Source organism: Trachypithecus francoisi, unplaced genomic scaffold, assembly GCF_009764315.1.
Source record: "Trachypithecus francoisi isolate TF-2019V2 unplaced genomic scaffold, Tfra_2.0 Lachesis_group18, whole genome shotgun sequence".
In the NCBI taxonomy this organism is placed as follows: Eukaryota; Metazoa; Chordata; class Mammalia; order Primates; family Cercopithecidae; genus Trachypithecus; species Trachypithecus francoisi.
This window is the reverse complement of record NW_022681463.1, coordinates 36,542,605-36,686,783: the sequence shown is the minus strand read 5'-3', so window position 1 is coordinate 36,686,783 and position 144,179 is coordinate 36,542,605. Positions and strand designations below refer to the sequence as shown.

At 38.0% G+C, this 144,179-nt stretch overlaps 1 long non-coding RNA gene and 2 pseudogenes across 1 annotated transcript; 2 read left to right on the top strand and 1 right to left on the bottom strand.

Moving 5' to 3' along the window:
- Window positions 1–22,815: 22,815 nt before the first annotated feature.
- On the top strand, window positions 22,816–24,176 carry LOC117063356 (annotated as a pseudogene).
- A 76,271-nt stretch (window positions 24,177–100,447) lies between these two features.
- LOC117063412 lies at window positions 100,448–120,212 on the bottom strand. The gene is made up of 3 exons (XR_004428912.1): window positions 119,851–120,212; window positions 115,335–115,339; window positions 100,448–100,458 (listed from the first exon to the last, which is right to left on the bottom strand). It is a non-coding gene; the product is annotated as an uncharacterized LOC117063412 (long non-coding RNA).
- LOC117063411 lies at window positions 113,204–113,880 on the top strand (annotated as a pseudogene).
- Window positions 120,213–144,179: the final 23,967 nt, after the last annotated feature.

Sequence of the window (144,179 nt, the reverse complement as noted above, 5' to 3'; positions counted from 1 at the left end):
TGCGCTTTAAGCAAACAGGCACATCAGGAGAATATATCCCACACCTGGACGGGAGGGTCCCACGCCCACGGAGCCTCCCTCATTGCTAACACAGCAGTCTGCGCGATCTATCCGCAAAGCAGCAGCGAGGCTGGGGGAGGGGCGCCTGCCATTGCTGAGGCTTAAGTAGGTAAACAAAGCTGCTGGGAAGCTCGAAATTGGTGGAGCTCACAGCAGCTTAAGGAAGCCTGCCTGTCTCTGTAGACTCCACCTCTGGGGACAGGGCACAGCTGAAGACCAACAGGGGAAGCAGCGGGGGTCTGTGCAGACGCGAACGACTCTGTCTGACAGCTTTGGGGAGAGCCATGGATCTCCCAACGCAGAGGTTGAGATCTGAGAACAGACAGACTGCCTGCTCAGGTGGGTCCCTGACCCCTGAGTAGCCTAGCTGGGAGACATCCCCCACTAGGGGCAGTCTGACACCCCACACCTCACAGGGTGGAGTACACCCCTGAGAGGAAGCTTCCAAAGGAAGAATCAGACAGGTACACTCTCTGTTCAGCAATATTCTATCTTCTGCAACCTCTGCTGCTGATACCCAGGCAAACAGGCTCGGGAGTGGACCTCAAGCAATCTCCAACAGATCTATAGCTGAGGGTCCTGACTGTCAGAAGGAAAACTATCAAAAGGAAGGACATCTATACCAAAATCCCATCAGTACGTCACCATCATCAAAGACCAGAGACAGATAAAACCACAAAGATGGGGAAAAAGCAGGGCAGAAAAGCTGGAAATTCAAAAAATAAGAGCGCATCTTCCCCTGCAAAGGAGCACAGCCCATCGCCGGCAATGGATCGAAGCTGGTCAGAGAATGAATTTGACGAGATGAGAGAAGAAGGCTTCAGTCCATCAAACTTCTCAGAGCTAAAGGAGGAATTACGTACCCCGTGGAAAGAAACTAAAAATCTTGAAAAAAGAGTGGAAGAATTGACAGCTAGAATAATTAATGCAGAGAAGGTCATAAATGAAATGACAGAGATGAAACCCATGACACGAGAAATACGTGACAAATGCACAAGCTTCAGTAACCGACTCGATCAACTGGAAGAAAGAGTATCAGCGATTGAGGATCAAATGAATGAAATGAAGCGTGAAGAGAAAACAAAAGAAAAAAGAAGAAAAAGAAATGAACAAAGCGTGCAAGAAGTATGGGATTATGTAAAAAGACCAAATCTACATCTGAATGGGGTGCCTGAAAGTGAGGGGGAAAATGGAACCAAGTTGGAAAACACTCTTCAGGATATCATCCAGGAGAACTTCCCCAACCTAGTAGGGCAGGCCAACATTCAAATTCAGGAAATACAGAGAATGCCACAAAGATACTCCTCGAGAAGAGCAACTCCAAGACACATAATTGCCAGATTCACCAAACTTGAAATGAAGGAAAAAATCTTAAGGGCAGCCAGAGACAAAGGTCGGGTTACCCACAAAGGGAAGCCCATCAGACTAACAGCAGATCTCGCGGCAGAAACTCTACAAGCCAGAAGAGAGTGGGGGCCAATATTCAACGTTCTTAAAGAAAAGAATTTTCAACCCAGAATTTCATATCCAGCCAAACTAAGTTTCATCAGTGAAGGAGAAATAAACTCCTTTACAGAGAAGCAAATGCTTAGAGATTTTGTCACCACCAGGCCTGCCTTACAAGAGACCCTGAAGGAAGCCCTAAACATGGAAAGGAACAACCGGTACCAGCCATTGCAAAAACATGCCAAAATGTAAAGACCATCAAGGCTAAGAAGAAACTGCATCAAATAACGAGCAAAATAACCAGTTAATATCATAATGGCAGGATCAAGTTCACACATAACAATATTAACCTTAAATGTAAAAGGACTAAATGGTCCAATTAAAAGACACAGACTGGCAAACTGGATAAAGAGTCAAGACCCATCAGTCTGCTGTATTCAGGAGACCATCTCACATGCAGAGACATACATAGGCTCAAAATAAAGGGATGGAGGAAGATCTACCAAGCAAATGGAGAACAAAAAAAAGCAGGGGTTGCAATCCTCGTCTCTGATAAAACAGACTTTAAACCATCAAAGATCAAAAGAGACAAAGAAGGACATTACATAATGGTAAAGGGATCAATTCAACAGGAAGAGCTAACTATCCTAAATATATATGCACCCAATACAGGAGCACCCAGATTCATAAAGCAAGTCCTTAGAGACTTACAAAGAGACTTAGACTCCCATACAATAATAATGGGAGACTTCAACACTCCACTGTCAACATTAGACAGATCAACGAGACAGAAAGTTAACAAGGATATCCAGGAATTGAACTCATCTCTGCACCAAGCGGACCTAATAGACATCTATAGAACTCTCCACCCCAAATCAACAGAATATACATTCGTCTCAGCACCACATCGCACTTATTCCAAAATTGACCACATAATTGGAAGTAAAGCACTTCTCAGCGAATGTCAAAGAACAGAAATTATAACAAACTGTCTCCCAGACCACAGTGCAATCAAACTAGAACTCAGGACTAAGAAACTCAATCAAAACCGCTCAACTACATGGAAACTGAACAACCTGCTCCTGAATGACTACTGGGTACATAACGAAATCAAGGCAGAAATAAAGATGTTCTTCGTAACCAATGAGAACAAAGAAACAACATACCAGAATCTCTGGGACACATTTAAAACAGTGTGTAGAGGGAAATTTGTAGCACTAAATGCCCACAAGAGAAAGCTGGAAAGGTCTAAAATTGACACTCTAACATCACAATTAAAAGAACTAGAGAGGCAAGAGCAAACACATTCAAAAGCTAGCAGAAGGCAAGAAATAACGAAGATCAGAGCAGAACTGAAGGAGATAGAGACACAAAAAACCCTCCAAAAAATCAATGAATCCAGGAGTTGGTTTTTTGAAAAGATCAACAAAATTGACAGACCACTAGCAAGACTAATAAAGAAGAAAAGAGAGAGGAATCAAATAGACGCAATAAAAAATGATAAAGGGGATATCACCACCGACCCCACAGAAATACAAACAACCATCAGAGAATACTATAAACGCCTTTACGCAAATCAACTAGAAAATCTAGAAGAAATGGATAATTTCCTGGACACTTACACTCTCCCAAGACTAAACCAGGAAGAAGTTGAATCCCTGAATAGACCAATAGCAGGCTCTGAAATTGAGGCAACAATTAATAGCCTACCCACGAAAAAAACTCCAGGACCAGATGGATTCACAGCTGAATTCTACCAGAGGTACAAGGAAGAGCTGGTACCATTCCTTCTGAAACTATTCCAATCAATAGAAAAAGAGGGAATCCTCCCTAACTCATTTTATGAGGCCAACATCATCCTGATACCAAAGCCTGGCAGAGACACAACAAAAAAAGAGAATTTTAGACCAATATCCCTGATGAACATCGATGCAAAAATCCTCAATAAAATACTGGCAAACGAGATCCAGCAGCACATCAAAAAGCTTATCCACCATGACCAAGTGGGCTTCATCCCTGGGATGCAAGGCTGGTTCAACATTCGCAAATCAATAAACGTAATCCAGCATATCAACAGAACCAAAGACAAGAACCACATGATTATCTCAATAGATGCAGAAAAGGCTTTTGACAAAATTAAACAGCCCTTCATGCTAAAAACGCTCAAGAAATTCGGTATTGATGGAACGTACCTCAAAATAATAAGAGCTATTTATGACAAACCCACAGCCAATATCATACTGAATGGGCAAAAACTGGAAAAATTCCCTTTGAAAACTGGCACAAGACAGGGATGCCCTCTCTCACCACTCCTATTCAACATAGTGTTGGAAGTTCTGGCTAGGGCAATCAGGCAAGAGAAAGAAATCAAGGGTATCCAGTTAGGAAAAGAAGTCAAATTGTCCCTGTTTGCAGATGACATGATTGTATATTTAGAAAACCCCATCGTCTCAGCCCAAAATCTCCTTAAGCTGATGAGCAACTTCAGCAAAGTCTCAGGATACAAAATTAATGTGCAAAAATAACAAGCATTTTTATACACCAGTAACAGACAAACAGAGAGCCAAATCAGGAATGAACTTCCATTCACAATTGCTTCAAAGAGAATCAAATACCTAGGAATCCAACTTACAAGGGATGTCAAGGACCTCTTCAAGGAGAACTACAAACCACTGCTCAGTGAAATCAAAGAGGACACAAACAAATGGAAGAACATACCATGCTCATGGATAGGAAGAATCAATATCGTGAAAATGGCCATACTGCCCAAGGTTATTTATAGATTCAATGCCATCCCCATCAAGCTACCAATGACTTTCTTCACAGAATTGGAAAAAAACGGCTTTAAAGTTCATATGGAACCAAAAAAGAGCCCGCATTGCCAAGACAATCCTAAGTCAAAAGGACAAAGCTGGAGGCGTCACGCTACCTGACTTCAAACTATACTACAAGGCTACAGTAACCAAAACAGCATGGTACTGGTACCAAAACAGAGATATAGACCAATGGAACAGAACAGAGTCCTCAGAAATAATACCACACATCTACAGCCATCTGATCTTTGACAAACCTGAGAGAAACAAGAAATGGGGAAAGGATTCCCTATTCAATAAATGGTGCCGGGAAAATTGGCTAGCCATAAGTAGAAAGCTGAAACTGGATCCTTTCCTTACTCCTTACACGAAGATTAATTCAAGATGGATTAGAGACTTAAATGTTAGACCTAATACCATAAAAACCCTAGAAGAAAATCGAGGTAGTACCATTCAGGACATAGGCATGGGCAAGGACTTCATGTCTAAAACACAAAAAGCAACGGCAACAAAAGCCAAAATTGACAAATGGGATCTAACTAAAGAGAACTAAAGAACTAAAGTTCTAACTAAAGAACACACTAAAGAGCTTCTGCACAGCAAAAGAAACTACCATCCGAGTGAACAGGCAACCTACAGAATGGGAGAAAATTTTTGCAACCTACTCATCTGACAAAGGGCTGATATCCAGAACCTACAAAGAACCCAAACAAATTTACAAGAAAAAAATAAACAATCCCTTCAAAAAGTGGGGAAAGGATATGAACAGACATTTCTCAAAAGAAGACATTCATACAGCCAACAGACACATGAAAAAATGCTCATCTTCACTCGCCATCAGAGAAATGCAAATCAAAACCACAATGAGATACCATCTCACACCAGTTAGAATGGCAATCATTAAGAAGTCAGGAAACAACAGGTGCTGGAGAGGATGTGGAGAAATAGGAACACTTTTACACTGTTGGTGGGATTGTAAACTAGTTCAACCATTATGGAAAACAGTATGGCAATTCCTCAAGGATCTAGAACTAAATGTACCATATGACCCAGCCATCCCACTACTGGGTATATACCCAGAGGATTATAAATTATTCTACTACAAAGACACATGCACACGTATGTTTATTGCGGCACTATTCACAATAGCAAAGACTTGGAATCAATCCAAATGTCCATCTGTGACAGACTGGATTAAGACAATGTGGCACATATACACCATGGAATACTATGCAGCCATCAAAAAGGATGAGTTTGCGTCCTTTGTAGGGACATGGATGCAGCTGGAAACCATCATTCTTAGCAAACTATCACAAGAAGAGAAAACCAAACACACATGTTCTCACTCATAGGTGGGAACTGAACAATGAGATCACTTGGACTCGGGAAGGGGAACATCACACACTGGGGCCTATCATGGGGAGGGGGGAGGAGGGAGGGATTGCATTGGGGAGGTATACATGATATAAATGATGAATTGATGGGTGCTGACGAGTTGATGGGTGCAGCACACCAACATGGCATAAGTATACATATGTAACAAACCTGCACGTTATGCACATGTACCCTAGAACTTAAAGTATAATTAAAAAAAAAAAAAGATAAAATAAAGTACTAGGAGTAAAGTTAACCAAGGAGTTGAAAGATCTGTACACTGAAAGCTATAAAACATTAATGAAAAAAATTGAAAAACATAAAAAAAAGATATTCCATGTTTATGGACTGAAAGAATTAATATTGTTAAAATGTTCATATTACCTAACACAATCTAAAAATTCAATACAATTTGAATCAAAATTCCAATGGCATTTTTCACAGAAATAGAAGAAGAAAATCCTAAAAGTAATATGGAACCAGAAGAGATCCTTAATACCAAAAATAATCCTGAGCAAAAAGAACAAAGCTGGCAAGCATCACACTACCTGGATTTAAAAGAGATTATAAATCTATTATAATCAAAACAGCATAATACTGGCATAAGAACACACATATCTCAACCAACAAAACAGTAGAAAAAGCAGGAAACTAAACACAACTATTTACAGTCAATTGATTTTTTGAAAAACTATGCCAAGAGTACAAAATGGGGAAAGACAGTCTCTTCAATAAATAATGTTGGGAAAACTGGACATCTACATGCAAAAGAATAAAACCAGACCCTTAACTAATACCATATGAAAACTCAACTCAAAGTGGATAAAAGACTTAAGGGTAAGACTTAAGACTACAGCTGCTAAAAGAAAACTTAGGGCAAAATCTCCCCAACATTTGTCTCGGTAATGACTTCTCAAATAGGATTCCAAAAGCACAGGCAACAAAAGCAAAACAGCCATATCTAATTATACCAAACTGAAAAGCTTCTGCATCACAAAGAAAACAATAAAGTGAAGAGATATCTCACAAAAGGAGAGAAAATATTTGCAAACCATATATCTGGCATATCCAAAATAAATAAAGAACTCAAACAACTCAACAGGAAGAAAACAACCTAATTTAAAAATGGGCAAAGAATCTGAACAGACGTTTCTCAAAAGAAGAAATACAAATGGACAACAGATATATGAAAAAATGCTCAACATCTCTCATCACCAGGGAAATGTAAATTAAAACCACAATGAGATGTCACCTCACACCTGTTAGAATGGCTCTTACAAAAAATGAATAATAACAAATGTTGACAAGAATGTAGAAAAAAGGGAACCCTTGTATACTGTTGGTGGAAATGTAAATTAGTATAACCATTATGGAAAACAGTATGAAAGTTCCTCAGAAAACAAATAGAACTACCGGGTGATACAGCAATTCCACTTCTTGGTATATATCCAAAGAAATTAAAATTAGTATGTAAAAGGGATAGCTGCACTCCTGTGTTCATTTCAGCATTATTCACAGTAGCAGAGCTATGGAAGCATTCTAAGTGTTCAGAAACAAATGAATGGATAAAAAATATTTTACATACATGTATATCGTGTTTGGGATACTACACAGTCTTAAAAAAAAAAAAAAGGAAATTCTGTCACTCACAACAACATGGATGAATACAGCGAAGATTATGCTAAGTAAAATAAGCCAGGTACAGAAAGACAAATATTGTATTAACCACTTATATGTGGAATCTAAAACAGTTGCCCTCATAGAAACAGAGAAAAGATGGTGGTTACCAGAGGTTTGTGGAAGGAGGCAAAAGAAAAGGCTTAGGGGTGGTCTTAAGAGATCAAAGGGGACAAAGCTTCAGTTACACTAGAGGAATAAATTTTGGGGATCTATTGCACTGCACGGTGACCACAGTTAATAATAATGTATTACATAGTTCAAAATAATTAAAAGACTAGATTTTTAATATTCTCACCACAAAAATGATAAGTTGGTGAGATGATGGATATGTTAATTTGTTTGATTGAATGTTTCTATAATGTATATGTAGATCAAAACATCACACTGTACCCCACAAATATACACAATTATTATTTGTCAATTTAAAAATTAAATTAAAAAATTGTAAACCATGATCCTTTACTATTAAAAACTCTAATGCATTTTTCACAGAAATAGAAAAAAATCCTAAACTTTATATGGAATCGCAAAAAATCTGGAATAGCTGAAGTCAATACTGAGAAAGATAAAATTGAAGGCATCATACTTCTTGATTTAAAATTATACTACAGGCTGGGCGCGGTGGCTCAAGCCTGTAATCCCAGCACTTTGGGAGGCCGAGACGGGCGGATCACGAGGTCAGAAGATCGAGACCATCCTGGCTAACATGGTGAAACCTCGTCTCTACTAAAAAATACAAAAAAACTAGCCGGGCGAGGTGGCGGGCGCCTGTAGTCCCAGCTACTCGGGAGGCTGAGGCAGGAGAATGGCGTGAACCCGGGAGGCGGAGCTTGCAGTGAGCTGAGATCCGGCCACTGCACTCCAGCCCGGGCGACAGAGCGAGACTCCGTCTCAAAAAAAAAAAAAAAAAAAAAAAATTATACTACAAAGCTATAATAATCAGAACAGTTTGATGCTGTCATAAAAATAGAAACATGGATGAATGGAACAGAATAGAGAGCCCCAAAGTAAGTCCAAACATATACAGTCAACTAATTTTTGACAAGAGCACCAGTAGGACACTTTCAAAGTTAGACACTTTCATAATTATGGTGTTGGGAAAAAAATTCTTTTTCCGCATGCAAAAGAATAATATTGGTCCCTTATCATACCTTATAAACAAAAATCAACTCAAAATGGGTAAAAGACTTAAATGTAAGACCTGAAACCACAAAATCCCTAGTAGGGAACAGAGAGAAAACTCCTTAACACTGGCCTTGACAGTAATTTTTTGGCTATCACAACAAAAGCTCAGGCGACAAAGGAAAAAAATAAATGAATGGGACTACATCAAACTAAAACACTTCTGCCTAACAAAGGAAACAATCAGCAAAATGATCAGGCAACCTATGAACTGGAAAAAGTATTTGCAAACCACATATCTAATGAGGGGTTAATATCCAAAAGTTATGAAGAACACTTAAAACTCAATAGCAGAAAAACAAATAACCCGATTAAAAAATAGACAAAGGAGGATCATGGTGGACGAGAGGCAGGACTAGATTTCAGCTCCCACTCAGATGGAGAGAGCAGCATGTGGAGTCTCGCATCATGAACTTTTGCTCCAGAACTGCTGCAGGAATAATTCAGGAAAGCCGAGAACCCACAGACAAGATTGCTCCTGCAGGACCTGGGAGACATGCCAAATACTGTGAGTGCCCAAACTGTGGAAGTGGGAAAGGGGGATTGTCTGCCCTCAAACACACACCCTCACTTGGGAACTTAAAGGTCTAGATCACAGGAGAAGATTCTGACCTTACCTGGAGCTGAGTCAATTTAGAGAGCTGAGTGAAATACAGGAGTAGAGGAAGCAGCGGGAAAAGTCCTGTGGGATCTCTGAGTTCCCAGGGAAGCCATTTCTGACTTGTCTCATAGGGCTACCTGGAGGGGGCTGTCAGCGGAACTGGGAAAAGGGCACAGAGAGAAGAAAATTTCCAGCTGAGCTTTGTAACAATTCCAACTGAATGAGAAGTCTCCTGGCCAGAACTCGGGGGAAGCTGTAAACCTTGTGTGCAGACTCCACAGGTGGGGAAGCACAAAAGCCCCACTTGCTTTTGCAGCTGGGAGGCTGGTTGCCTGGGGCAAGTTCTCACTCCTGTTCACCCACTGCCTGGAAACAGACTCAGTCCTGTTGTGGGGGGCATAGTGAGGGTGATAACTGCCTTCTGGGTTTTGTGGAAGCTGGGTGAGGCCTGTAACTGCCAACTTTCCCCCACTTCCCTGACACCTGCATGACACAGCAGAGGCAGCCATAATCCTCCTAGGAACATAACTCCATTGACCTTGGAACCACACATGCATCCACCAGAGCAGCCACAGGAAGACCCACGCAAGGCAAGAGTGAGCTCAGACATGCCTAGCTCTGCCCCCATCTGATGGTCCTTCCCTACCATCCCTGGTAGCTGAAGACAAAGGACATACACTCTTGGGAGTTCTAGGGCACAGCCCACCACCTGATTCTACCCATACTCCCACAACTGATGCTCTGTTGAAAGTGCCACCTCCCGGCAGGAGGCCAACCGGCACAAAAATAGTGCATTAACCAACCAAAACTAAGGACCCTCACAGAGCCCATTTCACCCTCCTGCCACCTCCATTGGAGCAGGTGCTGGTATCCACGGCTAAGAGATCCACAGGCAGTTTGCATCACAGGACTGTGTGCAGACAACCCCCAGTACAGCCTGGAGCCTGGGAGACCTGATAGGTGGCTAGATTCTGAAAACAGGTAACAATCACTATAGCTCAGCTCTCAGGAAGCCACATCCCTAGGAAAAGGAGAAGAGGACTACATCAAGGGAACACCCCATGGGACAAAAGGATCTGAACCACAGCCTCGAATCCTACACCTTCCCTCTGACAGAGCCTATCCAAATGAAAACAAACCAGAAAACCAATTCTGGTAATGTGAAAAAACAAGGTTCTTTAACACTCCAAAAAAAAAAAAAAAAATCACACTAACTCACCAGAAATTGATCCAAGCCAGGAAGAAATCCCTGATTTACTCAAAAAAGAATTCAGAAGGTCAGTTATTAAGCTAATCAAGGAGGCACCAAAGAAAGGAAATTTAAGGAAATAAAAAATGATTCAAGAAATGAGGAGTGAAATCTTCAGTGAAATAGATAACATAAGTAAAAAACAATCAAAACTTCAGGAAACAATGGATGCACTTATAGAAATGCAAAATGCTCTGGAAAGTCTCACCAATAGAATAAAACAAGTAGAAGAAAGAATCTCGGCCGGGCGCGGTGGCTCAAGCCTGTAATCCCAGCACTTTGGGAGGCCGAGACGGGCGGATCACGAGGTCAGGAGATCGAGACCATCCTGGCTAACACGGTGAAACCCCGTCTCTACTAAAAAAAAAAAATACAAAAAAATTAGCCGGGCGAGGTGGCGGGCGCCTGTAGTCCCAGCTACTCGGGAGGCTGAGGCAGGAGAATGGCGTGAACCCGGGAGGAGGAGCTTGCAGTGAGCTGAGATCCGGCCACTGCACTCCAGCCCGGGCGACAGAGCGAGACTCCGTCTCAAAAAAAAAAAAAAAAAGAAAGAATCTCAGAGCTTGAAGACAAGATTTTTGAATTAACCGAATCCTACAAAGACAAAGAAAAAAGAATAAGAAAATATAAACAAAGCCTCCAAGAAGTCTGGGATTACATTAAACTACCAAACCTAAGAGTAAGCAGTGTTTCTGAGGAAGAAGAGAAGTCTAAAAGTTTGGAAGATATATTTGGGGAATAATTGAGGAAAACTTCCCCAGCCTGGCTAGAAAACTAGACATCCAAATACATGAAACTCAAAGAACAACTGGGAAATTCATTGCAAAAAGATTGTCACTTAGGCACATTGTCATCATGTTATCTAAAGTTAAGACAAAGGAAATAATCTTAAGAGCTATGAGGCAAAAGCACCAGGTAACCTATAAAATAAGACCTATCAGATTAACAGCAGATTTCTCAGCAGAAACTTTATAAGCTAGAAGGAATTGGGGCCCTATCTTCAGCCTCCTCAAATAAAACCATTATTAGACAGGAATTTTGTATCCAGTGAAACTAAGCTTCATAAATGAAGGAAAGATACAGTCTTTTATGAACATATACTGAGAGAGTTCACTACTACCAAGGCAGCACTGCAAGAACTGCTAAAAGGAGTTCTAAATCCTAGAAACACATCAAAATAGAACCTCTTTAAAGAATAAATCATGCAGGACCTATAAAACAAAAATACAAATTAAAAAAAGACATGTGGGCAACAAATAGCATGATGAATGGACTAGTACCTCACATCTTAATACTAATGGTGAATGTAAATGGTATAAATCTTCCACTTAAAAGATACAGAATCACAGAATGGATAGGAATTCACCAACGAACCATCTGCCACCTTCAAAAGACTCGCCTAACACATAAGGACTCACATAAACTTAAGGCAAGATGAGAAAAGACATTCTGTGCAAATGAACACCAAAAGCAAGCAGGAATAGCTACTCTTATATTAGACAAAACAAACTTTATAGCAACAGCAGTTGAAAGAGGCAAAGATGGACATTATATAATGATAAAAGTCCTTGTCCAACAGGAAAATATCACAATCCTAAATATATATGCACCTAACACTGGAGCTCCCAAATTTATAAAACAATTACTAATAGACCTAATCAATGAGATAGACAGCACCAAAATAATAGTGGGGGACTTCAATACTCCACTGACAGTACTAGACAGGTCATCAAGACAGGAAGTCAACAAAGAAACAAAGGGTTTAAACTACACCTTAGAACAAACAGACTTAACAGATATTTACAGAACATTCTATCCAACAACCACAGAATATACATTCTATTCATCAGTGCATGGAACTTTCTCCAAGAATAGACCATATGATAGGCCACAAATAAGCCTCAATATATTTAAGAAAATTGAAATTATATCAAGCACTCTTAGAACACAGCAGAATAAAACTGGAAATCAACTCCAAAAGAAACTTCAAAACCAGCAAATACATGGAAATTAAATAACCTGCTCCTGAATGATCATTGGGTCAATAATGAAATCCAGATAAAAATTTAAAAATTCTTTAAACTGAATGACAATAGTGACACAACCTATTAAAACTTCTGAGATACAGCAAAGGTGATGCTAAAAGGAAAGTTCATAGCCCCAAATACCTAATCAAAAAGACCGAAATAGCACAAACAGACAACCTAAGGTCACACCTGAAGAAACTAGAGAAACAAGAACAAACCAAACCCAAATCCAGCATAAGAAAGTAATAACCAAGATTAGAGTAGGACTAAATGAAATTGAAACAAAAAAATACAAAAGATAAAGGAAACAAAAAGCTGGTTCTTTGAAAAGATACATAAAATTGATAGACCATTGGTTAATTGATAGATCAACCAAGAAAAGAGAGAAAATCCAGACAAGCTCAATTAGAAATAAAATGGGAGATATTACAACAGATACCACAAAAATACAAAAGATTTTTCAAGGCTACTATGAATACCTTTACATGCATAAACTAGAAAACCTAGAGATTACTAAACTCCTGAAAAGATACAACCCTGCTAGCTTAAATCAGGAAGAATTAGATACCATGAATAGATCAATAACAAGCAGTGAGATTGAAATGGCAATTTAAAAATTACCAATAAAAAAAAGTCCAGGACCAGAAGGATTCACAGATGAATTCTACCAGACATTCAAAGAAGAATTGGTACCAACCCTACTCACACTATTCCACAAGATACAGAAAGAGAAAATCCTCCCTAAATTATCCACAGAAGCCAGTATCACCCTCCAGGAAAGTACATAACCAAAATAAATAAATAAAAGACCAATATCCCTAATGAATATAGATGAAAAAATTCTTAACAAAATACTAGCCAACCAAATCCAATAACATATCCAAAATGTAATCCACCATGATCAAATGGGTTTCATACCAGGGATACAGGGATGGTTTAAGATATGCAAGTCAATAAATGTGATACACCACATAAACAGAATTAAAAACAAAAAGTACATGATCATCTCAATAGACACAGAAAAAGCATTCAACAAAATTCAGCATCCTTTTATGATGAAAACTCTCAGCAAAATCAGCATACGAGGGACATATCTCAATGTAATAAAAGCCATCTATGACTAACCCACAGCCAACATTATACTGAATGTGGAAAAGTTGAAAGCCTTCCCACTCAGAACCAGAACAAGACAAGCATGCCCACTCTCACCACTTCTCTTCGACATAGTACTGGAAGTCCTAGCCAGAGCAATAAGACAAGAGAACAAAATAAAGGGCATTCAAATAAGTGAAAAGGAAGTCAAACTGTTGCTGTTTGCTGATGATATAATTGTATACCTAGTAAGCCCTAAAGACTCCTCCAAAAAACTCCTAGAATTGATAAAATAATTCAGCTAAATTTCCGGATATGTATACAAATCAGTAGCTCTGCTATACACCAACAGCAACGAAGCTGAGAATCAAATCAAGAACTCAACCCAATAGTTTTACAATATTTACAAAAAATGAAATAAAATACTTAGGAATATACCTAACCAAGGAGGTGAAACACCTCTGCAAGGAAAACTCAAAACACTGTTTAAAGAAACCATAGATGACACAAACAAATGGGAACACATCCCATGCTCTTGGATGGGTAGAATCAATATTGTGAAAATGACCAAACTACCAAAAGCAATGTATAAATTCAACACAATTCTTATCAAAATATCACCATCATTCATCACAGAACTAGAAAAAAATGTCCTAAAATTCATATGGAACCAAAAAAGAGCCCACATAGCCAAAGCAAGACTAAGCAAAAAGAACAAATCTGGAGGCATCACATTACCTGATTTCAAACTACACTATAAGGCGATAGTCACCAAAACAGCATAGAACTGCTATAAAAATAGGCACATAGACCAATGGAACAATACTTACAGTCAACTGATCTTTGACAAAGCAAACAAAAACATAAAGTGGGGAAAGGACACCCTGTTAAACAAATGGTGCTGGGATAATTGGAAAGCCACATGTAGGAGAATGAAATTGGATCCTCATCTCTCACCTTATACAAAAATCAACTCAAGATTGATCAAAGACTTAAATCTAAGACCTAGAACTATAAAAATTATAGAAGATGGCCAGGCACAGTGGCTCACACCTGTAATCCCAGCACTTTGGGAGGCTGAGGCAGGTGGATCACTTGAGGTCAGGAGTTCCAGATCAGCCTGACCAACATGGTGAAACCCATCTGTACTAAAAATACAAAAATTAGCCCAGCATGGTGGCTTGCACCTGTAATCTCAGCTACTTGGGAGGCTGAGACACGAGAATCGCTTGAGCATGGGAGGTGGAGGTTGCAGTGAGCCAAGATCACATCACTGCACTCCAGCCTGGGCAACAGAGCAAGACTCCATCTCAAAAACAAACAAAAAAAAATTCTAAAAGATAACATTCAAAAAACCTTTCTGGGCATTGGCTTAGGCAAGGATTTCATGACCAAGAACCCAAAAGCAGATAAAATAAAAATGAAGACAAAGAGCTGGGACTTAATTAAACTGAAGAGCTTTTGCACAGCAAATGGAACAGTCAGCAAAGTAAACAGACAACCCACAGAATGGGAGGAAATCTTCACAATCTTTACATCTGATAAATGACTAACACCCAGAAGCTATAACTAACTCAAACAAATTAGCAAGAGGAAAACAATCCCATTAAAAGTGGGCTAAGAACATGAATAGACAAGTCTCAAAAAAAGATATACAAATGGCTAACAAACATATGAAAAAAATGTTCAACATCACTAATGATTTGGGAAACACAAATCACAACCACAATGCAATACTACCTTACTCCTACTAGAATGGCCATAATAAAAAAATAAATAAATATTAGATGTTGGCATGAATGTCGTGAACAGGGAACACTTTTACACTGCTAGTGGGAATGTAAACCAGTACATCCACTATGGAAAACAGTGTGGGATTCCTTAAAGAACTAAAAGTGGAACTACCATTTGATCCAGCAATGCCACTACTGGGTATCTACCCAGAGTAAAATAAGTCATTATGCATAAAAGATACTTGCACATGCATGTTTATAGCATCACAATTCACAGTTGCAAAAATGTGGAACCAAATGCCCATAAATCAATGAGTGGATAAAGAAACTGTGGTGTATATGTGTGTGTGTGTGTGTGTGTGTGTATAATGCAATACTACTCAGCCACAAAAAGGAATGTATTCATGGCATTCATAGCAACCTGGGTGAGATTGGAGACTAATATTCTAAGTGAAGTAACTCAGGAATGGAAAACCAAATATCATATGTTCTCACTCATAAGTGGGAGCTAAGCTATGAGGATGCAAAGGCACAAGAATGACACAATGGACTTTGGCGACTCAGGGGGAAAGGGTGGGAAGGGGGTAAGGGATAAAAGACTACAAATTGAATGCTCAGGTGATGGGTGCACCCAAATCTCACAAATCACCACTAAAGAACTTACTCATGTAACCAAACACCACCTGTTTCCCAATAACCAATGGAAATATTAAAAAAAAAAATTAAAAGAAAAATAGAAAGAAAAATAGAAAAAAAAATAGCCAAAGGACCTGAATGGCCATTTCTATAAAGAACACATAAAAGTAGCCAATAGGTATATGAAAAGGTGTTCAACATCACTAATCACTAAGAGAACCGAAAGTTAAAATCACAATGAGATATCACCTCATACCCATTAGGATAGCTATTATCAAAAAGACAAGAGATAAATGTCTGCAAGGGTGTGGAGAAAAGGGGACTCTAGCACACTGTTGTTGGGAATGTAGATTGGTGCTGCCATTATAGTAAACAGTATAGAGGTTCCTAAAGAAATTTTAAATAGAATTACTATATGATCCAGCAATCCCTCTTCTAGGTATACATCCAAAGGAGATGAAATCACTCCCTTGTAAAGACATCTGCACTGCCATGTTTACTTCAGTATTACTCACAATAGCCAAGATGTGAAAACAAACTAAGAGTCTGTCAGCTTTTAAAAGAATAAGATCCTGCCATTTGCTACAACACGGATGAACCTGTAAGACATTATGCAAAGTGAAATAAGCCAAGCAAGAAAGAAAAGTATTGCATGATCTCACTTGTCAGTGGAAACAAACAAATAAACAAAAAGGTCAAATGTATAAAGGTAGAAAGTAAAAGAGTGGTAATCAGGGCTAGGAGGTTGGGGAGCAGAGATGGTGATGTAAGTCAAAGTATATGAAGTAGCAGATATGTAGGATGAACAAGTCTAACCATCTAACACACAACATGAAGACTATAGTTATTAATAATAAAATAAAATTGTATTGGATTAATAATTTTTGTTAAATAAGTAGATTTTAGCTGCTCTTGTCAAAAAGAAAGCTATATGAGATGAGAAGTATGTTATTTTGTTTCACTATAGTGAACTTTTTACTACCTATATGTATCCAATAGCATCGTGTTATAAAACTCAAATATGCATAATAAAATTTATTATTTTAAAAACTAATTTTAAAGCATGTTTTAAAAACACAAAAGTTGTTTGTAACCCAGAGGGTACATGCTTGAGGGGATGGATATCCCATTCTCACTGATGTGATTACACATTGCATGCCTGTATCAAAATATCTCATGTACCTCATAAATATATACACGTACTATGTACTCACAAACATTAAATAATTTTTTTAAAAATTTAAAGGGAAAGATTATTAAAAATACAAAAATTAGGGAGTCATTCAAAAACAATAAAGGAAGGCTCCGAGCCTGCGATGAGCTTCACACTCCCCTAACCTCTAAAACCAAGAGTCTGCACGTAGGAAGTCCCTCAGAATTTCTTGCAGCGCTTTCAAAATATATGCATGTCTAAGTCTCACCCTCAGGAGATTCTGACTCAGATTCTACCAATTTCAGTTGGTTTTGGTTCACTTAATTACACTTAAAACTGTAAGGAAAATACACCTGGATACAGATATATTTAGACATTGCTAATTGGATCATTAGGCTTGTCAAATGCTCTATAAAAGAATAGTAATCCAAAATCATGAAGAATTAAATTGCTAAAACCCGGCCTGTATGCACAGGATGCCGGTAATTCTAAAGTGATGCTTTGTTTGCATGAATGTTGTAAGGCTTTAAGTTACTGAGAAAATATCATCATAAATACGAGCGGCAAATTTTGTACTAGCTATGATAAGAATGAGTGACTAAAAGCTAAGTGAACTTTTATGGTTATTCTTAGGTTTTACTACTTTTCAAAACTTAGTGTCTATTATTAAAGTCATTCATAAAAATAAATAATTAATCTAAAATTTGATAGTATCCTTTCCTTCTCTCTCTCTCCTTTTTTGCCCATTACAATTGTCTCAAAAAGGAAATTACATTTTGTATATATTATGTATCCTCTGAACTATTTCATTTTCCATATTATAATTCTCAAGTTGCTTCTGACATGTGTGATATTAACAAATCCTAATTGGTTGCGTAATAGGAGCAGACAGCCTATATAGTGTTAAGCTACTTCTACACCACCTATTTTCTGTATGCAAATCAGACAGAAACAAATGTTTGGCCCCAGCTGGGCAAAATGTCCCATTTAAAATTCTTTTCCTCTTCTTTGTTCTTTGATGTTCTGCAAATGAGCCTTAGAACTCCACTCTTCACACAATTCAATTTTACAGACCCATTATCTGAGATATAATGTGGAGGTTAAATATATCAGGGCAGCCATTATGTGAAAATAATTAACAGTAATGAATAATGCACTAATTCCACTGATGAGAGATGGTTATATGTGTAATGAAGTGTTGGGGCAGCTCTGACAAATGAAATTAAAATATTTAAACACTGTTTTATGATATTACTTTGCTCATATAATTTCCTTTACCTACAATGAGCCACTTGGATTATCGTCATTATCTTGACAGCTCTGAAGGATGAAATAGTGCGGGTTAATGTGACAGCGATTAGTCAGAGGAAAAATCCATCACCCAGGGCAGAACAGGCTGAAGCAGAAAAGGCCTCTACACTGTCCTGTTTCCAACTCCAGAAGAATGATACTATCAACATCACTTCAATATTAAATGGATAGAATTATCTTGTCATTCAGTAACAGCCTCTGAAGAACTACCTATTTGTACCTGCAAAAGAAAGGTCAGCCTTTCTTAATCACCCATAAAAATATGTTGATGGATTCTTTATATCAATAATAGTGACAGGAACAGAGACAGAAAAGAGACGTGACAATTTAAAAGCAAGAAGTTTTTCCCTCAAGTCTTTGCAGCCCTTTCTCCCCACAATTTCTGTTCAAATTGAATCTCAGGGTCCACTCTATTGAGAAGGACACTATTGGCTGCTTACCGTCTTTACTCTGAAATTACTACATCAGACTCCTAATTTGTACGCAGACTCTACTTTTACTGAACTTTATTCCAGGAATATTATTTGGAACAATCATTCCTAAGCCTATGTATAACTGCCTTTCCAGATGCAGCAAGTTTGAATTTTTAAAAACCTGGGGATGTGATAATCTATCTGTTCTTCATTAAAACTGATATGAAGTTCACGTTAAAGAATACAGCGGGAGAGGAAGTCATCGGCAACATGAGTGAGAACCGCTGCATCACCAATGTCCATTCATACTGTTATAGTTTTAGCTTATAAACTGACAACAGGGCTATTATTTCCAAAAATCTTTTAACTATATAAAATGTTTTTTTAAACCCTTAAAAATTACAGTTTTTACTTTTTTGGGGCTTCAAAACAATTATGAATGCATGGAGAAATTGCAGCCATTAGAACAGATTTCTAGAGAATTTTGATCCAGTGTTCTTTCTGCCTTTGATTACGTGATGACTTTCTTTGATTCTGCTCACACGGGAGAAAAAAAGAAAAACCAACAAGTTCATTCAAACAATAAGACTCAAATTCTGTCTACTTTTCCTTAACTAGTTTCAATATGTTGGAAAACTTCCTACTCAAAAATGCATGATCATTTAGAGTGTGAATAGTAGCATGTTTCATTTGCTAGTATCTAAAGTGGAGTTCAAAGTTTGATCTCCTTTATGTCAAACCAAGTCCATTTTCTGAATAACAAGAGCAGCAGCTTTGCTGTCAAACCTTTCCTGACATGTCCCTGCTAACACCGGGACACAACAGCACAGCAAGGAAAAAGTCATATATTCACAACACTTTTCCAAATGTAAAATACATCACTCAATATCTCCTCTACTGTATAAACATAGTACAACACCACCGGAATAAACACATACCAATACAGTCTCATTTAGGGACTGAAATACAATTATCATCTGGACAGACAACCAAAATTTTTGGAGAACCAAATGCACAACATAAAAAAGCCTTGTTAACACTGATAGGGAATAAGATGATACCTTGTAAAAGCTAAGATTCACTATGCAACATCAGCATATTTTTAATTTAACCTGCAGTTAAATCAAAATAGCAAGGCACTTTATGTAAGAGGTGGTGTTGTAGCTACTTGATAGATCTATGTATATATCAAATCTAATTTGCAACATCATTTTTGATTGTAATTCATTACCAATTCCTATTTCTACCTCAGCTATCCTTAAGGAAAAGCCAAAAAGGGAGAGAAATGTGCATGACTCAAAAACAATCTATGTTTGCAAACTTGAAAAGTGTATGACATCACATTTAATGTCTCTCTACCCCAATAATAATATTTCCCCATAGGAAACAATTATTCAAAATAACGTATATCTCTTTCCTGCACTTCTTGCATTTGATTTGAAAAAAATACAATTTACTTCAATTATCTGACAATGAAGTGCCTGGGCAATAAATCTAACATTAAAAAATCATTTCCAGCAAATTACTCCAATAAAATCAATGAAGGTCAGGCTCAGCTGTAGCAACAAATAAATGACATGCTATTGACAGACTAGATGGACTTAATTGTCATTTATGAAGGTTAAGGGGATAAAACACTCTAATAGAAAGCAGATGTTTACTAAAAAAAAAAAAAAAAAATGGAAGCAGGTGAAATAGATTGAGAAAGGTGAGTTAGGTATGAATAGCCTCAATATTCTCGCGGCCTAGTCCCAGAGCAAAAATACAAGTTATTCTAATTCTCAGCAGCACGTGTGTTTGACTAGTTCAATATTTATCTGCTTCAGGCTGCTTTGTGTTCTTTTGTATATTGAAGTCATGAAACAGATTTTCTGCTAATACAAAATGAAGAATTGATAAAATTGAGCAATGGTAGCCAGGTTAAAAGCAGTTTGACCCATTTCAAATTTCCAGTAGCTGCATCTGTAAAAACAGCAAACCCTAAGAGAAGAAATTTTCTATCTCTCTAATATGAAAATAACTAGCTAATTGTGGCAATATTCTTTGCCAGGTATGAATCTAGATTCTGAATGTTAATATCAAGTTTAAAATGCACATTTTAATGTAAGCACTAAGAAATAAATCTAGAAGGATCTTCCTGGCTGATCATTTCCCTCCCCTAATACATTTTAGCAAGGTTTACAATGACATGGGTCAAGCTGCTTTGTCTATACAGATTTCTGAGCACGCTCTGAAACTTGCTTTCCCTGGGAATATCTAGCCAGGGTCTTTCCTCTTTCCTCAGAATGAGCTCTGAGCTGTTGCTTTAATCAAAAAGAAAATAATAGAAAAGGAAAGGAAAAGAAAAAAGAGAAAAGAAGGAAGGAAGGGGAAGGAAGGAAGGGAGGGAAAGAGGGAGGGAGGAAGGAAGAGAATCATTTTGAAAAGTTCCAGCTATCCTGGAAACCATACCTTCAAAGAATCTTTAAAAGCAAAAATAAAAAGGATCATAGATCATTGAATCCCCCCACTTCAACTTACAGAAGAGGGAACAGAGGCAGAGAAAGAGAATCTTCTCCTTGGGGGCCTTCAGATGTGTCTAGGTCAGAACTGACCCCACGTCACTAACTCCCAGGTCAAGGACCTTACCAAACCATAGATCTCTTGACCTAAAGTGTTAAAAAGGCAGAGGAAGTATTGTATGCTTCCTACAGACCACTGTTTTGTCAAAATAAATAATCTACTGTTCTCAAGTGAGCCCACAATTACACGCTGAATTGATTAAAGGAGCAAGGACCAAATTATTCAAATGAAGAAATTTTCCTCTTCCCCCCAGAGCATATGAGCAACTCCAAAAGCATCTGGTCCTACTTCTCACATAGATAGTCCAGACACTCCCAAGTCTTAAGAAAAAAGAAAAAGAAAGGAGGGAGAGAGAGAAAAAAGAAAATAAGTCTTTAAATTTGACCTAGTAGCCTCAAATTCTTTGAAGAAAATAAATAAGCAAATAAAAACCTTTCTACAACAAAATAAAATAAATGTGAATATACTTGTGTTTGGTAGTATCTAAAAATTATTTTTGTCTTAGAAAAAGATTTGATTAGGGCATTTCTTAGAGAAAAATAAAATTTTTGAATGCACCAAAAAAAACAAAAACAGAAAAAATGACATAGTAACATAATTGGGACAATATGAACTCAATATTTCATTTTTTTATTTTAATGACTGTCCTCAATGTTGGTAAACTAAAATCACTAAGCAATCAATCGTTAATAAAAAGAATACTTGCTCAAAAGTCAAGCATTAGTTCCCAATTCACATTCTTTATTATTAGACTTTATTTTGAGTACTATTTCATTTATGAATACAAGGTTAAAACAAAACCACCAAAAACAGTTTTATGCAGTAAAGGCATGATTTATAAGAGTCAGCAAGGACTAACTATTCAATATTCAATATTAGAGTTGGGGACTGCTCAGGCAAATTTCTGGTGAAGCTACAGCTTATCAAGAGAACTTCACCCATGAATATGCCTAAGGGGTGTTTTCCTGGAGAAAACCAAAGTGAGAAAGGGAATTTGTTTTTAAATTGAGAGTTATAGTATAAATGTTTAATACTAATACCCCAAAAGTAATACACCTTCCTCAAATGTGGAAGATGTAAGTTCTGGAAGCTAAGGCTTAAGGGAATTGAAGAGGATAATTTCTGACGCTCGGTAGCCCTGTTAGTTCCATCCAAGTTGAAAGAAACTTTTTTCCTGTTTTTTTTTTTTTATGTGGACTTTACAAAGATGTGTAAGTCCAGGTTTTAGCACCCTCAGCATATAGGTGCTAAAGAAATTCAGAAAGGCTTGAACAAGATCCAAGAATAATCACAAATGGTTTAAGCTTCTCCCACTTTATTCCACCGACTGGCAATCCACTCCCAGACACACCATGAGAGTCAGGTGTCTGAATTGAGACTGTCTGCCATTCAACCATAATGTCAATACAAAAGATTTTCAAAACTTCCACCTGAGCACTGATTTCTCTCCCAAGATCCCATCACCTTTTTTATTTCTACCACGATGACTTCAAAATCAACCTATTGGAGACAGAAATCATCACCTTCCACAGAACAAATGTCTTCCAGAAAATTTTCTATTTCTCCTAATGGTACGATCATCCTCACTTCAACTTCTCCAGTCTTTTCTCTTCCCCCAAGCAATCACCTACCAACTCCTATTGAATGTCACACGAGCACTAGCCCATTTCCTATCATTTTAATTTTTATTACACCAATGTGGTTCAGCCCACATTACTTCATAAAAACATAGTATACCAAGATAGGCCTCCAATCTTTTCTCCTTCCACACAGTCTATCCTGCACATGCCTGCAAGATTTGAACTTGACTATAGATTACGAACTTTATTCCAGACCCTCACGTTTGACTCTCATTTTTCCCAGCTGACCAAAAGTGTTTTCCTCCCAGTTTTCTCCACAGGACCCCTTTTCCCTCATCATACACCTTTTCCCTCACCACATCCTTGCTTAGTGCTTTGCCCTGAATAATGGAGACTCCTGCACTGTGCACCCCAACAAGTGCTGAATTGTCCCCTCTCCATCACTGCCCATCCAAATGTTACCCATTTCTCAAGTCCAGCTGAATGGACTCCCCTCCTGCAGCTTTTTCCTGCTCTCTCTTCCCAGAAATGATTATCTTTGCATTCATGTAACATTGACATAATGTCTACCATGTGAATAATACCACTTTCGGTGCCAAGTGAAGATGAAAAGGAAAGAGTTGGAAAAGCCTCTTAAAGTTACAGAAGTATACAAGTTTGGTTCTTAAATATCTTTCTGGTATTAGGTAGGAAGTGAGAAGCACCGTAAGAGCTCTGAGAGTCACGGAGGCTTAAGGGAGGCAGAAAGCTCTAAAGCCACTAAAGTGGAGGTGACATTTGCATTTGAAAATGAGGGATAGGCAAGGAGCTTTTTGCTGGAAAGCCTGTGCTGCGGCATCTCCTGGCCTGGGTTCTGCTGCTGAGCATCATCATCTGTGTGAGCACACAGCTTAATTACCTAAATAGGGCCCTGGATATGTTCAACACTTCCATTGTGACTCCAACGTATTATGCAATCTTTACAACATCAGTTTGAACTTGTTCAGTTATCCTTTTTAAGGAGTGGCAAGTTATGCCTGTTGATGACGCTATTGGTACTTTGAGTGGTTTCTTTGCAATCATTGTGGGGATATTCTTGTTGCATGCCTTTAAAGATGTTGGCTTTAGTCTAGTAAGTCTGCCTGTGTCCTTTTGAAAAGACGAGAAAGCAATGAAGGCAATCTCTCTAATATGTATGAAATTCTTAAGAAGCTTAACCTGTGGAATCAAAAAACAAACTGGTGAAAATATCTCCCAAGGAAATGGAAATCTGACAGCTTTTTAAGAAATAGGTAATTAAAAGATGAATCTGTGGGGAAAAAAGAACACGAGGGATAGGAAGCTTTTGGACAGGTGGAGATGGAGAGAAAAGGCATTTTCTGTATAGAAAATTGGACACAAGAGTGCTCTAGTGAATAGCAAAGGGAAATGACTTTCCTATAAATTCTCTAATATTAGTTTTAATGGCAAAAACAGTAATTAATTTTGTACCAACCTAATATTTTCCTTTACTTGTGGAGTGTACCATAGTTATGGCCATAATAAGAATGACATATGGACATATTATATTTACATAATGTCCTTACTCTTCAAAAGTATTATTATCCCCACTTTATAGATGAGAAGGCAAAATGACTTAGCTAAGATGATACACTCTACTCAGTTACAGAGGTGGCATTTGAACCTGAGCCTGTCTGATTCAAAACTGCTGTACTCTTTTCATTATGCCATGGATCGCCCATTATTGGTCACACAAAGATGAATAAAATACAGTCCTCATATTTAAAAAAGTCTTTGTTCCAGTGGAGGACCAATGCTTAGTACTTATTATTTGCAGCCTAATATGCTAACAGTGAGGCTAGGACAGCCTTATTTCCATCATCTTAATTTAAGTTCTCATCCTATCTGCTTGCTAGAGGTCTGATTCTTCGTCCTACCCTCAGAGACAGCTTTCTAAAACACAAATCAAAATATATCTCTTCCCTGTACAAATGCCTTCAGGGACTCTCCACCTGCAACAGAAAGCCCAAATCTCACAGCCTCATCTACAAGTTGATTGACATCTCAGGAGCCTGGGGTAAGCTTCCTTTTTCCAGTGTTGCCTCCTCCACAGGCAGCCAACATCTCAGCCGGAATAAGCAACTTCTAACTCCCCTTTTGTGTCTCCACTACTGTTCCATCTTCCTTTATGCCCCTTCTCTGTCTTGTCCCCCTTAAAACTCATCATCACTCACAGTAAAGTTTAACTATCATTTCCTCTTAGAAGTGTCTCTGCCCCTGCTCATATGTTAATCAGCATATATGACTCTGAAGCATAATTATTTGTGAATTTTTATCTCCACACTGGACCATAGAACCCTTTGGATGTACAGCCTACAACCAAATTTTAGACTCATAATTGGACCTCAAAAAATGTGTGTGAAATGAATTAACAGTAAAAATAAATGGTATATTAATCAATGGATAGTAACACTGAGTAGGGAGAAGTTTAATTGCATACATAAAATAGTGCTCTTATATGCCATTGCGTAGTAGCAGGGAATGCTACTGTTATATGTGTAACATATAACATACATCTCCATACACCTTTTCCCTTACCATGACCTTGCTCAGTGCTTTGCCCTGAGTAATGGCAACTCCTGCACTGTGCACCCCCACAAGTGCTGAATTGCCCATTCTCCATCACTGCCCATCTAAATCTTACCCATTTCTCAAGGCCAGCTGAATGGACTTCCCTCAGCTGTTATATGTCATTGCATAGTAGCAGGCAACTAGAAATGTAGCATAGGCAAATACAATAAGACTTAAAATAAGTCTTAAGACTTCTGTTAAAATTTAATATGTCATTCCCCAGTAAATCACCTGCAATACAGATAATTCTCTAAACCACAGCCTTTTCACTTAGTACTATGTGAGAATGATAAGATGATGGAACATACACTATATAGTCACGATTCCATTCATCTTACTACAAAGTAAAACCACATCCTTTAATGATAATTACACTTCACCTACAATGTATATACACAGAACATGAAGCACATATGGTGGGCTCTGATGACAGTTTCCTATTCATTCTCACAAAGAATAGTTGATGACCCTTAGTGTTAGTTCTGTATAGATGCTCTTCTTTGGGTACTAACTAAACTGCTTCTTGCACTTCACACTGACTTACACTGTGATATCTACTTTTGGCCTCTTCATTTCTAACTATAGAAATTCCCTAGTCTTTGCTAATGCATTTGTTCAAATCAATGTCATTAAGTACTTAGCCTATATCAATCAGATACCAAGAAAGGATTTCTTCTCTTCAATAAGTTTTGATTTTCTCCAATGTGCTTTGCAAAATGCTGGCACCTGCCTTACTAGGTCTAAAGAACAGCCCTATGGTGCCAGAGCTATCTGGTCATCTGTCTAAACCCACGTTCATTGACTGAGCATGCAGTGCAGCCTGCATCCTCCTAGTTAACAGCAGCATTCCTTCTTACAGCAACAGGAAAAAATTTAACACCTTTTTTGATGGAAAGAGTAATTTCCTGCTTAGGATCTCAGCTGAAATCCTTGGCATTGGACTTCTGATGAGGGGTCCTTGGTAAAAGCAGTAGCTGGTAGATAGCTTTTTTTTTTTTTTTTTTTTGAAACGAAGTCTCAATCTGTCACCCAGGCTGGAGTGCAATGGCACGATCTCGGCTCACTGCAATCTCACCTCCTGGGTTCAGGTGATTCTCCTGCCTCCTGCCTCAGCCTCCTGGGTAGTTGGGATTATAGGCACCCACCACCATGCCCTGTTAATTTTTGTATTTTTAGTAGAGACGAGGTTTTGCCATGTTGGTCAGGCTGGTCTTCAACTCCTGACCTCACATGATCTGCCCACCTCAGCCTCCCAAAGTGCTGATGTTACAGAGGTGAGCCACTGTGCCCAGCCGGACAGCTTTTATCATGAAGCCATTTCATGCCTAATATTGGTAGATGATCCAATCACAACTTAAAAAGAAAGATCTAATGATCAACTTTATGAACCATCAAATATAAGCACACTTGCAAAACTGTACTATTTTCATACCTGATTGTTGAATGTACAGGGTGGAACAACTTTGAGGTAAACACTGCCTTCAAATTTCAGGCTTCTTTTACTATGCAAGATGCAGAAAATGTGACTAAATTTGTCAAGGATGATGTTGTAACCTATGGCTTAAGGAATACTTTTGGATTGATGGAGAAACAGTTTTCGTTAAGGTGAGTGTAATTATGATAACTTGCCGGGAGAGGGGAAGACCAAGTCACTACTTGATAACTGCCATATCAAGTTATGACGGAATTTTCATCGAACGTGTGGCATGGGGTGACACAACTAAGCCAAGACATAACGCTGAGTGCCATTCAAGCCATGGATTTTTTAAAATATTAACATTTATATAGGCACAGAGAACAAACTAGCAGTAAGTACAGAGTCATTATGCAAAGATCATTCCAGTTCCCACTGTTTTCAGATCTAGTCTTCTTCCACAAACCTCATCTGCTGAGTGGCACATTGAGCCAAATGCAAAAGATGGCTGTCAGACAAACACAATTGCTCATCTATCTAATCAGGTTTCTTCAAGAGAGGGATTTGGTCCACACAGATTTAAATGAACAGGCTTACTGCCTCAAAGGCAAACTGGTATTGACTGCATTCTCCCTGCGCCTCAATTTCCAACTGATTGGAAATTGTGTCTCTGGAGTATTGTGGGTGTATTTTAACAATTATTTTTACTTAAAATATTTAAAAATAGTAGGAAAAAAAGAATCACATATCCTCTAAAGTAAAAATAGATAAATAAATAGTAGAGGATATCCAGAATAAATTCACCTTCAACTGAGATTTTAAAAACAAAAATTTAGCCAGGTATGATGGCTCACACCTGTAATCCTAGCACTTTGGGAGACCAAGGAGGGTGGATCACCTGAGGTCAGGAGTTCGAGACTAGCCTGGCCAACATGGTGAAACCCCGTCTTTCCTAAAAATACAAAAAATTAGCCGGGTGTTATGGTGGGCGCCTGTAATCCCAGCTACTCAGGAGGCTGAGGGCAGGAGAATCGCTTGAACCCAGGAGGCGGAGGTTGCAGGGAGCCAAGATCGCATCATTGCACTCCAGCCTGAGCAACAAGAGTGAAACTCCATCTCAATAAATAAATAATAAAAAAGATAAAAAATAAATAGAAAATAAAAATTTAGTTTATTCTTATCCAAATTATTTCATTCAAGGTCCTCAATGCATTCTGGAAATTCTTGATATGATTATGATATTTGATAAAAAGACTATGATACGATGATGGCATCTTTCACTCTACCCCGTGCCAGGTGAATAGAGGAGTCAAAATTGCTCATCAAATGTTTCCCACTGCCTACACCAATTCACAAACAAGTAAGAAGGTTAACTTAAATGAAAAGAATCATGATGCATTCAAAAGGCCAGAGTGCACATAAACTTCTTCAGCAATGAAATTAAGATTTCCCATATACAGTTTATTTTAGAATGCACTTAGCTGCAAATATCAGAAAGCCCAACTGATAGAAGCTAAAATAAAGGAAAACATTTGATTACCTCACATAACAAGAAGTCTGGAGGTGAGTAGTTCCAGAACTGGCTCAAGAGCTCAATGAAGTCAGGAAGCTGGGCCCACATCCATGCCACTGTGGGCCTTGTACTTGCGGGAAAAGGAGAGTTGCTTCACCTCCAAGAATCTCACACTCAGAGAGCAGTGATCTGAGCGGGACAAAAGCCTGGAATTATTATATTGCTATACAAAAAAAACTGGAATTCTGTTAGCAAGAAAGAAAAGGAAATGGCTGTTATAAAGTAGGACTCAAAGGGCTAGGGATACTCTGCACTCTAAGTGTTCTCACAGACCTACATTTGAAATCAATAAATTCCTCATGTCTGACACTACACCCCCCTAATCCACGTGGCTCTTTGAAAAACCTCAATAGAATTTTCCCATCCATCAACCTAGTTCCCTCTGTGTATTTCCAGGAATTTATCCATTTCCTTTAGATTTTCTAGCTTGTGTGCATAGAGATGTTCATAGTAGTCTCCGAGAATCATTTGTATTTCCATGGGGTTCACTGTGATGTCACCATTGTTATTTCTGATTCTGCTTATTTGGATCTTCTCTCTTTTTCTTTGTTAATCTAGCTAGCGGTTTATCTATCTTGTTTATCCTTTAAAATAACAAACTTTTCATTTATTTTTTTTAATTTTTTTTTGAGGTCTCAGTTTCATTTAGTTCTGCTCTGATTTTAGTTATTTCTTTTCTTATGCTAGCTTTGGCTTTAGTTTGTTTTTATTTTTCTAGTTCCTCTACATGTGAGAATAAGTTGTTGATTTAGACCTTTCTATTTCCTTCTGCCTAAAGAAAAGATAAACTTTCCATGTAAAGTTTTTCCACATCAAAAATAGTAATGCAAGGAACTAGAAGCAAGTTCAAAATAAATGACAGGATGGCTTGATCACAGGGGAGGCTGTAAACTGATAGTTCACTGCAGGAATGACATTGCTTTTCTAAGATTATAGAGTTAGTTGGAAGCAAAACTGTTAGCAGAACCAAAGTAGCTAGAATTACTGCTCTATACTCACCTCTCTGTTCAATCTTCAGTTCACACATCTCTACTCACACTCCATCATCAATTCAAACATTAACAATTAAATGTTAATATTTTCACCATTTAAAAACTGGTAAATATCCAGATAGATAGATAGATGGATACATGATGGATAGATGATAGATAGATAGATAGATAGATAGATAGATAGACAGACAGACAGACAGACAGATATCTCCCCACTGGTAATTCTACATTCATTTTTTCCTGGAGTTGTAAACTGTCAGGCAACGTTTGTTTACTGCAAACATTTTCAACAAGAAAAATGTTAAAAACGTATAATGTTATGTTTTAATGATCAGAAAATTACTTTTAAAAATTATAGCTGTATTTTTGACATCTGAAAACATATGAAGGCCTGAGTTTCCAGGACATCCTGAACCAAAATAGATTTGTATTTAAAAGTGCAAGTCAAGATTCCAGGAAAAAAAAGTAATCAAGTAGAAATACTCAATAAGATGACAGTATTGCTAAAAGGAACTAAAACAACAAATTGATGTTACTTTGAACAAGCCATAGAAAAGGCCAGTAATTGATTCTATTCTAACCAATAATATGTCAGAGATATTTCATTTTTAAAATTCTTACTTTGGGAGCTAAGAAAACAAAGCCCTCTAAAGAAACAAATCTCGCCTTTATGTTCGTTTTTTTTTTTTTTTTTTTTTTTTTTGTCATTATCACTCAGAGCTCAAAACTCATTCCTCTGAGGCAGTTTTAGGATTATAAAAGTTAAGCTATGGCATGGATTAAAAATATGGATTTTGATTTCAAAGAGAATTGAATTTGAATGCGTATTCTACCATTTACTTGCTAATACCAGTTACTAAGTATTCTGAGCCACTTTAAAAAAAATAAAAAACATGAAAAATGGCAATGAATAAAATAGTTAATTTGTTGGAATGTTAAAGAATTTAATTTGAAAGTATATATAGGCCGGGCGCGGTGGCTCAAGCCTGTAATCCCAGCACTTTGGGAGGCCGAGACGGGCGGATCACGAGGTCAGGAGATCGAGACCATCCTGGCTAATACGGTGAAACCCCGTCTCTACTAAAAATACAAAAACTAGCCAGGCGAGGTGGCGGGCGCCTGTAGTCCCAGCTACTTGGGAGGTTGAGGCAGGAGAATGGCGGAAACCCAGGAGGCGGAGCTTGCAGTGAGCTGAGATCTGGCCACTGCACTCCAGTCCGGGCGACAGAGCGAGACTCCGCCTCAAAAAAAAAAAAAAAAAAAGAAAGTATATATAAATCACTTGGCACATGGTAGGCACTCAGAAAAGAGTAGCCATTCATCATAATAAGAGAAGATAGTGCAAATTTGTAAAAGGAGAGTTTCACAACTTCCTGCAATTGCAAACAGATGTCTGTAAGAGCAGGGACCCCTTAAACAGAAAATGCACTTTGGGTGAAACAGGCTTCAGTATATTTTCAACCCTTCCCACATGAGGTAGATTGGATTATCATTCAGAAATTTTCTCTTCCTCCACCTTACTTTCAGAGGAGGCTCATATTTCCCATTTCATTGACATTGGACCTGACCATGTGACTTGTTTCAGCCAATGGGATGTCAGCAAACATGAGGCAAACAGAGTCTCTTAACAGTCCAGTAACTGGCTTGCTCTCCTAGCCTCTGTCATTGACCTTAAAAGAAATGTATGGACTAGCCAATTCATCACTGAAGCTCCAAGAAAGACACTTAATGCCCATACAAGCTGCCTTCAGTGAGCCCAGCCAAGATTTTTTTTAATCCTCAACACACATCAGATACACAAGTGTGCCCAGCTGAACATAGTCTAGATTAGCAAAACCACACTAATATAAAAATAAATATCATTTTATACTACTGAGTTGTGGGGACAGTTTCTTAAGCAGCAATTCTCTGGCAATAACTCGCTTATGTACCACATTTTTGCTATTGTACTTGGAGAACTGCTGTGGGTATATTCATCCATTCATGCAATGGTATTTATTTAAGACATATTTCTCGAAGTTACCATGTGCTAGAACTGTACCACCTACACAATTAGAGTGGTAAACAAATGAGCACAACCCTGAGTCTAGGCATGTATTTAGGATCACTGGCTTCAGTTGGAAAACAGATTCTTCCAATGGTTCCTGTCGGCAAATACTACTGAGGATTTCAGATAGCAATTATAAATGAGAAAACAAATATAAAATTATAACATATTCCTTTCTTCCTTCTTCTTGTGCAGAATGTAACATAACAGCAAATTTCTCCCAATTAGTTCCTTTGTACCCCTCGAAAACGGTAAATATTTTTTGCCTCTCAAGTGAACTTGAGGAGGATAATTGTTCTCCGTGAAGAAAAGCAAACAATTTTAGCAAATATTCAAAGCAAGGTGAATTGTTGATTTGTTTAATGGAATCAGAACTAGACTTTTTAATGAATATGTTTAATAACTTATTCTTGTGTATTCTTAATATGTTTAATAAACTTATTACATATATTTAATATAATATTTTAATATTTTCCATAAACTTTTTTCCTTTAAATAGTTTAGCCTCAATGCTAACCTGACATCAGATTGGGTTAGTAGGCACACGCTCCAGCAACAACTTATAGATGCAATAAAATTCCAGACACTAGATTAATGATATTAAAAATTATGTTTAAATATGTAGCCAAGGTGAAAAGGAAGGTAAGACCTCTAGACGCAAGAGTGAAGAGGGAACTCAAAGTCAGGGTAGCGGTTTCATTCAAAATGCTGGATGCATTTTAAAGCCAGGTATGATCATAAGAATTGTAGGACTGCAGTTTTAGTGACAATGCAAAGACAAGAAATGTTATCATGGGAGAAGAACTGGGATGAAGATCATTTAATAAAGCCAATATCCTTAAAAGCTCACCCAGTCACTGAAAAGAAATTTTTTAAAATTCTAACTATTGGCTTGTAGATGTAGTTAAGATTGCTATACGTCCCTGTTTCTGGTGAATTCTTGATTTTTTTTTTTTTTTTAAGGGGGCCAGGCACAGTGGCTCATGCCTGTGATCCCAAGACTTTGGGAGACAAAGGAGGGTGGATCATGAGGTCAAGAGATCAAGACCATCCTGGCCAATATGGTGAAACCCTGTCTCTACTAAAAATACAAAAAGTTAGCTGGACACAGTGGAAGGTATCTGTAGTCCCAGCCACTCGGGAGGCTGAGGCAGGAGAATTACTTGAACCTGGGAGGCGGAGGTTGCTGTGAGCTAAGATTGTGCCACTGCACTCCAGCCTGGTGACACAGTGAGACCCTGTCTCAAAAAAAAAAAAAAAAAAAAAAAAGAAGAATCTTTTTCTCCACAACCTCACCAGCATCTGTTATTTTTGGCTTTCTAATAATAGCCATTCTGACTGGTGTTATATGGTATCTCGTTGTGGTTTTGATTTGCATTTCTCTAATGATCATTTGAGTTTTTATTTTCTCATGTATGTCTTTGTTTGAAAACTGTCTGTTCATGTCCTTAGCCCACTTTTTGTACAGTTGTTTGGTTTTTTTCTTGTCATTTTAAGGTCTTTATAGATACTGAATATTAGACCTTTGTCGGATGCACAGTTTGAAAAAATTTTCTCTCATTCTTTAGGTTGTCTGTTTACTCTGTTGATAGTTTCTTTTTCTGTGCAGAAGTTCCTTAGTTTAATTATCAATGAAGTTATGATAAGAAAAACAAATACAGCAAACTGTATTTGAAGACAAATTGCATATGTGTGTGTTTTTCTTATAACCTTCTCACCTAATTTCTGCTAACCATAGGACATAATTTATATTGATATTTATCATTCATTTTTCACCAGGTCTGGAATGAGAATGTGTTATGCATAACTGTGCAATGCCATTATCCTAAACTAATAAATAAGTTTCATTATGCTACTACAGTTTATTTTTATAGCGTACATTAATAAAAGGGTAAAGAACAAGAAAAAAGGAATCAGAAGCAAATGATCAGATATTTTTTCTTAATATAGTTGAATAAAATATTATGCATAAACTTTCTTTTCTCTTTTAAAGAATAGTTCAGTCTCAGTGCTGACATCATGGCAGATTGAGAAAAAAATATGCATAAAAATGAAAATTCCAAAGATGGCCGAATGGGAACAGCTCCAGTCTCCAACTCCCAGCACGAGTGACACAGAAGACCGGTGATTTCTGCATTTGCAACTGAGGTACTGGGGTCATCTCACTAGGGAGTGCCGGACAATCGGTGCTGGTCAGCTGCTACAGCCCGACCAGCAAGAGCTGAAGCAGGGAGAGGCATCGCCTCACCTGGGAAGCGCAAGGGGGAAGGGAATCCCTTTTCCTAGACAGGGGAACTGAGACACACAACACCTGGAAAATCAGGTAACTCCCACCCCAATACTGCACTTTGAGCAAACAGGCACAACAGGAGATTGTATCCCACACCTGGCCAGGAGGGTCCCATGGCCACGGAGCCTCCCTCATTGCTAGCACAGCAGTCTGCGACCTAACTGCAAGGCAGCAGCGAGGCTGGGGGATGGGCGCCCGCCATTGCTGAGGCTTAAGTAGGTAAACAAAGCTGCTGGGAAGCTCCAACTGGGTGGAGCTCACAGCAGCGCAAGGAAACCTGCCTGTCTCTGTAGACTCCACCTCTGGGGACAGGGCACAGCTAAACAACAACAACAAAAAAAGCAGAAACCTGTGCAGATGCAAACGACTCTGTCTGACAGCTTTGAGGGGAGCAGTGGATCTCCCCACACGGAGGTTGAGATCTCAGAAGGGACAGACTGCCTGCTCAAGTGGGTCCCTGAACCCTGAGTAGCCTAGCTGGGAGACATCCCCCACTAGGGGCAGTCTGACACCCCACACCTCACACGGTGGAGTACACCCCTGAGAGGAAGCTTCCAAAGGAAGAATCAGACAGGTACACTCTCTGTTCAGCAATATTCTACCTTCTGCAAACTCTGCTGCTGATACCCAGGCAAAAAGGGTCTGGAGTGGACCTCAAGCAATCTCCAACAGACCTGCAGCTGAAGGTCCTGACTGTAGGAAGGAAAACTATCAAACAGGAAGGACACCTATACCAAAACCCCATCAGTAGGTCACCATCATCAAAGACCAGAGACAGATAAAACCACAAAGATGGGGAAAAAGCAGGGCAGAAAAGCTGGAAATTCAAAAAATAAGAGCGCATCTCCCCCTGCAAAGGAGCGCAGCTCATCGCCAGCAACGGATCAAAGCTGGTCAGAGAATGACTTTGACAAGATGAGAGAAGAAGGCTTCAGTCCATCAAACTTCTCAGAGCTAAAGGAGGAATTACGTACCCCGTGCAAAGAAACTAAAAATCTTGAAAAAAGAGTTGAAGAATCGACAGCTAGAATAATTAATGCAGAGAAGGTCATAAACAATTAATGCAGAGATGAAAACCATGACACGAGAAATACGTGACAAATACACAAAGCTTCAGTAACCGACTCGATCAACTGGAAGAAAGAGTATCAGCAATTGAGGATCAAATGAATGAAATGAAGTGAGAAGAGAAACCAAAAGAAAAAAGAAGAAAAAGAAATGAACAAAGCCTGCAAGAAGTATGGGATTATGTAAAAAGACCAAATCTACGTCTGATTGGGGTGCCTGAAAGTGAGGGGGAAAATGGAACCAAGTTGGAAAACACTCTTCAGGATATCATCCAGGAGAACTTCCCCAACCTAGTAGGGCAGGCCAACATTCAAATTCAGGAAATACAGAGAACGCCACAAAGATACTCCTCGAGAAGAGCAACTCCAAGACAAATAATTGCCAGATTCACCAAAGTTGAAATGAAGGACAAAATCTTAAGGGCAGCCAGAGAGAAGGTCAGGTTCCGCACAAAGGGAAGCCCATCAGACTAACAGCAGATCTCTCGGCAGAAACTCCACAAGCCAGAAGAGACTGGGGGACAATATCCAACATTCTTAAAGAAAAGAATTTTAAACCCAGAATTTCATATCCAGCCAAACTAAGTTTCATCAGTGAAGGAGAAATAAAATCCTTTACAGAGAAGCAAATGCTTAGAGATTTTGTCACCACCAGGCCTGCCTTACAAGAGACCCTGAAGGAAGCCCTAAACATGGAAAGGAACAACCGGTACCAGCCATTGCAAAAACATGCCAAAATGTAAAGACCATCGAGGCTAGGAAGAAACTGCATCAAATAATGAGCAAAATAACCAGTTAATACCATAATGGCAGGATCAAGTTCAGACATAACAATATTAACCTTAAATGTAAATGGACTAAATGGTCCAATTAAAAGACACAGACTGGCAAACTGGATAAAGAGTCAAGACCCATCAGTCTGCTGTATTCAGGAGACCTATCTCACATGCAGAGACATACATAGGCTCAAAATAAAGGGATGGAGGAAGATCTACCAAGCAAATGGAGAACAAAAAAAAGCAGGGGTTGCAATCCCAGTCTCTGATAAAACAGACTTTAAACCATCAAAGATCAAAAGAGACAAAGAAGGCCATTACATAATGGTAAAGGGATCAGTTCAACAGGAAGAGCTAACTCTCCTAAATATATATGCACCCAATACAGGAGCACCCAGATTCATAAAGTAAGCCCTTAGAGACTCACAAAGAGACTTAGACTCCCATACAATAATAATGGGAGACTTCAACACTCCACTGTCAACATTAGACAGATCAACGAGACAGAAAGTTAACAAGGATATCCAGGAATTGAACTCATCTCTGCACCAAGCGGACCTAATAGATATCTATAGAACTCTCCACCCCAAATCAACAGAATATACATTCTTCTCAGCACCACATCACACTTATTCCAAAATTGACCACATAATTGGAAGTAAAGCACTTCTCAGCAAATGTCAAAGAACAAAAATTATAACAAACTCTCTCTCAGACCACAGTGCAATCAAACTAGAACTCAGGACTAAGCAACTCAATCAAAACCGCTCAACTACATGGAAACTGAACAACCTGCTCCTGAATGACTACTGGGTACATAACGAAATCAAGGCAGAAATAAGGATGTTCTTTGAAACCAATGAGAACAAAGATACAACATACCAGAATCTCTGGGACACATTTAAAGCAGTGTGTAGAGGGAAATTTGTAGCACTAAATGCCCACAAGAGAAAGCAGGAAAGATCTAAAATTGACACTCTAACATCACAATTAAAAGAACTAGAGAGGCAAGAGCAAACACATTCAAAAGCTAGCAGAAGGCAAGAAATAACTAAGATCAGAGCAGAACTGAATGAGACAGAGACACAAAAACCCTCCAAAAAATCAATGAATCCAGGAGTTGGTTTTTTGAAAAGATCAACAAAATTGACAGACCACTAGCAAGACTAATAAAGAAGAAAAGAGAGAAGAATCAAATAGATGCAATAAAAAATGATAAAGGGGATATCACCACCGACCCCACAGAAATACAAACTACCATCAGAGAATACTATAAACACCTCTACGCAAATCAACTAGAAAATCTAGAAGAAATGGATAATTTGCTGGAAACTTACACTCTTTCAAGACTAAACCAGGAAGAAGTTGAATCCCTAAATAGACCAATAGCAGGCTCTGAAATTGAGGCAACAATTAATAGCCTACCCACGAAAAAACTCCAGGACCAGATGGATTCACAGCTGAATTCTACCAGAGGTACAAGGAGGAGCTGGTACCATTCCTTCTGAAACTATTCCAATCAATAGAAAAAGAAGGAATCCTCCCTAACTCATTTTATGAGGCCAACATCATCCTGATACCAAAGCCTGGCAGAGACACAACAAAAAAAGAGAATTTTAGACCAATATCCCTGATGAACATCGATGCAAAAATCCTCAATAAAATACTGGCAAATCGGATTCAGCAGCACATCAAAAAGCTTATCCACCATGATCAAGTGGGCTTCATCCCTGGGATGCAAGGCTGGTTCAACATTTGCAAATCAATAAACATAATCCAGCATATCAACAGAACCAAAGACAAGAACCACATGATTATCTCAATAGATGCAGAAAAGGCTTTTGACAAAATTCAACAGCCCTTCATGCTAAAAATGCTCAATAAATTCGGTATTGATGGAACGTATTTCAAAATAATAAGAGCTATTTATGACAAACCCACAGCCAATATCATACTGAATGGGCAAAAACTGGAAAAATTCCCTTTGAAAACTGGCACAAGACAGGGATGCCCTCTCTCACCACTTCTATTCAACATAGTGTTGGAAGTTCTGGCTAGGGCAATCAGGCAAGAGAAAGAAATAAAAGGTATTCAGTTAGGAAAAGAAGAAGTCAAATTGTCCCTGTTTGCAGATGACATGATTGTATATTTAGAAAACCCCATTGTCTCAGCCCAAAATCTCCTTAAGCTGATAAGCAACTTCAACAAAATCTCAGGATACAAAATTAATGTGCAAAAATCACAAGCATTCTTATACACCAGTAACAGACAAGCAGAGAGCCAAATCAGGAATGAACTTCCATTCACAATTGCTTCAAAGAGAATAAAATACCTAGGAATCCAACTTACAAGGGATATAAAGGACCTCTTCAAGGAGAATTACAAACCACTGCTCAGTGAAATCAAAGAGGACACAAACAAATGGAAGAATATACCATGCTCATGGATAGGAAGAATCAATGTCGTGAAAATGGCCATACTGCCCAAGGTTATTTATAGATTCAATGCCATCCCCATCAAGCTACCAATGAGTTTCTTCACAGAATTGGAAAAAACGGCTTTAAAGTTCATATGGAACCAAAAAAGAGCCTGCATTGCCAAGAAAATCCTAAGTCAAAAGAACAAAGCTGGAGGCATCATGCTACCTGACTTCAAACTATACTACAAGGCTACAGTAATCAAAACAGCATGGTACTGGCACCAAAACAGAGATATCGACCAATGGAACAGAACAGAGTCCTCAGAAATAATACCACACATCTACAGCCATCTGATCTTTGACAAACCTGAGAGAAACAAGAAATGGGGAAAGGATTCCCTATTTAATAAATGGTGCTGGGAAAATTGGCTAGCCATAAGTAGAAAGCTGAAACTCGATCCTTTCCTTACTCCTTATACAAAAATTAATTCAAGATGGATTAGAGACTTAAATGTTAGACCTAATACCATAAAAACCCTAGAAGAAAACCTAGGTAGTACCATTCAGGACATAGGCATGGGCAAGGACTTCATGTCTAAAACACCAAAAGCAACGGCAACAAAAGCCAAAATTGACAAATGGGATCTCATTAAACTAAAGAGCTTCTGCACAGCAAAAGAAACTACCATCAGAGTGAACAGGCAACCTACAGAATGGGAGAAAATGTTTGCAATCTACTCATCTGACAAAGGGCTAATATCCAGAACCAACAAAGAACTCAAACAAATTTACAAGAAAAAAACAAACCACCCCATCAAAAAGTGGGCAAAGGATATGAACAGACATTTCTCAAAAGAAGACATTCATACAGCCAACAGACACATGAAAAAATGCTCATCATCACTGGCCATCAGAGAAATGCAAATCAAAACCACAATGAGATACCATCTCACACCAGTTAGAATGGCAATCATTCAAAAGTCAGGAAACAACAGGTGCTGGAGAAGATGTGGAGAAATAGGAACACTTTTACACTGTTGGTGGGATTGTAAACTAGTTCAACCATTATGGAAAACAGTATGGCAATTCCTCAAGGATCTAGAACTAGATGTACCATATGACCCAACCATCCCACTACTGGGTATATACCCAAAGGATTATAAATTATTCTACTACAAAGACACATGCACACGTATGTTTATTGCGGCACTATTCACAATAGCAAAGACTTGGAATCAATCCAAATGTCCATCTGTGACAGACTGGATTAAGACAATGTGGCACATATACACCATGGAATACTATGCACCCATGAAAAAGGATGAGTTTGCACCCTTTGTAGGGACATGGATGCAACAGGAAACCATCATTCTTAGCAAACTATCACAAGAAGAGAAAACCAAACACCGCATGTTCTCACTCATAGGTGGGAACTGAACAATGAGATTACTTGGACTCAGGAAGGAGAATATCACACACCGGGGCCTATCATGGGGAGGCGGGAGTGGAGAGGGATTGCATTGGGAGTTATACCTGATATAAATGACGAATTGATGGGTGCTGACGAGTTGATGGGTGCAGCACACCAACATGGCACAAGTATACATATGTAACAAACCTGCACGTTATGCACATGTACCCTAGAACTTAAAGTATAATAATAATAATTTAAAAAATGAAAATTCCAAACATATACTTTGCACGGTTATGGAAGGCTAAATGCTATCCCTGTGGTGTTGGAATCCCAAACTGAGAATTTAAAATCTCTGATATCTTGGCAAAAATTGTGAGGTTGCAACATAGGAAAATATATTCAACCCAAGGCACATGAAACTTTCCAAGAAAACAAAGAGAAAAAATTATCTGCCAAACACAATAAAACACAAGGAAACAGGGAGGGTCAGCAGACAGAACAAATGAGAAATGGCACTATAAAAAAATAATTTGAAGAAAAAAATTTTAAATATGCTTAATATAATAAGCATGTAACAAAGAGAAACCATGATGAAATACGACTAATGAAGTAGAATTTCTAGAAGAAAATCTTGCAAGCTAGAAAGAGGGAGGAGGAAATTACCCATTAAAAAGGCCAGAAAAGAAATTATACTGATAGAAGCCAAAAGACATTGAAATAATAACTTCAAATAGTTGGTAAAAATAACTGTCAAATTAAAATTCTATAGCCAGCAAAGCTATAATTTTTAAAGGAACAAAAATAGAGATACTTTAAGACAAAGAAACACTAAAAATTTTTGCATTTAGAGACAATACTCAATAAAAAACAAAATCAAAAGGCACACTTCTATTAAAAAGAAATTAAATTCAGAAGGAAGGAGTAGTATGTGAAGAAAATGGTATGTAAAGGAATTGTAAAAATTTAAGTGAATCTGAAGAAAGAGTAACTCTTAAGATCCAGGAATACTACTTGTAATAATAATCAAGTATGTTGAAGGCATTATAAACAAGATGAAAGTACAATATTGAACAACAATAATATAAAATGTCAGTGGTAGATTACAATTAAAATATTATAAGAATATTGTTGTTCAATAAGAGGTTTAGAAATATTTACTGTTTCAGATATTATTAAATCAACTACACATGGTAAAAGGCAATTAAGGGCAATTGCCACAAGAACAGACATTGAATGTATAACTTCCAAAGTTAAAAGAGGAGATAAAAAGCAAAACAAAAATAAAAACAATAAAAGCCTCAATACGACTAAAAACAGAAAAAGATTAAAAAGCATAATAAATGCAAAACACAAAATAAGATGTTATAAATTAGTACTCCCCAAATCAGTAATAATACTAAATGTAAATGGATTAAACTAGCTTGTTGACTTTCTCCCTGACTTATGATGGTTTGACTTACCAGTTTTTATTCAACAATAGGATAGAAGTAATATGCATTCAGTATACTCCCCAACTTATGATGGAGTTTATCCATATGTAACCCCATCATAATTCATGAAGCATGTGTACTCAGATTAGAATAAAATTTTAAAAATAAACATCACAATCCAGATCTATTTACAACAGAAGTACCAAAATGCAACAAAACAAAAATATTGAGTGTAAAGAAATGAAATATGCACATATATTTGGTAAAAACTAAAATATAATAAAACTAGTCAGGCAATACTAAAATAGAACACAGTAAAAATTAAGGCAAAACTAATTTTTATGGCTAAAGATATATATTTTTTAAAGACAAAAAAAATTTACCTGACAGATGTAACAATCCCAGATACTTATGCATCGAACAGTAGAACCACAAAGTATATAAAGTCAAAAGTTCCTGATTACAAGGAGAGCTGGGTCAAGCCACTATCAGAACAGGGTCTTTTTTAAAAAACACATTTCTTCCAAAAATGTGTACATTCAGGCATTTAAGAAACAACAAAGGTGTAAAAGATTTGGACAACACTAGGCGTATATGGAACCTCATATCTCACAATCAGTGGACACACACTTTTTTAAGGCATACACGCAATAATTTTAAAAAATCAGCTATGTTCTGGAGCATGTATGAAGTATCAGCAAATAAAAAAGAATAGATTTTCTTGATGACATATGCTTTATAGCATCTTTTCACATGCTTATTTACCATCTATACCTTTTCTTTGATGGGGAGTCTGTAAAGGTCTCTCACCATTTTTTCTGTCAATTGTTTGTTATGTTGAATTTTAAGAGTTATTTTGATATTTTATATAACAGTTCTTCATCAGATATGTCTTTTGAAAACATTTTCTTCTAGTCTGTGGCTTATCTTTTTCTTATCTTTGCAGTGTCTTTTGTAGAAGAGAAACTTTCACTATATAGTGAAGGCCAGCTTATCCATTCTTTTTCTCTCATGGATTACACCTTTAGTGTTGCATCTAAACACTCCTTGCCAAACCCAAGGTCATTGAGATTTTCTCCTATGTTATTTTCTAGGAGTTTTATAGTTTTGTGTTTTACAGTTAGATCTGTGATCCATTTTGAGTTAATTTTCATGAAGAGTGTGAGGTCTGTGTCTAGGTACATCTTAATTTTGGCATGTAGATGTCAAGAGTATCTTTTCTTCACTGTATTGCCTTTGGTCTTTTGTCAAAGATTAATTGACTATATCTGTGTAAGTCTATTTCTGGACTTTTTATTCTGTTCCATTTATCTATTCATCTATTCTTTCTTCAATACTACACTGTCTTGGCTGCTATTGCTTTATAGTTAAGTCTTGAAATCAGGTAACGTCAGTCCTCCAACTTCGTTCTTCTCTTTCAATATTATGTTGGCTATTCTGGGAGTTTTTCCCCTTCATATAAACTTTAAAATCAGTGAAATAGGTCATCAGGGAAATGCACATTAAGGCAACAATAAGATAAAGCTACACATGTATTAAAATGGCCAATACCCAGAACACTGGTAACACCAAATGCTGATGAGGATGTGGAGCAACAGAAATTCTCATTCACTGCTGGGCAGAACATAAAATGATACAGCTACTTTGGAAATTGGGTTAGTAGTTTCATACAAAGTTAAACGTACTCACATCATACAATCTAGCAATCTTACCGTATGGTATTTCCCAAAAGGAATCGGAAACTTACATTCACACAAATATCTGTACACAGATGTTTATAGCAGCTTTCTTCACAACTGCCAAAACTCGGAAGCAACTAAATTATCTTTCAGTAGGTAAATGGATAAACTGTGACACATCCAGACAATGGAATTCATTTAGTGCTAAAAAGAAATGAACTATCAAGTCACAAAAATATATGAAGGAAACTTAAGTGCATATTGCTAAGGGAAGCCAGTCTGAAAAGGCTATCTACTACATGATTCCAACTCCATGGCACTCTAGAAAAGGCAGAACTGTGGAGTCAGTATAAAGATTAATGGTTTCCAGAGGTTAGAGGGGAAGGGGGAATAGATAGGCAGAGCATAGAGGATTTTAGGGCAGTGAAACTGCTCTGTATGATACTACAATGGTGAACACATATTATACATTTATGCAAATGCATAGAATGCACAATATTTAGAGTGAAACTTAACGTAAACTATGGTCTTTGGATGATAATGATGTGTCAGTGTGGTTCATCGATTGTAACAAACGAACCACTCCAGTAGGGCTGTTGATAACAGGAGAGGCTATGCATGTTGGGGGACAGGGATGTATGGGATATCTCTGTACTTCCCATTACATTTTGCTGTGAACCTGAAACTGTTTTTAAAAAATAGTCTACTACATTTATGCAGCCAATAAACATGAAAAACAGCTCATCATCACTGGTCATTAGAGAAATGTAAATCGAAACCATAATGAGATACCATCTTATACCAGTTAGAATGGCAATTACTAAAAAAGTCAGGAAACAACAGAGGCTGGAGAGGCTGTGGAGAAATAGGAACACTCTTACACTGTTTGTAGGAGTGTACATTCGTTCAACCATTGTGGAAGACAGTGTGACGATTCCTCAGATCTACAGTCAGAAATATCATTTGACCCAGCAATCCCATTACTGGGTATTTACCCAAAGGATTATATATCATTCTACTATAAAGACATATGCACATATATGTCTACTGCAGCACTATTTACAATAGCAAAGATGTGTAACCAACCCAAATGCCCATCATTTATAGACTGGATAAAGAAAATGTGGCACATATATACCATGGAATACTATGCATCCATAAAAAAGGATGAGTTCATGTCCTTTGCAAGGACATGGATGAAGCTAGAAACCATCATTCTCAGCAAACTAACACCAGAACAGAAAATCAAACACCACATGTTCTCACTAGCAAGTGGGAGTTGAATGATGAGAATGCATGGACACAGGGAGGGGAACATCACACACAAGGGCCTGTGGCGGGGTGGTGGTCAAGGGCAGGGAGAGCATTAAGACAAATACCCAATGCATGTGGGACTTAAAATCTAGATGATGGATTGATAGGTGCAGCAATCCACCATGGCACATGTATACCTATGCAACAAACCTGCACAATCTGCACATGTATCCCAGAGCTTAAAGTAAAAATTTTTTTAAAAGTCTGTTAAAAAAAGGAATCCATATCACTTGGATGATATTCTCTAACAACAATATAAATAGCAATATCAATAGTAAAATATTGCTTAAATAAACAATCATTTGAAGAGTGAAAAATATGCTAAATAATTTACTGGTTACAAAAATAATAGAAATTGGAAAATACTTAGAAATGAATATGACAAGTAAGTATACTTGGATTCAACAGATGGTAGAAACCACCTAGGAAACACAGCAGAGGTACTTCTAAGTGGAAGAATCCTTTATAAATTTATGTTTCAGGATTTAGAAGTTAATTTTCATGATGGATCATTATTGTACAACAAATTGTCCAACCAGAGAATTAAAAAAAAAAAAAAAACAATAAATATAGCAAATGCCCCGAGATAGGAGAAGTCTGGCAAAAACTTATCAAGTATTTGCAGCCAAATCTATCTCAGCTTTTAAATAAAGAATGCTTCTAAATGAATGTAGGTTCTTACATGGAAATGTAGTTACCTATATCCTCTGCCCGTATTTCAGTTCTGTTAAATAAATACGTAAAGGCTAAGATGTGTAAACACCAAAATAGGTAATAGGAACACACAGATGAATCAGACATAGTGCCTGTCTTTGAGGAGATTTTAGACTACTGGGAGAGATATGCCTAAAAATGTATGAATTGAATCAAGTGTGAGAAGTGCAAAGCTTTGCCCTATGTGTTGTGGGACCACAGAGGATGGACACTTAGTTCAGCATGGGGTTCAAGAATGGCTCTTGAAAGAAAAGGCTATGCAGGTTTCCTAAAGCATCAAATCACTTTTCCTATACATGACCTAACCCTCACAATTCAAGCAAAATGTACTAAAAATTTTAATGTCTCTGAATTTTTTCTGAAGTAGCTAGAACAAGTTCACAAGTAATTTATCAACTTCTCAAGTGCATTGCTCAAGACAATTCCAAAAAGGGGAAAGAAAAAAAAAAATAGTTACTTGTATTAGGAGTCATCAGCGAAATAAGGACTTCACTGGGGCATCTCCTGCAAGGCCTTTCCTAAAACTTTGTAGAGTTTTTGGAAACAGCCGTTTAGGGTAAGCACCAATATATAACAGCACAATATTACATTTTTTAAGTTTCAGTCTTAAAATTAGCATTCCAAAAACCAGACTGGAGAGAGGACAAGGACACAGGTAAGCATTATGATGTCTGTTTGCTGCTTGCCCTCTGGGTGTAAGCACAACAGTAGGTACTTACACGGGGCCGACAGATTGATCAGAAGATCATGGTCCAACCTCGCAAGGCTGACTATCACAAGGCCTAAAGAAAGTGACTGCTGCATTTGAAATGTTTTGTTTAACCATGTGTAAGTTTAAAAGCAAACGTGATTAAATTCGCTCAAGTAAAATTTCCATGTCTGGTCTCATCCGTATCTGCCCATAAATGAGACTTACTAAACCTCCCCTGGCTCTAAAACCAGAATGAAAATTTACAAATAAAGAAAGCACCAGAACACATTGTTTAACAGATCTCAGTCACTTTGCTGTCATGAGGTCCTCCTAGGTCACTTTCAGTTCTAAAAATGTATGTGGCACCTTAGAAAAAAATATCACCTAAGCCAGCAATATTTTCAGAGGCCAAGCCTTGCTCAACTGGACCATCTGGTATGATGAGTGTTTTAACAGCTGCCACTCTGTAAAGGGCTTCTCCATTACCCATTCCTGCCAGAGTTGCTGGCTTGCTCTAGTTTACTTCCTCTCCAGCTTTTCTTCTTTGAAGATTTGTGTTTGTGCAACTGTGGTGCCCAGTTAATTGTATTTATTTTAGGTATTTTCTACTTTGTATGGGTTGAACTGGCTTGAGAGAGATCATGCTGCTTTTGGCAGGGGGTGGGTAGTTACAAAATTTTCAAGATAGGTCATCACATTTTGAAATATGTGTAAGTATGTGTGTACACGCGCATGTGTTTCAGAATTTAAGTGTTGCAAATAAGTCCCTCAGAGTGTGTTTTGCTTGTTTTCTAGAACACAAAGAACTTTTGAAGTTTGGTTAATTTCCATGCCAAGAGTTCTGTGGAGTCAAGAGGCAGCACCCCCACTGTGAAACCAATGGAACTCTCTTCAGGGATGCTCAGTGAAAGATAAAATTTTAAAATATACAGAACACAGAAACTCACCAGCACCTGCAAAACCAGACTCGGGATTTGCCACTTGTTTCTTGGAATTTAGGCTGCCCTGGGTTATGGGGGCTTTCTGTTTCTTTGCCTAAACATTCTTCTACTATTATTGAAACTCAGACCTAATTTTGCTTAGCTTTCCTTTGTTTTCAAGCATGGTCATTGTGATGGTTGATACTGAGTGTCAACTTGATTGGACTGAAGGATACAAAGTATTGATGCTGAGTGTGTCTGTGAGGGTGTTGCCAAAGGAGATTAACATTCGAGTCAGGGGACTGGGCAAGGGAGTCCCACCCTTTATCTGGCTGGGCAGAATCTAATCAGCTGCCATCGTGGCTAGAATATAAGCAGGCAGAAAAATGTGAAAAGAGAGACTGGCCTAGCCTCCCAGGCTGCGTCTTTCTCCCGTGCTGGATGCTTCCTTCCCCTGAACATCAGACCCCAAGTTCTTCAGTTTTGGAATTTGGACTGGCTCTCCTTGCTCCTCACTGCAGATGGCCTATTGTGGGACCTTGTGAGTGTGAGTTAATACTTAATAAACTTATATATATGTACACATATATATGTGTACATATATATAAATAAATTCATGAGTTTATTAAATATTATAAGTATTGTTATTAAGTATTATTAAATATATATATACACACATATATATATAGAGAGAGAGAGAGTTCTGTCCCTCTAGAGAACCCTGACTAATACAGCCATCATTGTTACTTTAAACACAGGTAAACTCTCCCACTGGTTAGGGAAAAGACAGAAGCATCCATTTTTCTGGTGGCAACATGATGCTAAGTTCAATTTCTATAGTTAGCATAAAGAAATGGGAAAATTGAAAGCAAAAAGTCATATTTAAGTATCTCTGCAATGGGAATTTAGTATTAAAAGAGATGTCTATATTACAGTAAACATATTTCAGTAAGGGTTTTTGTTCTATGACCTATGTCAGCTCCATGCTGTTTCTTCTTCTCGAAGGAGAATTATCCAATCCAATGCCATTTAAGTAGATGTCATAAAGTCAGAATCTCTATCTATCTATCTATCTATTGAAAGAAAACTTGCTAAAATGCTGTCTTCATTTTAGCTGAGCTAATGGCTTCCCATCTAGCTCATTTTAAAGTAAAGGAGGGGGCTTCATTAATTTGAACTCTATAATTACGGATCTAGAATCACAAATAAATTACTGCTAAAAATTAAATTTTAGCAGCCAGGTCACTTAGCAAAAAACTATCATAATAGAATTTAATCAAAAATGCTAAATAACATTAAGATATATGATTCTTATGGTAAAGAATATGTCAAAGTAGGAAGGTCATCATTACTCCATTTGATGTAATATAGAACTTTCTTGTGTGGGTAGAGAGAAAAGCAGTGAGAGTGGGAAGGACTGCAGGATTACGAAAGGACAGGAGTAGGAAAGTGCACAGGAAGGAGCAGTGTTGATTTTTTGGGGACCTCATGGTGGGGCTAGGGCTTGGTGGTGATGTTCATACAGTTAGTTAGAAACAGACATAAAAGATGCACACATTCGTAGAGGCTCAACATGCAAGAGACTATACAGTGATCCCACTGGAGCTTTGGAGCTAAAAAGCCAAAAGTTTGATCCCAGACTCAGTCATTTTCCAGCTACGAAACTGGGGCAGTTATTTAACTTCCCAGGGCCTACATTTCCTCATGTGAACCCCATGAGATGTACATTTCTTCCTTGAAGTTTTGTCATGAGGATGAAATAACAACTGGCAAATGGATTAGCACAGGACCTGGCACATAGTAGGAAGTCATTACATACTTTCTTCCTTTCTCCTAACTCTGCACCACTCCCCACCATCATCACTTGTACCAAATTCAAGAGTTTGGAAATTTTGTCATCTGTAATAACAAACTCCATTCACCATGGCTACATTCTTAGAGCAAGCTACTTAGTGTCTAACAAAGCCACCCAGCCATCACCTTCATCACCTATTTAATAAAACTATTGTGAATCAATTCCATGCTAAGAATTATGTAAGTGAACTATAACTCCTCTAATCAGTGTTACTGATTATACAAGCTTTCTGGAAAGTGGAAGAATTGTGAAAACACAGAGATGAAGTCAGTTCAGTTCAATGGCAGAACTGTGACATCTAAAGGCAAACAGCCAGGCTGAAACAGTGTTGGAAACATGCACAAAGCTATCATGCACATGGCAAATGGCATTGCTATGCACTAAAAGAGATTAAATATTCTTTTCTGCTCTTTCTTTTATTGCTCTTTCCAATTTAGTACAGAACCCTTTTGCAATAAAACCAGAGTCTTTCTGAAAAGTAAATGTGTCCTTTCATTAATCACGACTTTCCACTTGTTTTTCTCAATTTTGCCATCAAGAAGTCTGCACTACCACAAACCTTTGACTAGTGTGCTACCTTGATTAAGGCACAAAACGTTAAAAGCAAATTACTATGAAAGTATGAAACAATTTGCACTTAATGTTTCAGTCATATCTGTAAAAAATATGACTTAAATATAGTTCTATTAATAATACATATTTTAATTAAACGGCTGGAGGTGCATCTAGCAGGAAAAAATTGAATCTTCTCTGGATTTCACATACCGGTATGATTCATGGGCAGTAAATATGCAAAGCTTTATGCCCATAAGGCAATCAAACTCCAAAGCTGATATGCATGTTTTTATCTAAAAGAATGAAATCTTGTAAGTAGTAGAAATAAAAATAATAACAACAGACTGGTGTACCATTCTAATGAATTGGCTTTAGCCAACAGTATCTTTCTTATATAATAAAATCATCCTTTCAGCTACAATTATATCCACTCTAACATTTTATGGAAGTAATAACTTACTTCCATTATTCTCATTACACAAGAAAATCCTGTATATGTACTTATACATATTGAGAAACTTCACACATATTAATAATAAAATCCTGGGATATGAGTGACCACCTTTGCAAAGCAGGAAATGCTTTCCCTCGCAGACAGTTCAGGTATTGCTTAATCCCTAAAGGATCTCACTTTACTCCTGCTCCTTCCCTGGCATTTGCCTAGTGTATTAGTTTGCTAGAGTTGCCGTAACAAAGTACCAAAGACTGAGTGCCTTCAACAACAGCAATTTTATTTTCTCACAATTCTGGAGGCAAGAAGTCTGAGATCAAGGTGTCAGCAAAATTGTTTTTTTCTGAGGCTTCTCCCCTTGACTTACAGTTAGCCACCTTCTCCCTCGTCTTCACATGGGTCTCCCTCTGCATATGAATGTCTGTGTCCCAACATCCTCTTTCTATGAACATATCAGTCATATCGGATTAAAGCCTTACCTTAACAACCTTATTTCACCTTGTTTTAACTTAATTATCTACTGAAAAACCCTGTCTCCAAATACAGGCACATTCTGAGGAACTGGGGGTTAGGACTTCACCATATGAATTTTGGTGGAACATAAATCAGCCAATAACACCTGGAGATTATTTTTCAGTTACATACAGTTATATTATCTGCCTCTATATCACTGGACATGGTATTTTGTCAACAAGAAAAGCCTGTTAAATTTTTAAGACTATGTAAACTGAACTCAAAAGCTAAGATTTTCATTTATATTTTATCTTTAGTTTGAATTTCTCTGAAAAATTATATTTGTGATCATCACTTTAAAATACCTGAACAATTAATAAATGAAAAGTTGACTACTATTTAGCTAATGGTGAGAGGACATAGCCTTTGTAACTACGCCAGACTCAACTGTGACTCAGGAGCCATATGTATCAGGTACCACTGAAGCCATGCTAGTGAGGATACCTCGCAGAGACAAAGCAGACTTGGCATTGACTTTCCCAAGGTGACCAGGTGATCTGAACAGTACCTTTAAAATTCTATGGTTAAAAATTGGCAAATGGGATCTAGTCAGCTAAAGACCTTCTGCACAGTGAAAGAAACTATCATCAGAGTGAACAGGCAACTTACAGAATGGGAGAAAATGTTTGCAAGTTACCCATCTAACAAATATCCAGAATCCACAAGGAAGTTAAACAAATTTACAAGAAAAAACAAACAATCCCATCAAAAAGTGGGCAGAGGATATGAACAGACACTTCTCAAAAGAAGACATTTATGTGGCCAACAAACATATGAAAAAAAGCTCATCATCACCGGTCATTAGAGAAATGCAAATCAAAACTACAATGAGATGCCATCTCATGCCAGTTAGAATGGTGATTACTAAAAAGTCAGAGAACAACAGATGCTGGTGAGGCTATGGAAACATAGGAATGGTTTTACACTGTTGGTGGGAGTATAAATTAGTTCAACCATTGTGGAAGACAGTGTGGTAACTCCTCAAGGATCTAGAACCAGAAATACATTTGACCCAGCAATCCCATCACTGGGTATACACCCAAAGGATTATAAATCATTCTACTCTAAAGACACATGCACACATATGTTTATTGCAGCACTATTTACAATAGCAAAGACTTGGAACCAACCCAAATGCCCATCAATGATAGTATAAAGAAAATGTGGCACGTATACACCATGGAATACTATGCAGCCATAAAAGAGAATGAGTTCATGTCCTTTGCAGGGACATGGATGAAGTAGAAGCTATCATTCTTAAAACATACACAGGAACAGAAAACCAAACACTACATGTTCTCACTCATAAGTGGGAGCTGAACAACAAGAATACATAGACAGGGAAGGAAAGATCACACACTGGGGCCTGTTGGGAGGTGGGGGACAAGGGGAGGGAGAGCATTAGAACAAATATTTAATGCATGCGGGGCTTAAAACCTAGATGATGGGTTGATAGGTGCAACAAACCACCATGGCACATGTATAACTATGTAATAAACCTGCATGTTCTGCACCTGTATCCCAGAACTTAAAGTAAAATATAATAAAAATTAAATTACATTTAAAAAGCTATGATTAGATGCATAGACATTTATAATTGTTTTGTCTTCCTAAGGAATTGTCTTTTTAATCCTTATAAAACATCTCTCTTTATCTCTAATACTTTGAGTCTTGAAATCATCTTAACTTAAAATTTTAAAAAGTCACTCCAACCTTGATATGTTTATAATTTTTATGCCATATATTGTTCCATCTATTTACATTACATTTACATAATTAAGATACTCATCACCTCAAGTATGTATTTATGTCCTCATATTTAGTGTGCATTTCTTATAGGGAGTACATCCTAGATTCTTGCTTTTTTATCCACTATATCAATCTCTGCCTTTTAATTTTAGTGTTTCAGCCATTAACATTTAATATAATTATTGATACACTTGGATTTAGGTCTACCATTTTTAATTTGTTTTCTGTTGTTCCCTCTGTTTTGTTTGTGTTTTTTTCATGCCTTCTCTTTGGTTACTTGAACATTTTTAGTATTCAATTTTAATTTATCTCTTACTTTTTTAGCTATCTCATATTTAGGGGTTTCTCTAGGTATTATAATGTATGTATCTTATCTTTCACAGTCTTCATAGAGTTAATACTGTACTGCTTCCTGTAAAATAGAATAGTCTTGAAATCAAATAGTCCCCCTCTGGCTGAAGTCTATGTTATAATTGCCACATGAATTACATCTACATATATTGAAAACCTTACCCAACAATGTTATACTGTTTGCTTCAATCTGTCATATGTATTTTAAAGAACTGAAAAAGAAAAATGTTAGTATTTTATAATTATCCAACTACATACCATCATGTTGTTCTTTTCACATTCCTAAAGACAAGTTTACCCCTAGCACCATTTTCCCCTTCATTTTAAAAGCATCCTTTAGCATCTCTTATAAAGCAGGTATGCTAGAAACAAATTTTCTTGTCTCCTTCATCCAAAAATATCTTTACTTAAAGTTCCGAAAGATATCTCACAAGACTTAGAATTTTATTAATAAATTAACAGCCCTTTTCTTTTAGCACTTTAAAGATGTCTCATTGTCTCCTGGCCTCCATAGATTCCGATGAGAAATCCACAGTAAATCAAATCATTGTGCACCTATATGCAAGCTGTTGTTTTATGTAACTGCTTTTAGGACATATTACTTATTTTTGATTTTCAGTTATACAATTATAATGTGTCAAAGCCTGATTATTTTTTAATACATCTTATTTCCTCTTCACTGAGCTTTGTTTTGTACATTTTTACTGTTCGCCAAGCTGGGTTTGGCTATTATTTCTTCAAATATGTTTATTGTTTCAATGTTTCTCCTCTCCCCTGGAACTCAATTTTCACATGTTAGACCTTGTTATGTTGTCCCACAGGTGCCTGAATTTCTGTGTTTTTTGTTGTTTGTTTGTTTCAATCTGCTTTGTTCATTGTTCTCTTCATTTTGAATAATTTCTTTTTTAAAAAAATAGTTATGCATACTTATGAGGTAAATTTATTTTTATATAAACACTTCATTTTTCATTATTAAATCAGAGTAATTAAATACTCATCACCTCAAGTGTGTATCATTTCTTTGTGTTAGGAATATCTCAATTCCTCTCTCTCTCTCTCTCTATATATATATACATATATATATATATATATATACACAAAGTATTGTTGGCTACAGTGCTCTGTTGTGCTCTCAAATACTGGATCTTATTCCTTCTATCTAACTGTATTTTTACACCCATTAATCAGCCCCTCTTTAATCCTTCCCATCTCTAGTAATCATTTTAATCCTCCCTTATCACTAGCCTTCCTAGTTTGTAGTAACCATAATTCTATTCCCTATCTCAGTGAGTTAAATTTTTTTAGTTCCTACATGGAAATAAGATTATGAAATATTTGTCTTTCTGCCTCTGGCTTGTTTCAATTAACATAATGTCCTCTAGTTCCACCCATGTTGCTGTGAATGACAGGATTTCATTCTTTTTATGGCTGAATAGTATTCCATTGTGTATACATACCACATTTTCTTTATCCACTCATCTATTGTTGGACACCTAGGCATATTCCATATCTTTGCTATTGTGAATGATGTTGCAGTAAACATGGGAGTGCAGATGTCTCTTTGCTATACTGATTTTCTTTCCTTTGGGTAAATGCCTAGTAGTGAGGTTGCTGGATCATATCATAGTTCTATTTTTAGGGTTTTGTTTGTTTGTTTGTTTGTTTTGAGGAACCTTTATGCTGTTCTTCATGGTAGCTATACTGATTTACATTCCCAACAACAGTGTACCAGACTGAATAATTTCTATTGATCAGTCTTCAACTTCACTGAATCTTTCTTCTGTCATCTCAATTCTGCTATTGAACCCACTCAGTGAAATATTTATTTCAGATATTTAACTTTCAATTCTAAAATTTCCATTTGGTTGTCCTTTATAATTTTTCTCTGCTGAAATGTATGTTTTTCCTTACCTCATAGATCATAGACATTATAGCTTCTTTAATATCTTTGTCTATTAATTCAACATGTGAGTCATTTAGGGTTTGGCATCTGTTCTTCCTTCTTTCCCTTGAAAATTAGTTCTTTTTCTGCTATGTTTGTTTGAGTAATTTTAGATGGATGAATGTGATGTTCTGTAGACTGAGTCGTACTGTAATTATCTGAAAAGTGCTGATGCTTTTGTTTTAGCATACATTCAAGCCATTTAGGTTCATCGTCTGAGAGCAGCAGTTAAAATCTCAGGTTAGGTCTCCCAAGCTGTGCTACCTCATTTGCGACTGAGCCATACATGTATAGCTTAGGGGTTAGTCTGATGCTTTTGTGGATTCACTCAGAGAAATAGGGGTCTTTTTCTCTAGGCTCTCCTTTCCAAAATTCTTCTCACACTCTCTGGCCCACAGATGCTTCTTTCCCTAGTTCTCCCAGACAGAGAAGCAGGATTTTTCCAAAGTTTCAGCTACCTCTGCCGAGTAACTCCACACTGAGATTCACTCTCAGGGCAAAGCTAGGAGAGAAAAAAGAAAACAAGGGCTCACTGTCCCTTCCCCATATGAGTTGCCTCTTCACAATCTGCCTACCTTTGTTTACTTTAATATCTGAGCCTTTGATAGATATTTTTTGTATTTTATCCAGAGTTTTTAGTTGTACTCAGCGAGTGGGATAGGCTGTATGGGTTTACATCAACATAGTGAAACACAAATTCCCTAACCTACCTAGAATTTCCCTTTGGGACACAGCAAGGGAGACAAGCTGTGGTGAATCTTTCTGTCTATCTACCCTCACTCCTCCTGGGTCATGCAAGAACCCTAGAAATTACCTACAATTAGGTATGGGTATGGATTAAGGAGGCCCAATAGCCTGACATTTGCCTAAAGTGTGAGCCCATCCACCCAGTTTTTAGGTCAGGATCAGAAGCAGCTGATTCCAAGGACAGGTGTGGTGGCTCATGCCTGTAATCTCAGTTAATTGGGAAGTCAAGATGGGAAGACCGCTTGAGCCCAGGAGTTTGAAACAAAGCCCAGGTGTTTGAGACCAACATGGCGAAAAGAAAAGAAAAAAAAGAAAGAAGGAAGGAAGGGAGGAAGGAAGGAAGGAAGGAAGGGAGGGAGGAAGGGAGGGAGGAGGGAGGGAGGGAGGGAGGAAGGGAGGGAGGGAGGGAGGAAGGGAGGGAGGGGGAGGGAGGGAGGGAGGAGGGAGGGAGGAAGGGAGGGAGGGAGGGAGGGAGGAAGAAAAGGAGGGAGGGAGGAAGGAAGGAAGGAAAGAGAGAAAGAAAGAAAGAAGGAAGGAAGGGAGGGAGGAGGAAGGAAGGGAGGGAGGGAGGAAGGGAGGAAGGAAGGGAGGGAGGAGGAAGGGAGGAAGAAGGGAGGGAGGGAGGAAGAAGGGAGGGAGGGAGGAAGGGAGGGAGGGAGGGAGGAAGGGAGGGAAGAAGGGAGGGAGGAGGGAGGAAGGGAGGGAGGGAGGAAGGGAGGGAGGGAGGAAGGGAGGGAGAAGGGAGGGAAGAAGGGAGGGAGGAAGGAAGGAAAGAGAGAGAGAAAGAAAGAAAAAGAAAGAAGGAAGGAAAGGAAGGAAGGAAGGGAGAGAGAGAGAGAGAGAGAGAGAAAAAGAGAGAAAGAGAGAGAGAAAGAAAGAAAAGAAAGAAAGAAAGAAAGAAAGAAAGAAAGAAAGAAAGAAAGAAAGAAAGACAGACAGACAGACAGACAGACAGACAATGGTGAGCCGTGATTGCATCAGTGCCCTCCAGCCTAGGCAACTGAGCAAGACTATCTCAAAAAGAACAAAAAACAAAAACGAAATCAAGAAAAAAGAAGTAGCTGATTCCAGTTTCTTCTCTTAATGGCCCAGATATAAGCATTCAAGTAACTTTTTTTGATATTATGGATTTAAACTTACTACTCCTATACCCAGACTAATTTCAAACAAAGCCATCAAACAAAAATAAGATTAAATAAAGAACACCCTGAGGATAACACTTATCTCACTCAACCCTAAAGAGAAAGCCTCATATTGCCCTGAAACCAGGTTCGAAAGTTTGGGATTCATTTCTGTAAATCCATTATTACTCTAAAGAAGTAATTATAATTTCAACAAGATTGTAGAATGAGTACTGGCAGTGCCTGAAAATGCATTTATTCACTTAACAAATATGTACTGAGCACCTAAATACATTAGGCAATGTTCTAGGCAACAAAATTATTTTACGATAGAAAAGCAAATTGGTAGACTCTGAAATTTGTTGCCACATCTGAATGAGCAACTGTTCTCTCCTTTTTCATGCCGTTACACTACTATTTTTGCAATTTGCCTTTTTATTTATTGCAATGTATTTTTCTGATTTGACTAATGCACGTTATATGAGGCTGCAGTACAGTTAAGACTGTTCTCAAAGAGCATAGAAAATCACTGGTTTGATGTAATACGGATGGCTTGGTGCACATATGACACTTCATTGAATGCTGCCAATGTGTGACAGTCATAATAATCAAAAATACAGTTAGCATATACAGAAGTCTTAAAGGAAATGGTAGAGCTAAGTTATCATCCCTCCTACCAAAACCAAGAGAGGTATAGGGTGCTCTCAATCCTTTCCCCTCATCAGTTTTCTACCCTCTTTCCTGCTACCTGGAGTTTGCCAAGCAGGAGAAAAGTTGGGTATTGTTGTGTAACCAGAGCAACAGCCCCGCACAGTGCCACTTTCCAAGATCAGTAATCTGATAGCAGTCATCCTGACTCATCAGCCTGCTATCCCCACCCACAAGACTGAACTGGGCTTTCAAAATCTGCAAAAAACTATCATACATAAACACTATTGAGAAAAAAGGGTAGAGACTCCCCAATTCACTGGAGCATGAAGTCAAGGTTTGACCATGTGCAGGAAGCTGAAGGCCAATTTGGATATTCCGCAATTTACAACTACAGTACCCACCCTCCTTTTGGGTGACTTTGTTCTTTCTCCATTATTTCCAAGGTCTTCACTTTCTATTGATAACTTTACTTTACCAAAGTTCTTGGTTCAAGTTTCATCATTTGTTCAGTAAACATTTTTTTTTGCAGAGTAGTTTGTGCAATGCCTGGTACTAAACATGGGAATCAATAACAGAGAGAGACATGAAGATCCCAGTGCTCAAGGAGATTTACTCCTGGGTCACAAACAGTCCTAATGAGACCCTGGGTCTTTTAGAGCTGTGTCCTCTTCCTAAAGGCCTGCTGCTCCCTTTCACCTTTATTTGCCACCCTTACACCACTCCAGAGTGAGGCTATTATGGGGACCCATTTGCTGTCTGATTCACAGTCCCGCATCCTCCCTGTCAGTCTTCCTCTGCCTCAGGAAGCCAAGACTGCTGCTGAGTCCTGCTAAAGTTTCTTTTTGTCACCATGTTCATTAAAAAGAAATTAAGTCCAAGACTTAATTCCTGTTCCCTCAAAGCCTAGAGCATAACAAAGAGCTTATTCTACAGAAATTAAAAGCACAGAAGTTATGAAAGTACTAAGTTCAGGTTTTTCATGTTTCCTAGATCAATGGAAGGAAGAGGCTCTCCCTGTGGAAATTAATTCAATTTTAATTCTATTTATATTAATAGTCTATTTTTCTCAGGGAAGAAAGATAACACTTCTAGAAGGAACATCTCTAAAAACTATCTCCCTTTCTCTCTCCCTGACCCCAACTGAATGTACTGAGTTAATCTCTGTTGATGAAATGTTAAATTCCCCCAGATTACTCTAACTTCACTAGGTAGGCCACAAACCCCTGTACTGATTCTTATAACACCATATCCTCTCCTATTTACCACTTACCATAGCTGATATTTAATTTGTATTTGCGTGATCTTTCATTAATGTCCATTTCCACTCCTAGATTCTAAGTCTCATGAGACAAGAGAGACTGCATTTTTTTCCTTCCTTTTTTCCTTTTTTTCTTTTCTTTTTTTCTAACCATCACATCTCTAATGCCAAGCACAGAGGTGGCACATTGTAGGTGCTCATTAATTAACCCAACAAAAATCTATATATGAATTAACTAATTATGTCTATGTCTCTACCTTGAGACCCTAATGGATACATTTGAATAAGAGTCACTGTTTTGACCGATTGATTGATCAAACTTGAGCCACAAGGAAAAAATGTCACAGCCTTCAAGTGTCTTTTCTGTTTGACAGAAAAGTGACACCTCTTTAAATTCCAGAAAATAAGGGCTGGGCTTTTTGGCCCCAACAGATTTCTCTAAATGTGAAGCAACTTTCAGTCTCTGAGATCCCCAGAAAAGTGACGAGGCCCTGGAATCTGGCGGAACCAAGTTACAGGATTAGAATGTAGAACCCACCAGGTAAACCCTGATGCTTCTCCATGATCTAAGAGGAGTCTTTAACACTTTTAGTCCATTCCTCAGAGTTTCTCTAAATCTTTCGGACTGGTTTGGATTTAGGAGATAAAGTGTAAAAATGCTGGACCAATTGTCAGGCCTCTGAGCCCAAGCCAAGCCAACGCATCCCCTGTGACTTGCACATATACGCCCAGATGGCCTAAAGTAACTGAAGAATCACAAAAGAAGTGAAAATGCCCTGCCCCGCCTTAACTGATGACATTCCACCACAAAAGAAGTGAAAATGGCCGGTCCTTGCCTTAAGTGATGACACTATCTTGTGAAAGTCCTTTTCCTGGCTCATCGTGGCTGAAAAAGCTCCTCCACTGAGCACCTTGTGACTCCCACTCCTGCCCGCCAGAGAACAACCCCATTTTGACTGTAATTTTCCTTTACCTACTCAAATCCTATAAAACGGCCCCACCCTTATCTCCCTTCGCTGACTCTCTTTTCGGACTCAGCCCACCTGCACCCAGGTGATTAAAAAGCTTTATTGCTCACAGAAAGCCTGTTTGGTGGTCTCTTCACACGGACGCGCGTGACACCAATAAAGTAATGAAAGACCAGGTTCCAGCTTTGCTTCAATCTTTTAGCAATACCGTGATCCTGAGCAAATCACTCACTTCCTTAACATTTTAATTTACCTACTGGTATTAACAGAATGCAGTGAATAATGCCTCCCTTGAGCATCCATAGGCTTGCTACAAGGTTAATATGGGATAACACATATACAAAACAGACTGAACAAGCAGAATGCTTTCAACGTAAGCCAAAAGCATCTTCTGCATCTTTTTTGTTTTCAATCTGCCTCATTAAAACTTCTCAATGGGGCCAGGTGTGGTGGCTCACACCTGTAATCCCCACACTTTGGGCAGCTGAGGTGGGTGGATCACCAGGTCAGGAGTTCAAGACTAGCCTGCCCAACATAGTGAAACCCCCCATCTCTACTAAAAATACAAAAAATAGCTGGGCATGGTGGCACACATCTGTAATCCCAGCTTCTCGGGAGACTGAGGCAGGAGAATCACTTGAACCCGGGAGGCAGAGGTTGCAGTGAACCGAGATTGCACCACTGCACTCCAGCCTGGGTGACAGAGTAAGACTCTGCCTCAAAACAACAACAACAACAAAAACTTCTCAGTGAACTCAACACAGGCAGCTCATCACCTGTCACTGGATAAAAATGCAGGCAAAGCCCAAGGCTTTGCAGGTCACACCTAGATAGTGTGAAGTCTTGTAGATGCTTTAATTCAAAAACCAAACATCAATTCAGTAATTAAATTTCCAGTCTCATTTATTAATCAACACTTTAAACTTGATTTAGAATTAAGAAACCTTTTCCTCTCCCCAGAAGCACCCTGTTGCCTGCAGGTGGGATCACTGGAGCTGATCACACACAGCTTCTCCCCATCTTGAAATGGGGTATGTAGCTTTTCTCTGTCCCTCACTCACCTCTTCTGCCTTTTCTTCTTCTCGCTTGCTAATCCCCTCTCCCATTTCTTCTATCTTACTAATTTTCTCCTTTACTTGCCAGACCTGTTTTTGAAAGAGAGAAAGAAAAAAATGCATTAGGATAGAATACTCACTGCTTGACTGGTACTATCAGTGAAGGCTTCTCAATGTCTGAGCTGGGGAAGTGTTTAAGGAGCACTTATTCTCACATAGAGTACTTTCACATATTCGACAGACAGTCCCATGCACTGAGTACCTCTCCTGAAGTTCTTTCGACAGTAACGATGCATTCGACTTCCTCTGCTGCTGTGCTACCTTGATCCCCAGTTTGCTGACTGGTAAATGCCAAACAAATTTTCTCCATGGGAATCTCATTGCCTTTCCACAGAGATCCTCTTGAGTAAAATTTTCTAAACTTTCTTTTAGGAACATGAGTAATCATTCCCGAAAAAGAGAGAATGAGACAGTAAAGTTTCATGCACTGTTATCCAGTTTCAACAATTATCAACATTTTTACTTATTGTTATTCCCCTGGGGGTATTTGTAAGCAAATCTCAGATTTTCTGTATTTCACTGGGTATAATTTTTTTTTTTTTTTTGAGACAGAGTCTCGCTGTATCACCCAGGCTGGAGTGCAGTGGCGTGATCTCGGCTCACTACAACCTCCACCTCCCAGGTTCAAGTGATTCGCTTGCCTCAGCCTCCTGAGCAGTTGGGATTTCAGGTGAACGCCATTTCAGGTGCACGCCACCACACCCAGCTAATTTTTGTATTTTTAGTAGAGATAGGGTTTCACCATGTTGGCCAGGCTGGTCTCAAACTCCTGACCTCAGGTCATCAGCCCACTTCAGCCTCCCAAAGTGCTGGGATTACAGGCATGAGCCACTCTGCCCAGTCCACTGGGTAGAATTTAAAATGGCTCCAGGCTCGCTCTTTCTCCCAGGTGGCCCTCATCTGGCCCAAACGAAACACTCACAACCTTTCTGTGTTGACCAACTTAGGGGTGCAAGTCAATCCCCCAGCAGCACTCTTCTTCACTCTGTTGCCAAAACGGTTCAATGGTCCTTCTTTCTTGCCATCTAGATTTCCAAGGCAGTATGTCAGAGTACATAGCTGACTGCAGGAGCTATGCAGTAAGTGTTATAGGTAGATGCCATGAAGCCCTTCTCCTCAGACCAGGGCTTAGAAAATAGCACTTATCTACATTCCTCCCTCTTGCAGAGAATAGGATACACAGGATAGCTCTCTCCGGGAAAGAAAAAAAACAAAAACAAAAACTCATCATCTCAGTATACTATCTCTCAATACTTTCATATCTTCATATTTTAAGGTATCTTCAGTGGGTAAAGTAGTTCAAGAGACTCCTAACTAGTTTTCTGATGCCTCCTTCGTAAATTCTGTATATTGTCCACCATATCCAACAGGACACAGAAATTATTGTGACTTGGCGTCTTGCTCAAAACTTTAATAGTCTGATTTAACTTAGATCCAAAAGGGTAAGCTACAAAGCAAGTCCCCATCTCTACAAAAAACAGAATAATTAGCAGGGCATGGTGGCACATACCTGTAGCCCCAGCTACTCAAGAGGCTTATGTGGGAAGATGTCTTGAGCCCAGGAGTTCAAGGCTGCAGTGAGCCATGATTGCATCACTACTTCAGCCTGGGCAACAAAGAAAGTCTCTGTCTCAAAAGATTAAATTAAATTAAAAATGAGAACAAAGAAGTTTCACATGGTACATATCTAACTGTATTTGTTTCAATGACATTGATGCTAATAGAATTTTATTTTATCTTCCAGTATTTTAATTATCCTAAATGATAGGTATTTGTAGATTTTTCCACTTACAGCTACTACCAAGTCACTTTATCCGACATTAACCTGTCAGTAGTAAATTATTATTGGTTTCCCACTTAATTCTATTAGTATTCTTACTTTTGAAATTAAAATATGATTATCTGCAGAGAGGGTCATGCTTATTGACATTAAATATGATTAGCTTCTGGAAAACTGATTAGCTACATTTATGTTCTATTTTCACAGTTCCACTGAGATTTGCAACTTGTTAACTCATGATACAGCTAAAACTGAATCATTGTATGATAATGAATACATTCACATACCATTGGTTAATTTCTTTCATGTATAGAGAAGCATAATTTGCAGATGTGAGTGACATAGAAGACCACCTTAACCTTCTTCCTAAGTTTACCCTCATACGAATTTAGAGGAAGGTGACTAGTCATTGATGCTATATTCCCTACAGGCAGGATTGCCAAAATTTTGCGAGGGACTTGAAGAAAATTTTGGGCAATTGCATTCTCCTTCCCAAAGGTATTCTGAGCTACATTACACAACAGGCTTCCACAGAGCAAAAGTAATGCTTATCTTGTTCACTATCTATCCCTATAGCCCAGCTTAGCATCCAACACTTAATAGGTGCTCAGCAAATGTGTGTTGGATGAATGTGTATATCAAACAATCGGGACTTGTGGGATTTAATCATAGTGCAACTTACTTTTGTATTCTTCTATCTCTTGAAGATATACATGACAGGAAAGATTTTCCCCTCATCTGGATAAAAAACATGGGCAGTCCCATAACTGTGCTGGTCACTCTTCAGTAATTCAAAGTTCCAGTCTGATTTTAAGTCATCAGGCAGACTCTCAGCTCTGTACTCTGAATGTAAAGATCAGTGTAATTGCCAAAGCATTCATCCTCATTTAAAGTTATATTTTCTCCAGCTGCGGCCTGCTACAGGGTGAAAGCTCTGAATCAGGGAAGGACTGTAGTCAGTTTTTTCTGCCTTTTCCTGCTTCTCCTTTTCCAGTCTGTTACCTAAGGTTTCTGACAACTCTGGCAGTTAGCCGTAGGAAAAGAAGAGAAGAAACTGGAGCAAGAAAGGTCTTAATTAACAAGCCAAAACCTGGGCAACAATTTGTGTATTTACAATGCATATAATTGACAAGGAATTACTATCCATATACTTTATTTTTAACTTTTGGAAAAGAGATAATAAGTAAAACAATTTTTAGAAAAATTGAGAACAGGCATTTTTTTCTGAAGAGGAAACAGATGGCCAGTAATTATTTTAAAAGATAATCAAGGTCATTGAAATAAAAGATAAGCAAAATAAACCATCAAGGAGATACAGTTTCATACCCACCAGTCAGGCAAGTTATGAACTCTGATGATACAACATATCAGCAAGAACATGGGGAATCTGTGGCTTGGATTTGTAGAAATAACAACTGGTACGACCACTTTAGAAAATAATTAAGCATTGCCTACCAAATTAGAAGAATTACATAAATAGCTCATCAATTCCATTCCTAGACAAATACTCTGAAGAAAGAAACACTTGTATATGTGCATCAGGAGACGTGTATGAAAATATTCATGGGAAACATATTTGTAGCAGAAAAAATACAGGGAAAATCCAAATCCCTATTGATAATAAAGTGAATTTATTGTGACATATTAGTAAAATATTGGGCCATGAAGAGAAAAAACTATAATCACCAACATTAAAATGGATGAATCTTAAAAGTTATATGCTGAACCAGAAAAATAAAACACTTTAAATATATAGGAACACCTACACATATGGTAAGATCTTGAAGGAAAACAAGAAAGTGCTAAGCATACAACTCAGACTAATGGTTATCTCTGAGAAGAAGGGGGAGACAGATGGGTTCCAGGAAGAGCAAACAGTGGCTTTACGATATTGGCATGGTCCTATTTGGTAAGATGTGTTAGCAAGTAGATGGCTTTTCTCTTCTTTAAATTGTACTTATATATAATTTATACTTTTTTGCACATATACTGCATTTATCAATGTTGAAGGCAAAGACAAAAACAAAACAAGAAAATAAACAGTTCAGTTTGATCGAGTTTACTGAATCAATTGTGATTTTAATTTTTTTACTTTCAGTACTGGAGGCACAAATTTTCAAGCACGTTCAGGAGAAATGCCAAAGAGAAAGAACAAAAGGATGTGACATTTTGTCCAAGACTTGGATATTTATGAAGTATATCATGGCCCTCAGATGATAACACAGAGAAAAGCCATGCAGAATTATCAGCAGGATTTTGTGTAAACATTCCCAGTGTAGGGGGAAAAGCTACCATCTTACCATGAGTTAAATGCAGTTACACTCCACCTCTGTTCATACTCAGTGCTCCTTTATGACTGATGTCCTGTGGTCAACAGGAGTGCACAGGCTTTGGTCACAGTCAAACCTAACTTTCATTCCCAGTTCTACTACTCACTTACGTGACATTGGGCAATTTCCTCTATCTCCCTGTGTCTTTCCTCATCTGTAAAATGAGAATAACACCTACATTACAGGGTTAGGAGGGTTAAGTGGCACAACACATACATGGCAAAAGTGCCAAAGTACTTGTATGGCACAAAAAACTGTGAGTTGCCATTTTTAACATCAGTATCATCACACATCATCATGTAATTAGTAGAAAGGAAGAAAAAAAAATCTATTAAGTAATTTTCATAAACATGGTTTAATATGAACTTGAAGGCTTCTCAGAGCATCTTTGTAGTTCTATAAATTTTAAATACCTCATATTACATGTATACTCTGAATCACTACTACTGTAGACTCTATAAAAATCCTGTTATATTTATTTATTCATACCCCAAGTATCTGAACTAATAAAATGGTATTAATGGCTATTTACGTAAATTTACAATTCTAAATTAGACCTTTAATTTCTGTAATAAAAAAGAAAGTAGCTCATGCAATTTCCCATTTTTATTTTCCTACACAGAATACAGTAGCTCTAACATGATGTATGACTTTGTGAATATTTGCAGGGCTGCTAATATTTTATCTAATATTATATCTTATGTTTTTTGATCTCTGACCCTCGTTTGTACTCCCAGAACCCTCATGAGCAATGTGTACTATGATAACCCTTGGTAGCAGAAGCAGGACTGAAATTGAAGTTAAATCATCCACAGCAAGAATCATTCAAGGAGGCCTCTCAGGGTCACTAGTAATTTTTTTCCATGTATATTTCTCCACTTAAAGAATGTTTCTTAAATATTTGATTTATCAGGACCGAAATATATTACTTATTTGAAATAGATCACTAGTAAACACTATAGAATATGAATATGACCCTAAATTCTTCTTTTTTTATTTTCACATTATTCATTATATCAATATATATTCCCACATCCTCTGGGGAACAACAAAATGAAACAGCAGAGCACATAAGAAAATTATGAGACAATACAGCTTTTAAAAGCTGGCAAAGGTAATTTATTGACAAAAGAAGAAATAGAAAAACATTATTTTTAAAATTAAATTGAATCGTTGCCTTAATATTTACAAAAGGTGAAGAGCATTTGAAACCAAAAATGGATATGCTTTCCTCAAGGGAGGAAAAAGAAATATTGGCAGGAATCAGAAACACGTGAGGATCCGATTATAAAGAATTATAACACATTAGGAGCAAACACAGGAGGGTTATGGTATAAATGGCAAATGGGCTGGAAAGGATTTAAACAGTCAATGGAAGCAAATAAGGAAAAGGCATTAGTGAAAAGAAACATTGCAATTTTAGCACAAAGACAGCCATAAAATCACTAGAGTAAGCTGTAATTTAGAAGAGCAGTTAGAATTACTAGTTAGTGATAATTTTCAAATGTTATCAAAGGTACCAATTTTCATGTGATTACAACCCAAATCAAATCATTGAGCAAAGTTAATAATATAGCATCTCCCACTTATTTACCAAAGGAAAAGTGGCTTCAGCTTTCAATTCACAGCAATAGTGTCTACACCAAAGAGTCTCCATTCTTTCTCCCATTCCCATTACTTACACCTGATACATTTCCTCTTCAATATCAATAAATTGTTTCTTTTTTAAAATTTTTTTTATTTTTCAGACTGAGTCTTATGCTGTCACTCAGGCTGGAGTGCGGTGGCATGATTTCGGCTCACTGCATCCTCTACATCCCGGGTTCAAGTGATTTTCCTGCCTCAGTCTCCCCAGTGGCTGGAATTACAGGTGTGCCACCAAATCTAGCTAATTTTTTTGTATTCTTAGTAGAGACTGGGTGTCGCCATGTTGGCCAGGCTGGTCTTGAACTCCTGACTTCAAGTGATGTGCCAGCCTTGATCTCCCAAAGTGCTGGGATTACAGATGTGAGCCACCCCACCCGGCCTCAATAAATTGTTTCTAAAACCCAGGTTTAACCCTAGGATTCTCCTGCTTAAAATTTCCTGCAGTTTCTCCATCATCTACAGGCAAAGCCCAGATAAAGTCAAATTCCTCAGCTTGAGTCCCTTTGATTTTGCCTCCGTTTGCTTTTCTACTCTGCCTTCTGCAATGACTCTGGACCCTCCAGGTAGACTGAAACATTCAAAACTCCTAATAGTATAGGCCTGAATGCTTCGCTGACTTTGTAACTGCTTTTCTCTCTACCTGGAACATCCTTCCTCCCCTTGTCCACCTGGGAACTTTCTCATTTTTCATGACCCAGAATCCTGTCAATGGCAGAGCTTTGTTTTTCTCTGTTTTGCATGTCTCTAGGACATAGGAGGGTGTCTGTCCCAGAGAATGTTCAGTAAATATACATCAGGGGCATGATCACAAGTAATGTTCAAAGATTTTATTAACAGGTTTTTTGGTTGCTGCTGCTACTTCCAATCAGTGTAATTTCATTTTCCTTTGTTAGAATAGGGTGTCATGGATTGAGATATACTACCATAAGCATTTCAAAACTGAGAAGATACAATGAACAGTGGGTTGATATGAGGAGGGAAAACAGTGAATCAGAAATGACTACTTCTTACCAGCTATATGATTTGACTCAAGTTTCTTAAAATTTCTCAGCTTCAGTGTCCTCATCAGCAGAATTGTGATATTCTCACTGGGAACTGTTATGATTACAAAATGTGATTGGTAAACTGCTTGTTTGCTTTTTTGTTTGTTTGTTTGTTTCTAAGACATCACCTCTCCTCTACTACTGATTGATTTTGGTCAATGAGTTCCCTCATTTTTGGCCTATTTTTATCCTTTCAAATAGGTCAGGGTTATTATATTATCCTCTCCAGGATTTTGGTACTGCAGTAGCCTTGAGATCAGAGTCATAGGTAACTGGTAGCATTAAAAGGTTAAGAATTTGTTCTTAATCAAATAGTAAGACAGTAATGGCACTACAAATAGAACCACATTTTTTATATTCTCATTTCCTTCCATGGAAATGAGCATACTTTTCATTTGCTAATGAACTACACAAAGGTCATAGCCATAGTCATACTGAAATAGACACTCATCAGGTAAAGCACTACAGCAGTGTTTATAGGTGGAATAATTATTCAATCAATCAACTTGCTATTAAATGAGTGCCTACTCTGCACACGGCATTTTGCTAAATCATGTGGCAGACACAAAGAAGTAGAGGACACCTTCTCCCACAGTCTCAGAGCCCAAAATAAATCAGCATGCGTTTTGAAAAAAATTAAACAATTCTTTCTCATAATACAGCACCTAAAAGATAGCCAAACAGTTACATATAAAATATAAACAGGTTCGTCAGATGTAGTGTATCAATATATTCAATGATTCACCCTCAAAGAAAGTTTTTTGGGGTGGTTTAAAATCATATAAGGTAGGTCTAATCTCAAATCTTCAGCCTGGACTTATTGACACATTCACACCTTCATTCATTCATTCATCCACCCATTCATTCATTCATTCACTCAACTACAATGGAGTGGCAAAATATCTATTACCAGAATTTCAGGAAATCGTGGAAAGGCCTACCTTCCTGGATGCTGAGCATGACAGGGAGAAGCATGGATTGAGGATTTAAGGCAGGAGAGCATAGACAAAAGGAATACCAGAAAGGAAGAGTGGGAGGCTATGAGTAACAAAGTCCTCCCCATAAGTCCTTAAGATTTCAATAAAATTAACAAATTCACAATATCCTAAGTGAGGTAGGAGTGTTTGACAGAAAATGCCAAAAGATGATACATAGGGTTAACCAATATGGCAGACTACCATGCAGAAATAGAGAAAGAAGAAACAATGAGTAAATAAGAGACATACATGGAATTGCAGAGAGTGCTAGCTATTCAAAGGCCATGGATGACCAAGGTACATGGAGGCCCCATACATCTGGGTTATTGTCTTAAGTCTGTTCAGGTTGCTATAACAAATACCATATACTGGGAGACGTATAAACAACAGAAACTTATTTCCCACAATTCTAAAGGCTGGGTGGTCTAAGAGAAAAGCACTGACAGTTTGGGTGTCTGTGGTGAGGTCTCACCTTTTAATTCCTGGACCGCCATCTTTTCACTGTGTCCTTACCTGGTGAAGGGGCTGAGGGTTCTCTTCCGGGTTTATTTTATAAGGACACTAGTCTCATTCATAATGCTCTACCATCGTGATATAATCACCTCTTAATGCCATCACCTGGAGGATTAGGATTACAATGAGTGATTTTGACAGGGGGAACAAACATTAAGACAATGGTAGTCACATATCAAATATTTATTAAGTACCTACTATGTGCCAGGCACTGTGCTGGGTGCTAAGAATACAAGAACAAACAGTCCCTGATTTCGTAGTGTTTACAAACTACTTGGAGACACACAGAATGAAACAAGTGATTATACTGCAGAGTAGTAAGTGTTAGAATAGAGACTGTGTGATATACAGATGAACATAACGAGAAAGAACAGTTGTGCCGATGCTTTCTGAAGCAGATGATATCTAAAGAGAACAGGCTCCAGAGTTAGAGACCTGGACTGAAATCCTAATTCCTTCACATACAGGATCCATGATCTCAGGAAGATTACTTAAACTCTCTAAGCCTTAGATTTTACATGTGTGAGAATGGGATAATAAGAGTTCCTCGTTCACAGCTTGTCATGAAGATGGTATGTTTAAGCAACTAAAAGAAATTCAAAATGGCTGGGATACAAATTTAGAAGGTTGAGACTAGAAATGATTTGGAAGTAGTAGTCTTGGGCCATTAGATTTGCATTTTCAAAGAAGTGTCTTATTACTAAAAGAAAGTTCTCATTAATGCTTTCCAAAACTAGAGATGTGTTAGTGGAGATAGAGTGCAATAGATTGCTTTGAGGAATATTTCAGAACTTGGGAATTAGAGGTGAGGAGTGGGGAGAAACTGGAAAAATCAATGATAACTCCAGATCTCTGGCATGAGCAAGGATTGTAGCATCATTCCTTGAGATGGGTAGCAATGAAGAAAAAGCATGTTAGGGGGAATGTCTTAGGAGAAATGGTAGATTCATTCTGATTGTATCAGGATGGCGGTGCCTGTAGGATCTCCAGGTGGGAACATCTAGCAGGCAGGTAGATACGTGAATCCAAAGCTCAGAAGAGACAGTTGTTTGGGAGTCATCAGAAAAGAGATGATAACTAAACAGTAATTGAAACCATCCAAAGAATGTGTGCAGAGCCCCCCACCCAAAAAACGGCCCAAAATAAATAATGAAGAAAAGACCACCTAAGAAACAGGTAGTTTTAAAAAAAGGCAATGAATTATGTGAAAAAGGACAATTTCTAAAATATCACAATGTTAGAAGAGTTTTTTTTCTTACATAAACCACATCTTTAAAGTGGAGAACATTCTTTTTGATAAATGTGTGGAAAGTTTCCACACTCATGAAACTACTTACTAACATTTACAGAGTGTTTATCATCTGCCAAACACTATGCCATCACATTTGGAAAATGAAGAAACTTGGGCTTGGTAAAGTTAAGTAAATTGCCACAACTCTTAAGTCTTAGCGCTTATTTTCAAACCCTGGAATCTGGCTCTGGAGGCTACAATCCTAACACCTGTATAATTCAGTAATTACGAATGTCAGGGTCGGAGGGGCCTTAGAAGTCGTCTAGTTCAAATCTCCAAGTCAGAAGAATAATCCCTCTTCAATAGGTTCTAGCAGAACTCATGAAAAGAAACAATACCTCAAAGGACATCTCATTTGTTATTAAAGAAATCTAGTTCCACATTTACAGAAAAAATTGCCTTCCCTGTAGCTTCTACTCTTTGGAATTAGAGGTCCAAATAAACAGGGGTATGAAAATGATGAAAACATTAGTAAAAGTTGCTAATACTTGACACCTAAACTTGATACAATAATATAAAATGACAAATATATATAAAAATTTGACTTATGATGTGGATAAAAGTTCTAAATAAAATACTAAGTAATTGAATCCATAAGAAATATGACACATAGTATTTAGTCCAGAAATTCATAAATGATTAAACAACATGATCACATCAAAAAATTAAATATTATCCATATGATTATACTGACATATGCCAAATAGGCACTATTTTTAAAATTAGCAATTATTTCATCATGTATTTTAAATATAAGGGAAATAGAAGAAAATTGCTTAAGTGCAATACAGTCTATTACAAAATGAGCTACAAAGATCATAATTAAATACATACTTAAATCACTGTTACTAAAACTAGCAATAAGACAGGAATGATACCAACCTCTACCATGTTCAACATTGAGAGGTTTCACTTACTACAATAAAAATATCAAATAATTGGTATAAATATTAGAGTAAAGGCAATAAAAACTTCTACATTTGATCCATGAAACTCTTACTATCAAACTGTAATAAATGAACTTGGGAAGATATCTAATGCAGGGAAAATACACGAAAGTTCACTGCTTTTGTCTATAACACTAGTCAACAATCATTATTTGAAGTAGAAGAATATTCCATTTGCAATAGCAATAGAAAATATAATTTAATACAGGAATGAATTTAACAAGAAAGATACATGACGTATATGAAGAAAGTTACAAAATCCTATGGAAAGATAAAGAACTCAATGGAGAGTGTATTATTGGATACGAAGACTTAGTCTCATAATGTGGTCTATCCTTATGAAATTTAATGCAATTTTGACCAGAATTCCAATTTGTTTTCTGAGAACTGGGTAACATTATTTTATATTTTATATTTAAAATGTTTGAGATAATCATAAAAAGCAATACAATATTATAAAACCACGACTAAAGTATATTATAACTATTAAGACTATAAGAGGTACTTAAAGCTCTTATAATTCAAAACAACATAGATTTGCACAAGAATAAGATAGACAAGTAAAATAAAAGTTGAGAAGTATGTACAAGTTTATATGGGAAATTAATCTTTTACAGAACTGGCATTTCCACTGAACAGGGTCAGGAAAGCATTTTTTTTATTTTGGTGCTGATGTCAATCTGAAGAAAAACGCTTAGATTCCAATTTATATCATATTCAAAACTAAATTTCATATGAACTAAAGATCCAAATACATAAAATAAAATAATATTAAAAGAAAATTTAAGAAATTATTTGTATAATTTTGGGATGGTAGAGAATCCCTTAAGCAAAACAGAACACCCAAAAGCCATAAAGGGAGAGAAACATTTTTTTGTAATTATCTGATAAAAGATACCATTAACAAAGCCAAAATATAGATTAGAAAAAAATATCTGTAACTCGTAAGACAGATAACAGATGCAATAGACACCTGTCATTTGTGGTGCACAAACTCTTTCGAATGTCCTCCCTACATTTTTAATGTATTACCTCATTCTGAATCCCACCTTTACATAGTAGAAATCAAAAAACTCATTTTCCCAGCCCCCCTTGCAGATGGGGCACAGCCATATTCCCATGCTCAGCCAATGATATGCAGCTTCATGATGCCTAACTAGACCACTTGAGGGAACAGCCTTGCGGAGTTACTTGATTTTGCAGGAGTGCGGGGCAGCAGAGTCATAGCTGTGGGCCTGAATGTTCTCCCCGGGCCAGTCCTTCAGTGCTATGCTGTGTGCTGTTCCTGGAAATTCGGCCTCACCCTCTTTCCACTGATTTGTCAGCTGCTCAATATTCCTCAATAGATCTCAGACAACCTCAGTCCACCAGTCTCCATTGTTATCACCTGAAAGCCCTGACCAAAACGAAGAGCAAATATCTCTGATACAGAAAGAGCTTCTACAAATTGAGTTTTAAGAAGAAAAAAGAAAAGACAGCTCAAAGAAAACTGAGCAAAGTATATAAACAGGAACACTGTAAAAATAAATAAATAATAAGCATATAAAAATGTGTGTTCTCACTAACAGCAGAGGAAATTCAAATTAAACAATGAGATAGACACCTCCCTTTTACTCTTATATTGGCAAAATTAAAGAGCAATCACATCCTGTGTTGATGAAAAAACCAGAAAGCTCATATATTGCTGACCAATACTTTCATAACCTTAAAGCAATCTGGCAATGGCTAGAAAGCTAAAAGTACACCTAAATTTGAACCCAGCAATCTTCAGTTGGAGAATTTATTCTTCATAAACAAAAGTCGTCATATGTAGGATACATGGAGGATGTTTGTTGCAAGATTTTTTTGTAATGTCCTAAAAGCAACCAAATTGTTCACTCATAGAGTAATAGTTGAGTGAATTTTATTACATTCATTATGGAATATTAAGAAGCTTATATGACCAAATTTTTATAAAATTTTCACAACAGGATCTAGCAATGTCTTTGAATACATATGTTAGGAGGCATATAAATTGATTAGTATGAGCTTAGAAAATACCTTGGTTCAGAGAATGAATCAAATGAAGAGAAGGTGTTCAAAGTGAGGAGGTCATTAAGAGTTAATATCAGAAGGAGGGGAGAGCAGGGAGGGAGGAGGTGAAAAAAATAGTCATAAAATGGAGTTTGCATGGTATAACATTAACTGAGAAAGTAAAAAAAGGAAGAAAATAAAAATTATGGGGACGAATGAAAACACAGATCTGATTTTCAGCATGGCATTTTAAGGAATTTTTATTTGGTTTCTAATATGGCCTCATAAACACAGTTTTGAGAGAAAGAGCAAGTTGCAGAATAACCTGTTTAGGGTGATCCCATTTTTTGGAAAAAAAACACACATATAATATCTCTTCTCTAAAATGCAAATCAAAACCACAATGAGATACCATCTCACGCCAGTTAGAAGTGCAATCATTAAAAAGTCAGGAAACAACAGATGCTGGAGAGGATGTGGAGAAATAGGAACACTTTTACACTATTGGTGGGAGTGTAAATTCGTTCAACCATTGTGGAAGACAATGTGGCGATTCCTCTAAGATCTAGAACCAGAAATACCATTTGGCACAGCAATCCCATTAGTGGGTATATTCCCAAAGGATGATAAATCATTTTACTATAAAGACACATGCACACCTATGTTTATTGCAGCACTATTCACAATAGCAAAGACTTGGAACCAACCCAAATGCCCATCAATGGTAGTCTGGATAAAGAAAATGTGGCACATATACACCATGGGATACTATGCAGCCATAAAAAAGAATGAGTTCATGTCTTTTGCAGGGACATGGATGAAGCTGGAAACACCATTCTCAGCAAACTAACACAGGAACAGGAAACCAAACACCCCATGTTCTCATAAGTGGGAGTTGAACAATGAGAATACACGGGCACAAGGAGGGGAGCATCACATACCAGGGCCTGTTAGGGGTAGGGAGCACGGGGAGGGACAGCATTGGGAGAAATACCTAATTAAGAGATGACGGGTGATGGGTGCAGCAAACCACCATGGCACACGTATACCTATGTAACAAACCTGCACATTCTACACATGTATCCCAGAACTTAAAGTATAATAATAAAAAAAAGGTCTTTAGTTACTTCAGAGAATTCATATTCAGAATGTATAATGAGGAGCTTGTTAACTTTTGCTTTCGTTTTTCTTTTTTTTTTCTTCTTTTTTGGAAATGGAGTATTGCTCTGTCGCCCAGGCTGGAGCACAGTGGTGCTCCACCTCCCTGGTTCACACCATTCTCCTGCTTCAGTCTCCCAAGTAGCTGGGACTACAGGCGCCTGCCACCACGCCAGGCTAATTTTTTGTATTTTTAGTAGAAACGGGGTTTCACCATGTTAGGCAGGATGGTCTCCATCTCCTGACCTCGTGATCCGCCCGCCTCAGCCTCCCTAAGTGCTGGGATTACAGGTGTGAGCCACCACGCCCAGCCTAACTTTTGCTTTCTATCTGCATTATTATTATTATTATCATTTTTTTTTTTTTTGAGACAGAGTCTTGCTCTGTTGCCCAGGCTGGAGTGCAGTGGCGTGATCTCCGCTCACTGCAAGCTCTGCCTCCTAGGTTTACGCCATTCTCCCGCCTCAGCCTCCCAAGTAGCTGGGACTACAGGCACCCGCCACCACGCCTGGCTAATTTTTCTTTTGTATTTTTAGTAGAGACGGGGTTTCACCATGTTAGCCAGGATGGTCTCGATCTCCTGACCTCGTGATTCGCCCATCTCGGCCTCCCAAAGTGCTGAGATTACAGGCGTGAGCCACCGCACCCGGCCTCTATCTGCATTATTAGATGTAATTCAGAAATCAAGTCATACTTCTATAATTTTTGTGTATAAAGGGCCTGATCACTTCTCTGGATCCTCTTGAATTCATGCAGGATTACTTTATTATTATTATTTTTGAGACAGAGTCTCATTCCGTCACCTAGGCTGCAGTGCAGTCATAACTCATTGCAGCCTCAAACTCCTGGGTTCAAGGGATTCTCCTGCCTCAGCCTCCTGAGCAGCTGGGAATACAGGTGCATGCCACCACACCCAGCTAATTTTTTCATTTTTATTTATTTGTTTATTCATTCTAGAGATGGGGTCTCACTATGTTTACCAGGCTGATTTTGAACTCCTGGCCTCAACCTATCCTCCTGCCTCAGCCTCCCAAAGTGCTGGGATTATAGGTGTGAGCCACGGCATCCTGCCAGAGTATTACTTTATTCACCCTCACATCCTTTGTGATAATCACAGTGCCTGTCACAAAGTAAATGCTCGATTCATAGTGTTTGGAGAGCGGGTAAACTATTTGCAGTACTGAGGGAACACAGTAGGCAGCCAGTAAATGCTCACCACCCTTTTTAACTAGGAGATTGCCATGGTCTGAAAGTATGTGTCTCCTCTAAGTGCATGTGTTGAAAGCTAATCCCCAGTGCAATCGTATTAAGAGATCGGGCCTTTAAGAGACATCAGGTCCTGAGGGCGCTACCCTCATGAATGGGATCAGTGTCCTTATAAAAGAGCCCCAAGGGGGGCTGTTTGCCTTCCACCAAGTGAGGAAGCCTGAGAAGACGCCATCTATAGAGCCTAGAACGAGCCCTCACCAGACACCAGATCTGCCGGCACCTTGATCTTGGACTCTCCAGACTCTAGAACTGTACAAAATAAATTCCTGTTGTTTGTAAGTTAGCCAGTCGAAGGCATTTTGTTATAGCTGCCCGAACAAACTGAGATAGAGGCCTTTTATATTTACAAAATCTGCTATTTCGATTTTAAAAATGATTTTTATTGCTCAAAATTATGACTCAGATTTATCTTTTATTTTTACCTGAATGAAAATAGTCTATTTACTTCAAGTGCTATAAGGTTCATCAAAGAATCTGAGTAAAATTTTTACTAAAATGGACAAAAATTCATTTCTTATATTATCTAATGAAAGGAGGCAATGTGCACGAGATGGATTGGACAGAATGTGACTCCTGGGAGGTGCTCAGTGAGTGTTCAGTGTGAATCTATAACAGCGTAAATTGCATTTGTAGTTTAGCTTGAGCAACACACACAATGGACAGACTTTGGGGATTTCTTGACTTGGGTTGGCAGCATTAATGTGGTGTAAACAACATCCAAACACTAAAGGGGTGACAGAGAAGTTAAGGACTTTTTAAAACTAAAAGAATTTCCGGGCCGGGCGCGGTGGCTCAAGCCTGTAATCCCAGCACTTTGGGAGGCCGAGACGGGCGGATCACGAGGTCAGGAGATCGAGACCATCCTGGCTAACACGGTGAAACCCCGTCTCTACTAAAAATACAAAAAACTAGCTGGGCGAGGTGGCGGGCGCCTGTAGTCCCAGCTACTCCGGAGGCTGAGACAGGAGAATGGCGTAAACCCGTGAGGCGGAGCTTGCAGAGAGCTGAGATCCGGCCACTGCACTCCAGCCTGGGTGGCAGAGCAAGACTCCGTCTCAAAAAAAAAAAAAAAAAAAAAAAAAAAGAATTTCCACAACTTTGGCATGTGATGAAAACAATAAAGTTTCCCAAATACAGATTTTTTTTTTTTTAAGTGCTGTGGAAAACTAAGGTAGATTGCATAGAGGATTCAAATCTCATCATTCCCTTACCAAAAAGATTTTGCTCTTCGCACTGAAATAAGCTGCTAAGGAGCAAAAGAAATTAAGACATATCTGCCTTTGAAAGAACATCAGCTTAACTAGTATTAATACAGTGAAATCATAATAGGAATAATAATATGACCTATAATCTAAAGACTCCAAGATTTTAGATGAAGACATTAAATGCTTTGCAAGCCTCCAGACCAGTTTTATTTGAGTGTGAGCTGCTTTTAAAACTCATTCCTCATGAGCAAAGAACAAACACAAGAATTCGGTTTAATGGGAGATAGTAGGTGGGTGAGTGGGTAGATGGGTAGAGAATGTTTCCTGACTTCTCTATCATCTGTGAAGAAACAGTACAGAGCAGTCTACCTCTGGAGAGAAGGAGTAAGGTAGATAAAAGACAGCACATTAGTTAAAGTTGGACAGCACGATCTTTATCACACCTGCTTCTGGCTGAGCACGTTATTAACATTGTTCATAGCCAGGATATGCCACATGTCCTCGTCCACAGCATGTTGAAAACAGACAGCATACTGTTTTTGCAAAACTTTGATATCATATTACCTTTAGTTAATCTAATAGACACTGAGTTTGTCATAGCTTGTTTACCACCATAATCAAACAGAAGGCTTAAATAACATACAATAAAATGATTAAGATGAAGGTGGTTAAATGAATGCTGTTGATTTTCTTTACGCCAAAATGGGACTCATGAACTTAATGCTTTTCTCCATCAAAGTGCACCACGTTTAAAGCCAGAGTGAGATGCTATCAATGCCCACATTACTTTCAAATGCTTTGATAAGGCTTTATCAATGCCATTCATTTTTCTTGGAGTAATGAAGTAATGAAGCCATTACTTTAGTAATGCAGGAAGCATCATTTTATTTCAGCATCACACACACAAATGGAAATAAAACTTCTTTTCTCTTCTTCCAGATTTAAGTAACATAACATTGCTAAATCAGAGAAAGAGGTAGCTGTCCCCATCCTTTCAGGATTCGCAACTCTTCTGTACTGAGGCAGGTCATGTGATGTTTCTCCCTTATTTATGTTTTTCCCTAATGAAAGGGTGCTTCTTTGTGCGGCAATAGATAGTTTAGATTTTTTAATATTGTTAGTGTTGAGAGATAAACACTTTGGTACATATTGGAGAGTAATAAATTGTGTTGAACATTGATAAACTAACGCAATTACCAGCAAGGTCAGAGAGTCAGCTAATTTAGAAATATCAGTCCTAGGATTTTGAGTTGTCCCCTGGAGAACTGCAGCCACTTTATTACAGCAGGAGGGTGAGGAGAAAATGGTACATTAGGATTGATCTTTTGATCTAATTGTGGAACTCTGCCATTCCTTGTTTGACCAAAAATGCTTACCAAGCAAGAGGAAACATAGCACAACTAATTGAGGACTATCCCTTACAAACCGGAGGAATTCTGGGAAATAAAGGACAAATTGCACCTGATATCACTGGTATGAGGTAGCTGTCACTGAGGTGCATGTTTGTGATTCTTTTCAAGGATGTTGTTTAAATCATAATTACAAACAAAATTTAGTATATTCAACCAGTTTAAGGGGAAAAATTCGATTTTACATTTGCTGTAAACCTGTGCTGGTAAAATTCTAACAAATTTTGAATGAAATATTTAGCACCCCTCTTTGGAAATGGGGCTTAAATTAGACTTCGAGGTACTTAGCTTTCAAAAAACTTTCATCTCCAGGAAATGTTTTATGGCCCTTGTATATTTTTTAAAATTTATCTCTTTGCTTCTCAGTGATACAAATAATATGCATTGCCTAACTTATACCTAAAGTTACATTTATTCTAGATTTTCTAAATTCTAGACTAAAATGTAAGTACAATTTTTGATTTAATGTATTATTGTAACTCTTAACATGATTTAGTTTCGCTTTCACCCAATATCTATCAGGTCCTGGCCTCTAGGACTAGGCTAATTTGACTGATTGTGTTAAAGTCAAACTGGGTAACATCCTGATTCCAGAGTCCAAACAGGGTTCAATTGAAATAAGATTCGTGTTTAGCTACCAGGCACATCATAGGCACCAGCAAATAGTGTTACTTGGGAAAGCTGTTTTCAAATGTAGTCTTTTTTAATACATAATCCCATTTGATAAGGGAGTCACACAGGAAGCACTGAGACTGAAAAATGATTAAAAGGGTATATACGCAGCATCTTTGAAAGGCATGGAATTGACAGCCTTTCAGAAGTTCAGATTCTCATATTGGGCAATAGCAAAAATGTCCTAAGACTCTGCCCTAATATTTGCATGCAAATATGTAAGTTACTTACAACTAGTAAATTCTGATAATCTAATAAGGTTGGATTACATCTGAAAATCTTCCCCTTGGATATTATGCTTCCAAAGCAGAAACGTTTTAATACATGAATTTGTGCTCAAATGGTTATAAGACAATCAGGAAATAGAAGTTAAAATGTGGTATCATCCTGATGTAAATGATGAGTTGATGGGTGCTGACGAGTTGATGGGTGCAGCACACCAACATGGCACAAGTATATATATGTAACAAACCTGCACATTGTGCACATGTACCCTAGAACTTAGAGCATAATAATAATAATAAAAAAATGTGGTGTCGTTTACTGCAATTCTAATTTCAAATCAAATCAAGTTTTCCAAATAGTAAGGTAATTAACAGGAAGAAAAAAGTTATTAAGAAGCTGAGTAAGGGAAAAGGTGTCATTGTTGAATGATTATGGACCACACTTTTAGTTCTTTGCTGAGATTCAACTCAGTGCCTGCAATTTTCAGACTCACAGACACGTCTTGCAGAATCCAGAGCCCTTTCAGTTTCATTAAGTTTTCCTTCTATATCCTCAGTTGCTGTGAATTTGGCTATATTATTGAGTACTTACAGTTCACTCACGGATGTTCACATTTTCAAAACAGGGTCTTGAGAACACAACTAGAATGCTGACAATTCTGTACTGTGGCAGCAGATTGTACTAATGTACACAGCAAATAACCGATGTCAAATTGATGCAGCTGCCCAGCTGTCTGGCCTTTGTCTGCAGGTTTAATTCCCAGAATGGGACTGGGGTAATCCCTTTGTGATACAATCAGCTCTAGGGGTTTAGTCACTTATATTACATTATTGAAGAGATGATGAGCTGATGATGGGCTGATAACAGGAAGATTGCATTAGGCAGAATATTAGCCCAAATACCTCTGAGATGGTAAACTGCCTCTATTGCCGGTCTATTGCCGGAACATTACACACAGTTTTTGTTTCTTTGTTTTTTGTTTTTTTTTTTTTTTTTTTTAAAAAAGCAAATTGAATCATCTTAGGACAAGTCTGAAGTAGCTTGCCTAGATGAGAGTCTATATTTAGTATATAGAAGATAATTTGCACAATAAATGGATAACAGAAAAATTTGGAATAGAGAGTATATTTGCATATTATATATTGTGTAAAATACATATATAACATATACATATATTATATACAGATAATAACAGTATAATGTTATTTTGGTAAAGTCATACATACCAATAGATTTGGCACAAATTATATCATGATTTAAAATACTGACTGCCTTTAATTTCAAGAATTTGAAGCAAATTTCACTTTCAACATTATTTTGAGACTGGCATCATGCGATAGTGTGTCTTTCCTCTGTCAAAGTTCTCACCAGCAAAGGCATTAATACTTTGATTTTCTGAGGGGAGCGATGGCATGTTTTTTGGGTTAGTTAGCAGGCCAGTCCCCTTTGACCTTATAATTCTTTGAGAATGAGCACTTCAGAATCTGTGGAAGCAATCTTGTTCCAAATAGGACAATACTCCTTTTCCTAGTCTGCAAAACGGAATTCCCTCAAATAAATTGTTTCATTGGCTTAACAAACCATTTAACAAATCATATTTTTCATTAGAAAATTACTTTGAATTAGTTTTGAATTGGTTTTCAAAAAGTTGATGAGTTTATAACGTGATAATCAATGTGTTCATTCACTCAGAGAAGGCTCTAGGTTAATTGCTCAGAATGAAATTGTCCCAGAAGTTTCAGTCTCTTCTAAGAGCATATGAAGTAATGCGTATTTTGGAAATGTGTTCCAGGGACAGTAAAGAGAGGAAAGAAGTGAACTGGATCTTCTGGTCCCAGAACCTCTGCTTAATGGCTTGCTCAACACTGCTAATAGGTAAAAGCCCAAAGTGAATACATTAATATTTTGCTATCCCAAGACTTTGCATTTTTATCTTTTTTTTTCCTTTTTTCCTTGAAAACAAATCATCATCTCCTCAGTCACCAGTACGGGGTCTACCTATTCAGTATCAGGCACAAAATACATTTGTGAATAAATAAACTAACATGCTTTTTCACAATTTTCTGAACCAAAATCTGTACCGATTCTTCACTCAAGTTGTAAAAGGATATCTTGCTCCTGTTAATAATCTATACAACCACTTCTAAGTTTAGGACTTGATGATCTTTACATACGATACTTCAGCAATTATTTTTAAGTAAAAGCAAGTATCAGCTTTTTGGGTTTGTTTGTTTGTTTACTTTTCTTTGAGACAGGGTCTCACTCTGTCATCAGTAGCACAGTCAAGGCTCACTATAGCCTCCACCTCCGAGGCTCAAGTGATCCTCCTACTTAAGCCACTCGAGTAGCTGGTGCTACAAGCACACACCACCATGACTGGTTAACTTTTTTATTTTTGATAGAGACAGCTTCGTTGTATTTCTCAGGCTATTCTCAAACTCCTGGGCTCAAGCAATTCTCTCAACTTGGCCTCCCAAAGTGCTGGGATTACGGGTGAGATCCACCATGCCCGACCTGTTTTTTTTCCTTTTACATAAACTTTATTTTTTAGAACAGTTATGGGTTTACAGCAAAATTGAGTGGAAAGTACAGAGTTCCCATATACCACTGGGCCCCACACATATACACACAGCCTCCCCCACTATCAACATCCCACACCTGAGTGGGACATTTGTTATAACTGATGAACCGACATTGATACAGTATCACCTAAAGCCAATAGTTTATATAAGGGTCCACTCTCAGTGTTGTACATTATGTGGATTTGGATAAAAACATAATGGCATGGATCCACCATTATAGTATCACACAGAGTAGTTTCACTGCCCTAAAAATTCTCCGTGATCTGCCTATTCAACCCTCCCTCGCCCCAACACCAAGCAACTACTGGCCTTTCTACTGTCTCTTTTCCAAAATGTCATATATTTGGAATGATATCATATACAGCCTTTTCAGATTTGCTTCTTTTGCTTAGTAATAGGCATTTAAGATTCCCCCATATCTTTCATGGCTTGATAGTTCATTTCTTTTTATTGTTGATTAACATTCTGATGTCTGGTGTACTACAGTTTATTTATCCATTCACTTCCTGAAGGACATGTTGTTGCTTCTAAGTTTTGGTATTTACAAATAAATCTTCTATGAACAACATGTACAGGTTTTTGCATAAACATAAGTTTTCCATTTATTTAGGTAAATACCAACAAGCATGATTGCTGGATCGTGTGATATGAGTACATTTAACTTTGTAAGAAACTACCAAACTATCTTCTAAATTGCCATTGCCATTTTGCATTCTCATAAGCAATGAATGAGAGTCCCTATTGCTCCACATCCTCATCAGCCTTTGGTGTTGTCAGCATTCTGGATTTGGGCCATTTTAACAGGTTTGTAGCAGTATCTCATTGTTGCTTCCATAAGACATATGATGTTGGGCATCTTTTCATGTGCTTATTTGCCATCTGTAAGTCTTCTTTGGCGAAGTGTCTATTCAGGTCTTTTGCCCATTTTTAATCAGGTTTTTTGTTGCCTTATTTTTTAGTTTTAGGAATTGTTTATATAGTTTGGAGAACAGCTCTTTATCAGATACGTCTTTAGCAAATATTTTCGCCTACTCAGTAGATTGTCTTCTCATTCTTTTGTCATTGTCTTTCACAGATCAGAAGTTTTTAATTTTAATGAAGTCGAGCTTATCAGTTATTTCTTTCATGGATCACGTCTTTTTTGTTGTACACAAAAAGTCAACACCAAACCCAAGGTCACCTAGGTTTACTCCTATATTATCTTCTAGCAGTTTTATAGTGTTGTGTTTTACAGTTAGAACTGTGATCCTTTGAGTTAATATTTGTGAAGCGTATGAGGTCTGTGTCTAGATTCACTTTTTTGCATGTGGATGTACAGTTGTTCCAGCACCATTTATTGAAAAGGTATCTTTTCTACATTATATGACCTTTGCTCCTTTGTCAAAGATTAGTTAACTACATTTATGTGTGTCTATTTCTGGCTTCTCTATCTTGTTCCATCGATCCGTTTTTCTATTCTGTCTCCAAAACCACACTGTCAATTACCGTAGCTTATAGTAAGTCTTGATGTTGAGTAGTGTAATCCTTCAGTTTGTTCTTCTTCAATATTGTGCTGGCCATCCTGGGTCTTTTGCTTTTCCATATGAACTTTAGAATCAGTTTTTTTATATCCATAAAATAACTTGCTGTGATGCAATTATAGTTGGGATTTCATTGAATTATACATCATTAGTTAGCTTTTGTTGTATAACAAACCACTCCAAACCTTAGTGGCTTAAAACAACAACCGTTTTATTTCATTCACAATTTTGTGAGTTAGCTGGGCCAATTTCACTGATTTCTCTACTGAGCTAGCTGGTGAATCAATTGGGAATTGGATCATGTAGGATGGTCTCACCCCATGTCTTTCATTTGGCTATGTCAGTGAAGTAAAGGGCTAATTGACTGTACTACATGTCTCTTACCCTCCAGCAGGTTAGCTTGAGCTTCTTTAGCTGTGCTTACAGTGTTCCAAATAGAGCAACAATGCAGGTCCCAATAGACAGGCACTTTCCAAGCCACTCCTTGTGATGTATTTATTAAATGACCCACCAGATAAAATAATCTTACATGCTCAGATTCAAGGAGTAGGGACATAAGTACTAACTCTTGATGGGAATAGATGCAAAGTCATCCTGAAAAAGAAGTGTGCCTACAGGGATGGGAAAAATCTTGACCACACATAGTATATGCTTTATATGCTTTTAGAACCATGACAAACAAACTGAAAGAACGTTATAATTGATGACTGCAGTAGACATGTAATAGCGTTTGTCTACACAGTATCCAACTCCTGTTTCTAGTTTTGGAGAATTCTTCATTGTTACAACTACAAAGTCTCAGTGGGATATCCTTCTCCAGTTTGTGATATAAAAACTTACTCCTCTACACACAGGACTACTAGCGTCTTGGAACATAATGGGAGGTGGGACTTTGAATCTTCAGAAAGTGAGGCAAAACAAGGGACATTGGACTGCATACTATACTCATGGTGAGTTATCAGGTTTCATTTATCATCTTAACACAACTGATTAATCCTCATCCTTATAACAAGTTATTCATTTACCTTCTAGAAAATCACTTTCTCATTGTTCCACCTATTTTACTGGCCATGTAAACAACTACCTGCTTGACATCTTCACATGAATGTTGTTTTGATGCATTGGTGCTGCTCTAGCAAAATACCTAAGGCTGGGTAATTTATAAAGAACAGAAAAGTATTCTCTCACAGTCCTGGAGGCTGGGAAGTTCAAGATCAAGGAACCAGCAAGTTTGACTTCTGGGTTCATTGTAGATGGCTTCATCTAGGTATCTTCAAATGGCAGAAGAATGAAAAGCAGGAAAACAAACCCACTCCTTCAAGACCTTTCATAAGGACCCTAATCCCATCCCTGAGGACTCTGCCCCTGTGACTTAATCACCTCCTAAATGTTCCACCTTTTAATACTATTACATTAGTGATTAAGTTTCAATATATGAATTTCGGAGGACACATTCAGACTATAGCAAATGTCTAAAAGTTAATATGTCTCAATCCAAACTCCTAATTTCTACCCCTAAACCTGCTTCTCCAGCAGTCTGTTCCATCTCAACAAATACAGTAAATATAGCTCCAACATTCCAGGTGCTCAGGCCAAAAGACTTGGTACTTGCAGATAGTGATTTGGGAATAAAAGGAAAAAAGAAGAAGCCTTGAAATTATTTTTGCATTCCCTGACTCCTCTCTTTCTTTTACATTTAATTCATCAGCAAATTCTTTCAGAGGTACCTTCAAATATATCCGGGGACTAATCACATCTCACCACTCCACAGCTTCTTCCTGATTCAGGCCCCATCACAACTCACTGGGATTACTCAATGGCCTCCATATGCTCCTGACTGAGCCCTGGCTTAACTCCCATATACATTTCTTATCTCAACACTGTAGCCAAAGCAGTGTTATCAAAATATAAGTGATATCACATTACTCCTCTGCTCAAAACCTTACAATAGCTTCCTATTTCATTCAAAAAAATGCCAAGGTCTTTATAATGGATTTCAAAATTCTACATGACTTAACCCCTCCCCACCTTTTTTGGTCTCTGACCTCATCTGCTCCCCGTCTTTCCCTCCCTAATTCTGTTTCAACCACATTGGCCGCCTTGTGTTTCCCTGAACACGTTTGTGCCTCAGGGCCTTTGCATTTGCTTTTTTCTCAATCTGAAATACTCTTCCTCCACATATCCAAATGGCTTTCTACTTGTTTTTCTTCAGGTGTCTGATTTTTTAAAATCTCACCCAGTCTGTAGGAGCCACCCTAGATATCATATGTCAAGTTGCAACCCAATGTCTGCAAACTCTGACACACAATTCCTTTACACTGGGGATAAAACATATTTCAGAGCTTTCGTTATTATCTGATGTATATTTACTTGTTTATTTATTGTCTGTCTCTCTCCCTAGAATGTAAATTTCAAGAAGGTAGTGACAGCTGTTTTTCCAGTACCTATAACAGAATCTGGCATGTAGTAGGTTCTCAATAAACATTTCAAACGTTTATATGAAAAAATGAATGAGGCTGGGCACAATGGCTCATGCCTATAATCCCATCACTTCGGGAAGCTGTGGTGGTCAGATCACCTGATGTCAGGAGTTTGAGACCAGCCTGGCCAACATGGTGAAACCCTGCCTCTACTAAAAATACAAAAAATTAGCCAGGCATGGTAGTGCATGCCTGGAATCCCAGCCACTCGGGAGGCTGAGGCAGGAGAATCGCTTGAACCCGGGAGGCAGAGGTTACAGTAAGCCGAGATCACACCACTGCACTCTAGCCTGGACTACAGAGCAAGACTCCATCTCAGAATAAAAGAATAAATGAATGAATGGCTTTTCTATAGCAGCAGTGGCAGTGGCCTGTGGAAGCAGTTTCATCCTGGACAGATTGTCTGTGCTTCCCAAATACTGCTTCTTGGTACCTTTGAAACTGTCTTGATTGCTGACCATCTTCCACATGTAATCCTCTAACTTCCCTTTGATTGTGTTATCTTCAAAATCTTTCCAATCAGTTCCCTCTCTTTTTCTCCTAAAATCAAGTTGGTTTCATTGCTTGCAACCAAGAACCCTGATGATACACTAATATTCTCTACCATCTCCCAAATTTATTGTACAACATCCATCTCTCAGAACCCTCCTCCTCAACTGAGCAAATGTGATCAAATAATTAGCTATGTATGAATTGAAACTAGTTTTATCTTCAATAGAGTATAAGAGGAGAATAAAAAGTTCTTATTTTCCAACTTTGATAAAGGAAACATACTGTTTTTTGTATCTATTCCAAGTCAAAAACAACAACAGAACAGTTTTAAGCCCACCCAAATCTGTCAAACATAGATTTTTTCCAGTGCTCCTGAATGTCAGCAAATCCCTACACTCCATACTTCCTCTAAACTTACTAAAAGATTACTCTTTGCTTTGTTCAGAGACATTGTGTTTCATAAATACAGTTCCCTTTTGCATAGCAACTAATGATAAATTATAATAAGTTCAGCTTTCTTCCAGATATGAGTGGTGGGCTCTTCCTTTGATAGGAGGTATTAAGGAATAAAATATTGCCAGTGGAATTCATACTGTTCATAAGCTGTCACCTTTGTTAACTTTCTATATTGAATACATTTTATGGAGAAATTGTATAGTTATTGTAGAAGGTAGTCATCATGTTTCCATGACAACCCCAAATGCAGGATATCTAGGATTTTATTTAGAAAAAAAATGACTACTTACTCTTAGGTTTGGTGAGGTATAATTGAAAATGATGCTGAAGAAACACCTGTCAAAAGCTATAATATATGCCAGAATAACACATCAACTGAACCCTTTTCTCCACAAAAGCTAACCAAAGGTTTTGATAAAATTTCTATAGTGGACTCCAGGCCATCTTTAAGGGAAATCTCTTAATTGCCATCGACTTTTCAAAATAACTCAAAGAAACTTGCAGCTTTAACCTAAAAGTAAAAAAATGGTAGTTTCCCTCCCACCCTAACAACAACAAAAAAAGCCATATAATCTAAAAAGCTATGTTTTTTCTTAATTCTGTCAGACACCAGAAGTTGCAGGGTAATCAGTTAGTCTGAAATCTAAAGAAAAGTAAGTAAGTACCATGTAAGTGTCTCCAGGGAGACATGGTGCAATAGTCCTGCCTCATTTGTAGCAGCCCACAGGAGAAAGGTGAAGCTATCATACAAGTGGAAGACAAAAAAGGAAAAGAACAGGGCAGAAAAAGTATTTGAAAAGATAATAGCTAAGAATTTTCCAAAATTAATAAAACACATCAAACCACTGATCACATAATTTCTCAGAAACAAGAAGAATAATTTTAAAAAACAATCTATATATGTTACAAAACCCCTATATATGTCATACTAAACTACTGAAAACCAAAGATAAGAGAAAATCTTAAAAGCTGTCAGAGAGAGAAGCCATGTTATATACTGTAGGTTCTCAATAAAGATTTCAAACATTTATATGAAAAAATGAATGAGGCTGGGCACAAAAGCAAGACTTACAGGATATTTCTCATCGGAAATTATGCAAGCTGGAAGACAATGGAGTGCTATCTTTAAAATGCTAAAAGGACATAACTCAAACAGTACCTTATTTCTTCCAAAACCTCTGCCAGAGCTTTTCAGTCATTATTTATAAGATACAACTTTTCCAACAACATCATTTCTGGAAATGGTCTGTATTTGCATTGGTCAAATTAAAGAATTTATAGATTGGAATTTTTCAAGTTTTAAGATAATTTATATGAAGAGTATCTTATGACCCTTGGGCAAATTTAAGACAATGCAGACTACTTAGAGCATGGTTTGAAACTTCAGGGGAGCCAGCAGAACTAGCTGGGTTTCTCATCACTCCAGAATCACAGGAGTCAGTTCTACTAATTTCCATGAAGTTATAGATGCATTGATCTTAGTGATTAACAGTCCAGACTTTGAGTCAGAAAGATCTGGGTTCAAACGCTGGCTCTTCCACTTAATAACTCCACAAGTTGGGGCAGAGCCTCTGACTCTCTGTAAAAGAGGATTAACAAAAACTACTTGAAGTGGTTGTATGAATTGAATGAGATACACATAAAGTGCCTAACAGTAATAAGCTCTCACAAAATGGTAGTTCTTATAGTGTGCTGTTATTTTAAGATTCGTGCCAATAATTAATATTTAGACTCAAGTCTGTATAACAAAAATGAATGAAAACGTATTTCAGATGAGGATTTTTCAGTAGCTACTCTTTGTTAATTTTCTTGCAGACATTAGCCTTTGGAGGAAATTGTGGTACAAAGCAAGTGATTTTTATTCCACTGTGAAATAAGGAGCCTGCAAGAAATCTTATAAGTTCTCATGATTGAAAGTGGCCTGGTGGGTATTACCATAGGAATTAATTACTAATGTGTCATTTGTCACTGATATCCACAATGATATTCAGTGATTGCAAAGTGTTTTGAGTCCCTTCCATAAAAGATACATACAGACCACAAGTGTTATGGTTTAATAAAACAATCCCAAAGGTAATGATACATTTCATCAGAAAAGTCAATATGTGTAATTTGTACATGTAATTCTATTGTTAAGATTTTTTGTTACATGCATGAGCAATATTGATATAAGTAACCTCTAATTTTATACCACAATACATAGTTGTCTTTTCAAATTTGGTGCGTTATAGGAATCTATAGTATTGATAAAATATAAATCATTTAAAGTCTATTGTATTTATTTCATAAGTTGTAAAACATAATTATGATTCTGTACATAAATATTTTGTCCCTAATTGTAGTTTCATAATTTTCAGAAATCAAGTTTCCCCAGCATCCAGTAAATAGTTTATAAATAACAGCCATATTATTTTGAAGTTTTTCTGCTTTATAAATGTCATTGAGTAAGCATTCAATAATATTGAGCATCCACTCAGTGCAGGTCCTTGTGCTCAGTGCCAAATAAAACCAGTAGCACATTATTAGAGTGAGTTACATATGGGCTACTTTTTGAACTACACTAAGATAATTAAAACCAGATGTTACATTAAATAACCTCATTTAGTGGAGAGTTTTTAAAAATCATTTCAAGACCAATGAAGAATTTTTTTTTTTGGCTCCTATTTACTTCTTTAATAAAGCAGATACTCTCCTTTATGAGCAAAATGGTGATTTGCAGCAAATGATAACTCAAATGATTAAATAATAAAGGAGATGGGATGTATTGTGCATTATCTTACACTCAAGTACTTAAGATGATTTGCTAGAGGTTTTGTTTTGCAGATTCCCAGGGCTTGAGGATAAATATGCACAGTCATTTCATTGCAATATTACCTTTCTGACTATTGGTATAAAGGGTTTCTATACTACAAAAGAATATGAAATTTCTGTTCCTGAAAATATAAATTCCCTTTTTCGATAGAAAAAATGCATGTACACTTCATTAGATCGCCATCTATCTGCTTTTCTCAAAGACATTAGTCACAAATCATTGAATTTATTTATCATCTGGTCTAAACTTCTTATTTTACAGATAAAGTAGTTGAACTGAAGAGAAACTGTGACTTCACCACAGTCTCAAAGACATTTACTGAGACTTGTAGAATCAGAGTTTTCAGGGCTGGGGCCTCAGAACCTGCATTTTCTGGCAAGCCCAAAAAGCTGCTTTCAAGCAGAGATGAAAACTATGGGTCTGGCAAGAAATACCAGACCATACGAGTTTTGTATTCAGACAGACCTGAATTCCACATCCCTTTGTCCCTTAGTACTTTGTGACTTTGAGCAAGTTATTTACCTCTCAAAATCTTCCCATCTCAATTTCTTCATATAGGAAAACAAGGATAATACCTGCCTGATGGGCTTAACATACATATGTACGTTAAGTAAGTTGTGCAGTGCACGGGATGTGTCCAGGGCTTATAAAGGACAGCTTTTTTTTTTTTTTTTTTTTGAGACGGAGTCTTGCTCTGCTGCCCAGGCTGGAGTGCAGTGGCCGGCTCTCAGCTCACTGCAAGCTCCGCCTCCGGGTTCACGCCATTCTCCTGTCTCAGCCTCCCGAGTAGCTGGGACTACAGACGCCCGCCTCGTCGCCCGGCTAGTTTTTTGTATTTTTTAGTAGAGACGGGGTTTCACCATATTAGCCAGGATGGTCTCGATCTCCTGACCTCGTGATCCGCCCGTCTCGGCCTCCCAAAGTGCTGGGATTACAGGCTTGAGCCACCGCGCCCGGCCAAGGACAGCTTTTATGACTGCTCCGCTTCTCTACAACTTGTCTGATGCTCTTCATTGCTTCCACCTGTCTTAATCTTGCGAGTATCTCCTCCTGTGGGCTCTCGGAGGATCTTGGTGGTTATCCTCCTGCCTCCCTAACTTCTCAGACTCTCCCATGGGTTCTTCTTCCTCTCCCTCCCATTAAATGTGGGCTTCCTCTAGGTCTCAGTTCTCCATTCTCTTCTCTGGCTATTTTGTAGGTCTTTTCCTTTCCTATTTTGTTATCCAACACCTACTTGACAAAAACCCTTACATTTATATATTTAGCTCTAGCCTATCTTGAGTTCCAGAATTGCATTTCTTTTTCTATTATTATTTCAATAGTTTTAAGGCTATACGTGGTTTTTGGCTACATAGATGAATTGTACAGTGGTGAAGTCAGGGATTGTCACCTGAGGAGTGTACATCGTACCCAACAGGTAGATTTTTATCTCTCATCCCCCCACCACCCTCCTCCCTTTTCTCCAGTGTTCTTTATACTGGGGGTCTCCAACCCCGAGGTTATGGAGGTACCAGTCCGTGGCCTGTCAGGAACCAGACTGCACAGCAGAAGGTGAGTGGCAGGCAAGCGAGCATTACCACCTGAGCTCCACCTCCTGTCAGATTGGCGGGGGCATTAGATTCTCATAAGAGCACAAATCCTATTGTGAACTGTGCATGTGAGGGATCTAGGTTGCACTCCCCTTATGAGAACCTAATGCCTGATGACCTGTCGCTATCTCCCATCACCCCTAGATGGGGACCATCTAGTTGCAGGAAAACATGGTCAGAGATCTCGCTGATTCTACATTATGGTGAGTTGTATAATTATTTCATTATATATTACAATACAATAATAATAGAAATAAAGTGCATAATAAATGTAATGCTCTTGAATCACCCCCAAACCATCCCTCCCACCCCAGTCTGTGCAAAAGTTGTCTTCCATAAAACCAGTCCCTGGTGCCAAAAAGGTAGGAAACCACTGCTTTACACTACTCTGTATGCCATTACATATCCATAATTTAGTTCCCACTTGTAAGTTAGAACATACAGTCTTTGTTTTTTCCATTCCTGAGTTACTTTGCTTAGAAGGGTCTCCAGCTCCACCCAAGTTACTACAAAAGACATTATTTCATTCTTTTTAATGGCTGAGTAATATTCCATGGTGTGTGTGTGTGTGTGTGTGTGTGTATCTCTCTCTTCATATATACATATATATCACATATATATCACATTTTCTTTATCCACTCATTGGTTGATCAGCACTTAGTTTGATTCCATACCTTTGCAATTATAAAGTGTGCTGTGATAAACATATGCATGCAGGTGTCTTTTTGATATAATGACTTCTTTTCCTTTGGGTAGACACCCAATAGTGGGATTGCTAGATCATATGGTAGATCTACTTTTAGTTCTTTGAGAAATCTCCATACTGCTTTCGATAGAGGTTGTGCTAATTTAATTCCCACTAGCAGTGTGTAAGCATTCCCTTTCACCATATCCACACCAACCTCTATTGTTTTTCAGCTTTTAAATAATGACCAGCAGAATAGCATTTCAAGCTGTCATTAAGTATTTCCACTTTTTGGAGTCCTGTACATGCATCAGTCATCCTACCTTGAACTGAACTTGCTAATACACACACCCCTCAGTTCTGTGCCTCATACTGTTTTTTATATTTTATCATAACCCCATCTTTATTTAAAATTTTGATAATTTGCTCATAATGGGTTTTTGCATTGATTTTGATTTTTTAACATATTTATCAAAATATTGTTTGTCTTGATTACTAGTTTTTTGAAGTCCCTTAAGTTATGTGCACAAGGCTAGTGCTGCACATGCCTCATCCTAGTTCTGCCCTGGGCATTACCATCTAAATGTCACTTGATAAAAATTATTATTAGCCGTGGGTTCTGCCCTTGATTGTTTCTAGGACCTGATTTTGGCTGTGGTTCTGATTGCATAATATCTCTCCTCTGAGCAGTCTCTGAGCTCAATTCTCCACCTTTAATACCAATTTCATAAGATCCAATAACCTTTCAATAAATACCTGTTCTACTTAAGTCTGTCAGAGTCTTTTTCTATAGCTTGCATTTAAGAAGAGTGAATAAATGGAAGAAAGGAGTAATACTACTTGAAATGATACTACTAAGAAGTTGCAAAAATCTTACTCTGGCATCTAGGAGCAAGACATTTTTTATTTGTATTTTGTATTTTTCAGATTTCTATAGTTTGATCTTTTTCATAACATTCTCATATAAAAGTACTCAAATTTCAGACACAGTAACAGTACAAGTACTTGTTGGCCAAGAAGTCCATGGTACACACTTCAATATGGGCCAGCAGGAATTGTTTAATGTGCCATCATAGTATCACAGCATAGCATGTACAAGCACCTGCTTCATAATGGAGAAACCTGGGTTAGTTCCAATTTCTGAGCTTGTGCAGAACATTACCAGCTGTATTACCTTGAGCAAGTTAGTTATCTTTCTAGACCTTCATTTTCTCATAAGATTATCGTGAGGGTTAAATTTAAAATTTAAATTAGTTAACATCTTGTCAGGCACACACTACATGCTCAATTAATGTTTGTGGAGGTAGTGGAGGTAATGATCAATTTCATCTCCTTGTTGTATAGAACTCCTAATCTCAAGAAATTGGACTGTTCTATGTAATAAAAATAAGTTTACATTCATGTTCAATAGAAAACAGGTCTACAACCTTTTCTGGACAACAGACATCTTACTGGTCATTCTCTCAAGGCCTCCAGCTCAGGGAACCATCTTTTCCAAATCCAGAATTCCATTTACATTGTATTCTGTAGAAATGTTGCTCCTTGGAGTTGTTCAGTATATAGCCTGTGTATAACAGATCTGCTTCTGCTTTTGATTTATGCAGATGACTTCTTTACTCTTTTAGTATTACCTTCATTTTAAACAATAATTACTACTGTATCAGAATACTCAATATCAATTCAACTTTTTGTTGTCTGTGCTTTCTTTTTAAAATAGGCATCAAATAAGTGTTCTTAATTTTAGAATGTTGATAGAATATATATTAGTAGTGTTGATTTTTCTTCCTTCTGATTGAATAGGACTTGCAATCTTAGCAGTATGCCTCTTTACCCAGAGTGAATATTAAACATATGGGGAAGTAGTTAAGTACCTATAATTTTGTTACTCTCACAATGTATATATCAGGCTTATCACCAACACAGAAAAACCTCAATGAAAATGCTTTATCAAAAATACAAAATGGAAATGCATCTGAAGTTAAAAACAAAACAAAAAAAGAATACTGTGCTTTTCCCTTAGAAACATTTGTTTGTTAAAAAGAAAATTGTGTTCAATTTTTGGGAATATATATTGGAAATAAGTTTCTTCAGTTCTCAGGTAATTTCTTGCCAAATGATATGTCTTCACATTAAATAAGTGCATATGAAACACTGGCATTAATTTGTGATGTGATAATCAAGATACGTAGTTATTTAGCAGGTTACTTTTTATTCTTGTAAGCAAAGAATTGAATATGCAATATAAGCTCACAGTAAACAAACTTTAACATAGCCTAACTGAATAACCCTCGTTATTTCACCATCATTATTATTTTTGTAGATCTCTATCAAAACTGCAGCTTGATGAGTCAAAGATGATAGCTGAGAAAATAAGTGTTCCAAGCTGTATTTGTGCCTGATTGGGTGGGGAAAGGGAGGGGAGAAAGAAGGAATGAGGAAAACAACCAGACACAAAACTCTTAAAAATCATTACACTTGTTGATATGAGCAAAAGTACAAAAAGAAACACATAACTAGAGTCAACTTACACTTAAGAATCAAAACCAGAATCTCAGAGAAGAACTTTGTATCTTGCCTATATTTGTTTTTTTTGTTTTGTTTTGCCTTTGGCTTGTCTTTTCTACTTTGCAAGGCTTTTATCACCACCTAGGGGCAAGCTAAACACAGAAGGGGATCCTTTTTCACTACTAAGTCATTCCTAAATTATGCGTTTTCTGAGTCAAAAAGACGTTTATGATTTCAAATGACTGTTTTGCTTTTCCCTCCAAAATAAAAGTCAATCTTTTATTATGTATTTCTTTTTCATCTCAAATACGATTTTAAAATATAAACTGATTTTTGTATTACACGAATATCATCTTTTAGTTTTATCTTTCTGTCTCTTCTTATATGTCATCTTGTCAAAAACTTTTACATTTATTTTAAGCAAACTTCAACTTTGTAGAATAAGCCCACTTCTATAAATGTTCAGGACTAAGCCTTTAAATTAATTACTTTGCAAGGCATTTACAAAGTATGTAATACAGTAACTTTGGATTATCTATATAGTTCAATGATGAATCATACTAAAGAAGCTCTTCTGTTAAAATTATTTAAAAGTAACTTAATTTCAAATGGTAACAAGAAAACTATATTGTTTTCAGATAAAATATTACAATTTCTCAGGTTCAAGTATCTTCACGTGGAAAATGGTTTTGCTTCATGGTACTTATAATAAACAAGCTCATATGAATTGAAAATAGAAATGAAAGAGATGTGTGATTTATGATGGTGTTAATGCGATTTCAAATCATTTGTCAACTAAACTATTATAAAATACAAATAGTACCCAGAAAACAAACCTGTAACTTTCCATAATTTAGAAAAACTACAGCATCTTTGGTGGTTAATTAGGAAATTGCAATTTGGCAAGGTGCTAAGGTAGTTTCATATGAGTAAATGCTATTCTTCAGATGTCAATTTTCAGATAAACAGAGTTTCAAAAACCCAAACTAAGCAACCTTTTCTCTAGGTCTTTTATTGGCTAAAGTGTAAATAGGTTTTCACATACTTAGAGAAATTGCATTTTAAAGATTTTTGATGTTATTGTGCTCAATATGTATTAATATTTTATCAATAAACTAAACAAGAGGCTAAACAAAGCATTGTGAATACACCCATCATATTGCAACCAAGCCACTTTTCAATCCTTCCATCTTAATAAATGCATTTTGAAAATGTACATAAATTCTAAAAATTTTTATTTTGTTGGATTCCTAATAATTTCTTATTTTTCAACAGTAAACACTGTTCAATGAAATTTTTTAAACCATTAGTTAAGAGGCCGCATGTGGCGGCTCACACCTGTGGTCCCAGCACTTTGAGAGGCCAAGGCCAGGATCAGCTGAGGTCAGGAGTGTGAGACCAGGCTGGGCAACATGGTGAAACCCCATCTCTACTAAAATACAAAATTAGCTGCGTGTGGTGGTGCATGCCTGTGATCCCAGCTACTCAGGAGGCTGAGGCAGGAGAATCGTTTGAACCTGGGAGGCGGAGGCTGTGGTGAGCCGAGATTGTGCCATTGCACTCCAGCCTGGGCAACAAAAGTGAAACTCCATCTCAAAAAAACAAACCAACCAACCCACTAGCTAATCAACAGAGTTCCCACAAGCATGATTTTTTTTCTCTCCCCAATGAATACAAAAACAAACCTCAGCACTCAAAAAAAGAAGAAACATGTTAAAATCCAAAGACAAAGACAGACTTAACCTCTGGCATGTCTAGCCACGTGCCACACTGCCTTGTTAATATAGGCTGCATCTCAACATGGACATGCATAATGAGGATCTTCCAGTTGCCAATTCCCTACAAGATTGGTCTTACATAGAGCTCCAGTCCACAGAATTCTCCAGATCAGCTCTTAAAGCTAACATTTTACATTTCAAGGATATTTTTGAAGAGTACTTCCTCAAGCCCCCACTGCAGGCACTGAAAAGGCCAGACCTACTATCCTCAGAATTGCCTCTAAGAGTGAGACGTCCTCCTTGGAAAAGAAATTTCAGTAACTAAGGGTAGCGGTCTTGCTAGGAAACAATCAGATAATCAAAAAAAAGAGGAGGCCCTATTTTACTTTGCTTTTTAGAGAAAACTAGAAAAATATGAGAATAAAACAAGATGGTCTACCATTATACTAAGTGAAATAAGTCAGGCACAGAAAGATAAATATTACATGACCTCAGTTATACGTGGAATCTAAGAGCCAAACTCACAGAAGCAGAAAGTAGCATGGTGATTACCAGTGCTAGAGGCCTGGAGGAGATGTTGATCAAAGGACACAAAATTTCACTTAGGAGATAAAGTTCAAGAGATCTATTGTACAACATTGTGACTATTATTATTAACGATGTAGTGCATACTTGAACATTGCTGAGAGAGTATATTTTAAGTTTTCTTACCACAGATAAATATCTGAGGCAATACATATGCTAGTTAGCTTGATTTAGTCATTCCACAATGTATACATATTTCAAAACACCATGTTGTACACCATAAATATACAAGGTATATCTGTCAATGAAAAATAAATCGGTGTTTTAAAGAAGAACTTCAACAGGAAAGCAAAAATGAAGTGGTCTACAAGGAGATTGTTGTTAGGCTTTATTATTATAACCAAGCTCCGTGCTGAAGGCTCTTTCTAAGTGCTTCACACACACTTTTCTTATACCTATGAATACTTGTATATTCAAGACTTAGAAACTCTATTTGTTACCAGTCCATGGCAGTAGAATTTGAAAGTATGCATTTAAGAACCTGTATACCGATTTGTAAATTTTTATAGATACATAATGATTTTACATATTTATGGGGTATATGTCATATTTTGACACACGCAGACAATGTGTAATGATCAAACTGAGATATTTAGGATATCCATCTTCTCAAACATTTATTATTTCATTGTTTTGGGAATATTTCAAATCTCTTCTAGCTCTTTTAAAATGTACAATAAATTATTGTTAGGTACAGTCACCCTACTGTGCTGTTGAACAGTAGAACTTATTTCTTCTGACTAATTGTGTTTGTACCCGTTAACCAAACTCTCTTCATCCTCCCAACCTCCACACCCTTCCCAGCCTCTGTTGACCATCATTCTACTCTCCACCTTCATGAGATGAACACTTTTAGCTTCCATATATGAATGAGAATATGCAATATTTGTCTTTCTGCACCTGGCTTCTTTCACTAAACACAGCGACCTGCAGTTCTATCCATGTTTCTGTACATGACAGGTTTTCAGTCTTTTTATGGTTGAATAGTATTCCATTGTGTGTATATACCACATTTTCTTTCTTTTTTTTCTTTTTTTCTTTTTTTATTATACTTCAAGTTCTAGGGTACATGTGCATAACATGCAGGTTTGTTACATATGTATACTTATGCCATGTTGGTGTGCTGCACCCATCAACTCGTCAGCACCCATCAATTCATCATTTATATCATGTATACCTCCCCAATGCAATCCCTCCCTCCTCCCCCGTCCCCATGATAGGCCCCAGTGTGTGATGTTCCCCTTCCCGAGTATAAGTGATCTCATTGTTCAGTTCCCACCTATGAGTGAGAACATGCAGTGTTTGGTTTTCTCTTCTTGTGATAGTTTGCTAAGAATGATGGTTTCCAGCTGCATCCATGTCCCTACAAAGGACGCAAACTCATCCTTTCTTATGGCTGCATAGTATTCCATGGTGTATATGTGCCACATTTTCTTAATCCAGTCTGTCACAGATGGACATTTGGGTTGATTCCAAGTCTTTGCTATTGTGAATAGTGCCGCAATAAACATACGTGTGCATGTGTCTTTGTAGTAGAGTAATTTATAATCCTTTGGGTATATACCCAGTAGTGGGATGGCTGGGTCATATGGTACATCTAGTTCTAGATCCTTGAGGAATCGCCATACTGTTTTCCATAATGGTTGAACTAGTTTACAATCCCACCAACAGTGTAAAAGTGTTCCTATTTCTCCACATCCTCTCCAACACCTGTTGTTCCTGACTTCTTAATGATTGCCATTCTAACTGGTGTGAGATGGTATCTCATTGTGGTTTTGATTTGCATTTCTCTGATGGCCAGTGATGATGAGCATTTTTTCATGTGTCTGTTGGCTGTATGAATGTCTTCTTTTGAGAAATGTCTGTTCATATCCTTTCCCCACTTTTCGATGGGGTTGTTTGTTTTTTCTTGTATATTGTTTGAGTTCTTTGTAGATTTTGCATATTAGCCCTTTGTCAGATGAGTAGGTTGCAAAATTTTTCTCCCATTCTGTAGGTTGCCTGTTCACTCTGATGGTAGTTTCTTTTGCTGTGCAAAAGCTCTTTAGTTTAATGAGATCCCATTTGTCAATTTTGGCTTTTGCTGCCGTTGCTTTTGGTGTTTTAGACATGAAGTCCTTGCCCATGCCTATGTCCTGAATGGTACTACCTAGATTTTCTTCTAGGGTTTTTATGGTATTAGGTCTAACATTTAAGTCTCTAATCCATCTTGAATTAATCTTCGTATAAGGGGTAAGGAAAGGATCCAGTTGCAGCTTTCTACTTATGGCTAGCCAATTTTCCCAGCACCATTTATTGAATAGAGAATCCTTTCACCATTTCTTGTTTCTCTCAGGTTTGTCAAAGATCAGATGGCTGTAGATGTGTGGTATTATTTCTGAGGACTCTGTTCTGTTCCATTGGTCTATATCTCTGTTTTGGTACCAGTACCATGCTGTTTTGGTTACTGTAGCCTTGTAGTATAGTTTGAAGCCAGGTAGCGTGATGCCTTCAGCTTTGTCCTTTTGACTTAGGATTGTCTTGGCAATTCGGGCTCTTTTTTGGTTCCATATGAACTTTAAAGCCGTTTTTTCCAATTCTGTGAAGAAAGTCATTGGTAGCTTGATGGGGATGGCATTGAATCTATAAATAACCTTGGGCAGTATGGCCATTTTCACAACATTGATTCTTCCTATCCATGAGCATGGTATGTTCTTCCATTTGTTTGTGTCCTCTTGATTTCACTGAGCAGTGGTTTGTAGTTCTCCTTGAAGAGGTCCTTGACATCCCTTGTAAGTTGGATTCCTAGGTATTTTATTCTCTTTGAAGCAATTGTGAATGGAAGTTCATTCCCGATTGGCTCTCTGCTTGTCTGTTACTGGTGTATAAGAATGCTTGTGATTTTTGCACATTAATTTTGTATCCTGAGACTTTGCTGAAGTTGCTTATCAGCTTAAGGAGATTTTGGGCTGAGACGATGGGGTTTTCTAAATATACAATCATGTCATCTGCAAACAGGGACAATTTGACTTCTTCTTGTCCTAACTGGATAACCTTTATTTCTTTTCCTTGCCTGATTGCCCTAGCCAGAACTTCTAACACTATGTTGAATAGGAGTGGTGAGAGAGGGCATCCCTGTCTTGTGCCAGTTTTCAAAGGGAATTTTTCCAGTTTTTGCCCATTCAGTATGATATTAGCTGTGGGTTTGTCATAAATAGCTCTTATTATTTTGAGGTACGTTCCATCAATACCAAATTTATTGAGCGTTTTTAGCATGAAGGGCTGTTGAATTTTGTCAAAAGCCTTTTCTCCATCTTTGAGATAATCATGTGGTTCTTGTCTTTGGTTCTGTTTATATGCTGGATTACGTTTATTGATTTGCGAATGTTGAACCAGCCTTGCATCCCAGGGATGAAGCCCACTTGGTCATGGTGGATAAGCTTTTTGATGTGCTGCTGGATCTCGTTTGCCAGTATTTTTTGAGGATTTTTGCATCGATGTTCATCAGGGATATTGGTCTAAAATTCTCTTTTTTTTTGTGTCTCTGCCAGGCTTTGGTATCAGGATGATGTTGGCCTCATAAAATGAGTTAGGGAGGATTCCTTCTTTTTCTATTGATTGGAATAGTTTCAGAAGGAATGGTACCAGCTCCTCTTGTACCTCTGGTAGAATTCAGCTGTGAATCCATCTGGTCCTGGACTTTTTTTGGTGGATAGGCTATTAATTGTTGCCTCAATTTCAGAGCCTGCTATTGGTCTATTTAGGGATTCAACTTCTTCCTGGTTTAGTCTTGGAAGAGTGTAAGTGTCCAGGAAATTATCCATTTCTTCTAGATTTTCTAGTTGATTTGCGTAGAGGCGTTTATAGTATTCTCTGATGGTTGTTTGTATTTCTGTGGGGTCGGTGGTGATATCCCCTTTATCATTTTTTATTGTGTCTATTTGATTCCTCTCTCTTTTCTTCTTTATTAGTCTTGCTAGCAGTCTGTCAATTTTGTTGATCTTTTCAAAAAACCAACTCCTGTATTCATTGATTTTTTGGAGGGTTTTTTGTGTCTCTATCTCCTTCAGTTCTGCTCTGATCTTAGTTATTTCTTGCCTTCTGCTAGCTTTTGAATGTGTTTGCTCTTGCCTCTCTAGTTCTTTTAATTGTGATGTTAGAGTGTCAATTTTAGATCTTTCCTGCTTTCTCTTGTGGGCATTTAGTGCTACAAATTTCCCTCTACACACTGCTTTAAATGTGTCCCAGAGATTCTGGCATGTTGTATCTTTGTTCTCATTGGTTTCAAAGAACATCCTTATTTCTGCTTTCATTTCGTTATGTACCCAGTAGTCATTCAGGAGCAGGTTGTTCAGTTTCCATGTAGTTGAGCAATTTTGATTGAGTTTCTTAGTCCTGAGTTCTAGTTTGATTGCACTGTGGTCTGAGAGAGAGTTTGTTATAATTTTTGTTCTTTGACATTTGCTGAGAAGTGCTTTACTTCCAATTATGTGGTCAATTTTGGAATAAGTGTGATGTGGTGCTGAGAAGAATGTATATTCTGTTGATCTGGGGTGGAGAGTTCTATAGATGTCTGTTAGGTCCGCTTGGTGCAGAGATGAGTTCAATTCCTGGATATCCTTGTTAACTTTCTGTCTCGTTGATCTGTCTAATGTTGACAGTGGAGTGTTGAAGTCTCCCATTATTATTGTATGGGAGTCTAAGTCTCTTTGTAAGTCTCTAAGGACTTGCTTTATGAATCTGGGTGCTCCTGTATTCGGTGCATATATATTTAGGATAGTTAGCTCTTCCTGTTGAATTGATCCCTTTACCATTATGTAATGGCCTTCTTTGTCTCTTTTGATCTTTGATGGTTTAAAGTCTGTTTGATCAGAGACTAGGATTGCAACCCCTGCTTTTTTTTTGTTCTCCATTTGCTTGGTAGATCTTCCTCCATCCCTTTATTTTGAGCCTATGTATGTCTCTGCATGTGAGATGGGTCTCCTGAAAACAGCGGACTGATGGGTCTTGACTCTTTATCCTGTTTGCCAGTCTGTGTCTTTTAATTGGAGCATTTAGTCCATTTACATTTAAGGTTAATTTGTTATGTGTGAACTTGATCCTGTCATTATGATATTAACTGGTTATTTTGCTCGTTAGTTGATGCAGTTTCTTCCTAGCCTCGATGGTCTTACATTTTGGCATGTTTTTGCAATGGCTGGTACTGGTTGTTCCTTTGCATGTTTAGGCTTCCTTCAGGGTCTCTTGTAAGGCAGGCCTGGTGGTGACAAAATCTCTAAGCATTTGCTTATCTGTAAAGGATTTTATTTCTCCTTCACTGATGAAACTTAGTTTGGCTGGATATGAAATTCTGGGTTGAAAATTCTTTTCTTTAAGAATGTTGAATATTGGCCCCCACTCTCTTCTGGCTTGGAGAGTTTCTGCCGCGAGATCTGCTGTTAGTCTGATGGGCTTCCCTTTGTGGGTAACCCGACCTTTCTCTCTGGCTGCCCTTAAGATTTTTTCTTTCATTTCAACTTTGGTGAATCTGGCAATTATGTGTCTTGGAGTTGCTCTTCTGGAGGAGTATCTTTGTGGCTTTCTCTGTATTTCCTGAATTTGAATATTGGCCTGCCCTACTAGGTTGGGGAAGTTCTCCTGGATGATATCCTGAAGAGTGTTTTCCAACTTGGTTCCATTTTCCCCCTCACTTTCAGGCACCCCAATCAGACGTAGATTTGGCCTTTTTACATAATCCCATACTTCTTGCAGGCTTTGTTCATTTCTTTTTCTTCTTTTTTCTTTTGGTTTCTCTTCTCGCTTCATTTCATTCATTTGATCCTCAATCGCTGATACTCTTTCTTCCAGTTGATGGAGTCGGTTACTGAAGCTTGTGCATTTGTCACGTATTTCTCGTGTCATGGTTTTCATCTCTGTCATTTCGTTTATGATCTTCTCTGCATTAATTAGTCTAGCTGTCAATTCTTCCACTCTTTTTTCAAGATTTTTAGTTTCTTTGCGCTGGGTACGTAATTCCTCCTTTAGCTCTGAGAAGTTTGATGGACTGAAGCCTTCTTCTCTCATCTCGTCAAAGTCATTCTCTGACCAGCTTTGATCCGTTCCTGGCGATGGGCTGCGCTCCTTTGCAGGGGGAGATGCGCTCTTATTTTTGAATTTCCAGCTTTTCTGCCCTGCTTCTTCCCCATCTTTGTGGTTTTATCTGTCTCTGGTCTTTGATGATGGTGACATACTGATGGGGTTTTGGTATAGGTGTCCTTCCTGTTTGATAGTTTTCCTTCTGACAGTCAGAAGGACTGTCTGTTGGTCTGTTGGAGATTGCTTGAGGTCCACTCCAGACCCTGTTTGCCTGGGTATCAGCAGCAGAGGTTACCGACAATAGAATATTGCTGAACAGCGAGTGTACCTGTCTGATTCTTCCTTTGGAAGCTTCCTCTCAGGGGTGTACTCCACCCTGTGAAGTGTGGGTGTCAGACTGCCCCTAGTGGGGGATGTCTCCCAGCTAGGCTACTCAGGGGTCAGGGACCCACCTGAGCAGGCAGTCTGTCCATTCTCAGATCTCAACCTCCGTGTGGGGAGATCCATGGCTCTCCCCAAAGCTCTGAGACAGAGTTGTTCGCGTCTGCACCGGCCCCCGCTGCTTCCCCTATTGGTCTTCAGCTGTGCGCTGTCCTCAGAGGTGGAGTCTACCGAGACAGGCAGGCTTCCTTGAGCTGCTGTGAGCTCCACCCAGTTTGAGCTTCCCAGCGGCTTTGTTTACCTACCTAAGCCTCAGCAATGGCGGGCGCCCCTCCCCCAGCCTCGCTGCTGCCTTGCGGATAGATCGCCGCAGACTGCTGAGTTAGCAGTGAGGGAGGCTCTGTGGGCGTGGGACCCTCCCAGCCAGGTGTGGGATATATTCTCCTGGTGTGCCTGTTTGCTTAAAGCGCAGTATTGGGGTGGGAGTTACCTGATTTTCCAGGTGTTGTGTGTCTCAGTTCCCCTGGCTAGGGAAACGGATTCCCTTCCCCCTTGCGCTTCCAGGTGAGGCGATGCCTCGCCCTGCTTCAGCTCTCACTGGTCAGGCTGCAGCAGCTGACCAGCACCGATTGTCCAGTACTCCCTAGTGAGATGACCCCAGTACCTCAGTTGAAAATGCAGAAATCACCGGTCTTCTGTGTCGCTCACGCTGGGAGTTGGAGACTGGAGCTGTTCCTATTCGGCCATCTTGCTCCGCCCCCCCCCCCAGTTTTTCCATCTTTTTTTTCTTTTTTGAGACCGAGTCTCGCTCTGTCACCCAGGTTGGAGTGATACAATCTTAGCTCACTGCAACCTCTGCCTGGTTCAAGTGATTCTCCTGCCTCAGCCTCCTGAGTAGCTGGGACTGCAGGTGGGTGCCACCATGCCCAGCTAATTTTTGTATTTTTAGTAGACATGGGGGTTTCACCATGTTGGTCAGGCTGGTCTCAAACTCCTGACCTCAAGTGATCCACCCACCTTGGCCTCCCAAAGTCCTGGGATTACAAGCATGAGCCACCACACCCAGCCCCCACATTTTCTTTATTCATTTATTTGTTAATGGGCATTTAGTTTGATTCCATGTATTGGCTATTGTGAATATTGTTGCAATAAACATGGGGGTGCAGGCATCTCTTTGATATGCTGATTTCCTTTCCTTTGGATATGCTGATTTCCTTCCCAGTAGTGGGAAATCTCCATACTGTTTTCCATAGTGGTTGTACTAATTTACATTCTCACTAACAATGTATAAGAATTCTGCAAATGAGATATTACTTTCTCCACAAATGACATATTATCTCACCCCATTAAAATGACTATTATCAAAAAGGCAAAAAATTTAAAAGGCTGGCAAGAATTTTTATAGCAATTTGAAAGTGTAATGTTGTATCTGTTGGATCTAATAATTGGAATTCCAGGTTTATAGCTGTCTTTTTAAATTTAATTTTTCTATTAATTTATTTTTACTGTATTTTACAAAAATACTAATCCATGACAGCTGAAAGAATTATTTTTAACTGGTTCTTTACTACAATAGTGTGGAAAGCTCTGGTTTATGTACATTTTCTCATTTAATTTTCACACAAAACCTACAAGGTAAATACCACTACTACCCACATCTTTCAGTGAGGAAACCAAGCTTGGAAAGATAAACTAATTTAGTAGCTGTCGGAGTCTGGATTCAAACCCAGGTTCCTGTCTTTTGAGTTCATTCGGCACCTGATATCATTTCTCCATTTTGGATAATGTTGCCATGCTGGGCACCAGATTCCAGTATTTTCACCCAGTGGCATATTTTATCTTTGAATGTCATCAAAGAAATTATGAAAGTTGTAGCCCAAAGAGCATTTTTTACATAAAAATTATGAATTAATTACTTGTGAATTTTTCTACACTTTTCTTATACCTATTAGTATATTCAGGCCTTAGAAACTCCTAAAGAGTTTGGCAGATGTACCACCCACAATATTAAGTAACATTTTCCTCTTATTTCCCATAAATTTAAAGCATATTGCCCCTGATTACACTATTCTGAAAATATTTTGTCCATGTTTTAGCTATGAAGGTTTGACTTTTTTTTTTTTTACTTCTCATTTTGGAATAAATATAGACTCATAAGAAGTTGCCAGGTTAGTACAAAGACGTCTACTGTTCCCATCACTGTTTTCCTGGATAGTAACATCTTATATAACTATAGTACATTGTCAAATCCAGAAAATTACATTGACACATTACAATCAACAGACCTTATGGGGATTTCACTAATTTTTGCATGCACTCATTTTTTGTCTATTGAGCTTTATTCCTTTTTGCACTATTTAATTAGAGTGTTCTCTAATTTTACAATCAACATATGCAATATATTCTGCTAATCTGTTTCCTTTTGGGGCAGCTCTCAGAATCAACATCTTAAGGATCTAGATCATCGTTAAATTTATGCTTATGTTAGCAATTTTTAGTCACATAAAGAATCCCACACTGGGTGCATGGCTACAACCACATTTATGTCACTGGTCTTATGTTTCTGGTCTCATTGACTCCTTCGAACTTCAATGAAAGGAAGCCCTACTGATTAGAGTGGCTTCATGGTCCAGCCAGACCCCAGCCTGACTATTACAGCTCTCTAGTCTGCTTTGACAATTCCACAAACTTTTATTGAGATCCAGTTTTTATGGTATTTGCTGAGATGCAGAAATGAATAATTCACCATCCCTGCTTTCAAGTAGCTCACAGTCGAAAAGACGAGAAAGAAATGAGCCTTTGATTTCTGTAAAGTTGGTGAGCCAGCACTGGCTACAGGATTTTTCCCTGAAAAATACCTTGGAGAAATTATAAAGAAAGAAGTAAGCAAGGGTGTGGGAAACTCAGGTGGAAATTGCAAGAAACCCCTGAGGGAAGGAAGGCTATCATGAGTTGTTGTCAGGTTTACTTATAGTATGGATGGAGGGAGGAGGATGGACAATGACAGAAGACTGGGTGGATGGAATGGGGAAAGTCTTCAGATTTGCTCTTCCTTCCTCCATGTGCATTGGGGAAATGATGGCTTACCCTACGGTCACTGATAGGTAGAAATCCGCAGGTGAGAGCCCAGCCCTCCCAAGGTAATTTAGTAGCATTAGGGTAGCACCAAAGCTCCAAGAAGATAAGGAGTGAAGAGAGCAGATGCTGGGAAATCAGCCACCCTCAGCAATACTGCATGTATTCCCAGGCAAGAGGGGCCCCTGCCCTTTGTCCTTTCCAGAGTCCATGCATCCCCTCTGGACCACATTCCAGGTAGTAATATGGTCCTGATCTCATTGATAGGGGCTGGGCAGGCCTCTTCCTCAGTCCCATCTTTCCAAGGGTAGACCAGGTCCTCATCATTAGTGTGTACAACCCTAGTCCATGGGGTGACAGTTGGTGGAGAATGTGGTCAGAGTTTGGGCATGCAAAGTTGCAGTGTCTATGGACATGCATGAGACTCCTTTATGCTAGAGTAAGAAGATGCCCTGGGGTCAGTTTGCTCCACTGCCACACTGTGGCATGAAACTAAAAGGAGACTAAGAATTCTAAATTTAACCTAGTCTTCCAGGATATTATGACAGTGCATTTGTCAATGTAGAGGTATAGAATATATTTTACTGAACAGTTGTTTTTTTTTTTTTTACTTTATTTATAACTTTTAAATATTTAGATAAATAATATGTGGGCCTTCATTTTACTCCTGCCCTAGGCCCTACAAATGTTAGGAGTGTACCTTGTCTGGGGGCATTCATTTCCTCACCACTTTTCTTTTGAACCCTCCGCTGTAACGTGTTACAGTCTAAGGAGCTTGTCTTTTTTCCAGGCTGCTTTGCTCAGTGCTTAAGGATATATTTCTGACCACTGAGTTGTTTGGTGGAGTAGCAGCAGAGGATGGTCAGCACCAGGATTTCTGTGGTATCTAGGGCTCCCTATCCTGTTCTGCCCTCCATCTCCTCTCTATGAACTCACCTGTGGATTCACAAACAGAGGCCTGGGAATGAGCTCCTTCTCTCATGCATATTGCCAGACAAGGCAGCTGATATATCCAAGGGAACATGATGTCTATAGGCCAAATTGACTATATCCTGAAGAATGCAACCAATATAGAATGCAGAAAAAACTGAGAAACACATACTACATAAAATTAAATTACTAAAACATGTTAAGTATTTAAAATGAGTACATTTTCTTAAAGGGATAAAAGGGGTAATACACAGCTGAAACAAAAACTCACAGAAAGGAACTTAGTGAAAATATTAGCTATACAAAATATAATAAAAATAATTGGCTTAATAGACACAATAAATAACGGAATGGATATAGCCAAGGAAAATTGATGAGTTGAATAAACTACTTGAGAAACTCTTACAGAATAGGAAGGAATAAAAAGATAGAATGAGAAGTAGAGAGCAAGAAAAAAAGAAAACTAAAGTACATCAAGGATACAGATAGAAGTGCTAATGAACAGCAACAGTCTAAGCATGAAAGAAAACAATTAATAGAAAAAGAAAACAATGACATTTCCCAGTAGTACTGACAGAAAGACCTGAGCTTAAAAGTGCTCATTTAATGCTAACAGGTACAGATGAGGAAGATCCATACCTAGACACACTGTCTAATGTATCTGATAAAAATAAGATCAAATGCAACGATTCCAAAGAAATAGCCGACCACCTATAAAGGAAAAATGATCTGAGTGACAGATTTCTCAACAGCAACACTGGATACAAAAAAGGATGGGGCAATATTTTAAAAATATTGAAGAAAAAACTTTGTACCTAAGATAGTATATGCAGCCAACTGCCATTCAAATGTTAGAACCATATTTTCAAGCAGAGGAATCCTCACTTAGATGCATTTTGAAAACACTCTTGCAAAATAGACTCAAATGAGCAGATAAAACCAGAAGGATATTGCAAGAGATAAGGGAAGTTAAGAAAATAATAAAGCTTATTAATCTATTAACCAAAGAAAAAAAAACTGTAATAACCCATAACTAAAGTTCTAGATAATACCAAGATGATAAGAGTGGGAGAAGGAGGCCAGGCACAGTGGCTAATGCCTGTAATCTCAGCACTTTGGGAGCAGAGGCAGGCGGATCACGAGGTCAAGAGATCGAGACCATCTTGGCCAACATGGTGAAACCCCGTCTCTGCTAAAAAAAAAATACCAAAAAAAATTAGACAGGTGTGGTGGTACGTGCCTGCAATCCCAGCTACTTGGGAGGTTAAGTTGGGGAATCACTAGAACTCGGGAGAAGGAGGTTGCAGTGAGCTGAGATCACCCCACTGCACTCCAGCATGGCGACAGAGCAAGATTCCATCTCAAAAAAAAAAAGAAAAGAAAAGAAAAGAATGGGAGAAGAAAATCTTGCTAAAGAACTTGTATTTTTATAGTGATATTTATGTTTAAGAACATAACAGAACAAATGAACATAAATACTGGTCTTAGGATATGTGCAAGCACCATAAGAAAATGCATTAATTTTAAACCAACAAAATAAAGTTTCATCTAACAGAAATGAAGAAGAGAGAGTTTTAAAAAAGTATAATTAGTAACAACAAAAAAAGTATGTCAAAAAAATACTCATTATGTGACAGCAATTAAAATAATTAATTATCATTAATTAAAAGACAGAATTATTGGCCTAGATTTTTAAATAAAGAAGGTTCACCAATATTTTATCTATAAAGACATATTGATTAACAAAATGATACAGAAAGGTTGAAAATAAAAGGTTGTGAAAAGGTGTACTAGACAGATACTAAAATAAAGCTCATATAGCAATCATCATATCTCACAAAGTAGTAATTAAAACATGAAATATTAATAACAACAGAGAGACAGTATTTACCGATAAGAAGCAATAGAGTCTCTACATGTGTAAAGCAGGAATAACAGAACTGCAGAGCACTGTGGGATCTACCTGAGAGAGGAGGGAGAGGAGCAGAAAAGGTAACTATTGGGTTCCAGGCTTAATATCTGGGTAATGAAACAACTTGTACAACAAACCCCCATGACATACGTTTACCTATATAACGAACCTTCACAGGCACCCCAAACAGAAAATAAAAGTTAAATAATGATTAATTATTTTTAAAAAGAACTGTAGAGCAAAATATATAAATCAATGATTATAATGAGAAAAATCAACATTATCTCTGAGATACATAGATCAAGCATATCAAAAAGCTATAATACAAATCTAAAAAATACAAGTAGCTCAAACTATATATGACATATAGAATTGTTAATCTAACAAACAAAAAAAATATCGCTTTTGAGCACACAAAAAATATTTATAAATATTGGCTACGTACTGGCCATAAGGAAACTTCAAAAAATTCTTAGAAATTGAATACTGTATAAGCTATATTCTCTGTTCATAATGTAATAAAATTAGAAATAACAGATATATAGCTAAAACATCTTGTATATTTAGAAATTAAAATGCTGTAATTAAAAATAAAATAAGAGAAATTACTACTTACAAGTTGATGACAATATAAATGTTCCTTGTTGAAATTTTTTAGGCATAATATTTAGAGTAATATGCAGATACAAATACATTTATTGGACAAGGTAAAGACAGAAAACAACCAACTCAGTGTTCACAAGATGTTGACAAAAAAGCAATATTGCAAACTTGAAGAGATAAGGAGAAACATCATCAAATTTGTATATATGGTGGGCGTGGTGGCTCACGCCTGTAATCACAGCAGTTTGGGAGGCCAAGGCGGGTGGATCACTTGAGGTCAGGAGTTCCAGACCAGCCTGGTCAACATGGTGAGACTCCGTCTCTACTAAAAATACAAAAAAATTAGCCAGGCATGGCAGCAGGTGCCTGTAATCCCAGCTACTCAGGAGGCTGAGGCAGGAGAATTGCTTGAACCTGGGAGGCAGAGGTTGTAGTGAGCGAAGATCATGCCACTGTGCTCCAGCCTGGGAGACAAGAGAGAAACTGTCTTTAAAAAAAAAAAAAAAAAAAGTATATATATTACAATATAGAAGAGAGACAGAAAGAGCTTAACGAAAACCAAAATGTGGTTCTTCAGAAAATTTAATGAAATAAATTTATTTTGAGTGAGAAAGATAAATTCAAAATGGAATTATGTTAATAAGTACAAACACAATACGTTAAAATGCTAAAGGGATATTATTAGCAACTGTGAGAGCAAATTTGTAAACCTAGGTTAAAATATGAATTATCTAAAAAATATGAACTATCCAGGGGGCAGAGCAAGATGGCCGAATAGGAACAGCTCCAGTCTCCAACTCCCAGCGCGAGCGACACAGAAGACCGGTGATTTCTGCATTTTCAACTGAGGTACTGGGGTCATCTCACAAGGGAGTGCCAGACAATCGGTGCTGGTCAGCAATTATTCCAAAATTGACCACATAATTGGAAGTAAAGCACTTCTCAGCAAATGTAAAATAACAGAAATTATAACAAACTGTCTCTCAGACCACAGTGTGATCAAACTAGAACTCAGGACTAAGAAACTCAATCAAAACCGCTCAACTACATGGAAACTGAACAATCTGCTCCTGAATGACTACTGGGTACATAACAAAATCAAGGCAGAAATAAAGATGTTCTTTGAAACCAATGAGAACAAAGATACAGCATACCAGAATCTCTGGGACACATTTAAAGCAGTGTGTAGAGGGAAATTTATAGCACTAAATGCCCACAAGAGAAAGCAGGAAAGATCTAAAATTGACACTCTAACATCACAATTAAAAGAACTAGAGAGGCAAGAGCAAACACATTCAAAAGCTAGCAGAAGGCAAGAAATAACTAAGATCAGAGCAGAACTGAAGGAGATAGAGACACAAAAAACCCTCCAAAAAATCAATGAATCCAGGAGTTGGTTTTTTGAAAAGATCAACAAAATTGACAGACCGCTAGCAAGACTAATAATGAAGAAAAGAGAGAAGAATCAAATAGACGCAATAAAAAATGATAAAGGGGATATCACCACCAACCCCATAGAAATACAAACTACCATCAGAGAATACTATAAACACCTCTACGCAAATCAACTAGAAAATCTAGAAGAAATGGATAATTTCCTGGACACTTACACTCTTCCAAGACTAAACCAGGAAGAAGTTGAATCCCTAAATAGACCAATAGCAGGCTCTGAAATTGAGGCAATAATTAATAGCCTACCCACCAAAAAAATTCCAGGACCAGATGGATTCACAGCTGAATTCTACCAGAGGTACAAGGAGGAGCTGGTACCATTCCTTCTGAAACTATTCCAATCAATAGAAAAAGAAGGAATCCTCCCTAACTCATTTTATGAGGCCAACATCATCCTGATACCAAAGCCTGGCAGAGACACAACAAAAAAAGAGAATTTTAGACCAATATCCCTGATGAACATCGATGCAAAAATCCTCAATAAAATACTGGCAAATCGGATTCAGCAGCACATCAAAAAGCTTATTCACCATGATCAAGTGGGCTTCTTCCCTGGGATGCAAGGCTGGTTCAACATTCGCAAATCAATAAACGTAATCCAGCATATAAACAGAACCAAAGACAAGAACCACATGATTATCTCAATAGATGGAGAAAAGGCTTTTGACAAAATTCAACAGCCCTTCATGCTAAAAATGCTCAATAAATTCGGTATTGATGGAACGTATTTCAAAATAATAAGAGCTATTTATGACAAACCCACAGCCAATATCATAGTGAATGGGCAAAAACTGGAAAAATTCCCTTTGAAAATTGGCACAAGACAGGGACGCCCTCTCTCACCACTTCTATTCAACACAGTGTTAGAAGTTCTGGCTAGGGCAATCAGGCAAGAGAAAGAAATCAAGGGTATTCAGTTAGGAAAAGAAGAAGTCAAATTGTCCCTGTTTGCAGATGACATGATTGTATATTTAGAAAACCCCATTGTCTCAGCCCAAAATCTCCTTAAGCTGATAAGCAACTTCAGCAAAGTCTCAGGATACAAAATTAATGTGCAAAAATCACAAGCATTCTTATACACCAGTAACAGACAAACAGAGAGCCAAATCGGGAATGAACTTCCATTCACAATTGCTTCAAAGAGAATCAAATACCTAGGAATCCAACTTACAAGGGATGTAAAGGACCTCTTCAAGGAGAACTACAAACCACTGCTCAGTGAAATCAAAGAGGACACAAACAAATGGAAGAACACACCATGCTCATGGATAGGAAGCATCAATATCGTGAAAATGGCCATACTGCCCAAGGTTATTTATAGATTCAATGCCATCCCCATCAAGCTATCAATGACTTTCTTCACAGAATTGGAAAAAATGGCTTTAAAATTCATATGGAACCAAAAAAGAACCCGCATTGCCAAGACAATCCTAAGTCAAAAGAACAAAGCTGGAGGCATCATGCTACCTGACTTCAAACTATACTACAAGGCTACAGTAACCAAAACAGCATGGTACTGGTACCAAAACAGAGATATAGACCAATGGAACAGAACAGAGTCCTCAGAAATAATACCACACAACTACAGCCATCTGATCTTTGACAAACCTGAGAGAAACAAGAAATGGGGAAAGGATTCCTTATTTAACAAATGGTGCTGGGAAAATTGGCTAGCCGTAAGTAGAAAGCTGAAACTGGATCCTTTCCTTATTCCTTATACGCAAATTAATTCAAGATGGATTAGAGACTTAAATGTTAGACCTAATATCATAAAAACCCTAGAAGAAAACCTAGGTAGTACCATTCAGGACATAGGCATGGGCAAGAACTTCATGTCTAAAACACCAAAAGCAATGGCAACAAAAGCCAAAATTGACAAATGGGATCTCATTAAACTAAAGAGCTTCTGCACAGCAAAAGAAACTACCATCAGAGTGAACAGGCAACCTACAGAATGGGAGAAAATTTTTGCAATCTACCCATCTGACAAAGGGCTGATATCCAGAACCTACAAAGAACTCAAACAAATTTACAAGAAAAAAATAAACAACCCCATAAAAAAGTGGGCAAAGGATATGAACAGACATTTCTCAAAAGAAGACATGCATACAGCCAACAGACATATGAAAAAATGCTCATCATCACTCGCCATCAGAGAAATGCAAATCAAAATCACAATGAAATACCATCTCACACCAGCTAAAATGGCAATCATTCAAAAGTCAGGAAACAACAGGTGCTGGAGAGGATGTGGAGAAATAGCAACACTTTTACACTGTTGGTGGGATTGTAAACTAGTTCAACCATTATGGAAAACAGTATGGCAATTCCTCAAGGATCTAGAACTAGATGTACCATATGACCCAGCCATCCCAGTACTGGGTATATACCCATAGGATTATAAATCATGCTGCTATAAAGACACATGCACACGTATGTTTATTGTGACACTATTCACAATAGCAAAGACTTGGAATCAACCCAAATGTCCATCAGTGACAGACTGGATTAAGACAATGTGGCACATATACACCATGGAATACTATGCAGCCATCAAAAAGGATGAGTTTGCGTCCTTTGTAGGGACATGGATGCAGCTGGAAACCATCATTCTTAGCAAACTATCACAAGAACAGAAAACCAAACACCGCATGTTCTCACTCATAGGTGGGAACTGAACAATGAGATCACTTGGACTCGGGAAGGGGAACATCACATACCGGGGCCTTTCATGGGGAGGGGGGAGTGGGGAGGGATTGCATTGGGAGTTATACCTGATATAAATGATGAATTGATGGGTGCTGACGAGTTGATGGGTGCAGCACACCAACATGGCACAAGTATACATATGTAACAAACCTGCACGTTATGCACATGTACCCTAGAACTTAAAGTATAATAAAAAAAAAAAAAGAAGAAGAAGAAAAGAAAAGGCATAAAGACTGGAAAAAAAAATATGAACTATCTAAAAAGGTAGAATAGAAACTTGACCAGAACAATAAACATAAAGAAATATAAGTAGTAATATAAGAGTTCCTTTGTAAAAAATAAGAAGGAGAAGAAAAAATAAAAATAAAAAAACCTTCAAATAAAGGTTTATAGACAAATTTTACCAAATTTTCAAGAAATCTATTAAGAAGTATCTAAATTGCTCCAGAAACTAGAGAGACCATGAGAGGTCGCCCATTTCATTTTATAAGGTTATAAATATGATCTCAAAACCAAGCAAGAGCACTTGAAGAAAATCACAAGCCTATTTAACTTGTTATCACAGATATGAATATCAAAAATAAAATATTAGCTATCTATATCAATAGTGTATCAAAATAATGCATAGAAACCGAAGGTCTCCAGAATGACAGTCATGGATTTGGTGGCCAGAGAGTTTGTGGTGGATGTGCTGCTGTATTTTGATCAAAGTTCTGAAGCCCCTGGTGTACAGTGCTTGTGGAAGAGGACACTCACAGACACTGAACTACTAAGAACTACCTGAGCTACCTGACAGCCTTGGATTATTCTGCTTTAGAACACATAATGAAAAATGGATTTGAAAGACTGGCCCCTCGATAGCCAATTGAATTGCTTCATATGAAATGATCTGAGCTTCCAGCCCCTTCCTCCGGCCAGATAAACGACATTACTGCATGGCAAGAATGTGTAAACAATTCTATGGCCCAGCTAGAGCATCAAGCAATTCAAATTGAGAATCTGGAACGAATGTCACAGTGTGGATGTAATGCCTGGAAGGTATATAATGAAAATCTAGTTCATGTGCTCGAACACACACAGGAAGAAGGCTTCAGAAGTTAAGAAAACATATTCAAGATTTAAACTCGCAACCAAAGTTTCAAAGATGAAACTCACAGCTGGAGCTAAATCAAGAGAAATCGAATCAAATCATATATCCCTGATCAGTAAGAATTACAAGACTGAACAGACTATTGGACAATTGTTCAACTAGAAAATGAAAACCATCAAATTAAGTAGCAATATGGAGAGACAAACAAAGAAAACATCCAGCAAGACTTCTGAAAAGACAATTTTGTGGGTGGAAGAAAAGTCTGGCTTTCACCAAAGCCATCTGGACTTTCTCTAAACTGTGAGGGACAACAGCATCTTCCAGAAACCATTAATGTTTAAATGTTTGGAATGTGTGGACTGTTGTAGTAATTCGATTTGTAATTCTATTCTATCTTAGCAAAATAAAAATGTCTAGGTTGGTGGTATTTTTATAACCATTAACAAAAAATTCTAGACATTCAAAATAAGTATAATTTTAGCATAATATTATGTCACTGAATTAATTTTGAGCTGTGTAGACCATATTTTGTATCCAAGAATCTTTATTTAAACCTTTCAACACGTATAGGAAGTTGGAAACTTTTAGTTTATTTCTTTGTCTAATAAAGAGATACTTCTAAACAGACACACAAAATTCTACATATATTAAGTCTGTAAGGCTCTTACCAAATAAGAATAAAAAGGAATTCATTAACTCAGTCAAAGTTATAGTACAAAAGCCTAGAGCAGCTTGGCAGCAATTAGTAGAAAAACACATCTGTTTTAGGATAGGAAGGCAGAAGGAATGTCATATTAAAAGAAAAAAGAAATAGGATAAAGAGGAAGAGAAAAATATCTATTTATTTACAAACAATGTGAGTATCTACATAGAGCAACCAACAGTCACCATACATTTTGAGAATTTACTAGAGAGTTCAACAAGACAGTTGAAACAAGAAAAGACAGACGTGCAAACCAATAGTTACAACAAAAGAGTGATGTGACAACAGAGGCTTGTACGATGGAAAGGAAGCACAGAAGTGGAAACTTCACCTGGGAGTGCAACGAAAGACTTCTTGGAAGTAGTTAACCAGTTAAATTTCGAAAGATCATGGCACTGTAGGCAGGTGTGGCTGCTTGCCCAAAGACTAAGAGATACAAAACAGTAGTTTGGAAAGTTTGGAACTGGGAAAGTAGGAAAGGGTAGGCCAGCATATGAAACTGGAGATGTGGGATAGAGTCTCATCCTGAAGACCGCTGTGTGCTATGCTAAGATGCTTGGATTTTAAAATGAGTGGAAAGATACTGGAGGGTGTTAGTTGGTGCTAAGATATGGTCCAATTTGGGGTATTGGAAAGATTACTTTGTTAGCAGTATGGAAAATGAGCTGAAAAGGGTTGAGACCAGAGACAACAAGACATGTAAATTAGACCATGTGAGTGGTGGCTCACACCTGTAATCCCAGCACTTTGGGAGGCCAAGGTGGGTGGATCACCTGAGGTTAGGAGTTCAAGACCAGCCTGGCCAATATGATGAAACCTTGTCTCTACTAAAAATACAAAAATTAGCAGGACATTGTGACAGGCACCTATAATCCCAGCTGTTCTGGAGGCTGAGGCAGGGAGAATTGTTTGAACCCAGGAGGCAGAGGTTACAGTGAGCTGAGATTGTGCCATGGCACTCCAGCCTGGGCAACAAAGCAAGACTCCATCTCAAAAAAAAGAGAAGACATGTAAGTTATTGCAGTGGTTCAAATAAAAAATGATGATATCATCTGAATTAAGGCTGTATCTGTGGGAATGGAGGAATCTGGAGATGTTTAGAACATAGAAGAAATTGGATTTTAATGAAGAGAGTGAAAAGGAGGGAAGACTCTAATATGGCTCCCACGTCTGCATTTGGAAACACAGTGACAGTGATGCCATCAGTCTGTCAGGAAGAATAGTCTTCAGCAATTACTATCTGGGCCAATGGATTATTCTTAATTTTCTTTACATTTTAAGTCACACTAAAAATAATCTAGCTCAGGGAGGCTATTCATGTGTCAAGGCAGAAAATATGTGGGATATTTCTGTACCTTCCTATCAACTTTGCTGTGAACCCAAAATTGCAATAAAGAAATAAAGTATTTTAAAAATAAACAGACAACCTACAGAATGAAATGGTATATTTGTAAACTATGAATCTGACAGGGCTTGATATCCAGAATTTAGAAGGAACTCAAATAACTCAACAATAACAACAAAAACAAAAACAAACAGACCCATTAAAAGTGGGAAAAGGACATGAATAGATATGTTTCTAAAAAAGACATAGAAATGGCCCACAAGCATATGAAAAAAATGTTTAGCATCACTGATCATCAGAGAAATACACATTTAAACTCCAATGAGATGTCATCTTACACCAGTCAGACTGGCTATTATTAAAAAGACAAATAGTAACAGATGTTGGTGAGGATGGGGAGAAAAGTGAACACATGCATTATTGTTGGGAATGTTAACTAGTACAACCTCTGTGGAAAACAGTATGAAGATTTCTCAAAGAACTAAAAATAGAATGACCATTCAATCCAGCAATCTCACCACTGGGTGTCTACCCAAAGGAAGAGAAATCATTACATCAAGCACTATTCACAGTAGGAAATATATGGAATCAACCTGTGTCCATCAACAGAGGACTGGATAAAGAAAATGTGAGATAGATAGATAGATAGATAGATAGATGAAATACTATTGAGCCATGAAAAATGGAATCATGTCTTTTGCAGCAACATGGATGGAACTGGAGGCCATTATCTTAAGTGAAACAACTCAGAAACAGAAAGTCCAAAAATGCATGTTCTCATAACTGGGAGCTAAATAATGCACACACATGGACATAGAGTGTGGAATAACAGTCACTGAAGACTCAGGTGGGTGGGAAGATGACAGTTGGGCGAGGGATGAATAATTACTTAATGGGTACAATGTACGTTATTTGGGTGGTGATTGCACTAAAAGCCTAAACTTCACCACTACATAATATATACAGGTAACAAAATTGCCCTTGTACCCTTTAAATTTATATAAATAATTAAAAATTTAAAAATGAAAGTAATTTAAAAAATAATCTACCCAAGAAAGAATCAATAGAGAAAATGACTTTATTACAAATTTTTACTAAAAGTTTAAACGTAGCACATTCTAATATTTACTTCTCAGTTTTCTGGTTTTGAAGGAGTATACACCCAGAATAGGCCACACATTTTGAATTCAACCAAACTACTCAACAACTGTCATGGGTAAACCTGGAACATGGGCATAATGTAAGTATTGAATCTAGATTTCAGATACATCTCTAATAGTTTTCACTGCTTTAGTAGCTTGCACTATTTTTCCTCAACATTCTCTTCATATGATTATCCATCTTGCCACATAGAGCTCTCATTTCATTCATTTTAATTGCCATATGGTAAAATACGTTGTATGATATAATTCATTCATAATAGTTTATTTGGGTTGTTTTCCATTTATCTCTATTACAATCAATACACCCATAAACATTCTTGTACACGTATGCTTATGTACACTGTGCAAAAGTTTCATCCAGACTATACAGCAAGAAGAGGAATCGTGAGGTCAGATGGCATGCAAATCTTCAACATTACTAGATATTGTCAAGCTCCTCTTCAAAGAGGTTGGGCCAGTCATACTCCCACCAGCACACTATGAGAGTTCCACTTTCCTCATTTTCTTGAAACATTAGATTTTATCAGACTAAATGCCAAGCTGATATTTAAGAAATGCTACCCTGCTGAAGTTAGTGAATTTTAAAAATTTATTTGACTGCAAATGAGCTGACCATCATTCCACATGACTTCGACCATTACGATATTCTTCCTATGAGTTGTTTCTTTCCATCCTTTGCCAATTTTTCTGTTAGTCTTTTTCTTGTTGATTTTAGTTTCTTGTATATTTTAGATACGAATCTTTGTCAGTTATATATGTTTAATGTATCTTCTCCCAGTCTGTGGCATGACTATAATTGGTGTTTTTTGATGTCTATACAAAAAAGTTTCCTGTAACATATTCAAACTTATCATCCTTTTCCTTTGTGCTTACGGTTTTTGTGTCTTGTTGAAAAAAATATTCCCCCATTCTGGTTTCATACATATGCTATTTTTAAATTTAAAAGTTTTTTCTCATTCAGGGATTTAATCCATCTAGAATTAATTTGTGTGTGTGGAATGAGGCCTAGATCTAATTTTATTTTTATGTGGAAAATTATTTATCCTAGCAGAGCACATTTATTGAATAATCCAGTCCTTCATCACAAATTTCTAATGCTATCTCAGATATAAATTAAATTTTCATGTATGTATGTTGTAAAGGCCCCATCAAAAAAGAGGATTTGATCAGGTGCCTTAAATGTCTTTAATGAGGGGGACAATTTAGGGAGATAAGAACAGGGTTAGGAAAACAAACAGTGGTATGGAGGCAATCAGTGACAGCAGGAAGTCCTTTCCACCCTTAGCACTGAAGGGAAAAGGAGGAATTAGCGTTATTGGATCCCACTGAGAGCAGTGTATTGGACGAGGGCTGCCCAGCAGAAGCTGTAACTGCAGAGAAACAGAGCTGCTGCCTTAGAAGCAATCTTGAATCTCCTCCTACCCTCTGATTCTCTGTAGGTGCCATCCATCAGTCAAATCCAAAGTGAAGCCAGAGGTCAGGGAGGCCCAGTAGGCAGTCTGTAGATTTCAGCTTCCCATAGTGCAAAGCTAAGTAGGGGTAAGTAGAGGATAGAAAAAGTGGGTGGGAGTTACCAGCACAGGCCACTTCTTTTGCCATTCAGCATCTATTCTTGCCTTTTACTGGATTTAAAACAAAACAAACAAAACAAAACAAAACAACCGCATTCTCTACATAGGTGATTCACATAATCCAGTCAATTACAGCATTATCAAGGGATGAGGTTAATTCAATTATGCACCCACTTGGAACCTAACTTCAAATATTAGCCTCCACCTGTTCTCTTGATGAAAGGTAACAGGAAAGATGAGTAAAAGAGAAACCATCAATTGCTGTAAGATATCCATAGCTCCTTTTGTTCTTCCTCTGATTATGCTTTTGAATTACACTGATTAATGTCCCTTTTGTCTCTGATTACCAAGCAAAAGTTGGCAATCACAACTTCCCCTTTCCACCGCTCATTTCCTCTTTTATCACTTTGGCCACAAAGTGACCCAAACTTCATTCTTTTCGGATCTGAGCCCTTAGTGGCCCTAATGTGTTACCACACTTTTTTTTATTTCCATAGGCTTTGGGGAAACATATGGTGTTTTGTTACATGAATACATTCTTCAGTGGTGATTTCTGAGATTTTGCTGCACCCATCACCTGAGCAGTATACACTGTAGCCAATTTGTAGTCTTTTATCCCTCACCTCCCTCCCACCCTTTCCCGCTGAGTCCCCAAAATCCATTGTATCATTCTTATGCGTTTGCATCCTAATAGTATAGCTCCTGCTTATAAGTGAAAACATACAATGCTTGGTTTTCCATTCCTGAGTTACTTCCTTCTCTTAGAATAATGGCCTCCAATTTTACTCAGGTCACTGTGACTGCCATTATTTCACTCCTTTTTATGGCTGAGTAGTATTCCATAGTGTGTATGTATAGATAGATAGATAGATAGATAGATAGATAGATAGATGATCACAATTTCCTTTTTTTTTTTTGAGATGGACTTTCACTATTCTTGCCCAGGCTGGAGTGCAATGGCATGATCTTGGCTCACTGCAACCTCTGCCTCCTGGGTTCAAGCGATTCTTCTGCCTCAGCCTCCTGAGTAGCTGGGATTACAGGCGCCCACCACCACACCTAGCTAATTTTTTGTATTTTTAATAGAGATGGGGTTTCACCAGGTTGGCCAGGCTGGTCTTGAACTACTGACCTCAAGTGATCTGCCCGCCTCAGCCTCCCAAAGTGCTGGGATTACAGGCATGGGCCACCACGCCCAGCCCTAATCACAATTTCTTTAACCACTCATTGATTGATGGACATGTGGGTTGGTTCCATATTTTTGTGACTGTGAATTGTGCTGCTATAAACATATGTGTGCAAGTATTTTTTTTGTGTGTAACGACTTCTTTTCCTCTGGGTAAATAGTCAGTAGTGGGATTGCTGGATCAAATGGTAGTTCTACTTTTAGTTCTTTAAAGAATCTCCACACTGCTTTTCACACTGGTTGTACTAGCTTACACTCTCATCAGCAGTGTAAAAGTGTTCCCCTTTCACCATATCCATGCCAACATCTTTTTTTTTTTTTTTTTGATTATGGCTATTCTTGCAAAAGTAAGGTGGTATTGCATTGCGGTTTTGATTTGCATTTCCCTGATCATTATTGATGTTGAGCATTTATTTCATGATTGTTGGCCATTTGGATATCTTGTTTTGAGACATGTCTATTCATGCCCTTAACCCGTTTTTTGATGAGATTGTTTTGTTCTTGCTAATTTGTTTGAGTTACTTTTAGATTCTGGATGTTAGTCCTTTGTTGAAAGTACAAATTTTGAAGACTTTCTACCACTCTGTGAGTTGTCTGTTTACTCTGCTGATTGTTTATTTTGCTATGCAGAAGCTTTTTACTTTAAAAAGTCCCATCTATTTATCTTTGTTTTTGTTACACTTTCTTTTGGGTTCTTGGTCATGAAGTCTTTGCCTAAGCCAATGTCTAGAAGAGTTTTTCTGATGTTATCTTCTAGGATTCTTATGGTTTCAGGTCTTAGATTTAAGTCCTTGATCCATCTTGAGTTGATTTTTGTATAAGGTGAGAGATGAGGATCCAGTTTCATTTTTATGCATGTGGTTTGCTAATTATCCCAGCACCATTTGTTAAATAGGCTGTCCTTTCCCCACTTTATGTTTTTGTTTGCTTTCTTGAGGATCAGTTGGCTGTAATATTTGGGTTTGTTTCTGGGTTCTCTATTCTGTTCCATTGATTTATGTGCCTATTTTTTTTTTTTTTTAAAAAGGTATTCATATCATGAGAGTGACACTGAATAAAATAAAAACCAAGATATTCAGGCAACAAACAGCATGATGAATAAAATAGTACTTCATATCTCAATACTAACATTGAATGTAAAGGGCCTAAATGCTCCACTTAAAAGATACAGAATGGCAGAATTGATAAGAATTCACCAACCAACTATCTGCTGTCTTCAAGAGACTCACCTGACACATAAGGACTCACATAAACTTAAGGTAAAGGGGTAGAAAAAGATATTTCATGCAGATGGACTCTAAATGTGAGCAGGAGTAGCTAGACTTACATCAGACAAAACAAACTTTAAGGCAACAGTAGTTAAAAAAGACAAAGAGGGACATTATACAAAGAGGATAAAAGGACTTGTCCAATAGGAAAATATCACAATCCTAAATATATATGCACCTAACACTGGAGCTCCCAAATTTACAAAACAATTACTAGTAGACCTAAGAAATGAGATAGACAGCAACACAATAATAGCGGGGGACTTTAATACTCCACTGACAACACTAGACCGGTCATCAAGATAGAAAGTCAACAACAACAAAAAAAATGGATTTAAACTATACCCTAGAACAAATGGACTTCACAGTTATTTACAGAACATTCTACCCAACAACTGCAGAATTTACATTCTATTCATCAGCACATGGAACATTCTCAAAGAGAGATCATATATAGGCACAAAACAAGTCTTATTAAATTTAAGAAAATTGAAATTATATCAAATATTCTCTCAGATCACTGTGGACTAAAATTGGTCATCAACTCCAAAAAGAACCCTCAAACCATGCAAATACATGGAAATTAAATAACCTGCTCCTGAATGATTATTGGGTAAACAATGAAATCAAAATATACATTTAAAAATTACTTGAACTGAATAATAGTAATACAACCTATCAAAACCTCTGGGATACAGCAAAGGCAGTGCTAACAGGAAAGTTCATAACCTTAAACGCCTACATCCGAAAATCTGAAAGAGCATGAACAGACAATCTAAGGTCACACCTCAAGGAACGAGAGAAACAAGAACAAACAAAACCCAAACCCAGAAGAAGAAAAGAAATAAAGATCAGAGCAGAACTAAATAAAATGGAAACAAAAATATACAAAAGATACATGAAACAAAAAGCTGGTTCTTTAAAAAGATAAATAAAATTGATAGACCATTAGCCAGACTAGCCAAGAAAAGAAGAAAGAAGGTCCAAATAAGCTCAATTAGAAATTATATGGGAGATATTACTACCAATACCACAGAAATACAAAAGATAATTCAAGGCTACCATGAATGCCTTTATGTGCATAAATGAGAAAACCTAGATGAGATGGATAAATTCTTGGAAACATGTAACCCTCCTATATTAAGCCAGGAGGAAAAAGAAACTCTGAACAGATGAATAACAAGTGGTGAGATTGAAATGGTAATTTTACAAATTGCCAACAACAAAAAACTCCAGAACCAGATGGATTCACAACTGAATTCTATCAGACATTCAAAATGAGAACAATTGGTACCAATCCTATTGACACTATTCCACAAGTTAGAAAATAGTGTCCTCCTTAAATCATTCTATGAAGCCAGTATCACTCATTCTATGAAACTAGTATCACCAAAACCCATAAAGGACAAAATGAAAAAGAAAACTACAGACCAATGTCCCTAATGAATATAGATGCAAAAATTCTTAACAAAATACTAGCTAAATGAATTCAATAGCATATCAAAAAGATAATCCACCATGATCAACTGGGTTTCATACCAGGGATGCAGAGATGGTTTAAGAGTCACATATCAATAAATGTGATACCACATATAAACAGAATTTAAAACAAAAATCACATGATCATCTCAAGAGACACAAAAAAATCATTTGACAAAATGCAGCATCCCTTTATGATTAAAACCCTCAGCAAAATTGGCAGACAAAGGACATACCTTAAGATAATGAAAGCCATTTATGACAAACTCAAAGCCAACATTATACTGAATGGAGGAAAGTTGGAGAATGGGAGACAAGGATGCCCACTGTCACCACTTCTATTCAACATAGTGCTACTGGAAGTCCTAGCCAGAGCAATCAGACAAGAGAAAGAAGTCAAGGGCATCCAAATCAGTAAAGAGAAAGTCAAACTGTCACTGTTTGCTGGTGATATGATCATATACCCTAAGGACTCATCCAAAAAGCTCCTAGAACTGATAAATGAATTCAGCAGTTTCAGGATACAAAATTAACACACACAAATCATTAGTTCTGCTATACATCAACAGTGACCAAGCTGAGAATCAAATCAAGAACTCAATAGCAGCAAAAAATAAAAATAAAATACTTAGTAGTATGCAGTACAATAGCTGCAATAAAATAAAATACTTAGGAATATACCTAACCAAGGAGGTGAAAGGTCTCTACAAGGAAGACTACAAAACACTGCCGAAAGAAACCACAGATGACACAAACAATTGGAAATACATCCCATGCTCATGGATGGGTGGAATGAATATTGTGAAAATGATTATACTGCCAAAAGTAATCTACAGATTCAATACAATTCCCATGAAAATACCACCATCACTCTTCACAGAACTAGAAAAAACAATCCTAAAATTCATACGGAATCAAAAAAGAGCCCACATAGCCAAAGCAAGACTAAGCAAAAAGAACAAATCTGGAGGCATCACATTAGCTGACTTCAAACTATACTATAAAGCCTTAGTCACTGAAACAGCATGGCACTGGTATTAAAAATACATTGCCGGCCGAGCGCGGTGGCTCAAGCCTGTAATCCCAGCACTTTGGGAGGCCGAGACGGGTGGATCACGAGGTCAGGAGATCGAGACCATCCTGGCTAACACGGTGAAACCCCGTCTCTACTAAAAATACAAAAAAAAAAGAAAAAAAAACTAGCCGGGCGAGGTGGCGGCGCCTGTAGTCCCAGCTACTCGGGAGGCTGAGGCAGGAGAATGGCGTGAACCCAGGAAGCGGAGCTTGCAGTGAGCTGAGATCTGGCCACTGCATTCCAGCCTGGGTGACAGAGCAAGACTCCGTCTCAAAAAAAAAAAAAAAAAATACATTGCCACAGTTTTCCATTGAGGGCAATCACCAAACATTGTAATAAGAGGTGCTCTAGTAAATGACCTGAGTTTCAGAGATACTGTTTCTTTTTCATGACATAACAGCAACCCCAAACCCCTTGGTAAAAGGATCAAACACCCTGGCAAGAAGAGTAAGCTCTGCTTTCTCTGTCTGAGAATTTAGTGTCATGAGGAACTAAAAATGTTTAGGAGTAGTCTCAGCTTACATACCATTAGAGCATCACCGTTGGAAACATTTCTTCCTTGAGAACTAGGCTTTCTAAACGGTTCAGCCCCAAGTTGCAGAGACAAGAAGCAAAACTTCTCTAAATAAGTTATTAGGTCTGAAATGAGACTTCCTCACTTCTGATGCCAACTACATTATCAAACAGGATCCCAGCAGAAAAGAGAATTCACACAGATAATTTAAGTGATGATATTTACAGAGGTCTGAGCAGAGTCAAGGCAAGAAATAAAGGACACTGATACATCCAGGGATTACTTAAACCAGGAAGCTATTATCAAAGGGAAAGAACCCAAGTACCAGAACCCAGTAAAAGCTGGAACCCAATGAGAACTGGAACCATGGAGGAGAAGCTTCCCGTTGGAGCTAAAGTTGTAGAGGAATTCAGCTGCAGCCAGAGAAATGGAGCTAGAGGGAAACAAAGGAGGAAGAAATTCCCTGCCATCTCCTCCCACTCTTTCATCTCCTGCTATTGCCTCCCATTATCCATTGTCCAAATGCAATTTGAAAGAGAGCCTAGGTGATGGCTTTCAGGAAGCATAGAATATCAAAGAAAGATAGACAAGAGGTTGGAGCCTGGGATGTCAGAAGAATAACCAAAACACAGGGATCTGTTTCTGGGCCTTCTATTTTGTTTCACTGGTCTTTTTGCATATTTGTGGGTCAATATGCTGTTACATATGCACATTTTTCTAATGATCTGAAATGTCACTGTTATATTAAATTTTAACATGTGCTCATGTCTATTTCCAGAGTCTCTATTCTGTATTGTGTATATCTGCACCAACAATCACACCTTTTTCATTATATCTCAACAGAATATTGTGACATCTGATAAGGTGAGTCCTTCCCCTCATTGTTTTTTCATTAATTTTGTTGCTTATTTTGTTTTCTATCTGTTTTTATTATTTCTATTTCTTTTCAAGATTACACAGTGGATCGACTTCCAAAAAATACCGTTGCTATTTTTATCAGAATTTATATTGATTTATAGATAAATAACAAAGAAATTTAATATTTTCACATTATTGAATCCTCTCAACCAAGAGCATACTATCCTTTACATTTGTTAGATCTTCTTTTATTCTTCAATATCAAGATGATTTATATGCATTTTTAAACTTTCATCTCATGCAAGTGCCCTGAGATCTTGCCTATCTTGTTCACACTTTTTCCCCAGTACCTAGAACAGTGCCCTCCTCACTGTAGACATTTTAGAAATATTTCCTGAATAATTGTATAAATGTTAATAAAGGATTTCTTGATTGTGATTAATTATATTGATGGAGCTGTAGTGGTGATTCATATTCGCATTCCTAGGATAAATCCTAAATGAATTATTCTTTTGATAGATTGCTGGATTTAATCTGGCACTGTGTTTACATATTTTTTTACACTGGTGGATAAATCGTATGTATTTATCAGGTACGACATGATGTTTTAAAGTACATCTACAGTGTGGAATGACTACATCTAGCTAACTAATATATATGCAATACCTCACACAGTTATCATTTTTGTGGTGAGAACACTATATCCACTCTCTGAGCATTTTCAAGAATTCAATACAAGGCCAGGCATGGGGACTCGGCCCCGTAATCCCAGCACTTTGGGAGGCTAAAGCGAGAGGATTGCTTGAGCCCAGGAGTTTGAAACCAGCCTGGGCAACATAGTGAGACCCCATCTCTGCAAAAAGATAAAAAAATCAGCGAGGCATGGTAGCACATGCCTGTGGTCCCAGCTACTCAGTGGCTGAGGTAGGAGGATTTCTCAAGCCCAGGAGGTCAAGGCTGCAGTGAGCCATGATTGCACCCCTGCACTCCAGCTTGGGAAACAGAGCGAGACCCTGTCTCGAAAAAAATAAAATAAAATCATTACAGTGAACTATTAACTATAGTCGTGTTGTACAATAGACTTCTTAACTTACTGCTCCCATTTAACTAAAAATTTATGACCAACATCTCCCCAACCCACCCACCCTCTCCAATCATCCCAGCTCCTGGTAACCACTATTCTACTCTCTACTTCTGTACAATCAACTTTTTTAGATTCCACATATGAGTGATATTATAAAGTATGTGTCTTTCTGTGACTGTCTTATTTCACTCAACATAATGTCTTCCAAGTTCATCCATGTTGTCACAAATAAGATTTCTTTTCTTTTAATGGCTGAATAGTATTCCATTGTGTGTGTGTGTGTATATATATGTGTGTGTATATATGTATACATATATACACATATATATGTATATATGTATGTGTGTGTATATATACACACACACATTTTCTTTATTCATCTGTTGATAGACAGTTAAACTGATTTCTTATCTTGGCTATTGTGAATAATGCAGCAATAAAAATGTGTTATATGTAAAGTTTCAGTGCCACAAAAGTAATAGCACTCGAATATAAAATTTTCATTCTCAGCAGGGCAAGTTACTTCTATACAGAAGGGTGCACCCTTACAGATGGAACAATGGTGAGCACACACTTGGACAAGGGCAGGGAAGGGGTTCTTATCCCTGACACACGTGGCCCCTGCTGCTGTGTTGTTCCCCTATTGGCTAGGGTTAGACCGCACAGGCTAAACTAATTCCGACTGTCTAATTTAAAGAGAATGAAGGGGTGAGTGCTTTGGCGGGAGTCAGGACAGAGCAGGTAGCAGGTAATTGGAATGAGTTGGGGTGGAGCAGGAGATTGGAATGGAGGGTAGAGCAGGTGATCAGAATGAGTCAGGGTGGAGTAGGTAATTGAAAAACGTTGCTTTACGAGGAAGTGAAGATTAAAAGTAGAAGGCAAAGAATTGAACATACTGGCACATAATGACATTAATTATTTGAAAAGAAATTTAGAACTCATATCTAACAAATGGAATTACAGATAGCTCTTGGATATAATGATTCCACTTCCTTTGGAGATTCACTAAATAGTGGGATTGCTGGATTATATGGGAGTTCTATTTTTAATTTTTTTGGAAACTCCATGCTGTTTTCCATAATGGCTTACACTAATTTACATTCTCACCAACAATCTTGGCATTCTTCAACTTAAGATTTTTATTTCTGTGTTCATAAGTTAAATTGTTGTGTAGCTTTCTTTTAGAAGCTATGCTTATCTAATTTAGGCACTAAGATTATTCTATCCTTAAAAAATAAGGTAAAAAGCTCTTCATCTTTAACGTCCTCTGAAAAGAAATTTTTTTTTGAAGGACTGATAGAACTCATACACTAAACTCTCCTTTTCTGGTGCTTTTTAAATAAGTACTTGTTTTTCCTTACATTTTCATTTTCTTCTATCTTCATTAGCTTATTTACATATATTATTCCTTCTCAAGTCATTCTTACTATATATAGTAGCTCACGAAATCATCCATTTTATAATATTTTTATATTTATTGATATATTATAATTAAATTATCTCAAATTTTTAAAATATCTTTTATATGTGAGTTTATATTTTCTCACTTCTGATATTATTTATGTCTTCTCTCCCTTTGTTTCTTAAACTTTTCTAGAGACAGGGTCTCACTATGTCACCCAAGCTGGCCTCAAACTCCTGGTCTCAAGCCATCCTCCCACCTCAGCCTCTAGAGTAGCTGGGATTACAGGTGCAAGCCACCATACTTAGCACCTTTTATTTCTTGATACAACTTGCCAAATGTTTTTAAATATTTTACTGATTATTTCAAAGAACAAATTTTAGACTAGTATTATTTACCATATCTACTATGTTTGGCTTCGTTTTATATGGCATATATATGCTTTTCCTTTTTTCTACTCTGTTTACTTTGTTTTCCTTTTTTCAGGTTCTTGAGTTGAACACTTTGCTTATTCATTTTCAAATTTTGTCTCCTAATCAATGCATTTATGTCTATAAAATTTCCTAAGTACACTTTTGGCTGTATCCCATGGTTTTGAAATAAATACAAATCAATTTGCTGGTTTTGTTTCTAAATGGCCTATAATTATAGCTTTGGTTCCCTCTTTAAAAATGTTTGGGATCTTTTTAAAAAACCATCTTTCTGTTGTTTATTTCTAATATGATTTGCATTATGGGCAAATATTTTGACCAGTATCATTTCAGCTTTGGATAATTATTTTGTGGATTTTTTTAATCAACTATATGGTTAATTTTTGAAAAGTTCTCTGTATTTTGAAAAAAATGTGTACGCCTTCAAGATTTGCATACGTAATGGAGCAATCATGTTGATTGTTATTCAAATATTCTAGGTTATTGTTTATTCTTTGTTTTCTTGATCTATTAATTTTTAGAGAAGTATCTATTTTTTTCCTGTCCTAATTTTTCACTGTCTCTCATAAAATATAGGACAGGGACAAAATAGCTTCTACTATTGAGCCCCCAGCACCTGGAACAGTGCCTTCAGTATGCAAACTATGTGACTTACATTCAGTGCTTATTGCCATCTCAATAGAAAAGCTCTTTTCAACATTTTCAAGTTCTTTAACTCTTTCCTGTTCCACCATGGGTGGGTTTACCTACGCAGGCAAATGAACTAAGACTCAGACACTGTTATTCTGTCATAAGAGACTCCGTAAGGTCAGCGACTTTGTCTTATTCACCAATATGTACCCCCGAACCTAGAATATTTACTGAAACATAGTATCTATGGGATGGATGAATAAATATTTAGCTTGCCAGCATGCAGATGGGTCATTTTCAAATGGCAGAGTGTTTAAAAGTTGGCTTCATTTTCAAATCATGTATCCTCTGTATATCTGCAATCTATTAAACAGTTTTCTTACACAGAGCAAGAAAGCTAACCTTATTAAAGTGGAAACCAGTGTTCTCTTGTTACCTCCATATCAGTGGAGCTACAGAGAGTTCACCTAAGCTTCCTCATTCTTTAAAATGTTAAAGTATGTATGCAATGCTCTCTAATCCAACTGAGGCTGACTTCCAAGTTCTGTTTTCCAGGTCAGATAGGAGTGCCTGATAGAAAGACAGATTGGGGAACGGCCATTCGCTTTAGATGGTATTAACTATTGGTCCAGGTCATAGCTAAATTGATTTGGCTTAGGCTGTTGGTACATGTTTAATGTGAAGATGAGTTAAATGAAGAGATTGGTCTCTCCTCTTGACCCCCTTCTCTATTCAATTCTTGTCTTCTCATCAACACCTAAAATTTGGAAGATGCTTTAATCCAAGAGTATACAAAAAGGAGCATCATTTTTTTCTTTTTTCACCTATGTTCTCCAGAAGCTGAAGCCTGCTTTTTTTGTGCACATTCCTGAACTGACCCTACTGGATCCAGAACTAGCTTGTCCCAGGCCACATGGATATGCATTAGGAGAGCTCCTTAACACTTAAAGACTTTTCAGATAAAATTGGTAGTGACATCAACAAATGTAATTTTTGATACATTACATATATGTATAATGGAACACGAGTTATAATGCATGAGTTACACAAACATGCAGGAGTAAAAGATCTATTTTAAATGTAAGACCGATCAATATATTTCAGTGTTTCACTCCAAACTCTTACAGTGTTATTTCACTCCAAACTCCTACAGTGTTCCAGGACATATAAAGCTTTTTACAGGCCAATGGATTTGTGTGACTTGTCAAGAAGGAATTTAGGATCCTGTATGAAGATACAGCCAAAAGTGTAGCACCTTACTGAAAACTGTAAAGATAATTGACTTTTAACCTATTATGGTGCCCTCATACTGTTGCAGATTGAGTTCCCTGAGAAGCAGACCCTGAAGGCTTTGTTGTGCAGGATGTTTACCAAGGAGAGCCCTTGGGATTAACATATAAGGAGGGAGGGGAAAGAGATGAGAAAGGGCAAAAGGAGAAGTCAAGCACTGATGCAGGCCAATTGACACCTCAGCTGACCCCACCAGGAGCTCTGGAGTTGGAATGAACTCCGGGAGTTGCCCTGAGTTAAACAAAAATGGCCATGTCTTTATACACCTGCATCTATCAGCCACTAGATGTGGGTCACTCTGGGAAAGGATGCGACCTTTGGTGAGGTGGCTCTCTGCAGCTGAGATAATCCTTGAAGGGACTAACAGCTGAAAGCTGTCAGTGAGCAATACTCCCAGCAACTAGGGCAGTATGTTCTTTCTCAAAGGGGGAGATCACAGCACATCTCAGTGTTCTCACACATTAGTGATCTAGACTTGAGATTAGCATCTCTATTTGGACAATAGAACAGTAGCAATCCAACTTTTCGCTCTCAAGATCCCTCTCCACTCTTAGAAACTATTGAGGACTCCAAGTAATATTTGTATAGATTATATTTACCTTTAAAAAAATTAAGGCCAAGTGCAGTAGCTCATGCCTGTAATTCCGGCACTTTGAGAGGCTGAGGCAGGTGGATCACTTGAGGTCAGGAGTTCGAGACCAGCCTGGCCAACATAGCGAAACCCCATCTTTACTAAAAACACAAAAATTAGCCAGGCATAGTGACAGGCACCTATAGTCCCAGCTACTCAGGAAGCTGAGACAGGAGAATCGCTTGGACCCGGAAGGCAGAGGTTCCAGTGAGCAGAGGATCGCACCACAGCACTCCAAACTGGGTGACCGTGCGAGACTCTTGTCTGAAAAAGAAAAAAAGAAATTAAGAACATATTTAAAATGTACTAACTTATTTTTAAATAACAATAAAATCTATCTACTGGAAAAAACTATATTTTCAAAAATAAGAAAATTAGTGATAATATTGAAATTGTTTTTACATTTTTTTGTCTCATTTTGTCTGACTTAATGGAAGACTCCTGGATACTTTACGTCTGCATTTAATCTATTTCAATAGTTATTTTTAGTTGAAGTATGTGAAGAAAATATGTCCTCACACAGACATGTAGCTGAAAAAGGAAAATGCATTTTCATAGACTCAGGCAGAGCACAGTGGCTCGTGCCTGTAATCCCACCACTTTGGGAGGCCGTGGTGGGAAGATCATTTAAGCCCAGAAATTCTAGATCAGCCTAGGCAACACAGGGAGGACCCCCGTCTATAAAAAGAATTTAAAAATTAGCCCTAGCATGGTGGTGTGCTCCTTAGTCCCAGCTACTTGGGAGGCTGAGGTGGGAGAGTCACCTGAGCCTGGGAGGTCAAGGTGCAGTAAACAGATATTGTGTCACTGCACTCCAGCCTGGGCAACAAAATGAGACCTTGTCTCAAAAAAAATAAAATAAAAGCCTTTCAGTTAATTAAGAATACTCTTCTTTAATATGCCCCAAAACTCAACAAGAGGTAGTTTTATTTTATTTTATTTTTTGAGACCGAGTCTCGCTCTGTCGCCAGACTGGAGGGCAGTGACATGATCTCAGCTCACCGCAACCTCCGCCTCTCAGGTTCAAGTGATTCTTCTGCCTCAGCCTCCCAAGTAGCTTGGATTACAGGCACATACCACTATGTCCAGATAATTTTTTTTTTTTTTTTTTTTGAGACAGTCTTGCTCTGCCTCCCAGGCTGGAGTGCAGTGGCCGGATCTCAGCTCACTGCAAGCTCCGCCTCCCGGGTTTACACCATTCTCCTGCCTCAGCCTCCCGAGTAGCTGGGACTACAGGCGCCCGCCTCGTCGCCCGGCTAGTTTTTTTTGTATTTTTAAGTAGAGACAGGGTTTCACCGTATTAGCCAGGATGGTCTCGATCTCCTGACCTCGTGATCCGCCCGTCTTGGCCTCCCAAAGTGCTGGGATTACAGGCTTGAGCCACTGCGCCCTGCCAATTTTTGTATTTTTAATAGAGACAGGTTTCACCATGTTGGTCAGGATGGTCTTGATCTCTTGACCTCATGATCCGCCCACCTCAGCCTCCCAAAGTGCTGGGATTGTAGGCGCGAGCCACCACACCTGGCGGAGGTAGTTTCTTAAAAGCTAGTTGTACATGGAAACTGAAATCGTACCAATGATCTCTACAACTTTGATCACTACTCTGTTACATTGAAATATATTGATTGGTCTTACATTTCAAATGGATCTTCTACTCCTGCATGTTTGTGTAACTAATGCATTATAACTCATGCGTTCCATTACACATATATGTAATGTTATCAAAAAATTACATTTGCTAATGTCGCTACCAATTTTATCTGAAAAGTCTTTAAGTGTTAAGGAGCTGTCTAGTTTACAGTGGCATATACAAGTTTTCCAAAATTCTAAGTTTTGCTTGAAACCCTGAATTCTATCATTTCAAACAAAAATTGTCAGTTGTTTTCCTTAAAGGGACATGTTCATTTTGTTTACTTTTAAGAAATATCTGCTAAATATCCAAGTCTGAGTAACTCTGGTGTATCTGTTAGTTATGCTTTCAAGTACAAATGGAAATTCATGGAAAGGGAGCTAATGCAGCTCACAAGGCAAACCATCCCACCGGTTCTTTTTCCTGAAATGTCCATTGTACTTCGTTATGCCAGCAATGTTTTTTGAATGCTTCCCACTTCAACAGTAGAATATTAAAGAGGAATACTTAGAATGGATACTTCGTAATATTTGTAATTTCTACTGCTTCATCAAAGATATCCTGTGAGTGAGCGACAGTGAAGAACACAATGACCATCAGCAGAGCAGGCACCACTGCCTTTCTTGGTATTGAGACACCAGCACTTTGTCCCTTAGAGGTGGCAACGTGCTAGCAGCCCTGCTCTCAGCGCCTCCTCGGCCTCGGCATCCATTCTGGCAGTTATTGAGGAGCCCTTCAGCCCGCCAAGGCACTGTGGGAGCCCCTCTCTGGGCTGGCCGAGGCTGAAGCCGCCTCTCTCTGCTTGCCGGAAGGTGTGGAGGGAGAGGCGCAGGCGGGAACCTGCGCTGCGCGCCGCGCTCGCGGGACAGCGCGAGTTCCGGCAGGCGCGGGCGCGGGATTGGCGAGCCCCACACTCACAGAGGCCCGCCGGCACCGCCGGCCCAGGGCAGTGAGGGGCTTAGCACCCCAGCCAGCAGCTGCGGAGGTTGCAGCGGGTCCCCCAGCACTGCAGGTGCTGCGCTCAAATTCTCGCGGCCTCAGCTGCCTTCCCGCAGGTCAGGGCTCAGGACCTGCAGCCCGCTATGCCCAAGCCCCTCCTCCACCGTGGGCTCCCACGCTGCCCAAGCCTCCAGAGGGGCGCCACCTTCTGCTCCGTGACGCCCAGTCCTACCCACCACCCAAGGGCTGAGGAGTGCAGGTGCAGCTCGGGACTAGCAGGCAGCTCTGCCTGCAGCCCCTTTGAGGGATCCACTGGGTAAGGCCAGCTGGGCTCCTGAGTCTGGTGGGGACTTGGGAAACTTTTATGTCTAGCTAAGGGATCCTAAACGCACCAATCAGCACTCTGTGTCTAGCTCAGGGTTTGTAAATACACCAATCAGTACTCTGTGTCTAGCTCAAGGTTTATAAATATACCAGTTGGTACTCTGTATCTAGCTAACCTAGTGATGACTTGGAGAACTTTTATGTCTAGCTAGAGGATTGTAAATGCGCCAGTCAGTACCCTGTCAAAACGGTCTAGTCAGCTCTCTGTAAAGTGGACCCATTAGCTCTCTGTAAAATAGACCAATCAGCAGGACTTGGATGGGGCCAGATAAGGGAATAAAGGCAGGTTGCCCGAGGTAGTCAGCGCCAACCCGCTCAGGTCCCCTACCACAGTGTGGAAGTTTTGTTCTTTGACTCTTTGCAGTAATTCTTGCTGCTGCGCCCTCTTTGGGTCCATGCTGCCTTTATGAGCTGTAACACTGCGACGGTCTGCACCTTCACTCCTGAAGCCAGCGAGACCACGAACCCACCAGGAAGAACGAACAACTCCAGAGGCGCAGCCTTTAAGAGCTGTAACACTCAGCACGATGGTCTGCAGCTTCACTCCTGTCAGCAAGACCATGAACTCAACAAAAGGAAGAAGCTCCAGACACATATGAACGTCTGAAGGAACAAACTCTGGACACACCATCTTTAAGAACTGTAACACTCACCGCGAGGGTCTGCGGCTTCATTCTTGAAGTCAGTGAGACCAAGAACCCACCAATTCTGGACACGCCAGCATGGCTTTTGCACAATCAGTGCAAACATCAACACAGTGCAAAACACAAATAATGTCTTACTATGGTTATGTCAATAATTTTGACTACGGGACTTCAGAGAAGATCTCAGTGAACCCCCAGCAATTCAGGCCATGCTTTGACAACTGAGAGAAAGTTTCCAAAACCCATACAAGAAGGCTATTTGTGAAAATCGTTATGATAAACTGAGCACCTAAATTAAGAGTCCAGTGGTTCTGTATTTCTTTACTACTCTCCCTGAAAAATGGATTAAAATTATGTGAATAAGTGTCCAGGGTAATACATTGTTTTTCTTCTCTCAAAAAGAGGATGCCTTTGGGGGTTTCCCCTAGAAAGTTCTACAGTGTTTGAGACCCTCTACTAGAAAGCACAGGATGACGTCCACTGCTTTGTGGTCTCAGCAGAAAATAATGGAAATGCTGCCATTTGTGTTATCAGACCTACAGAAATCCTTAGAACCTGAGATTCAACGTAATTGAAATCTGAGGGGAAAGAGGAAAAGGCAAAGAGTTTTACCAGCTATTTTGTTCTTTACCAAAATAATGTTAGGCCTTTGCTCTCTAAATCTAAATATGGTAGTCTAGGGTCTAACAACTTCAAAAAATTTTTTTCATTAATGTGTTATAAGAAGGAATTTATAGCTGCTATGATGAAATCGAAAGCAGCCAGAAATAAATTCCTTTAATAAAGGAAATTGAGTATGCTGTATATATCCCTAGATATTCCATTTAAAATATGTCACCATCTTAATCTAGTTACCCAGTAGTAAGGCAATTACATGATAAAGATTTAGAGTTGATGTACATTTAGGGTTCAATTGTGATCTTGGATGCTTCTAAGAAAATACTTCTTGTGGGAAAGCAAGCCCCTTGGCAATCTTTGCATTGTTGTGTTCAATTAAGTGACAATTTATTCTGGTTTTGTTTTTAATGGGACTCATCTTTTACTGTCATTACTAGTCCACCAGCAAGAACACTTGAGTGTTCTATTTTTCTCATTAGAACAGAATCTAAAACATTGGAGTTTGCTTTTCTGTTGAAGAAAAAGCTTGTGACTTATGGAAAGCCAGCTCCATCTAGCTTTCCTTCTTGTTCCATGTATCTGTCTATGTTCCATCAACATAAAATAATGGGTACAAGCTGTTATCAAAGTATAATTTCTTCTAAAATAGATCCTTGCCAAATGGACAGATTGGTGGCCTCGTGTATAAATGTACTTTTAAAGATACTCATACATATCCGTTCGTTTCTATCATATTTTTCTCCATTTTGTCTTCCAAGAAAATAAATGGAGTTGGTTATTCTGAGGAAAAACTAAGATCTGCATTGTATTAAAACTACCTCACACAAACACACACTTCACCTCCTTTATTACGTTTGAAATCTAGGTCTAACATTTTATGAAGGTTAAAAGGCAACCAGATTAACTGTTCAAATAATATGACACTTGAGGTTGTTTATTATGTGCATATAAGTTTTTATCAAAATATGCTAAAACAGTTCTCCTGAGACTTTTGAAGGAACAATCTTCAATCTCTCTTGTTGAAATCAATCTAAAAATATTTAGCATTGTGTAAATCTTGTAACAGCCACATGCATCTTTATTAGGTCACGCCAAGATTAAAGAGATTAACAAGAAAAAAATTCAGTCGTTGTAGCATATATTTCCTACATTGTTATTATTAAATTATTCTGAAATTTGGAAAATTAATAAACCCTGTAGTGAATCTATGCTCTTGGGTGAGGTTAAGATTTTACATGTCACCACAATTTTATCACTAAAGAGATGAGCTAACAACTTTATTAATTCACTGAAAACCATTATTTCACTTCAAAGGGTTCTACATACATTTCAAAATATGTTGCCTTAACACATTTTCAGTACATTTTCATCAATATTTTATTTTGCTATCACCCAGCCTTACCCCTCGTCACAAACAATAAAACAGGGTAGCCAGGCAGTTTAACACAGCTTGAGTTCAGCAACAGCCCTCCACTATGATCTTCATTCAAATACCAAAATACACTCCAAGGGACAAAAGAAGGTATCTGCAGTCAGAAAACATGACTTCATAAATCGCTCAGAGTTTATAAAAGCTCCAAATACACTCACTGTATATGATTTCTTAGATTCCATGTTCTATTTGGCTCAAAACCTATATTTGTACAGATAACACTGCTATTCATGAAGAGTAAAAAGGAGGCTGTCACAAGTGGAAATCCACTTAAACTGTCTTTCTGCTGAGGATGAATGCTGCCCATCAACTCATTCATTCATCCACACAATACAATTTTGCAAGTGTGCTATTCTATCCTCAGACTCTTTTTTTTTTTTCCTCAGATGGAGTCTCCCTCTGTCACCCAGGCTGGAGTACAGTGGCGCGATCTCGGCTCACTGCAAGCTCCGCCTCCCGAGTTCACGCCATTCTCTTGCCTCAGCCTCCCGAGTAGCTGGGACTACAGGCGCCCACCACCGCGCCCGGCTAATTTTTTGTATTTTTAGTAGAGACGGCGTTTCGCTGTGGTCTCGATCTCCTGACCTTGTGATTCGCCCGCCTCGGCCTCCCAAAGTGCTGGGATTACAGGCGTGAGCCACCGCGCCTGGCCCCTCAGACTCTTTTTTTTTTTTTTTTTTTTTTTTTTTGAGATGGAGTCTCGCTCTGTCGCCCAGGCTGGAGTGCAGTGGCCGGATCTCAGCTCACTGCAAGCTCCGCCTCCCAGGTTCACGCCATTCTCCTGCCTCAGCCTCCCGAGTAGCTGGGACTACAGGCGCCCGCCACCTCCCCTGGCTAGTTTTTTGTATTTTTTAGTAAAGACGGGTTTCACCGGGTTAGCCAGGATGGTCTCCATCTCCTGACCTCGTGATCCGCCCGTCTCGGCCTCCCAAAGTGCTGGGCCACCGCGCCCGTCCCCCTCAGACTCTTAAAAGAAAATACATCCTGAGTTTTCCCATCCACAGGCATTGTACAGGCAATGTAAAAAGTGATGACAAGCCTTACATTTCTGCCATTAGTTCTCTTCAGGGTTAAGACCTATGCCTTTGCTAAAAGACATTGATAACCATTAAATACCATAGCATGATTTTGATTATTGGAAAAAACAGCAGAAAGAGATGCACCATGGAACAGAAGTCAGGACTCATAACTCTCAGCAGTATGACAGAACACCAGGCAAAATGTAGAGTAATGGTGAATTTCATGGGGAGTAGTTAGAATAGCAGAAAGAGCAGGTGTCTGGAGTCAAGGACATGTGTTGACTGCTAGCATCACTGCCACTGGCTGTATGATGATGAGCAATGCATTTTGTTTCACTGACTTTCTGTTTCTTCATAGGCAAACTGGAAATAATAAAATACTCCTGAAAGGGCTGATGCAAAAATTAGTATATGGAAGTGGAAGGCACAGAGAAGATACTCAAAACATTGCAGCTGCTTTTCCCTCCTTTCTTTGAGATGAACATGAGTGTGAAGCAGAGGGCTATCAGAAACTTTACAGGTCATGGAGGGGGAAGGGATAAATTTGGGTAATCTAAATTCTATAAGCTTAAGTGTCTGAAAACCAACTTCAAATTTGCCTAGAACTAGGACATGCCCTATCTTGGGTCCCAAAGTCAAAAACTGTTTTGGTCAAGCACACACAAAAAAGGACTTGGTAGATGATTTTGATTAAGAGCTCTAAGTATTTACAATCCCTACCCCAGGTATTCCCAAAATCCATTTAGGCCTCAAAAATATGTTTTTATTGGGGCAGGGGAGGGTGAGGTGAGACAATGTCTTGCTCTGTTGTCCAGGCTGGTTACAATCTCAGCTCACTGCAACCTGCACTTCCTGGGCTCAGGCGATCCTCCAACTTCAGTCTGCCAAATAGCTAGGACTACAGGCATATGCCACCACGCCTGGCTAATTTTTGTTTTTGTTATTTGTTTGTTTTTGTTTGTTTTTTTGATTTTTGTGGAGACAAGTTTCCGCCATGCTGCCCAGGCTGGTCTCAACCTCTTAGGCTCAAGCAACCCATTCACTTTGGCCCCCCAAAGTCAAAATATGCTCTTACCAAGTCGAATTTCTCCTTGGTAGCAGGACACTGTCAAACTTATCTTTTATGCTTTTTCCTTCTTCCATGTTTTCTCTCATCACAACTTTTTTTGTTTATCACCTTCTAAACAACACATCTTCGAATGAGTCCTATTATTATAGAACCACCACTTTTGTGTATGGAAAATATAAGCATTCCCCTTCTTTACGTTTCAGGATCCTTTAAGAAGAGATTTTAAAGAACCAATTAGACATGCTATAACTGAATATGTTTCAAAATGAAATTCTAAGCATTGTCCAAATCAGCTACATGCCAAACTTTCACAAAACACAGTAGACTACAAACCATCTCCTCTCTCCTCATATTGGTCTTTGTTTACAAGATTACTAGTATAGAACCTCACACAGAGTAGAAACAACCTCTATACGTTGTATAAATATGGGCAAATTAGCCAAACCTCAGGGTTCTAAGGCCTTTGGTTCATTTGTTTCATATAGTCCATGGACCCAAAGTGATGGGACTGATTTCCACAGAGAAATCTATTATAGGACAACAACACACATCGTTCTCTTCCATTCTTGAATTTGACAAATGTTGTAAGTAATGTTATAACTGACTCTTTCTACAATTAACAGTGTCATCTTTTGTTTATAAATTAAATTACAGCCAGACACAGTGACTCATGCCTGTAATCCCAGCACCTGGGAGGTTGAGGTGGGCAGATCTCTTGAGTTCAGAAGTTGAAGACCAGCCTGGGCAACATGGTGAAACACCATCTCTACAAAAGATTTTTTTAAAATAGCTGGGTGTGATGGTGTGCATCTGTGGTCCCAGCTACTTTGGAGGCTGAGGTGGGAGGATGGCTTGAGCCCAGGAGGTGGAGGTTGCAGTGAGCTGAGATCATGCCACTGCACTCCAGCCTTGGCAACAGAGACAGACCCTGTCTCAAAAATAAATAAATAAATAAAAACAAATTAATTAAATCACTTTGCCTTCCATTAACTTACCATAATTCTTTGTTAATCAATACATAAATTCTCATTAGTATTCTCTATAGTTTCCTTACATTTACATTGGTTTCTCAGTTTGGATAACTTTAGAAGGCTATTTGTGAGTGGTATTAATTGGTATTATAGGAAAGTACCAGAAGAGACTCTGCTGCTTTAAGGTGTGAAACACAGGGATGATTTCCTGGATTGTAAATGATCAATGCTAAGTCATTTGTGAATTTTGGCAAAGGTGGTTTAATTTACTCTAACGCTTTCTTTATTTAACAAAGTCCTCATGCAGTGCTCACTGTCTGCCAGGCACTGCTCTGTGTGCTTTATCAATATGTACATCTATGCAGAAGTTACTTTTTAAAAGTATGATGTTGAAACTACCAGTATTCTTTCATTTGAAAGATGGGTGACAACAACAGCAAAAACTATATTTAGCCACTTTGTTGTGTCATGAGCAAAACAGAAAACAAATTAGCATCGATGGCATTAGCTTTCATGTAGATCAGTATGGTATTCTTACATATTCATAGCATTGTAAAAATTGATGGTTTTTAAATTTCTCTACAAATCAATCCAGATTATGAAACGTGATGATCAGAACACCTAATTGTCACCAATCCAACTTTACCCACTGGAAGAAAGTGTTGTTTTCATTATATTTCTGTCTTACATTGATTTTGTTTCCTGTTGAGAACCAAATTTCAAGCATTTACAGACTCCAGGTGGTCCACACCTCCTAGGAAGATTTCTCTAGAGAGCCATTTACTTCATTTTTTCTGTTCCTTCAGCGCCAGTAAACCTCGCAGAGGAAATGTTGTATAGTGGGAAGTGAACAACAAGGGAGGTGACTCTCTAAAACAAATGCAGTAATAATTCAACACACTCCAACCACACTGCAATGCAGAAACCAAGTAAACAAGCCATTGCTTTCGCATTCACTGTGCTAGGATGTGAGCATATCAGCATTACACCTGACAGAATCAACCTCCTCTGAACAACAGAGAGCTCAATGGTGCCAAAGCAGAAGTTGGCAATAGCACCAACAACTCTAGTGCTTCCTGTTCCTATCCTCGTCTGTATAGTGCTTTAAGAAATAGGTTCCTCCATAAGAAAAATAACAACAACAACAACAACTAAAGATGAGACTTCTTCAATCAAAGAGGGATAGAGTTAGGCTAGTCACACTTATGAGGAAGTTCAGTGCCAAAAACACAGGGCAAAACAAAAGTTAAAAGAACTGAAAGGCAATGCCATCTATGCTGATACTGAATTCCATTTTAGAAAAAGAAGAAAGAAATTAAGTGGAGTAACTTGTTAGAGGGGAATGCTCTGCTCTTCTTTATTTCTTATGTTTTCTTCCTATGAAACAAACATGTTAGTGTCACTCCAGCCTCTCCCTGCCCTCTTCCTCACTGCAGTCTAGGGGAAGAGGAGTGGCATGTGTGCTAAATTTAGAGAAGAATTTGGGAACTTATCTGGCCTATCCCAGTCAAGTGACACCAAAATGTGCAAGGGGGGAGTAAGTCTGTGCAGTTCTAGGCTCAAAATCAACAGGCTCACTAGAGTAATAGACTCTAAGCTCTGTCATCCAATCTGAATTCTATTAGTGGCAATAGGGACATTTTTTATTCCATATTTACTCTTTACTCTATTTCTCAACTTGCTTGGAACCCACATGGGAAAGAGATTAGCCACTCATTATAGACCACCATGGAAAGCCCTCAAACTTTCACTGTTAAAATAAAATACTCAGGATGTATCCTTCTTTCTAGAGAGAATCAGGTCACTTGTTCAAGCTCTCTGTTCTTCCACTTTACCACTCCTTTTCCATCAGTGAATCTCTAGCCATCCCTTTCCCAAGCTCCTCATACCCTCTTGCCATCTTCTCTGCCCCATCAAAGCTTGCTCTCCTTTGGTTTATTCGTATCTAGATGTAAATGACTAATAACAATTTATAACATGTTAGCTCATCAGAATTCAGCTTTTCAGATCACTCAGGATTCTTTAACATTTCAAACTCAGAAGACCTCAAAATACAATGTCCTTGTATAGTGGCATCAAGGTAATGGCAAATAACAAAGGCACCTGAGAGAAGTTACAGATTGTATCCAGTGTGTCTTTGTGATGGGAAGGAATTTGGGGTCTGTGCTTTTCAAAGAATATTTTTACTAAATAAAAAAATAATTGGAGAGAGACTAGGTCAAAACCATAATTTTTGTTTCAGCTAACTTGAGTCACTCTTTAAGATTGATTTTAAATGTTGCCTTATTGATACGAACTGATCTCATTTTCCTACATAGGGCAGTTCTTCCTCACCTGTGCCCCTCAGAGAAATCACAAGGCTCTTCTCTCCCCTTTTTCTATTACAGTGCCTTGGGATTGTCTGCATATTCATCCGCCCACTAGCTTCTGATCCCCTCAAGAAAAAAGGACTGATCTATTGTCTTTGCATATCAGTCTGACAGCCAGAAGTATTTTATAAATTGTGGGGAGAGTTGGATGGAATTGTACAAAATGGTAGGAGTTCAATGAGAAAGAGAATAAAAAGGTTCATGTATTTTGAAAGTATTAATCTTTTCTTGAAAAAAAACAAGAAATATTAGAGAGGCTCTAGGAGGCAGAAGAAAGAAGATGAACTGAGAAGAAAGGTTACAGAACACAATAGAAATGGCTTTAGGGGTAGATGAGAACATGACAGCCACATTTAGAAGTGTCAAAGAGATTAGAATACTCAGAAATGTGATATGGGAGAGCAAAATTCCCCCAAAGAGACAGCATGGGGAATGGCTGTGCAATAGCAGTGCTAACAGGGACAAGGACAAGACATGATTAGGACTGCTCTGACCTAGGGGCAAACAACCACTGCCAGGGACCTTAGAAGGTCCATCTTTCACTATCTAGAAAGCTGGCTGCAAAAAGATGTTCGTTCTCTTAAGCAGTAAAGCCAAGTTCAAAAACCTGTACCCTTAAGAAATAGAATCTTTTGATTAATAATAATAAAAAAAGACAATATGGAATAAGCATCCAAAAAGTCAAATGTTAATAATATTCAGCCTTGAAAAGAAAGGAAATTCTGACACATGCTACAACACAAATGAACCTTGAGGACATCCTGCCAATTGAAATTAACCTGTCATAAGGTTAAGCATTTGTCATTTGTCAAGCAGACAAATACTGCTTGACTTCCCTCATATGAGGTTTCTATGTGTACTCAAGTTCATCGAAACAGAGTAAGTACAGAGTGCCAGTTGTGCAAGATGAAAAGTTCTGAAGATTGGTTACACAACAACATGAATATAGTTAATAGTACTAAACTGCATACTTAGAAATGACTAAGGTGGTAAATTTCATGTTATGCATTATTTACCACAACAAAAAATAAAAATAAAATGTTTAATTTTTAAACCTTTTTAAATAAACCAATAGTGTCACAAATAATTTTCATTCAATTAGCTTCAAGACCCAAAGGAAAAGATGAAAAAAAATTCAACTATAACCCAAGTTATGTGGATATATTGGAATCATTGGTTCATCTTAACTTTTCATAGAAGTAACAAGGACTTCTCCTTAAAACAAAAAACCAAACTTTCAAACCAACAAGCAATATGCTGTCAGTTTATTTCATGACTACATCTTGAATTTAGCTAAAAAACACAAGGTAAAGATTCTCTGATGCTGGAAGTCTTCAATATTTGCCCATCTACTCCGAAACTAGACAGGTTTTGCATTCTTATGCACTTTTCTCAGATTTTGTGCTTAGATTACTCTTTTTTTCTTGCTTTTCAAAAGTGCCTGAAACCTATTTCCTTATACCTATGCTATAATGAGGGGGAAAAAACAGATTTGTTTGATTAGAAATATTTAGGGGTGAGCAAAAAAATTTGCATTTCTGCTGACAGCTTCTATACTAAGTTTGGCCCAGTGGGATTAGAAGTCTCTGAGGTATTAAGCCTTGGAAAGAAGAATTTGTAATGGAAAGGCTGAAAGAACTTAATTATAGCCAGTAGCACCACTCAAATACTTTAAGCATACTCAAATGTGCTGTGTTATCTTAAGAGAAAAAAACAAAACAAAACAAAACAAAAAACAGAAAAGATGGAGGTTATGGATCAGGCACAGGCATCACCAAAAAAGCAGTTTCACTTCTGGGTAGTTTGGGGCAGCCAGACTAACCACAGAAGAACATCTGCAGTGCTATTTAAAGAACTAGAGAGATGTCACACTCATTATGACACTTGCAATCATCAAATCTGAAAATGACTTTAGCTAACTTTTCATGAGTGCCTCACTCAGGGCACCTTCCTTGTGTGTATTTAAGATCTAGAGTAGGAAGAGTCAATTGAGTTTCTCTTATCTTAAAGTAAAAGACAAACATCGGAAGGTCTCTGCTTTTATTTGCAAAAAATACAATTCTCCTATAATATATACTAGAGTTGACCCTGGAATAGATTGTTCTGTCATTTTCCTCATTTCTTGGTTTTCCTCCCTTTTAACAACAAAGTCTTACCCATTCCCTCACTCTCAGTGTCCCCTCTGAGCTGAGAAACTTGATGATCTTGTCACAGGTAAACAGGCAAAAGAACATCCCTGCACTTTCCACTGTCCTAGGCAGGCAGCTGAATGCAGAGCTCTGCAGAGAGGAACCATCTCCATGCTGTTGTGCCTGTAGTGTTGGGGCACCAGCTCCTCCACCTACATGATGAGAATAGTCTTTTAACTAATAATCCTTATATCAGAATAATTAGACAAACCTTATAGTCTGAGGGGTGCTGTCATTCTCTTAACCTAATTCCTGGAATCCAGTCCCTTATCTGTCTTCATCAAATTTTCTGAAAGTTCCTTCTCACTTCCGTTGACTCAATGACTATTGTAGCTTTAGCTTCCTTTTGCATCCAAGACCACAGACTTCCAGAAGTCTGCTTAATTTTCTTTTCCAAATACAAGGAATGATTTTACTCATTGATTGCTATCAACCTATGACTCCTGATAGGCCTTTCATGTTTTAAAACCCTCATCCAAATTCCAATAGCTCTGTTTTCTGGAACCTGAACTGCTCTTCCACCCCCAGACACCCAAATCTCTCCCATTCCTGATTCCCTGAGAGAGTGTTTTCCCTCTCTCATCCATTCCGTGAAGCAACACATTCTTTCATGGATTTACTGGAATTCGAGGGGACTG